The 123,877-nt window shown below is 40.9% G+C and overlaps 2 protein-coding genes across 14 annotated transcripts; one reads left to right on the top strand and one right to left on the bottom strand.

Annotated features, from left to right (window-relative positions):
* Positions 1-10,295: 10,295 nt before the first annotated feature.
* On the bottom strand, positions 10,296-37,907 carry IDH1 (isocitrate dehydrogenase (NADP(+)) 1). Of its 4 annotated transcripts, none has more exons than XM_070421993.1 (10): positions 37,889-37,907; positions 30,808-30,893; positions 27,395-27,527; positions 23,089-23,380; positions 20,478-20,583; positions 18,199-18,376; positions 17,128-17,279; positions 13,727-13,867; positions 12,731-12,893; positions 10,296-11,229 (listed from the first exon to the last, which is right to left on the bottom strand). In XM_070421993.1, exons 3-10 carry the CDS (start codon positions 27,514-27,516, stop codon positions 11,139-11,141), a joined length of 1,245 nt encoding a protein of 414 aa, XP_070278094.1. In that variant the 5' UTR covers positions 27,517-27,527; positions 30,808-30,893; positions 37,889-37,907; the 3' UTR covers positions 10,296-11,138. The 4 variants fall into 4 exon arrangements, with proteins under 4 accessions (XP_070278094.1, XP_070278090.1, XP_070278093.1 ...); XM_070421989.1 differs by lacking the exon at positions 37,889-37,907 and adding an exon at positions 31,955-32,130; XM_070421992.1 differs by lacking the exon at positions 37,889-37,907 and adding an exon at positions 32,025-32,128.
* A 344-nt stretch (positions 37,908-38,251) lies between these two features.
* Positions 38,252-112,308, top strand: PIKFYVE (phosphoinositide kinase, FYVE-type zinc finger containing). 10 transcript variants are annotated; one of them, XM_070421994.1, is made up of 43 exons: positions 38,258-38,402; positions 42,323-42,503; positions 44,411-44,563; positions 44,822-44,857; positions 48,271-48,389; positions 49,227-49,398; positions 51,431-51,638; positions 53,684-53,773; positions 56,513-56,651; positions 58,149-58,306; positions 61,589-61,700; positions 62,506-62,653; positions 63,185-63,352; positions 72,928-72,987; positions 74,754-74,883; positions 75,423-75,603; positions 77,032-77,106; positions 79,202-79,309; positions 82,781-82,921; positions 83,534-83,660; positions 83,965-85,121; positions 86,926-87,026; positions 88,800-88,871; positions 89,492-89,663; positions 91,486-91,664; positions 93,147-93,260; positions 93,649-93,757; positions 93,866-94,020; positions 94,890-94,980; positions 96,118-96,178; positions 97,509-97,649; positions 98,662-98,782; positions 100,507-100,602; positions 101,779-101,862; positions 102,912-103,009; positions 104,599-104,763; positions 106,104-106,163; positions 106,804-106,980; positions 108,076-108,179; positions 108,899-109,027; positions 110,087-110,348; positions 111,032-111,106; positions 111,628-112,308. In XM_070421994.1, the coding sequence occupies exons 2-43, from the start codon at positions 42,332-42,334 to the stop codon at positions 111,741-111,743; spliced, it is 6,336 nt and encodes a 2,111-aa protein (XP_070278095.1). In that variant the 5' UTR covers positions 38,258-38,402; positions 42,323-42,331; the 3' UTR covers positions 111,744-112,308. The 10 variants fall into 10 exon arrangements, with proteins under 10 accessions (XP_070278105.1, XP_070278100.1, XP_070278095.1 ...); XM_070421996.1 differs by having other exon boundaries at positions 62,506-62,635; XM_070421995.1 differs by having other exon boundaries at positions 44,825-44,857.
* Positions 112,309-123,877: the final 11,569 nt, after the last annotated feature.

The following is a 123,877-nucleotide window of genomic DNA, read 5'->3' on the forward strand; positions in this document are numbered from 1 at the left end:
GAAATACACACAGAAGAGCTACTGGAAAGATGTCAGCGGTCTCAGGCGTTAGCTGCTTCATTAAAACCCCCTGAAGGCACAGCCCCCATATTCTCTAGGAATATCATGCCCCGAAGAACATCTGCACACTCCCTTCAGGCCCCCAACTAGAAATAATAAGACAGAGGTCAATGGGGCTCTGGGTCACAGTGCCATGTGAGGCCCCAGCCAGCCGGTTATGAGGGAGGAAACATTCAAGATGACTCCGGCCATAGCCATTCAGAATTCAGAGACAGCGATGGTGTGGGTCTCTCAAAGCGTGTTCTACGAAATGCAGGGCTCTTAACAAAGTCCCCTTTCAGAGTCTCCCACCAAAGGAGACCGATTCCTGGGCTTTTGTTCTCTCCCTGCTTCTGGGGGCATCTGCTCAGGCCGGTGCTCACACATGCAGGAAAGCAGATGTGTTTTTGTGGTTGCTAGGAAACGGCGACTGAATGAAAATAATTTGTTTTTTAAATACACCCCCAATGCCCCAACCGGGAGCGGGGAAAAGTCATCTATTTGGGACAAGATTGTGATTCTGACCTGGAGTTCACTTTTTTTTTTTTTAAACCTGAGTAGGATTCAGTTTCCCATCTAAATGATTAATCAGAAAGCAGAGAGGATATGAGAAATCCACCTCCCGCAGGGGTTGTGTTAGCACTTGGCTGCAGACCCAGGGGTCAACTGGCCAAGCAAGGATTTCTGGGGAAGCCAGTGAACTCTGACCCCTTACACACTTAGGGTGGTTCTACCTGATGTCTGTGGACACAGTGGAAATCCCGAAGAACCATCACCTTGGTGTAAGCATCCCCCGTTCAGGCACTGGCCTCCTTACCATACTAGTAAACACTTCCTCTTTTGCTTAAAGCTTGCTGGTGCTGTCCAGTTGCTCTTAGAAAAACGGCCAGACTCCTAACCATGGCCTGTAAGTGAGCCTCCTCCATGCCCCTGGACAGAGGCAGCTTGTTATTCTGGCCCATCTAGGCCTGGGTGTCTGTTATCAATACCACTTTGGCTTCATTCCCACTCCTCTCCACCCACCAGATCTCTTGGGGGCCTGATGTCTCAGCTGTTCTCTGAGTGACAGCAAAACTCCAGATTTGAATTTTTATAGGTGAGCTGTTCCCTCCACATTGAATTTATATTGCACCCAGGAGGTTCCACCAGATTTTGTTGAGCCTGAAGTTTATACAAATTGAATATCATAAAATTTAAGAAAAAGGATGCAACATTGTGAATGCAGGATTGTGTTTACTTGGAACCATTAATCACCACAAGTTATTGGGATGAGGTATCCATAAGCCATGGAAACTGTTCACGTCCGGGACCACTGCTGGCCTACTCTCTCTTTTCACTCTCTAGTCCCTTGGCTAAGTTCTGTTTGCCAAGGACTTATCAAATAATATCTGCATAGTTGGATGGATCTAAAGGGCATTTTGTGTAGTGAAAAAAAGCCAATCTCAAAAGGTTACATACTATGTATGATTCTGTTTATATAACATTCTAGAAATAATAAAATATAGAGATGGAGAACAGGTCAGTGGTTGTCAGGGGACAGGTATGGGGGTAGGGAAGGTGGGTGTCGCTATAAAAGGATAGCACAAGGGAGTCCCTTTATGGGACAGTTTTGTATGATGATTGTAGTGGTGATTACATGCGTCTTAACATGGAATCAAATTGCAAAGAATACACACACACACACACACACACACACAAATGAGTGCGTGTAAAACCCTGTAAAACCAAGTTCATAGCCTAGTTAATAGTATTGTGCAAATGTCAATTTCTGGTTATGATATTGGTCTACAGTTATAGTGATCTCACCATTGGGAGAAGCTGAGTGAAGGGTTCTATTAGTATATTAGCTACTTCCTGTTAGTCTATTATGAACTCACAGTAAAATTTGTTTTGTTTTGTTTTTTATAAGGTGATACAGCTTTGACCAGTTCCTGGGATGCTTACTTTTGGAGTCCAGCTGTGATGCCATGAAGTCCAGGCCACATGGAGGGGTCATGTGTGGGGCTCTGGGTGACAGTGGGGCCCCAGCCAGCCGGTATGTGAGTGAGGAAACATTCAAGATGACTCCAGCTATAGCCATCATCTGACTGTGAGAATCACTATGTGAGAACTGCCTAGGTGAGCCCAATGTCGAGAACCATAAAGTAATTATTGCTGTCTGAAGCCCTTAAGCCATTAAGCAACAACAGATGACCAGAGCACCATCAGCATGATCTGGATACCTCTGTGCCCCACTTCATGTATGACATGAAAGAAATAATGGAACTGGCACCCCAAGGTGCAAGCATTAAGTAAGCAATCAACTAAAACATCTAAGTCAGTGTTTATAGGAGGCTAATAAGCGTTAGCTGCAATTATTATTGTTGTGTATCTAAACTATTAAAGGACAAGATATGGAATAGCCCATTCAGCTCTGGGTAATTCCAAAATGTCACTAAGTGACTCATCTCTTCTTATCCCCAGAGACTGGGAGTGAGCACTAGAACTTGGCAATACAGTGACTTCTATATTGAGCACATCCTTGGGTGACCCCTGTCCTCTGGTTTGCCCGTGGGGTAGATGTACATTCTAAATATAAGTGATGGTTCTACTAAGTTATCCCCGCCTCTCAACCCCAGAGGGAGTAACTTTTTTCTCCTGTATGGGTAAAAGCCTTCAGAGCTAAAGGTATTTGTGGGTACTAATCTGCTCCTTGCAGTCAAGGAACATTCTTTTATGGAAAACATGTTGTTCAAACAACACTTGAGCTATTTTGGAAGTCTATTGTGTAATACATAGCTTTAGAAAGGACATTATTTCTTTTTTTTTCTTCTAGTGTTAGCACAAAGTGCACTAAATCACATTAAGGCCCCCTTTTTACTATACCAGTTATTTACATACTTTAAATTATCCTTTATCACCCTACCCTTTTTAAAAATATATTTTTATTGATTTCAGAGAGGAACGGAGAGGGAGAGAGAGATAGAAACATCAATGATGAGAGAGAATCATTGATCAGCTGGCTCCTGCATGCCCCACACTGGGGATCAAGCCCATAACCTAGGCAAGTGCCCTGACCAGGAATCAAACCGTGACCTCCTGGTTCATAGATCGATGCTCAACCACTGAGCCATGCCGGCCGGGCTATCACCCTACTCTTAACCTCTGGACCACATAGTTACTGTCAGCGCCCCTATGGGTTGGGCCAGCAGACCACCTTTGGAAGGAAAAATCTGCGAAGGGAAGCAGAATTGCTGAGGAGGAGCCTGGGGTCCTGAGACCACCCCCAGGGAGTCTGAATTTCCCTCAAGGACCAGTGCCTCATCAGAGGCCCAGGGGAGGTGCTGAGTGTGGCTGCCTGGCTGCCTGGCAGGGAGGGATGTGCTGCTGCAATAGAAGCCCCCAGGCAGCGCTGGAAAAACACTTAGAACTTCAGACTTTGGAAGATGCCCAATCATTAACCCTTAGGTTCCAGTTCTTGCCCCTGATCTGTATGTTTCCTTTGGAGGTTACCTTGGAATCTGGATTCGCAATGGCTAACTCAGCACAGTCAACCTTGTCTGTAATAATCCCTAGACAAAAAGTAATGAGAGAAAATTGATGTGTGGGATGGGGGTGGGGATTCTGAGGGGAAAAGCAGAGGTCCAAACACACACACACACGATGAAACAGTTTCTGCATCTTCAATGGGAACTCTGAGTTATCATAAAATAACATTAAAACATAACCTGGCTCATGACATCTTCCTGCTGCAGCTGTGACAATATTATGATGGCATAGTTCCTGATGGCCTTTATCATTAAGGTCTTCACATCCAAAGTGGCTTTGAATACAAATATGCATTTTATCCAATAGATTCTGGGGAAAATATCATGGCGTTGCCTGAAAACTAGGACAAATATCGCAGCAGCTAGAGAATCAAGAATTCCTGCCTTGCAAATGACCCCAGTTTACAAAGGGACACAGCTGGCCTTGTCTCTCTCCTGGCCCCACTACTGCAGTGTCTAAAGAATGACAGCGACAACAAGCCCACTTTAAGTATTTGAGAGAGTCTATGGGTTCAGAATTGGGAGAAAGAATGTTGAAAAAACCCCACATTCTTGCATATAGATTCAACTAAGTGTTTCTGGGCTGTTCTATCCCCCAGCCCCCCCCCCCCCCCCCCCCCGTCTTGCCTAGCAATATGAATATATCATCCCACTGCTTCATGGACTCCATGGTTTCTGATGAGAAATCAGCAGTTAATTTTATTGAGGATCTCTTATACATGAAAAGTAGCTTCTCTCTTGCTGCTTTCAAGATTTTCTTCTCATCACTGGCTTTTTAAAAAAATTTATTTTTTAATTGATTTTACAGAGAAGAAAGGAGAGGGATAGAGTTAGAAACATCAATGAGAAACATCCATCAGCTGCCTCCTGCACGCCCCCTACTGGGGATGTGCCACAACCAAGGTACATGCCCTTGAATGGAATCAAACCTGGGACCCTTCAGTCCGCAGGCCGATGCTCCATCCACTGAGCAAACCAGTTAGGGCTCATCACTGGCTTTTGACAGATTTTTCTTAGTACTGTATGATAACATCTATTGCAAGATCAGATTACCTCATGGTTAAAGCAGTGGCTTCATAGTTTTATTCTATGGCTTTGAACCCAGTGAGTTTATATCAAAGAAAACACATGATATTAGCTACATAAAAGATAAACCCATTGACTTGATTTCCACTATGCCATTTATAGGCAAAACTAGAGGCCCATTGGGGGGGGAGGGTTTCATCAGCCAGGTCTGCACCCTCTCTCAGTCTGGGAGCCCTCGGGGGATGTCCAACTGATGTTCGATGTCTGGGGAGCGAGCCTAAGCTGTCAGTCAGATATCCTTAGCGCTGCCATGGAGGTAGGAGAGGCTCCCACCACCGCTACTGTGCTTGCCAGCCATGAGCCTGGCTTCTGGCTGAGCAGTACTCCCCCTGTGGGAGCACATTGACCACCAGGGGGCAGCTCCTGCGTGAGTGGGATTGGGCTGAAACCAGCTCTCCAACATCCCTGAGAGGTCCCGGATTGGGAGAGGGTACAGGCTAGGCTGAGGGACCCCAAAGGTGCACGATTGGGGCTGGGGAGGGACGTGGGAGGTTGGCCAGCCGGGGAGGGACTGCGGGAGGGCTCCAGGGGAGTCCGGCCCATCTCACTCAGTCCCAATTGGTCGGACCCCAGCAGCAAGCTAACCTACCATTCGGAGTGTCTGCCCCCTGGTGGTCAGTGCACGTCAGAGCGAGCGGTTGAGCGGCCTTAGCATATCATTAGCATATTACACTTTGAATGGTTGAACGAACGACTGGATGACTGGACACTTAGCATATTAGGCTTTTATTATATAGGATAATGGCCTGCTATACCTTGAAGGTTTCTGACACTTTATATAATTAAAATAACCACATGCACACTATTTCAAGTGTAAACGTTTATATCTTCTTGGCTCTGAGAAGGTATCACAAGCAGGTCTTTGTTTCTTATGGGAAGCTTTGAAAACATTCCAAATGCAACTGAGAATCCAAATGGGTTAATGCTTCATGTACAATGCAAATGATACAATTTGCACACACAGTCACTAGTGAATCCATTGCTGGAGAAAAACAAAGTTGTGAGCTCAAACTACTTCCCAAAATGGAGAATTGGACTAGGAAAAAATACGTGAATAGGAAAATTCCATCCTCTCATGTATCTGAAATTTCCTCCTGTGCTCTGCTGGGAGTTTGTGAAGCAATCACACAAGACCTGATACTTTTCCAGCAACTATCTGAGGAAATGGAACACATATCACTGAATCAGGTGAGCTAATCACAACTATGCAAAAGGGCAGGGATTAAAGCCCTCATTGCACAGATAAAGATGTTGCTTATCTTGCCATAGCTGCAGGACATTTGAAGAATGTATTCATAGCCCGGCTGGTGTTGCCCAGTGGTTGAGCGTTGACCTATGAACCAGGAGGTCACGGTTCAATTCCTGGTCAGGGTATGTCTGGATTGGTGGCTCAATCCCCAGCGGGGGCGGGGTGCAGGAGGCAGCTGATCAGTGATTCTCTCTCATCATTTGAGGTTTCTATCTCTCTCCCCCTTTCCCTTCCTCTCTGAAATCAATAAAAATACTTTTTCCAAAAAAAGATTTTTTAAAAGAATGTATTCATGGAAAATGAGACCCAAGCTAACTCCAAAGAAATTCTGAAAGGCATTTCCATCATAATAGTAAAGAATCTTATAGAACACTGTAACAAACCCAATGACTCAGAACCCAAGCTGTCTGGCTCTTAGCACTGGTACAATTCCAGTTCCTGGAGCAGCTGACTTGTAAGAGAAGTACCCGCATTGAGAGGTTGTGGGTCTTATGGAACACTGATATCCCCCAAAAGTGTCAGGATTAGAGGACATGCTCAAATCTATTTATTGGGTAAAGTATGTTCAAAGTTATAAGAAAAAAATCCCCTCATATAAAGAATTTGATCCAGCTGGGAAAAACAGATTAAAAACTGTGGCTAAGATCCAAGTTGTAGGTTTTCATGGAATAGTACAAGGTGTGGTAATTAATTTGCAGGAAAAAACAAGTCACCAACTATTTCAAACAATAAAAATAGAAACATGTTTGAAAAAAAACTTCATCGAGTAATTCTAGTAAATGGAGTCACTATAACTAGGAAATAGGAAAATTTTTAAATAGGTGAGTAACTCTAAAATATTGGAATAAAAATTAAAAGTTTTCAGTTTCTATCATGTACTTTAAGCATTTTACTTGGGAAATTTTCAGTATCAAAACCTTGTAGGGAAATGCTCCTGAAGTAGAAAAAAAGTAGGAGAAAAATTCTGTGGCTTGAAAATAGGAAAATGTGATTCAGTTAGAAAATATCTTGAAGCTTAGTCTCTGAACATATAAAAAATGCATAAGGCAAAACAATGCAAGGCCAACTAGGAATAGAATAAGTCCCAGGCAAAAATCAAATGAAAGCTTTAAACAACCCAAATTCTCCTAACAATAAAGTGCCATGGATTCATCAAGTGAGAGAAGGAAGGTCCCAAAAGCTAACTAAAGACCCTCAGGCATTTCTACTCATAATTCTTTGTGTACAGTCCAGGTGAAACCACAGGGACATTTCAGAGACACACCTTCTCGCATGTATTTGAAAAAGTTAAAGACCATGTGACTGGAATTGGGTCCCTCTATCAGAGGTAATCCAAAAGGCTTTCAGGAGGGTAGGCCAACGCTGGAGAGAAATTCCTTGGATCTCACCCAGAAGAATGTGATTGGCCCAAAGGATTCAAAACAGATTTCCTAATATATTTGTAACCTTTTTATTGTAAAGTAAAATGGATACAGTAAACTATACAAAACCAAAGGTAGATCTATTCATCTCTCCAAAGGATCAGCAACTGGTGATCGGAACACTCTAGTACCTTCATTTGCTTCTAACTTAGATCTGTCCTTTAAGGCCAACACTACCTTGTTATGTAAGTCCCCAGTCCCTTATGGCATCCTCCAGCCCTTTCTGCTGAGCCCCTTGGGGGTCTAATCTGGAAAGAAGGCAAGGAGGAATTTGTTCTATTGGTAGAAAAGGAAGACAGCGTGTAAAGCTCCTCAGAGGAAACCTCACTTAAAAATTGTCTTGCTGCTAGGCAGCCTAATATACAAGATAGTAGCTTTCTTTACCCAATTAACTGCTCGCAAAATACTCACATTACGATGCTGACAGGACCCAGCTTGATGGCTTCCCACTGGTGAAATTTGAGGCAATCTGAGCGTCAAAATGCATGATAGTGTAACTCATTGAATAAAGAAACCTTAAATCCATACTAACGTAAATGAGTAAATAAATGCAGAGATGGGAAAGTTGTTCTGTACAACTAGGAAGAGAATAATACCCACTCAGAAATTAAATGAAAGCTTTAAGTCCAATACATCTAAAAATAGACTATGATAGAATTATAAAATCACCAATAAATGTTAAGACTATGGGTGAATTTTGGTGATGTACAGCATATTTTTACAGCATCCCCCCCACATGTTACTTAAGTTTACAGAGGGGAAAATAGTAAATGCAGAATGGAGAAGCAAGGCAGCTACTATCGCAACCAAATGAGCAAAGCTGACTTTACCAGTATTGAGACAAACCATCATTATAGGACCTTTCCTCTTCCGACTATTATACACTGGGGACACTGTATCACTTCATAGCATTCCTGCCAAACATGCGAAACTTGAAATATAATTGCAAGGAAACACCAGACAAACGCAAGTTGAGGGAGTTCTACAAAATAACTAGCCTGTATTCTTCAAAAATACCAAGGTCGAAAGACAAAGAAAGGTTTGGGAACTGTTTCAGACACAAGGAGACTTCAGAGATATAGACAACTACTAGTAAATACAACACATGACTCTAGATTGGGTCTTGGAAGAGAAGCTGTAGAGATGATTGGAGCAGCTGTAATGTGAATAGGAACTATATTGTAGTGTATGAATTCAATTTCCTCATTCTGATAACTATATTATGGTCATATAAGAGAATGTCATTGTTCTTCTTGGGAAATACATACTTGGTTATCTAGGGATAAAGGGTACACGATCTTCAAATTACTCTGAAATGGTTGGGGGCGGGGAGGGGTGTGTGTATGAAGAGAGGAAAACAGAAAAGAACATAGCAATGGTGTAACAGTTTAAAAAAATTGATAAAGGATTTCTCCATACTATTCTTACACTTTTCCTGTAAATTTAAAATACCGAATTTAATGTTACAGACAATGCTGCAATGTTTGCAAAATTCACCTCTTTCAGAGTCTAAGACACCATCCAAAGTCAGTTGTTCAAGTTTCTGGTCCCAGAGGAATTAACAATTTGGATGCTTCATTCTCCCTAATATTAAAAATAGGAACTATGAAATAAAACCTCTAAGAGGGAGGTGATAAAAGTACAAGTTTTAAATCAGTATTTATCTAAAAACTAACTTCCTTAATATTTTTCTATTAGTTCCTAATCTTATTTCCTTCTTAACAGGAAGAGACAAAGCCCTTAATTTGGGGGAAATTCTTATTATAAAAATATTCAAATGGAGGATGGGAAATCACCTGTCAGGAGCATCTCAGGATTTTATGTATTAGGCAAAGTACAGCAAACCTGTGATTCTAACTGCTAAGATTAAATTTTAAATATTGCGTTAAAAATTCCACTTAAGGAAGAGTGCTGGCAATTTAGAGAATTTCCAAGTCCAGAACTCTCCTCTTCTCTGTCCCCAGATCCTGCTGTCTTCAGGGATGTGCTGAGCATCAGTCATTTTCCGGGTCAACAACTCTGATCCCGATGCTGTTACAAAATAAACCATCCGTCTCTGGGTGCATTGGTCAGCATCTGTTCATTTGCTGATCATCTTAGAACATTGGTTGTTGGGAAAATGCTAAATCCGATATTGGAGCAGGGCTTTGCTGCCACAGATAACTCATCTGATCACCCAATCCAATGCAGTCGTTTTGTTCCATGTGATGCTTTCTTCTTCCAATACAACCTGAAAATGTGCTCAGCTATCAGAATCCCTGGGTTCTAGGCCAGAACAGCCACTGATGTGTTGTGGAAGCTGGACCAGAACCTCTCAATGCCTCAACTTCCTTCCCCAGAATACACCGATACTGCTGGGTGCGGACCAGCCTTTCTCCAGGCCTGCAGCTGGACACGGGAAACCGGACTTGTTCCCTTCTCGCCATCCCATCTCCTGGGACCCACCAGTCCCCACTGATTCAATTTTCTTTTCTCAGGATCCACCCCATTCTCTCCATTCTCAAGGGCCACTGTGAGTTCAGTTCCGACCTTCATCATTTCCCACCTGAAATACTACAATAGCCTCTCGTTCACTGGTCTTCCTTCCTCAACCACTCCCCTCTCCCTCCCTCCACCACTGTTCCTTCTTCAGAAAAGCTGCCCAGAGGGCTATTTTTCAAGATGAAAATCGGATCATGCCCCTCCCTTTTTAAGCCTTCCCTGGCTCCCTGTTAACTTACACAATAATGATACCATAACTTAGCATGTGCGTAGGTTTGACTCCCTAATATTCCCATTACCCCTTTTGTCCTATCTTTGATCTTCTTTCCTTTTCACTGTAGGATCCACATCTTACTGTCTGTTTACTTATTCCTTTCCCCCCCATAGTAAAATGGATAAGGACAGAGATTTTTCAAAATCAAATTCCTATGGCTAGGACCTGGCATGGTGCCTGGCAACTAAAGTACACTCGAGAAATAAAAACCCGATTGGTCATTAGCACTTAATTTTAATTAAGATTAACAGTTCAGAGGAAGAACAGACTAGAATAGTGTTTGAAATCAACTTCTGAAAAATCACATTTATAGAAAGGAAATAAAACAGGCCAGAAATCCCCAAAAGGTGCAGCTCGTATTATTGTACTTGAATGAAAGGCGCTGTTCGAGGCAGCATGATGCGTAAGCCCCTCAGGCCAGGAGGAGGAGACAAGCACAGAGGACAAGCCCCCAGGGAGTATTACTCTGGATTCCGAACTCTCCAGCGGCCTCAGAAACATTTAACACTTCGAAAACATTCCGTTGGAGCTCTTTACACAAGTGACTGCTGTGTCTTCAACACGCTGTAGTTGCACTCACGCTCTTCGTTACAATTCTTGTGCAAGTTTAAGGTGCGGTTGAACCTCACATGGTGGGACACCTGTTATACCAACAGCACCCGGAGCCCAGGCCATGGTGAGTGGGGTAGGGAGTGAATTTCGACTTTACACACTTTAGGGACCAAAACTGTGGCTATCATTTACTTTTCAAGCACTCCTCATTTTGGTCATTTATTTTGGAACATGAGAAAAAGTGACAGGGTATGTATGAACAGCACTAAAGTAATTCCTAAGCTATTAGTAGAAAATAAAATTTAAAGTTACAAAGTCCCAGCCACATTCTTGAAGTGGCATTAACAGTATGTATAAGAAAAAGGCTGTAAACTTATAGAAAAGATAAACTCTGACTTCTAAACAAATTACAAAATTGATTTCGCCCTTCCCTTGAGTGTTATACAGAAAAATGTAAACCAGTGGACTAGTTACCAAAAACACTTGTCCTCCTGAGCCAAGGAACGACCTTAAAGTTTGGCCTGAGCTAGTTTTATCTTCAAGTTTTCTCCGAGTTTGTCCATGAACTCAAACGTATTCAAGTAGTCAGAACGCTGCACGCTGATAGAGGGAGAAAAAGAAAAGACAAATTAGTCTCTGATCTGTAGCAGGCAGAGGAAACGTCCCAGGAATGCTAAAGCAGCATTCTGTTTACTTCTAGAAGAAAACGGATTAATGCTAATAGGCTACAAGTTTGGGGCTGATGACGGCAACCCAGGCTGCAGCCAGCTTGAGTCTGGGCCACACACACGTTCTCAGGAGATTCCTGCCATGTGGCTCCGAGGGGAAACTATCACAGAGCTTTAGTTCAGACTAATGCCTGGGAGAATGAAACCATTCGGGGCATGCCATGCTTTACCCACATCCCCACAAACCGTCATATCCTTTAAAAAAGTTTTAATGATCTTATTTCTGTGTCTTACTTAAAAACAACAAAAAAAGAGCCTGGCTGGTGTGGCTCAGTGGTTGAGTGTCAACCTGTGAACCAGGAGGTTGCAGTTTGATTCCCGGTCAGGACACATGTCTGGGCTGTGGGCTTGGTCCCCAGTTGGGGGCATGCAGGAGGCAGCCAATCAATGGTTTTCTCTCTCATCACTGATGTTTCTCTTTCTTTCTCCCTCTCCCTTCCTCTCTCTGAAATCAATAAAAACATATTTTTTAAAAAAACCACCCAAAAATAAAAATAAACACAAAAAGACAACAAAATCCTGCTGATAGGTGCCTATTCAAATAGGCTACAAAGGTACCATTCCAATAAGGACATGTCAAGCGCTGTACTTTTGCTGCAACTTTAAGATAAGAAAGATATAGTGACTAAGTCAATCCTGGGGCATGCTGACCCTAACTGAGATCTCTGAAGACACACAGCTGGGACATGGGATTGATGTTAAACTCAGTGTTTCCGGAGGTGAATCAGAGTAAACAACTCTGACTTTGAGGGCAAAGTCTCTGATTAGCAGCTAATCCAGCTGGGATACGGGTTACCATGATCTCAGACAAATCCTGGGCAATACATGGGCCTCGACGTGTGACTGCTGGTTGCAGATACTTAAGGAAGAGACTCTGACCAGCTTGGCATCTAACACCTGTGCTGCTTACTGTTCTCCTCTGCAAAGTGGAAAAATAGAGGGTGGACTGAAATAGCCTCAGGGGTCCCTTTGTTTCTGTCTACAATTTCCTTTTTAAATTAAATGGAACCTTGCCACCCAATGGCTGTCCACTGGATCGGGGGTCAGCAGACTACACTGGCCCATGGACCCAATCCAGGCTGCAGCCTAGTTTTGTACATAGTTTGACTGAAACGCTGCCACACCCATTCTAGAGGCTAATTATCTGCAACTGCTCTCAGGCCACAAAGTTCAGTAGCTGCTTAGCTTTGAAAAGGCTATATATTCACAAAGCCTGAAATGTTTACTGTCTGACAATTTATAGATAGTGTCTGCTGACCCCTGAACTAGATGATGAGCAATGAATTCATATACTTCCAAAGAGCACTGATGTTTTGAGCCCAGGGAGGGTAAGTGGTCATTTGACCACAGAGCTCACGGTGTCTTACACTTACTTGGGCAAACCTTTAATACAAGCAGCCAAGTCCTTGGTCATGAAGCCAGCCTCGATGGTCTCCACACAGACGTCTTCCAAAGCCTTTGCAAAGAAGCCGAGCTCTTTGTTGTTATCAAGCTTGGCTCTGTGTGCTAACCCCCTGGTCCAGGCAAAAATGGAAGCTGAGAGGGGAAAAGACCAAACACACACACTTCAACCATACCAGCCAGACATATTCCCAATGTTTCAGTTCCCAAAGATAGAAGTGTTTTTTGTTTTTGTTTTTTAAATTTAGGTGACTGACTTCATCAGATGCTCTCCTCAAGCACTCTAAATTTTAGGAGAGTTAGAAACATTTCACTGAATAGAAACTTTTAAAAATCTGCATGTTTGTAGGAGAAATGCTTTGGGTTTTGTTAGAGCTGCAAGGAAGCACATTTCCACTGTGTGGAAGTAGCTTGAAGGTTAAGGCACTTACTGATTTGCAGAAGGTCACAATCTCTTCTATCTCTTGTCTGTATTGGTCTTCCCTCCCCTTTCCCTTTCTCTCTCTCTCTCTTTTTCTTTTATCCTCACCCGAGGATATGTTTAGAGAGAGGAAGGGAGAGAGAGAGAAACATCAATTGGTTGCCTCCTGTAGTGCCCTGACTTGGGATCAAACCCACAACCTGTAATCTTTTTTGAGTGTGCGCTATCCTTGAAGCATGGTTAGAAGGATCTATTTGTGTGGCTCTTAGATTCTTAGCCATATGTGACATTTCAATGCACCAAAGGGAAAGGAAAATGCTGTGGATAACATTCTCCTCTGTGATATGTACTGTCCCTCCAAGTGAAAAAGCATCTATTGCGTGTATTTTAAGAAGCATGTTAAAACAGCTCCCGTGAGGGGACAGGTCAGCCGCGTGGTGGTAATTTTACACACAAAGCATCTGGCAGCCAAAGGAACACGGTGGAGTCCCTTTTGGATCTCCAGTCTCTGGCTGGATGTCAGTGTGGCAGTTATTCACTCTCTCACCAATGGGATTGGTAGATGTCTCCTGCCCCTTCTGGTGCATGCGGTAGTGACGTGTGACAGTCCCGTGGGCAGCCTCTGCTTCCACCGTCTTGCCATCTGGACAAATCAGCACGCTGGTCATCATGCCCAGAGAGCCATAACCTGTAAGTGGCAGAGCATGAAGTACTGGGTCGCTCAGGGACGACAGCAAATGACTTCATTTTCACGGCTCCCGGGAAGCCAAACAAACATCATAGTCCTTTCCCCGCACTTACTGATCTCGGGGGACTCAGGGTCTGACTGCCTGCATTCCACCCTAGTTCTGTGACTTCCTAGCTACTGTGGATCAGTTTTCTAACCTATAAAATGGGAATAATTGGCTGGTCGTACGAATTAGATGACTACACGTACGTGCAGGAGTAAACACGAAATTTATTTGTTCTGTAGGATGGCACCTGCCACAGAGGAAGAGCCCAGCACATTACTGCTATTCTTACATGCAGATGCCTCCCTGTTCTGGGAGAATAAACACCAGTGAGCTGTCTTCTGCCATCAAGCTACTCACAGACTCACTGGGGCTGGTAAGAAAAGGCAGGTAAAGAGAGGATGGGGTGGATCCAAGAACATTCCACTCGTCCTTACTCTAACAGTCCCACCAAAATAATTCTACTCTGTGGTTTCCTATTCTGGGAACCTATTATACCTTTTAAGTCCATGCAACTGACTTTTCTTTTATCACTTTTACACTTGATTTCAAAGAACACATTTCTCCACTTTTGCTATTTCCCCAAAGCACCTGAGAAGTTAATGCAAATTTGTAATGGGCCGTTATTTTTTCTAAATCTGAGAATAAGTAAATAAGCATAAATAATTTCTTAAACTCATCTTTGACAGTTAGAAATTCCTGTGTAGGTTACGAGTTCCTATCATGTCACTGTGTTGGTCTGAGGCTTCAGCAAATTCTCAAACACTTACTGACTGGAGAAGTAAGTGCAGGACACTTCACTCTCCATGGTGAGTTTGCCTATGCGGTAACGCTAGGAGATACCAGTTGGTATCACTGTCAAAATAGAAGCTGTAAGTGAAATGTTTGGTGTGAGGCCAAAGTAGCTCCTTCCCCCAGAGAAGAATAACGTGAAGACAGCCAGCTGCCTTTTAATCTGTTTAGCTGCCTTGAGGTCACACTTATCTGGGGGCTCTGCCCAGACAGCCTTGGATCCAGGCATCCTATCAGTGTGCTCCTGGCCACTGCCCTTCAGAACTCCCATTTCAGAGTCTTTTGAACCTCCGTAACTGACATTTGCCTTTGGAATTTCACCCTAAATCCTCTCTTCTAGCTGCCAGGAGGCTATGCAGAAATGATGGAATGATCTGGGTCCCTTATGGAGAACTCTGAGGACAAGGACGTTTCCCTTACCCACCATGGAGTCATCACAAAGCAACACTCCTTCCTCTCCTGCATCCTGAGGATGAGCTACAGGAGAGCAAAGGGTGTGCAACTCACTCATCTGACATCACAGTGGCCTTTAACTGCCTTGACCTACTGATTTTAAAACTGATAAGAGATGTTTAACTTTTTCATAAGGGAAAGGAAAAGTAGTACTTCCTGGGAAAAGCAAACATAATTCAAGTCGACACAAACATTCACCAGGGGAGTGTCAAGCTGACACTGAAATTGAAGGGCCACTTGGTGCTGAGGAAATCAAGGGAAGGAGTGTCTGTTGATGACACTGAACACGTTTCTGAATTTCTATGAACAGCCCTGGGCTTCGCTGCTCAGTTCCTCTGTGTGTCAACCTAAGCAGTGAACACGCACAGAGCAGCCTTCAGGGCTGGCTGAAAGGGCACGAGTAGCCCCTGCTGCCAGACGAGTGAGCCCTTGGATTCCTTTTCAACCCTTTGTTCCTGCTGTGCTAGCTGATGCCAATCAACTGTCGAGAAATGAGGAATGGTGTCTAGTGTCTGTTTCCCCGCTAGTGGTCTGTTTACTTACGTACCCTCAATACCTTCACCTTAATAATAGTTGTTATTGCATCAAGACAACGGTGGTTCAAGCTCAGTAAGTGCAGTGAACAGGGAAGGGTCCTGGAAAAGCAACTGCAAGACCTGGATCTCATACCCGGCTGTTTCTCATGGGATGTGTGCCTACAATGACTTCACCTCCGGCCTCAGTTTCTTCATTTGTGAAAGGAGGAAGAGAAAGAGAAGAATAAAGAAGAGGAAGAAATAAAGAGGAAGGGAGGGAAGGAAATAGAAAGGAAGAAAAAGAAAGAGAGAAAGCGGTTGGACTAGATCAGTGGTCGGCAAACCTCGGCTCGCGAGCCTATGCGGCTCTTTGGCCCCATGAGTGTGGCTCTTCCACAAAATACCACGTGTGGGCACGCACGTACAGTGCGATTGAAACTTCATGGCCCATGCGCAGAAGTCGGTTTTCGGCCTGGGCGAGTCTATTTTGAAGAAGTGGCGTTAGAAGAAGTGGGGGGTGTCGGTTGGTCAGGCGACAGGAGACGCGGCGCAGACGGGCCCGCGGGATACGCAGCACAGGGGAGGTACATTGTTTTGAGGTATGTTCGCTGAGGTCGACCCCTTTCAACTCTCCCATCCACACTCTTCTATCTGAAACAAGTATACAAGACGAGTGTAGATGGGAGAGTTGGAAGGGGTCGACCTCAGCGAACATACCTCAATCAGATTGAGGACGTTTTTAGCAAAGGCCAGCTTAGGAGTACCCTAATTAACTTAATAACAATGTACCTACCTATATAGTCTAAATTTAAAAAATTTGGCTCTCAAAAGAAATTTCAATCGTTGTACTGTTGATATTTGGCTCTGCTGACTAATGAGTTTGCCGACCACTGGACTAGATAAATGATTGCAAACTTCCTTTCTAGCTTCCAGCTTCATGTATTTCAAAGCTATGTTTTTAGGGGAAGAAACATTTAGAATTGTTTAAAAAAATAAAAAAAAGAACGATGAGCTCTTGGAGAGATCCCCCCTGGTTATTAGACTGCCCAGGCCCCTCACTTTAACCCTCCTTGCCAAGTGGCCTAGCTTCTCACATTCTCAGAGGGGAAATAAAGGCAGGAAAGGGAGTGATTTTCAGACCAGGCAGTTGGGCTGCCTGGTGGAGGCACTGAAACTTCAAGCGGGGAAACTGTGTTAACACATCCAAGGCTGGAGCCCAGAGTCTCAACCACTGAGCTACTTCCGGTGCGACCCTGAGGAGTAGCTTCCCCAGTCGGAGCCCAACTTCCTCTTCCGTCAGCTGAGCAGAGGGGCCTGGGTGCCGGGCAGCACTCACATTTCATGGCTTTTACAGACAAGGGCTACAGAATCCTTCTTCCTAAACCGGAAGACGACGGTGGCATCGCCCACCAGCCGCAGGACCCGCTCCACCTGTACTTGGTGGCCCTGCTCCTTACCCTGGGCCACGGAGTCGGACTGCACGTCGCCGTCGTAGTTTTTACAGGCCCAGATGAAGCCCCCCTCCGACTTCATGGCTTGGGCCACCATGTCATCGATGAGCCTGTGCTCATACCAGATCTTCTGGGCCTCAAACTGGGATTTGTACTGCCTGGGAAGGAAGAGAGACAAGAACAGAAAAGGAGGAAAATTGGTTTTGTGAGGGGTGTCATGTGCTTCTGAAGGGGGGCTGAGGGGTGGGCCTGGAAGCAGCATTTTCAGTGGAAGCAGCACAAACTTAGGAACCTGATATACAGGCTCAAATCCCTGCCCAATCGTTGTCAAGCTGTGCAACCACTCTGGAGAGATGTGCGAACTAAGCAAGACAGGGGTTTCCCAAGCACTGCTTTCACAGTTTTCAATACACTGCTAGTCAGATTCTTGCGATTCGGCTTACTTTAAGAATGTAAGGGCGCGGCGGGGGGGGGGGGGGGGGGGGGGGGGGGGGGGGCGGAAAGACCACTCTATTGCTTGATATCATTCAGGAAACTAGGACAGCTTCCAGGCTTAGGACATGGGCAGCAGGAAGAGGAATTAAAATGTCTCATGAAGGAGATGTGCAAACTGTGCCCTGGCCTGAACACGTGCACCTAAAAGGCAGTTAAAATTTAACCCATGCTCACATGTTGTTGAATCTACAGTTGTTATAAATGTAGGTGTCAGCCCAGGAGGCTACACTAAAGCAGAGTTTTCAATCATGGCAATGGGTTTCAGGCAGAACAGAAATGGGCCCCACTCAGAAACTCAGGCTCGAAAAATGAGAACTATCAGTAACAGGGCACCTTTCTTCAAACAATACATAATTCTGGCTCTGAAAAAAAATGTGGGACCCAGATTTGAGAACACATTTATCTTTGAAAAGCAGCTTAGAGTGATTTTGTTTCACTCCCATTAAATCTGTTTCGCTCTTGACTTTACGGGATAGTGATGGTTTTCACTCAGTTTCCCCCAGAGCCAAAGGGATAAGTATGCAAATTCCATACTATAGATGCCAGTGTGAGAAAAAGGAAGGAAAAAAGAACTGTAGTTACTTCTCATAGATCTCCTGAAAGATGTCTTTAAAACGCCCATCATATTTCTTCAGAATAGTGTTTTTGGTGCTCAGGTACAAAGGCCAACTCTTGGACAAAGCCATCTGGAAAGAACTGTGTGCGAACTCTTTGATTGACTTATCTTGATTGTACATCCCCATGGCAACACCACCACCCTCTGTGGGGAGACACCAAGGAGAGAAAAAAAGAGAAATGGGGTACAGTTGTAACAAGTTTAAATCCACTCACAACCACAAATCATCCAATTCCCAGCTCCCATGTCTAAGCCCAGGCTTCAAAAAGTCCCAGCCAGGCTCCCAACTTGAATATCCCATGAGCTCCTGAGGCACAGAATAGGCGGGAAGTCAGGCATAGTTAAGAACATTCTAAGTTATTTTATTTTATTTATTTATTTATTTATTTATTTATTTTAAAATATATTTTTATTGATTTTTTACAGAGAGAAAGGGAGAGAGATAGTCAGAAACATCGATGAGAGAAACATCGACCAGCTGCCTCCTGCACACCTCCCACTGGGGATGTGCCTGCAACCAAGGTACATGCCCTTGACCGGAATCGAACCTGGGACCTTTCAGTCCACAGGCCGACACTCTATCCACTGAGCCAAACCGGTCTTGGCCATTCTAAGTTATTTTAAAAGGGCAATAGAAATGATATAAAGAGATATGGTTTTTAGGAAGCTGAAGACACTGAAATACAAAAATCCACTGATGTGAACCAGAGCTATACTCAAGAAAGGATGAATAATTTTTAAACTGTCCTTTCATACTTTTAAATTTTCAAATCTGTATTTTAAACTCTAAGTGTGCATTCAATCCTCAGCCAGAGAATGAAAATTCTTGTAATTCCCTGGAGGATACAGACAGTTCACATTGTCATTGGTAGAAAAAGTTAGGCTACATGTAATCCCTGGTGTTTCACAACTCTTGTTAGTTGAACTTTGTTATTGCTGAAAGACAGAACTTGAATTCATTCCACTATCCAGGGCCAACTTGGGCACAGAATGTGAAAGGTGCTGAAAGCCACAGAGCTAGGTTCCATGAAAATGACAAGGCCCATGGATACAGAGAACAGACTGACAGCTATTGGAGGGCAGGGGGTTGGGGGCTGGGTGAGAAGGGTGAAGGGATTAAGCAAAGAAAAAGGAGAAAAACTCATGCACACAGACAACAGTATGGTTATTGCCAGAAGGAAGGGGGCAGGTAGAAAAAATAAAGGGGGGATGAATGGTGATGGAAGGAGACTTGATTTGGGGTGGTGAACACACAACATACAGATAATGTATTGTTGAACTGTACACCTGAAATAGGTATAATTTTATTAACCAATGTCACCTCAATAAATTCAATTAAAAAGGATTATTATTTAGAGGAAGCAAGGAAAACAAAAGCTAGGTAACTTTTGCATTTTTGTTTGTGTGAATGTTTTTAATAACTTCAATAATAGAGAAAGAGGGTCCCCTGTTTTGAGCAGAATTCACCATAATAGACCTTTTGAAGCAGGAGAACGTTGGGCAAGAAAAGGCAAAAAACAATGTTCTGCTTCCACAGAATAAATATGCAGATGGGCAAAAAGAACATTTCAGCAAGTATATAACACGACCATTTTTTTAAAATGCAAACTCTACCAGAGCAAACGGTAGTATTACATGACAGGTGAGTTGGAGATATTCACGTTTTTGTCTTTCTTTCTTTCTTTATTTATTTTTATTGATTTCAGAGAAGAAGGGGGAGAGGAAGAGGGAGAGGGAGAGGGAGAGGGAGAGGGAGAGAGAGAGAGAGAGAGAGAGAAAAATATCAATGACAAGAATCATTGATTGGCTGCCGCCTGCACACCCCCTACTGGGAATCAAGCACTCAACCCAGGCATGTGCCCTTGACCAGAATCAAACCTGGACCCTTTGGTCTGCAAGCCACTGAGCCAAACCAGCTAGGGCTATTCATGTTTAATTTATATAATTCGTGCACAACAAACCCCTGCCAATCCAACCTTCCCTTTGTGATTTAAGAGAAATGCCTATTTATCAACCTGTCTGCCTATATGCATTTCCAATTGGGAGGCTAATCCCTCTTCTGCCCTTATCCAGGCGAGGAGGCGTGGAAGCCAATTACTTTTTTATTCAGATTTAAGGTCCCGCAGTAATGTTGTAGATTCAGGTTGCACTTTTAGGCAGCCACACAACAAACTTTAAACAACCAGAAATAATGCTGTCTAAACGATGTGTGAAAACATGATCATGATGAACTTTAATTACATACCTTCAAAGTTATGTACCACGTATGTCTTTTTTGGGGACCCATCACTTGGCGTGTAGGTTATCTCTACTTTTCCAGGCCCGGGAACAACAAAATCAGTTGCTCTGTACTGTGTAGCAGGGAGAGAGGGAGAGGTATTAAAACTACAACAACAACAACTATTCCAACAAGTATTACAAAGAATAGGAAAAAAAAATCATAGGACAGAGTTGGAAGACACCTAGATAAATAGCACAGGGTAGCTCAACCTTCTTTTATTTCAGAGACGGGGACGAGGAGGTCCACACAGTCCCTGAAGCTAATCAGTGGTAGCACACGTTAAAGATCAGTATTTATTAGGTGCCTACCACGCACAGGGCAGTTTTCTGAGCACTGGTATGAAGAGGAGTGAGAATTAACCAAGTACTTTCCCTTACCAAAGTGGGCATAGATAAACATGCTATCGGATGGCAGAGGAAGAGACATGACGTGACCTGGAGGTCAGGCAAGTCTTCCTATGGGGGGTGATAGTATACTAGTTGTGGTATTGGAGATGATAAAGAGCGAATGCCTTGTATGCTATAGGACAGATGCTTTAAGTGATTAACCAGTTCATCTTATTATCTCACTTGATTCTTACATCTCTCTTACAAGGAAGGGACTGTGGTGTTGTGGAAATATACATCTAGGTCAGTGATCGACAAACTGCGGCTCGGCAAACCGCGGCTCGCGAGCCACATGCGGCTCTTTGGCCCCTTGAGTGTGGCTCTTCCACAAAATACTGGCTCTTCCACAAAATACTGACTTCTGCGTATGGGCCACGAAGTTTCAATTGCACTGTACGTGCGTGCCCCTGTGTGGTATTTTGTGGAAGAGCCACACTGAAGGGGCCAAAGAGCCGCATGTGGCTCGCAAACCACGGTTTGCCAACCACGGATCTAGTGGCAAAAGACTTGGGATCTGGTCCTTGGACCTTCAGAGCTGTCTCTTCATGATTATCGTCACTGCTGATGCCTCGCCCAGAACTTGTCTATATGAAGCAACCATCCTGGAAGCAGCTGCGAAGGTTGGTGGCCCTTAGAAAAGGGCCGTCTGAGGAAAGCCACCCCTCTCGTGGGCATGAAGCTGCTCTATTGGGGAAATGTGCGCAGCCTGCACTAGGCACCTGTTAAGTCTTGGCTGCACTGTGCCTTCTTCAATGACGTACAAGACTAGTTTCAGTCAGGTATCAGCATCGTTTGGTTGTTTGTATAGAGCAATACTAATGACAGCTGGTAAAAGCTGTCAGAAAACGATGAAGGTTCACTTTTAGGTAGCCACACAATACAAATCAAGCATGCAACCCAGGCATGTGCCCTTGCCGAACATATAAAATCCTCTGACATATAAAATCCTCTACTATGGTAATTTATTCCATTCCCAAAAGGAAGAAACCGAGGCACCAAGCACCATATATGCTTTGTAGATGTTTATGCACATTCACACGATCAGGGGATCAACCAGAGGTTTAGAATTTTCAATCTGGACTTTAACAAATAGAATGATCAATCATTCTTCCAAGTGATTGATGCCAAGTACTAATAATAATAACAACAACAACAGACAAAAATGACATCACTGAACTCAAAAGAACTTAGAGGGGTGTTCCTAGAAGTAGGATGTGTGTAGCACTCCCATCTACACTCCCTGTCCTGGCCTCTGGTAGGTACCTGTGAAGGGACAGGCCAGGATGGAGGCATAGTTTGAGCCACAGGATAGAACAAAGGGAACTAGCCATCAGGGAGTGACCTGGTGACCCCGTCCCAGGAACAGATGGCGGTCTGCCCTGGCCAGACTTTCAAGAACAGCTATATACACCAAAGCCTCTGGATTTCAGAATTACGGACGCTTGTTTTCAGGGTCTTTTAAGACATACACTACTTTCTATGAAACTCTGCATGCCTCAGTTTCAACATGAAATTTTGATTTTGTTTGGTTGGCTGGTTTTCTGTGTAATTTGGCAGCCAGCCTACTTGTACAGAAGTACAGAAATGAAACTTTCTTTTCCAAGTAGGAAAAAAACTGTTTTAAAGCGACTGTTTCCAACTACTGGGTTAGTTTTTTCCTTTTATGTATGAAATGACCACGTTTCATATAATCTTTGGTGGTCCCCAGCCCTGCCTGCACTTAGAATCACTTGGGGAGCTTAAAATGCCTGAATCCCATCGGATTCAGACTCATCGGATCTCAAGTATTGGAATTAAAACAGAACAACACATTTTTTTAAAAATGCAAAATAAAACAAACACCAAAGAAACCTATAAAAGGATCCTTTTAGAGCCAAGGTTGAGAATTACTGATTTGGTTGAAGCACAGGAAATTATCCATACAAAAAATGTCAATATTATATGGTTTAAATTAACAAAAAGATAAAGAAAAAAAATACGTCTGAAAAAAATCATGTGTGTTGAGACAGATGCCTCTCTTACTGTATTTACTTCTACCTAAATGTGTAAATATACAGATATATATTTCTCAATTGTTTAATGGGAGTAGTCACCAAAAGATAAGCATAAAACACATGTAAGTAAGAACTTCTGGGCAGCCAAAGGCCATGAAGAAAGAATGGAAAATCAAATTATGCCGCATGACTTACCTGATCCCCATACGCATGACGACCTATGATGATGGGTTTCACCCATCCGCTCACAAGCCGGGGGATGTTTTTGCAGATAATAGCTTCCCTGAAGACGGTACCACCCAGAATATTTCGGATGGTGCCATTGGGCGACTTCCACATTTGTTTCAACTTGAACTCCTCAACCCTCTTCTCATCGGGGGTGATGGTGGCACACTTGACGCCAACGTTGTACTTCTTTATAGCTTCTGCGGCATCCTTGGTGACCTGGTCGTTGGTGGCATCACGATTCTCGATGCCTAAATCATAGCTGGGAGGAAAAAACCCAGACAGAGTGGTGGGTGATGGAGGGTGCTACCATTCTGTCTGTCTGTCTCTGCATGGTGCTGGCACGCAGAGCTTGCCCTGCAGAAAGTGAAGGCTCTCAGTATACCTACATCTGCCACGTTTCAGCATGAATGTACCCTAGACACAGAAGACGGTGCCAACTAAAAGCAGCCCTGAGAGGCTCGCCGGCTGGGCCCTGGCTCCCTGTGCTGCAGTGGGAGGCTGTCTGGAAGGAAACTGAATGGAAACCATTGTGCTTTGCACCTTTGCCAGCTTTCACCATATAGAGGCAATAACAGCGCTGGAGCAACCCTTTGGCAGATTCCATATAATTAACATAAAAATGCAACACCAAGCACCACCTTAGCAAATTGTTCCTTAGTAAATTCTGTGCTCTAAAAATAAAGGGGTCAGAGTTGGTTAAAATTTTTGTTTCTTATATTTGATATTCAAGTAGTGGGATTTATAAATGTGACATTTAGTGACAAAAAACTAATGAATCCTTCATTAATGCCAGGTAGTTATATGATGAACCTTTCCCTAATTCTTGGGTAAGTTTCTCTGTTCTGGACACAAGCCTGCAGTTTACTGGATAAGTAATGGAATCAAGCAACGGTTTTATATACCCCAGAGAGCTAGAGTTTGGTACACCAACACCCAGACTGCCAGTAATTCAGAGCTGAAGAGGATGTTGGTTGTTCACAGCACAGACAATGATTGTAAGGTTTTATCTAAAGTATGGAATAGTTTGTCCAAAATAGGAAAAACAAAACAGTAATGTGACTATTCTGTTCCCCAAGGTTTTAAAGTTTTTCAGCTTTCATAACTTGCTGAACCACGAAGCCTCTACATTTCTTTTTAGTTCTTGTATTTCCTTTCCTTAGTTATCCGAACTCATGATGCAAATGAAGAGGCAGCAATCTTAAATTTCCAAATAAAAACAATTCCAGCTCTGGCTGGTGCTGTTCAGTGGTTAGAGTGTTGGCCTGCGCACCAAAGAGTCTCAGGTTTGACTCCTGGTCAAGGGCATGTACCCCTGGGTTTGGGGCTCACTCCCTGCTCCCGGTCAGGAGCGTATAGGAGGCAACTAATAGCTGTGTATGTTTCTCTCACTCCCCCACTTCCCCTCTCCCTTCCACCCCCTGAAAAGCAATGGAAAAAATATCCTTGGGTGAGGATTAACAACAAGAACTCCAGACTGCTTTGACCTTAGCTAATTCATATAAATGTAACAGAGCACAAACTCCCTTATCTCCTGGCACAGGAAGTGCTGAGTATCTGCAAACATCTACTCCTAACTCAAACAAGAAATGCAGTCAGCAGTGCTCATGCTCATAGGAACGCTTTTTCAGCAGGAGAGACTAGCATAGCAGTACATGCCTGCCATTTTTGCTTCTCTTCTTAACCTTTCTAAGACAAAAAGAATAACGGCCTGGACCGCAGTCCAGTCTGCAGAAAACAAAACACATTAATTCCTCCACTCCCCTCAAAAAAGAACCAGTCACGTAATAATAGCAATTTTAGAACAGCTTACAACTTGTTTGAACCTCTAAACATTCTTTGGTCTATAGCCAGTGACAGTTTTTTTCTGGGCCTAAGGACTATCCTTTAAAACTCCTTCTGTCTCTAGGCTAAGGAGGCTCAAAGCATCTTTGTAACTATTCTACTGGCAAGAGCTCTGCACACTCACCTGAAACAGGAGAGCGCTGGTAAAAATGCTTCTTTAAGCCTACTTAGGTGATGCTTTTTATGCTTCATTTCCTGTATGTTTTATTGACCTCTGCAGGTATTTGCTCCATCTTGTGTTTGCAACAGTGATATTATCAACAGCTTAAGCTTAGAATAATTAAAAAGGGTGTCTAATGACACCATGTAAATTAAGTGTCTACACCCAAGCAAATATAACAGGTCCTCAGGACATAGTCTAATGCATAATTCTGGGTCAAGACATATACACTTCCAGTTGCCACTAGTTTGGCTAAAATGTGAGTCTTCAGCCACTGCACCCTTGGAAAAATTCTGTTTCTACCTAGTTCAAATGTTCAAAAAGCATGAGCAAGTTTATGAAAACACAGGGAAAAAATGAGAGCATTGCACAGAGACTTTCATATCTGTCTCTGAACACTTTACACACGGGCAAAGGCTCAAGTCTTTAGGACACAAATGTTTAAAGGCATTTGTGACAGGTCGGTTTTTTATTAAAATAACTTTAGGGGTTCTTTCTGTACTATAATTGTATGAAAAGGGCAAAGGCAAGGAATAAAAAGGGGAAAAGGTCCACTGGCTAGTTAAGTAGAAGGATAGAAAATAGGGCATGGCTCAGTGGTTGAGCATCGACCTATGAACCAGGAGGTCATGGTTTGATTCCTGGTCAGGGCACAAGCCTGGGTTGCAGGCTCAATCCCCAGTAGGGGGCTTGCAGGAGGCAGCCAATCAATGATTCTCTCTCATCATTGATGTTTCTATCTCTCTCTCCCTCTCCCTTCCTCTCTGAAATCAATTAAAATGTATATATATATATATTTTTAAAGAGGAAAACAAAAGAAAGTAGAGCTTGAAAGGTCAAAATTTTGTCAACTTCATTTACAGTTTAACACAAGGATGTACCTCTATTATTTCCCCTTCTGCAAATACTTGGTACTGCTCTTGGCGACTGATTTATTACAAATAAAACCTTTATAGGAAACAAAGGCTTGGAAAGACCTGAGAATCACGTTGTTCCCATTATACTTCTTGTCTTCTGAATTACAAGTCCAGTATATCTAGCAATGTCAAATTTAAAAAGAAGACTGATTGGCAACCCAACTGGCATGGCTTAGTGGTTGAGCACTGACCTATGAACCAGGAGGTTATGGTTCAATTCGGACACATGCGTGGGTTGTGAGTTCAATCCCCAGTGTGGGGGTGGGGGGCATGCAAGAGACAGCCAATCAATGATTCTCTCTCATCATTGATGTTTCTATCTCTCTTTCCCACTTTGAAATCAATAAAAATATATTTTAAAAATAGTAAGATTCATTGGCACATATTCAGGCACTCTTTCCAGGCTTTATTCAAAGGATTCAGCTGTATCTATGTAAAAAAGCTAGTTATATCCTAAAATCCCTTAAGATTATACTTTCTGAGTTTGCGATGTGGAAGAATAGTCATGGGCCACATATACCGCAATGGTCCCATAAAATTATAATGGAGCTGAAAAATTCCCGTCATCTAATGATGTCGTAGCAGTGGTGAAGTTGTAGTGCAACACACATACGTACCATTGTTACAACTGCCTTCAGTAGTCAGGAGAGGTGAGGTGTGTGGCTGAGGAGCCACAGGGGAACAGAACTGTCTCCCCAAAATAGGTCTCTTTGGCCTAAGGATCATTTTAGGCTGACTGATTTTAAGGAACAGACATGGGAGAAATTCTAAAAGCCAAGGAGAAGTGACCCCTTGAAAATACATTTACATTCGTAAGGGAACTCTCCATTTGTCCAGGGTGTCTCCCATTATACCAGGAAGAGGGGGGTGACCTCAGCTCCAGACTCTTATGAATGCAGAGGAGGAAGACCTAAATATGCCTCACACCTTACCCTTGTTTGCTGCTTAACATGGTAACCTCCTATAACTGACCTCCCCACAAACATTTTCTTTTGTCTTCAGCCAAAGACAGTGTTTAAGGTGGTGGCTTCAACCATTCTGGAGAGTTCCTCAGTTTTCTTGAGTTGCTCCCACGTATACAGGAGGTACACATATTATTAGACTTTCTTTTTTCCTTTAATCTCTCTTTTATTACTGGGATGTCTCAGCCAAGAACCCGGAAGGGTAGAGGGAAAATTATTTTTCTTCTCCTACAGAGCAAAGACTGTATCACAGAGCCTAGGTGTGTAGTGAGCTACGCCATCCAGATTTGAGTAAGCACACGCTATGATGTTCGCACGACAGAACTACTTAACCACACATTTCTCAGAATGTGACCCTGTCATTAGGTTGCACATGACTGTAATTCATTTACCTGTGCAGATCCAGGTCCACATAAGGAAAAATGAGTTTTTCTTTAATCAACTCCCAAATGATTCGTGTCATTTCATCTCCTTGCATCTCTACCACCGAACCGCCATGGATTTTTTGAGACATTTTCACTAAACCTTTAAAAAGAAGAAGAAAAAAAAAGATAAGATACATATCTTGTCATTTATTTCATTACTAGAGGCCCGGTGCATAGATTCATGCACATGGAAAGGAAATTAATTAGAAGGTGGCCGGCGGGGCGGGACTGGGTGAGACAGGCCGGACACACCCTGGAGTCAATCTCCCTTGGTCCCTACCTGGCTGGCCACACCTGGGGCAGCGCCAGGGCTTGAAGGATGTCTGCGGAGGTTCCTCGGCCTGGCCTGTGGAGGATCAGGCCGAAACCAGCAGTCTGACATCCCCTGAGGGGTCCCAGAGAGCGAGAGAGCACTCTGCAAAGTTGCTGCTGAGCAGCAACTCCTGCATTGAGTGTTGCCCCCTGGTGGTCAGTGCACGTCATATCTACCAGCCGGTCAGCCGGTCGCTTAGCCTTTTATATATATAGATAGTGTTACCTGGACTAAAGAGATCCCTTTGTCTGCATGCATCAAAGCCCAATAAGAAGCGAACAGGGGTTTGCAGCCAAGAAAGTAAGGGTTTATTACTTGAGGAAGTGGCCCATACCTGGAGTCACAGGTGAGCTAATGCTTAAAGATCCTGAACCATCATGTACTTCAGAGGGTGGATTATATTAGGGGGAAAATCATTCATCACGGTGACTAAGGGAGTTAGGGTCATGGTCAAGGTGATGGTCTCTACTGATTGGTAGGCGCTAGGGCAGAGGGTGGTGATCAGTGCATCTGGTCCTGATGTCAGCCATGGTGTCGTTTCATCTGGTTTCACCACTTTTCTGGGTCTGGAGCTAAAACACAACTGAGGCCTAGATGCCATCTTTAGTTTAATTGAAACTCTGTCTCTGTGGTCAAAGGACCCGAGGCCTTGTTCTTAAGATTATTTGATGTTGACCAGAACCTCATAGTCCTGAGGGCTTAATGCTTAAGGGACTGAACATGCAAGGGAGAAGGTGAGTCGGGTGCTGGATGAGGTCAGTTTCAATGAAAAGGAAAGAAAGAAGAAAAGATCATAGTAAAGAAATGACGTTTCTGCACGGTATCACTAGTATAAAAACAAAATAGAAACATTTGGGGACTACTACAAGAATAATTCATGGTAGCATGGCTGCATGAAAAGCTAATAGTAATTACAGTTACCATTAGCATTGAGCACATTCTCTACATAAAGCATTGTGTTACATGCTTCATGTGTGGTTTGAGTTAACCCTCGCAACAACCCTGAAAGACGGAATTATTTCCTTATTTTATGTTGATATAAGAGAAGTAGCTTTGCCAAGGCCACCTGCTAGAGCATCTGGAACCTGCTCCTGTAACATGCCCTCAGTAATGTAATCATTATTCGTGACGATCGGTTTGTCCTGGAAAATAAGATTATTTCCACAATACCATGCTTATTTGAACACTTCTATTCAACTCCTCACTATACTGTGCCCTCAAGATGAGCAGAATGAGAGCTAATATTTCCCCTCTTTTAAGAGGCTGTTTTGGTTCAAATAACTACCTTCAAGGAGATGGGACAAGTTCTTGTGACTTATGTTTAAAGAACTTTTAAGTCTAAAAGTGAAAGATGAAGAATTCCTGGTGAAACTGCTTCCCTAGAGACAATATTAAATACTAAGGATGTGGAGCTAAATACAAGAGTGATTTCTCAATTAGAGAAATCTGTTTATGCAAGGTCACTGCTCAGGACCCAAGCATGTCCCTGTCTTCTTCCTCAGTAACCCAACTCCGGTCCTGTCCTGCTGGCTGTTCGTGGGCAAAGGTAAGCTGTCAGTGCGTGGCATAGGGAAGGAGAACTGTCTCAGGAAGAGATGCCATTTTGAGGAACAGGGTGTGGGGGTGCACGCTTTGGAAAAGCAAGACTATGAGGCTTAAAGGAAGGCCCTGTCCTACGCATGTTCTCTGAGAGGCAGAGGACGCCCTGAGCCTGCTCAAAGTATCTGTTCCCTTTCCTGATGCACCAGTGGGAAGTTTCCCTCCCCCGGCAGCACAACTGCAAATTGCTTTTCCTCCCCTGCATGTATAGCTGACTTTAAAAATTATTAGGTAAAAGGCCTGTAAACAGTCTCTCTTGAAAAGTTGAGCTCAAGTAGTTGGCCTTCAAATTAAAGGATGTCGTGATCAGTAGGTGGTAAGCCTTGGTTTCTGTGACAAGCCAGGGTACCTTTCTACCCCCAGGCACATTTTCACTTCCCAGGTTTGCAATTCTAGAATCCTGCTTATGTTACTATTACTGGGGAACCATCTGGAACTCAAGAAGAATAAAAGAAATGAACAAACTGGTGTGGATGAGTCAATTACTTCCCATTTGTAATTTCAAGTATGATTTACAGTACAGCTTAAAGTACGAGTATATGATTCAGTCACATGGATCCCACTGTGACACCTGTTCTTGCATTTACCACAAAACAAAAAAGAGGCAGCAAACTTATCTTGGTCTTAATACTACATTTCCATGGCCACATTTCTATATAGAATTATGCAAGAGTTATTACTTGGCTATTTTTTCCTGGATGGCAAATACAATTAATAGAAGGTCATACACTATACTTGAAATTTCAACACTGAGTGACAATATTTTTTAGTTAATTATTTCCTTCTCAGTTGAAGTAAATGTTTTGAGCAGTGATTGTTCTATATTCACAATGCGTAATTGAAGTATTTCAGGTTTTCCTCACATTACTTAACTAAAATTTTATCACTTGTTAACTAAACAACGGAAGCTTTATTGAAGACCCTGGCTTACTACAATGTAGGACATTATTTTATTTCTTTTAGATTTGAATTCCATGAGGTGGGCGTTAGGCCCCAGTGGATTCACTTGTCTACCCTTGCCCCTCAGATTTTCTATCTCCACCCAAACCCCAATTTCAGAAGGAAGGACATTTCCACAGGTTGGTTCTTTTGTTTGAAAACAGCCTAATTCTAATCTTCTGACACACTTGTGTAAATCCAGTAAACAAGCCTGGACTAATGTTGACTAGTGTAAGAAAAAAGAGCTGCTCACCCTGTTTAATTTTTCATAAACCCCAAGTTTTTTTTTTAGCCATTTTTTAAAAAGCTGCTTTCATGAACTACAATAATCTCTGGGCAAAAAAATAGTCTCCTGCAGAGACGACGCTGGAACTGAAAGAAATACGGAAGCAGTCAGTTGCAATTTATTATTGAAAATATTCCTGACTCATTCCCTCGCAATGCCTGCCTCTAAAATCTCCAAGACCAATTAAAAGCAGTATTGCCACATCAAAGAAAATACGGAAGGGGAGAAATTGCTAATTCTTACCTTTACCGTGAATCAGTTTCTAATCACTCCAACGCCTCTCAGTCTTGGGAACTCAGCTGAGTGCCGTTTATCTCCTAAAAAAACCCCTAAAAAAAACACCCCACAAATCAAACAGGGAATTAAAAAGACAGCACACAAACCCCTCTTGTCAGGAGGATTTAGACAGCCCGGCTTATCTGTTTTAAAGTACAGTGCGGGGTGAACCCAGAGGGGCGAAGGGCAGGGGCAGGTCTGTAGAAACCGTACAATTAAAGGTTAGGGGAGCACCGATCTCTGAGCGGGCACACGAGGGAGGGTGCGTCCGGGTTCGCCGCCCCTTAGCTGGTCTTGAGGTTTGGGGTTCGCCGCCCCTTAGCTGGTCCTGAGGTTTGGGGTTCGCCGTCCCTGAACTGGTCCAGAGGTTTGTACGCCCTTAAGTGACGCAGCGACCAGCAGGTTCTTGGCCTGCCTACGTCCTTGTGGCCCTTGTGCAAGAGGCTTGCAACGGCAGCTGGCCCCGATCCTCCTTCCTGGTCTCCACGCCCACTCCTTCCCTCTCGGGTGCCGGACCTTTAAACGGGCGTGGGGAACCGGCCAGGGAACGCCTACCCCAGAACTTGAGATCGTTCCATCCCCCACTCCGCCCGCCCCGCAAACGGGTGCTGGGGCTCCTCCCACCCCATGCCCCCCAAGCGGGGGCATTCTCCCCGCCGTCTGAGTTCGCAGCACACGCGCCCAAGTCGTCGGGTCCCACCTTTCTTTGTATTCGGTTCCCCTGGCCGCACGTTTTTTCCCCCTAAACCCACGACCCAGTCTTCTAGGTGTCTTTGCAATTTCCCGTCGCTCGGTTTTCCTTTCTGCATGCAGACCTGGGCGTCCACGGTCACTGCAGACAACTTTCCGCCGCCCCATTTCACCCTCCCGTGCCCGAGAGCCGGCCTTCTGCACATCCAGGCACCAGGCACCTGGCACCCTCTTCCTCCCCACTTCCCTTTCCCACGTGCAATACCTGGATGATCCCCCCCGGCCCCCTTCTTTGCGACCAGAACTCGCCGCTAAATTCCTTCCTCCAAACCCAAGATCTCTTTCTTCCTTCTCCCCAGCCGTGGGCGGACTCAGAGCCTCCCCCAAAGCCAGGGCCCGGCCGCCCCTCGCAGCCTGCGGTTACCTGCAGGGTCGGGACGCCGGCGATGCGTCGGGGTGGGGCTGGCGCCACAGCCACTCGCGACCCAACTCACCAGCGCAAACACTGGCAATCCCAGCCGGGTCCCAGCGGTTGGGCGTCTGACACAGCCTCCAAGAAACCCCGGGACAGACCAGCCAGCAGGCGGGGCAGCCTTTTCCTCTTCCCGGCTTTGTCCCCTCCCGGCCCTGCCCCCTCGGCCCACCTCCGGAGCCCCGCCCCCGCCTCGCCACCAATCGCTGCGCGCCGAGCCCTCCGAGGTGGGCGGGGCTAGGGGGTCGGGGGGCCGATCCCCGGGCTTCGGGGAGCAAGCTGCAGAGCGTCCTTCTCCGCCCCGGGGGCCGGGAGAGGGGCTGCAGCGCCCCCCGAACTTGGCTACGGCTTTTCCTGGTGGAAGGACGCGAATGCCACCTGCAGGCCGGGGAGCAGGGCGCGCTGGGGCTGGTATTCTGAGACCCACGCCGCCCAAGAACACCCTGGGCTTCGTGACAACCTAGGGGCAGGAGAAGGAGTGTTTCCAGGGCCACAGTAAAGGCCAGCGGGGAGCCCGAGAGCCCGGGCTAGTCTCCTGCCCGGCGTGCCCCATGTGCCATAGTCTGGAACCGCCTTTGGCCCAAAGAAGAGTGGTCCAGGCGATGAACGCGGGTTGCTTTTGGGGGCCACTCCACCCGCAGCTAGAATGCCAAGGATTGGGCAGTTGCACAAGCAGGCATGCCACAGTACATATTTTCTGCCACCACCAATGACTAGGTCTTTACAGAGTCTGTGCCTATATAGTAACACCCACCCCCCTTACCCGCGGTTTCACTTTGGGTGGTTTCAGTTACCTTTGGTCAATTGCAGTCCTGAAAACATTAAATGGAAAATTCCAGAAAAACACCGTTCAGAACTTTTAAATTGCGCCCTGTTCTGAATAGCATGATGAAACCTCCAGTCCTCCGGCTCTGTTCCTCCTGAGAAGTGAATTATCCCTTTGTCCCGCATATACGTGCTGTATATTACACAGCCACCCACTCCTTAGTGACTAAGGCTTAGCCACTTAGTGGCCTGCTGCTCAATGATCAGATCGACTACCTGATACTGCATCATCCCAGTGCCTGTGTTCAAGTAACTCTTAACTATATAATAAAAGCCTAAGTGACCTACAGCAGAACAACCAGAACAACCGGTTGCTATGATGTGCACCGACCACCAGGGAGCAGATGCTCAATGCAGGAGCTGCCTCCTGGTGGTCAGTGTGCTCCAGAGGGGGAGCGTGACTCAGCCAGAAGCCCAGCTCACAGCTGGCGAGTACAGCGGTGGCGGTGGCAGAAGCCTCTCCCACCTCTGCGGCAGTGCTAAGGAACAGCCAGCAGCCCGGCGGTAAGGAGCGAGGGGTCCTGGAGTGCGAGAGGGCACAGGCCGGGCTGAGGGACCCCCCAGTGCATGAATTTTGTGCACAGTCATCCACTTTGGGGGCATTATTATATAGAATATTATTATTGTTCTATTTTATTGTTAGTTGCTGTCAATCTCTTATTGTGTCTAATTTATAAATTAATCTTTATCATAGGTATGGCTGTTTAGGAAAAATCTTTGGTACTATCTATGGTTTCAGACATCCATATGGGGTCTTGGAATTTGTCTCCCTTCCTCCCATAAAAGGAAACTACTGTAATTATAATTATTAATACATTATTACAAATAAACCTAATTGTCATTGCATTAGAAGATAAAGATAATGAGATTATTATCTGGGTTCCAAAGAAGTTAGATAAAGATGTGAGACCTGAGAAACCAGTGGGTTAAAAAAAAAAATCTGTCCTCTTCAGGGAATTATTTTTTGTGTATTCCTTCCTCTCGAAAGCATGGGGGTAAAGGAGCATTTTAGATAGTGATTTGTAGGATAATAACATGCTTGTGTATTGCTGCTGGGATTTCCTGTCCCCAAATTTATTTTTAAAAATTATCTCCAGCATCAGATTATTACAATTACTCTTTGAAGATAAACAGATATAAAGGGCACTGCACAGGTGCATTTTTGACACTAGAGGGCACTGGTATTTTTCCTAAGAGAAAATGAAGAAATGGCACTGTGTTTGATTTTTGAGGCAGATTAACAGAAAGTAGCTGTCACCTCCATCTATTCCTGTAGAAATGAATATAGAGGTGTCTGAGTGTGTATTTCACTCCAATATGAGACCCAAAGTCACCTGAGATTGTAGCTTTACTCCATATTATATTGGGTTCACATTTTAATTACTGTTTGGCCACTACTAAAAGTATTTATATTCATTCTGGTTGCAGAAAGGATTTAGGACAGCCTTCAAGATACATACAATATCCTATATAATAAAAGCCCAATATGAAAATTGACTGAACGGCAGAACAACTGGTGGAACAACCGGTCGCTATGATGCGCGCTGACCACCAGGGGGCAGACGCTCAATGCAGGAGCTTCCCCCAGCCTGCAGGCCCCAGGCCTGCCAAGGCGGGTGCCAGCAGGGGCCCCCCAATTGCCCCACCGGTCGCCCCACAGATTGGCCCTGATCGCTGGCCAGGTTAGGGACCTTACCCATGCACAAATTTTGAGCACTGGGCCTCTAGTAGCATGATAAAAGCCACTGAATATAGGTGAGGAAAATGAAGAAAAGAGAGAATATAGTAAAGAACCTACATTTGAATTTAATCACAAAAAGTATCACAAGGTAAATTTAACCACAAAACGTATTCCATCAAATACTAAACACTGCTGAAAATGGGCTGCAAATTTGGCTCTAACCCAGTGTGGGAAGGAAGGTAACACTTACGGGAGTGTCAGCATCTAAAACAGTGTTTCCTAAGCCAGTAATATAGGAACTCTGTTATCATTGAAAACATTTTTTGTAGACCCCTAGAATTGACTTATAATATTACTGTACATGCATAAAACTAGATATATGCTCCTTATGCTGCTACCTTTTATCCTAATAAAGAGGGAATATGCTAATTGACCCTCACACTGTCGCAAAGATGGCGGTGCTCACAGCCAGTAAGGAGGGAATATGCTAATTGACTGCCATGTCCTCAAAGATGGTGGCGCCCACAGCCACAAGATGGCTGGCAGGGAAGGGCAATTGGGGGTGACTGGACCAGCAGGGGAGGGCAGTTGGGGGTGACTGGGCCGGCAGGGGAGCAGTTAGGCGTCAATCGGGCTGGCAAGGGAGTGGTTAAGGGGTTATCAGGCTGGCAGGCAGAAGCAGTTAGGGGCAATCAAGCAGGCAGGCAGGCAGGCGAGCGGTTGGGGCAATCAAGCAGGCAGCAGTCCTCGTATTGTGAGAGGAATATCCCACAGGGATCAGGCCTAAACCGGCAGTTGGACATCCCCTGAGAGGTCCCAGATTGGAGAGGGTGCAGGCTGGGCTGAGGGACAGCCCCCTCCCCCCCCCCCCCCCCCAGTGCATGAATTTCATGCACTGGGCCTCTAGTACAACTATAAAATAACAAATTTATAGACAACATTACTAGAAACAAAACTATAAAAAATACATTACTTGGCAACATTAAATAAATGTAATAAATGATGTTTGGCTGAAATTAAATTACTGCTTGAAATGTGAATATGAAACCATGGATAAGTGGGGAACTACTGGACATAAAGAAAAAATGTCTACCTCAGCAAGAACTCTGTGAAATACTTAACATATTTAAGAGCCACGTCAAGGAAAAGGAGCCTCCAAAGAGAATGAGGCCCAGCCAGCATGGCTCAGTGGTTGCATGTTGACCTATGAATCAGGAGGTCATGGTTCGATTTCCAGTCAGGGCACATGCCACGGTTATGGGCTTAGCCCCCAGTAAGGGGCATGCAGGAGGCAGCCAATCAATGATTCTCTCTCATCACTGATGTTTCTATCTCTCTCTCCCTCTGTCTTCCTCTCTGAAATCGATAAAATATGTATTAAAAAAGAGAGAGAGAGAATGAGAAGGACTTTCTGGGGATAGTAGAAGAATCAGCAGAGTCTGATGGGAGCCAAACCAAGAGAAAGTTTCCAAAAAGGAGGGGGGTACTACGGAGAGGGGAAGAAAGACAAAGCCTGAAAATAATTTTGGCAAGTAAGAGGACCTCAGGAAAGCACTTTAAGAATAATAATCCTATCAGAATGATTCTGATAGAAACCAAACTAAAGGGGATTGAAGTGTGAATGGGAGGTGGGGAATTTTGAAGAAAACTATTTTCAGAAGGTTGACTGTGAAGAATCCTATATAATAAAAGGCTAATATGCAAATCGACTGAATGGTGGAACGACCAGTCGCTATAACATGCACTGACCACCAGGGGGCAGATGCTCAATGCAGGAGCTTCCCCCTGGTGATTAGTGCTCTCCCACAGGGGGAGCAGTGCTCAGCCAGAAGGCCAGCTCACAGCTGGAGAGCGCGGTGGTGGAAGCGTTAAGGATGCCTGACTGAAGGCTTAGGCTGGGGGGGGGGGGGGGGGGCGGGCGCGCTAAGCCTTCAGTCAGACATGCCCCGAGGGCTCCTGGACTGTGAGAGGGCGCAGGCCAGGCTGAGGGACGCCCCCTTCCCAGTGCATGAATGTCGTGCACCGGGCCTCTAGTCCTACATAAAATTTAGCTAACATAATTTTTGATGACTGCATAATTGTTCATCATTTGATTGTATTACTTTGATGTGGTTTATGTTGATTAAAAATTTGTTTCCTTTTTACTGCTTTAAATAACTGTCACAAACATATTTAGATATACTTTAATTTTACACTTGAATCAGTTTCTTTGGCTAGATGGTTAGAGTTGGAATTGTTGGATCAAAGAATGTAAACACTTTTAAGGTGTTTAACAGATCCATCAAATCAATTTCTCAGAGGGATACACTTATTTATGTTTTCCCATGAAGCACAAGAGAGTGCCAATTTCATTGCATCCTAGACAGAACTGAATTTCCTGACTTTTAAAAACATCTTTGCATTCTTTATTAAAGGGAACAAGGACTCCTTTGAGAACTGATTGATTCTAGGCCTGGGGTAAAGACAGTTCAAGAAGAGCTGGTATATTTTAGGGTCAGAAAGTAAGGAAGTGGCCTGGCCTGCATGGCTCAGTGGTTGAGCACTGACCTATGAACCAAGAGCTCATGGTTCAATTCCCGTTCATTGCATATGCCTGGGTTGCAGGCTGGATCCCTAATGTGGGCCCTGCAGGAGGCAGCTGATCAATGATTCTCTCTCATCATTGATGTTTCTATCTCTCTCTCCCTCTCCCTTCCTCTCTGAAATAAAAAATGTATTTTTTTTTTAAAAAAAAGGAAAAAGAAAGTAAGGAAGTGCTCAAAAGGTGATGGAGGCATGTGCAACGGATGCAAAAAAGTAAAATGAAGCCACACATACTTCTTTTACATTGATGGGTACAGGATAGTTAATAAGCGACATTTCCAGCCTGTAGAGATGGTATGGGGGGAGGGGACATGATAATGAGGGGTTCTGTGGTCTGGTGCTCTGGTGCTGCGGTTGTGTGCTGAGGAGTCTGAAAAAGGAGAATACTCTGACATTTCAAAATGCGTGATATTTTGGATGCAAAGAGACAAGATAGGCTCACTTAAGGTCAAGATGAACTGTAATCAAGGAAGCTACAGCCCTAGGAGTGAGTACCCACCATGACTTGCTTTTAGTTAGGAACTTTTATGGTTACTTTTGGCCTCCCCTGATCTTGTCAGGTTTAGTACGTGGCCCCTTCCCCGTCCCTGCCTTAGACACTGTGCCAAATGGTTTATGTGCAGTTTTTAGTTAATCCTCAAAAAAAAAAAAAAAGTCTATTAAGTGGGTACTATTATATCGGTCCTCTTTTACGGATAAGAGGTCTGGGGCCTAAAGAAATTAGTCATTTGTTTAAGGTCACATGGCTAGTCATTGGCAGAGTCGCCCAAGCATAACAATCTCGGCTATAGACTTACTAGTAAGTGCTCTCCACTGCACAGTCAAGGCCAGTCCGCGAGAGCACCGAGCGCAGGTACGTGTTACTAGCGCCCGCATCATCGCACACAAACGACACCCGCCGTGCAGCCCGCACCCAACTGGTGACCGGGCGCGCCTGACGCTCACGTGCGCAGTCGCCCGGGCCGCTTTCAGGAAGGCGGAGGCCGCCCGAACCTCGCCAAACTGTCCGGAACGACTCCATCTGGGCTGGACTCCCTCCGCCTGAACAGCTGATCCCAGCGTCGCGACGACCCGGAGGAGAGGGCGGAGCCGGCGGCCGGGGCAGCTGCGGATTGGAGGGGAGGGGAGACAGGGGGCGGGGCTTCGGGGGGAAACGAGTGCCCGCATCAATCATGCAGGCAGCTCTGCTTCCTGCCGCAACGGCCCGCGGCCGGAGTAGAGCGGCCCTGCGCCCCGAAGCCGGCTTCCTGCGCCCGAACAGGGTGAAGCGCCGCTGGGTGGAGGGCTCGGCGGCCCAGGCGGGAGGCGCAGGTAAGGGCGGGCGTCTGGCGCGCCGCCTGCTGGGGCTGGGAATGGGGAAGAAGGTCGGTTTGGGGCGCTCTGGGGTCCGAGCGGAGGGGAAGGCGAGAGCTGGGGTTCCCCGACCGCGGCTGGAGGCCGGGCTGCGCCCGCGGCTGGGCAGGGGCGGGCCGAGGACCCGTGCCCGCTGGTAGCCGGCTCCTCTGATTGCCGGGCTGCCCCGGGTTATGTGAGGATGGAGGGGAGCCGGGTGGGGCTGTTCTGGAAGAGGTTTCCTTGGAAACGGGAAGTTCCCGCGTCCTGCGTCCCTAACTGAGCCTGTTTGGAGGTGCGCAGCCCAGTTCCTCCTCCCGCGGGTGGATGCGCTCTGGATTTGTGTGTTAGGGGGGGGTCCCCTGGACTCGGAAAGAAAGTTCCTGGGCTGCAGAAAGGACAGCAGCAGGGGGTTCACAGGTGTGGACGCCTCCTTCAGTGCTCGCCTCGCTCTCCGAGGCTGTTCCGTCTCTGCCGTGCTTCACAGTCTAAGACAGTGGTTCTCAACCTTCCTAATGCCGCGACCCTTTAATACAGTTCCTCATGTTGTGGTGACCCCCAACCATAAAATTATTTTCGTTGCTACTTCATAACTGTAATGTTGCTACTGTTATGAATCGTCATGTAAATATCTGATATGCAGGATGTATTTTCATTGTTACAAATTGAACATAATTAAAGCATAGTGATTAATCACAAAAACAATATGTAATTACATATGTGTTTTCCGATGGTCTTAGGCGACCCCTGTGAAAGGGTCGTTCGACCCCCAAAGGGGTTGCGACCCACAGGTTGAGAACCATTGGTCTAAGACGAGGAGTCTTGATTTCCCAACTAGGAGTTGTTCCCAGCAAGAGGGTGAGACTGGGATGTGATAGGCATTTTTAAGGAATTAAGATTCTTTTGTCTAATAGAGAGACTGTTCTTAAGACATTCCAGAAATAGGAGAAATGCTGGGATTCTGTGTAAATCAAGTTATGTATCTGGTGTCTGTATATGTTGAATGATCATATATTGATTCAGTGCATCCTCTGTTGTAAAATTAGTACGCTGTGGACGGTACAGGTAGTTGCTTGGTACATTGCACTGTCTTATTTCTGATTTATTTACATCTTATTTCTGACTTACTTGAATCTCGTTTTCTGCCACTCCAAAAATTCCCACTCCATCAGGATTCTTAGAAAAACATATTTTCTTGGTTTCTCGCACTTGGGTTTGTGGCAAAGATTGAGCAGGTTAAGTCTCTTCTGTAGAGCCAGACTACTTTCCTGAATCCTCCCCCTTTTCTTTTTGGGATGAGTAATAGGGATCACGTTGTGGTTTTCCTTTAGTGTTTCTGTTGGCCTGGCGATCAAAAGTTGAACAACAACAAAAAATCTTTGTTAATGAAGACTAACATTTCTGATATTCAGCTGTCTTACATTATTAGATATGTTTTGAAAAAACTACTTAGAAGCCCTGGCCGGATTGCTCAGTTGGTTAGAGCATTGTCCGGATACGCCAAGGTTTCGGATTCCATCCCTAGTCAGGGCACATACAAGAATCAACCAATGAAAGCATAAATAAGTGGAACAACAAATCTCTCTCTCTCTCTCTCTCTCTCTCTCTAATCAATTTTTTAAAAATTTAAAAAATACTTAGAAATGACGACTGATATTTGGATCTTTTTTATGTGCAGAAATTTTGATATTGGCTGGCAGATTGGGTTTATTTTCTACATTTTAATACCTGATTAGCCTTCAGGCTGGCTTACGCAACAAGAGAGTGTGAAGTGGGTCTGCAAATAATCAATAGCAGCCTTCCAATGAGAAGAGGCAAAGCAAGTACTGGTGATACATGGATGAATAAGGTTAATACTTTTAATTACCGATCAGCCAGGGAAGAGTCCTAGTTTATTTCAGAGACAGTTGTTAAGCTACCAGAGAATAAGAGTTGTAAGGTAGGTGTGTTTTTTTCCCCCCAGAATCCTGTTGGCATTATGTGATTTTTAAATTAACTCTATGTGGTTGTATTTATATTTCACATACTACATTTGATGAGTGTTTTCATGGTAATTTTTATCCTCACACCTCTATAGCTAACTAAAGAGTGGATGACTCTTAAAACTAATGCTAGGACTCTGGGCAGATTGCTAACTGCTTCTGATGGTACTTTTGTCAAAGTAGAATGCTTGTAGACTGACTTCGAGGCCTGAGGCTTATTGCCATTACATTATTCTTTCTTTTCAAGTACTTCCACCCCCCTGTTTTTTGAAATTTACATTTGATCAGTCTCCAGCTTATTTACTAATCCTTTATGGGAAAATATGGATTGTCACGACACTTGAGGAGGATTGCTGACTGGGCTCCCCAGTAGAAGATGATGATAAAGAGGTTCCCTTCCCTCTCTCCTCCCCCCTCTTCTCTCCCTCCTCTTCTCCCTCTGCTCCTTCCTCTTCCTCCTTTCCTTTTCCCCTCCCTCCATTTCAGTAAACATTTACTGCCAAAATTCCGTTCAAGTCAGTGGTTTCAATTCTGTTTTGTTTAATTTGTTAAGTAAATTATTAATCAGGCAACATCTTGAGTGATTAGAATTCAGAATGGCTGGATTTGGAAGTCTGTGTGGCGCTACCCAAGCCATTTTGCTCTAAAGAAGTACTCTGGCTGAAACCTGGGCTTTAGTTTCAGCTCTCCCACTGACTAGTTGTGTGACTCTCAAGAAAGTTGTTTTAGGCTCAGTGTACATCAGTTCCCTCAAAGGTAAAATACAGTAATAAGGCCAGTTCTGTGCACCTTTCAGGATTTTTGTAACAACTAAATGAGATGGTAAATATGATTTTGAAAGTGAAAACATTTTGTAAGAGTATAATGTCCTCTTTGTAAAGTTTAAATTAGATGACAAAACTATAGCACTTTAATGACTAGAGTTATGCATAGTTCATGGTTCTTCCCTTTTATGTGAAGTATTAATCAATATGGCAGGAAATAGACAGCAGTGCTTTTCTGTAACTTCCATCTGGTGATGTGGTTACCTTCATTCACTAGTACTGCTTTGGTTTGACTAGGAATTTTGGTTAGTGCCTGGGAGGAAAATGATGGGGAACAGCTTGTTGATGTGGTTAGTCCCAAGGTGTGGAGGCATAGCTTGGGGTAATTTTTGAGTTGTTTTCTTTTAAAATACATTTTTATTGATTTCAGAGAGGAAGGGAGAGGGAGCAGGAGAAACAGCAATGATGAAAGAGAATCATTGATTGGCTGCCTCCTGCACACCCCCCCTACTGGGGATTGAGCCCACAACCTGGGCATGTGCCCTTGATGGGACCCTTTAGTCCGCAGGCCGACTCTCTGTCCACTGAGGCAAACCATCTAGGACTGAGGTTTTTTAAAGTGTCGTTATGGGATGACTATTTCATTTTCTTGGAAATAGTTACCCTTTATAGTTTTTTAAAAGAAAAATTTGAAGTGAGTCAAATAACACTTTTAGGAATTTATATGCTGTGTAAAACTGGTTTCCTCCCCTAACATAAAAAAAAGCTATCAAATATCTCTCCAAAAAACTTAAAGATGAAAAAGATAAACTATATAAAAATGCATTTTATTTCTTTTTACCTGTTCACACTTATGCCCTGCTTCTAATTTTTAAATACTTTCGATAATTTCTGTAATTTGAATAGCAATGTTGACATTAGATTGGCTATATAATCATGATTTTAGGTGAGTGAGACTTATTTATGATCTAGAATCTAGATAGAGCATCGAGTTTTCACGCCTTAATTTGTAGTTTGTGCTAAGCTATGTGATTTATTTACTCTTTGGTTTTCATAGTCTGAATTTTCAGTTATTTAGGGATGCTGTCTGTAATTAACGCTTGGGCTTCTTGAGGAACCTTATATCTTGTGCTTCTTTCTTTCATTTTTTTAGACTCATGAAATGGCCACAGATGATAAGACTTCCCCAACGTTGGACTCTGCCAATGACCTGCCTCGATCTCCAACTAGTCCCTCGCATCTCACACACTTTAAACCTTTGACTCCTGATCAGGACGAACCTCCTTTTAAATCAGCGTATAGTTCTTTTGTAAATCTCTTTCGATTTAACAAAGGTAAGACTTATTCTTAAAGATTAGAGAACCTACAATTTTGATTCTCTGAAATTCTCTTGTTCAGGTTTCATCTTGTGTCTTTGCAAGAGGGTAAATTATTAACAAGGAGAGAGCTTTAATCATAGGTCACAGATTTACTGCCTGAGAGAAAGCTAGAATTTTCACTGTAATATTACTATTTATTGGCAAATGAATATCTGAATAAATGTTAAAAGAAGGTCCCTTTTTAAAGTGTGTCTCCCCCGCCCCACACACACTTTTTTAAAAATTTATGTTTCAACTTCTTAAGTTCACAGAATGAACTTTGTTCTTTTAGGGATTAATAGCCAAAACATTTTTAATTAAAGCAATGAATCTAAAAGAATCAGCACATGGGAAAAAAAGTTATTTTTTTTTTTTTTCAAAAATGGAAACTATCGTAAGGCCTGTTGTTGACCTAAACCCATTAGGTAAGGTAAAAATGTAATGCTATCAAATTAAAAGATACTTTCAAAGTGAACTCTTTTTATATATTTTTTACCTGAAAGAAAAGTTAAGAAAACATGGCCTACATTTTTTGCTTTATATTTGGCTATATTATTTGAAGTGGATTAAGAAATAAACCCTTTTGTTGTAAGGAATTTGGGGGGTTAATAGTTTAAGTAGAAATTTTAATAGTATTAACTGACTTTTATTAGTAGTCATGTTTAAAGCTCTGTAAAAAATGCTAGCCCATTTTTAATTTTTTTAAAACCTCCTACAGATTTATTTATTTATTGTTAATCCTCTCTAACAGATAAATGGATACTTTTCCATTTATCTGTTAGAGAGAGTGGAAGAGAGTGAAAGACTGAGAGAAACATCGATGTGAAAGAAACACATCGATTGGTTGCCTCCTGCACGTGGCCTGACGGGACCGGCAGGACTGGACTGTGCCAGGGAGGAGAGCCTGCAACCAAGGTACATGCCCTTGACCAGAATCAACCAGGGACCCTTCAGTCTGCAGGCCGATGCTCTATCCACAGCCAAATTGGCTAGGGCCTAGCCCATTTTCTAGACCAGCAGTTCTCAACCTGTGGGTCGCGACCCCTTTGGGGGTCGAACGACCCTTTCACAGGGGTCGCCTAAGACCATCGGAAAACACATATATAAGTACACATTGTTTTTATGATTAATCACTACGCTTTAATTATGTTCAATTTGTAACAATGAAATTGGGGGTCACCACAACCTGAGGAACTGTATTAAAGGGTTGCGGCATTAGGAAGGTTGAGAACCACTGTTCTAGACAGTTTAGAAAAATAAGCTATTGTTTAGAATAGTTTTAGATTTACAGAAAAATTGAGAAAATAGTACAGAGAGTTCTCATATACCCCACATCCAGTTTCTTTTATTAACATCTTACGTTAGTATGATACATTATTAAAATTAATAAATGAACAACTATTGATATATTATTAATTAAAGTATGTATTTTACTCATATGTCTTTAGTTTTTACCTAATGTCCTGTCAGGAGACCACATTATATTTAGTCATCATAAGATAATTTTTTTATTTAGCAAATGTTTATTGATCACCTACTATCCACTGGGTACTGTTTTAATAGCACAAGGGATCTGATTTATCCCAGAAACAAAACAGACCCTTTCAAAAATCTATGCCTTTGTGTGAAGCTTGGATTCTATTTTCTTTAATATGTTCAAGATATTTCTAATGAAAACTGAAACAAACTGAAGATCACATATACCTGGGATATGAATATTGGCCTGTAATTTGGCCACTTCTTTGGATTTTTAAAAAAATCCTACTTTTTAATTATGCATGTAATACATATATACATTCCTTCCTGAAAGACTTCAGCTATTTCCTTCTCTCTGCTGAACTCCCTCGTTTTTCAAAATAATGCCAAGCTTTCCTTTGCTACAGAGAGAGCCGAAGGGGGCCAGGGTGAGCAGCAGTCTCTAAGTGGAAGTTGGACCAGCCCTCAGCTCCCTTCAAGAGCACAGTCTGTGAGGTCACCTACATCTTATAAAAAACAGCTTAATGAGCAACTCCAGCGGCGATCTTCAACAGTGTTAGGTAAGACAGTGTTCTCACTTCATTCTTCTCTGTGCTTTAGATTCTTCCACAGTCATTGTTTCCCAGGTTGCTTTTGTCTTAACTTTTCTGCAGTTTGCAATGGTCAGGTACGCTTCAGAATTAATGAAACTGTTGCCTAGATAGTGAAAGAATTTGTATATACCTAAAGAAATTTCTTAAACATTTTATTAAACTTTAATTTAGGCTGGGCAGAAACCTCTTGACTGTTTTTTGATTAATTACTTGCTTGGGTTTCAGCAGAGAACAGTTTGCCACATCCCCAGGAGAACACAGGTTAGTTTCCGCTTTGTGAATGAACTCTGCATCTGTTCGTGGGATGGCTCGTGTAATGTGATGTGCATGCCTCTGGCTGCAGAACTCTACCCACTCCATTAATGGGCTGCCACGGGCTCTTGGCCTTCTGTCCTTGTTGGGGTGCAAACTGTCAGTGTGGCTGGGTAAGCTGAGCTCCTCTTGCCTGTATGTTGTCCATCCTGGTCTACTCCATAGTCATCTCATTCATTTTCATGCTTTTCTGATGAGTATAGGCTGGGAATCAGTGCCTGAATTGAGAGGCTATCGATAAAGTGAGTTGTTTTATGCTTTATTTTTGTTGGATTATTAAACTCAGTGAAGTGGTTTGCCCAGCTCAAGGTGACAGAAGAAAGGCAGTGAGAGGTAGCATAATAGAAGGTAAGGGGTGCAGCATTGGAAATCAAGTGCCTTTGAACGTCAGATCCTCGTCTTGTCTGCCAGCCTCCTCCATGAGATCCTCGAGTGAAAGATAGGCAGGTGCAGGTAATGGTGGCTGTCAGGAGGATGTTTTATTGCTAATTGAGACTTGGTTTAGAACCTTCAGGTGGGACAGAAGGAGGAGAAACCAAGCAGAAGAGTTGCTCTCTGAGGACTGGAACAGAGCTGGCTGCATCACCCCGCATATTTCCCAGGCCAGAGAGCCTCAGCCGGGGTTACGGCAGCATCTGGGAGGAAGAATCAGAAGGTGGGAAGGGGGAGAGGGAGAATGGAGCTCTCCTTTTACCTCAAGGAATGGAAGGGAAGAGACTATCCCCTCTTTAACCTCTAACCTCAGTAAACTCTCCTTAGCTCTTGAAGCTGACTGTGGCAGCACGCCTGTTCTTGTTGAGGTAGCACTTTGGACTAAAGCCTGTGCTGAATTAAGCATAGGACATCTTCTTTTGTAAAATTGAGAAGTCGGACTAGAATCTCATCGTTTAGGGTTAGAAACTGACAGCCTACCAAATCTTGCTTTGGTGTTTTGATAAACTTGAATTTAAGTATCAGCAGGTGGAGCCTGTAATGTCTGGTTTGCTGCAGTCCCCACCTTTTCTTATTGTTTTGTACCAGGTGCACTTGATTCTTTTATTCTACCCTACCTGTGGTCGCTAACCTTTCTGGTCCGAGGACCACCTGTTGGCAACCGCTGTGCTAGAGGCTCAGAAACCCGGGACTGTCTGACCAACCAAATTCCTTTCCCTGTTACAAGGCTGTCGTTCCACAATATACTAGCTCTATGACCAAGGGAAAACCATTTAATTTTCTAATATTGGCTTTACAAGAGGTGCAGCTGAGGTTGTTTACCTAATGGCAGAGTGCTAGACCAGTGTTTCCCTCAGGGCTCTTTCATCTTCATCTGGGAGCTCTGATTCTTTTGGTTTCAGGAACAGACCTGCTGTTCCTTTCCTAGTGGCTGATGCTTTTAGTACTCTCTCACACTCCTAACTGGCTAAATGCAAGGGGCTTCACAATTAATTGTTTGTTGCCTGTGCATGAGAGCATAACCGTTACGATTCTAACAGCTTCATCTGTCTCTTTTTCAACTAATAAATCATGGAGAGTTGCTTTATATTGTGATACTAAAAAAAAGTGATCATTCTAATACTCATACTTCCCCCCCAGAATCCTTTTTAAAAAAAATGTATTGATTGATTTAGAGAGAGAGAGAGAGAGAAACATTGGTTTGCTGTTCCACCCATTTCTGCATTCATTGGTTGATTCTTGTATGTGCCCTGACTGAGAGTTGAACCTGCAACCTTAGCATATCGGGGCGGTACTCTGATCAACTGAGCTACCCAGCCCAGGTTCAGACTCATACATTTTTATTGTAGTAACAACATAGGTATCTGCTGAAATTAGGACATTATTATTTATAGAAAGAAAGTTTTCTAACATAGGTTTAGCTAATTATTTCTGTATTTAAATTATCTAGGAAAATCCTTCGTCAATTTGGATTTATATATGGACCTTTCATTTATTGTAATCCTTTTTTTCCTACTAACTCAAAGCACACCTAAAACAAATCAAGCAAATAAGTAAGTTAAAGAAAGATGTAGCATGGGTATTTTCCATCTTACTTTGTTAAGATTATTAGGTTAATAAGTTTAAATTAATAGGCATGTTCATTCCTTTTGTCAAGCCACCTCCATTTCATCCTTAGGTTTTATAGCTGCCAGAGCCAGGACTAGGTGGAAACGTCAGTAGTGATCTTGCTCTAAATAAAAAGGAATGATATGACAGCTTTGGCAGGCACACCCATCCTGGCCACAAAACTGGAATTTGGACTGTGGTTATTGATAGGCCTGGCTCTAGTAGTGCTATTTTAAGTGTAAGTGGTGCCCTCCACTGTGGAGCTGTAGGGGCAGGGAGGTAGCAGAATGGGTGGCATCGAATTCTAGCGATTCTTTGGCAGTTTTCATCTGCTTGGACACTGGTGAAGGGAAGCCTGTGGGTAAATGACCATCCTGGATGTTCTCAAGTCTGTCAGCCTCTTTGGGATTGGGCTGTTCAGTTCCGTTCTGAGCATCTGCTGTGAGACTTTGGATACGTGGTCTGCAGACTGAACTGAACTGCTCAATCCTGTTGCTGTGTTGTTGTTTTTAAATAATTTTAAAAATATTTTTATTGATTTCAGAGAGGAAGGGAGAGGGAAAGAGAGATAGAAACATCAATGATGAGAGAGAATCATTGATCGACTGCTTCTTGCACACACACCCACTGGGGATCGAGCCCTGACCAGGAATCGAACCCTGACCTCCAGGTTCAACCACTGAGCTGTGCTGGCTGGGCTGTTGCTGTTTAACTATAGAGACTAAACTAGGTTAACTCGCTGGGATTGCTTTTTCTGCTTCTAAATTTCTAGCTGGTGTTTACTATGGCTTGGGATCAAAGGGCCCAAGAAATCACTCATGAATTTTGGGCCATGTAAGCAAGTCTCCCATCCCAGGCCTCAAAACCACCAGTGGTCTCAGACAGTGCTTATCTTAGGTAGCCTTACTTGCTTGTGAAGTAGTGTTTTATATGGTAATATAAAGACACCGTTGAAAGAAACACTTTGAACGCCTCTTACCTTTCTTTATAAAGACTAGTTTTAACTCAGTCCATATCACTGGCTGTGAGAACATAAGTATATACTAACTAGAGGCCCGATGCATGAAATTCGTGCAAGAGTAGGCCTTCCTTCCTCCGGCTGCTGACAACGGCTTCCCTCTGGCACCTGGGACCTGGCTTCCTTTGAAGCCCCGGATTCATCCAGAAGGTCGTCTGGAAGGACGTTTGGTCTAATTAGCATATTATACTTTTATTATTATAGATAATATGAGGCACTGTGCATCACATATATACCTTGTTTTGCATAGATACTGAAAACTATTTACAAGGTTCTTTTTATTTTTTTGGTTAATCTGACTCAGAAACAAGAAGGAAAGCAGAACCTACCTTTGGAGGTCATGACCCTCGTACAGCCGTTCAGCTTCGAAGCCTCAGTACAGTATTAAAACGCCTCAAGGAAATCATGGAGGGAAAAAGCCAGGTACAGTCCAAGGGCTTTAGAAGATACTTATTAAGCCTTTATATGGGTTCATACCATACTCACTGAAAATGGCATAATGTCCTTGAAATCAAGTTCAGTTAGTACTTAATTTTTTTTTTTTTTTAATATATTTTATTGATTTTTTACAGAGAGGAAGGGAGAGAGATGGTTAGAAACATCGATGAGAGAGAAACATCCATCACTGCCTCCTGCACATCTCCCACTGGGAATGTGCCCGCAACCAAGGTACATGCCCTTGACCGGAATCGAACCTGGGACCTTTCAGTCCGCAGGCCGACGCTCTATCCACTGAGCCAAACCGGTTTCAGCAGTTAGTACTTAATTTTAATTGATCACTTTCCCCTCTTTATAGTTAGATGTTCTTTTGTGTTCTGTTCAAAACACAATAAAAAGCTTTATTATTTGTGTGAAGTTTAGGGGTCAAGCTCCGTTCTTTTCCTCATTGCTGTCCAGTGGGACCCAGCATCATGTTTGAAAAGACCATCCTTCACTGAATGCATTATAAATCTTGTCAAGTCCATAGATATGTGTGTAAGGATGTGCTAGGCTCTCTTTTCTGCTCCATAGCTTCATTTTTTTCTATTCTTGAACTAATACTCTAAAATTATTGTAGCTTTACATGATGGTTGGTCATGTAAGTCCTTCAGTTTTGTTTAAGATTGTCATGGTGAGTTTGGCTCTTTCCATTTCCATATGAATTCTAGGAGTAGCTTTTCAGTTTCTGCAAAAGAAGCTGTATAAAACTTTGGTTAGCATTGCATTTGCTATTGAATCTTCATCAGTATTTTCAAGAAGCCTTCACATATTTTGTTACAGGATAGTGACCTGAAGCAATACTGGATGCCAGATAGCCAATGTAAGGAGTGCTATGACTGCAGTGAGAAGTTTACAACCTTTAGGCGCAGACACCATTGCCGACTGTGTGGGCAGATATTCTGCAGTCGTTGCTGTAATCAAGAAATCCCGGGAAAATTTATGGGCTATACAGGTAAATGCATTTTATTGACAGTCTTACAGTTTTTAAACATAAGTATAAAATAGTTATAATACAGACTGATATTAAGCTAATTTTTATTTTGGGCTTAATGTGTGAGCCATGGAAAACACAGAGGTCAGAGGACACAGCTTTGCTTTTAAAGGCTTCATAGTTGAATAACATAGTAGATGGGGATGTTTATAAATAAGTAGAGTAACAGACAGGATATCGTAGATGCTATCAGAAAACCCTAGGGGCATTAACATTTATTACCCAAGGTGGTTAGAGTAGGTTACTTAGGAATTTATATTACTATGAGAGTTTTCATTTTATAAAATACAGATTTTCTTTGAGTATATGACTGTGCTTTAGTAAATTGCATCTCTCATTCTTTCATAAGTTTTAGCAATGTAGGAATTTTAATTATTTGTTGAAGCAGAAAAAAACTAAACAATGGTGTGTGGATTTATACAGTGATTTTTGAAAGTGGAAAGTGGGCAGACGGTACCCAAATGAAAACACTCTAAGCATCTCATGTTATTTTCATTATCATGCAGATTTTCCTTTTGGCTTTATTTACTTCTTTTTTCACCTAAACTGTTACAGAGTTTTAGACCTGAATTATCTTTCATTCAGATTATGGCTATAGCCTTTAAAAAGATTTTTTTACCATTAGTTTTTTCTACCTGTAATTCACTTTCCGTACTCTAGCAGGTATTCTTTTTTTAAAAAAAAATATATTTTATTGATTTTTTTACAGAGAGGAAGGGAGAGGGATAGAGAGTTAGAAACATCAATGAGAAAGAAACATCTATCAGCTGCCTCCTGCACACCCCCTACTGGGGATGTGCCCGCAACCAAGGTACATGCCCTTGACCGGAATTGAACCTGGGACCCTTCAGTCTGCAGGCCAATGCTCTATCCACTGAGCCAAACCTGTTAGGGCTCTAGCTGGTATTCTTAATTAAATTAAGTTAAATGCTAATTTGATCATGTCAGGGTATTCCCGGCCTAAAACCCTTTCAGAAATCCTATTTCCCTCAGGATAAAATCCTGTCGTCTTAATATGGTTTGTGTGTTAGTTTTCTAGGACGGTCATAACAAAATATTACAAACTAAGCAAAATGTTAATTTTGCTTAAAATACATGCATAATTTAATAAAACAGTACTATATTAGTAGTCTTAAAATGAAAATATAAAACAAATAAATTATACTTGGTAATAAAGTAAAAGTTGACTAAGAAATCTTTCTGTTCTATCGTAGCACTTTTCTAATGTTGATGCTAAAAAATTTAAGGTTGCATTGTTAAATAACATGTTACTTGTAAAGTTTAATTATCTTATCTCCTTTTTTAGTGTACTAAAATATAGAATAACACAAATAGTTGTTACAGAAAAACAGTAGAAATGAAAACTTACATTTGGGCAGAACTGTACCCTAAATAAAATTACAATATTTAAAAGTATTAAATAACCTACTTGTTTGTCCTCCCAAGAATATTTTATTTCCATTCTAACTTTCACTATAAGAATTTTCTTAACAATCCCCCTTCCCCATATTTCCTATTATTTGTTTTAAAACAATGCCCCCTTGTGGAGGCTACTCTTTGGGGCTTCACAATAGAGACCCAGGTATCATATTTTTCTTCCTTACTTTTTGCTTGTGGAAAATACATGTTTCCATTTGTATTGGTTTATTTGCTTTATTTAAATTTTTTTTCTTGAACCTGCTGTCCCTTATTTTACTTTTTGAACCTTGAAAAATACTTTTAATCAGAGTTTTCTATCTACTATTACAGAGTGATTTTTTTTAACTTGTTATAAATACTTGAGGTAATTTGTATACTTGAATGAATTTATCATATGGTTTTTAAAGTATATAACTGAGCTAACAGAATTATTTTACTTTGTTAAAAATATTTTTTGGTTCTTACTTGAAGACATTCCCCTTTTATTATATTAACTATTGACCCAAAGATCTAATACATCTGTTAAGTAATACGTTGTTATCTTTTACTTATTTTTTTTCTTTTTCCTTTCTAGGGGACCTCCGAGCTTGCACATACTGTAGAAAAATAGCCTTAAGTTATGCGCACTCCACGGACAGTAATTCCATTGGGGAAGACTTGAGTGCTCTTTCAGATTCTGCCTCTTCGTTGTCTGTACTTGATCCTGGTGAGCCCCGAACACCTGTTGGGAGTAGAAAAGCCAGTCGCAACATATTTTTAGAGGATGACTTTGCCTGGCAAAGGTACTGTCACTTAAATATAATTTTATATTTGAGAAATACTGATAATCTTGTGCCCTGTGAGTGCTTTTAGTTAACATTTACCTTCTTTGAATTGTTAACCAAACGCACTTTGAATCGTTTCCTGCATATTCCTATTTTATCCTTTTTGTTTGGCTTGTCTCCAGAAGGATCACAGAGGATGTTTATGGGCAGTGATTATAACGACTAGTTAAAATGTCAAGAGGAGAGATTTTATATCTTACTCATTCACTGTTTTGTCCCTGACACCAAGAACAGTATGGGACCTATGTATGATCTAGATAATATTTGTTGAATAGACAGTAGAAGTTTAGGTCAATAATTTCTAATGTAGTCTTCTTATGAGAGTGTTCATAAGATTTATAGTCATAATATTTCAAATGAAATTAGATTATTCTTCCTCCTAGGGAACAGTTCATGTTTTTCCATCTGTCTAAACATGCTACACTGCCTGGTAGTGGAGGAAGTTACCAACTTTTTCTTGGAAGTTATCTGGAATTGTTTGAATTAGAATGCTAGAGTTCATCAGTTTCTGATTTCTTCTTCAGCTAAAGTGTTTTTGTGTCCATAATACCAATGTGGCCATGTTAAAGAGCTTAGAGTTTTAACTAATATCTTTCTGATTAGTGGTTATTATATTTATTACCCCTTAAGGGAGTGAGGAATTAGTATGTAACCAATGAATTTAAACAGTGGTCAAAATGAATGAATTATAGCTACATTCCATATATATGAATCTCAGGGACATAATGTAGAGTAGAAAAGAAAGTCACATTTATATCCAGTAATTATTCTTTTTACATAATGTTAAAGAATATACAGAATAAGCACACTGTCTAGGGATACCACCAATGGTTAACTTAAAGAAAAGGAAGAGACTGATAAATAGAAAATTTACAATGGTAGTTTCACTGAAGGCAGGGAGGGGGACGGCATTGGGTAGGAAAACACAAGCACTTGAAAGTCAGTGATAACGTTCTCTTAAATTGCTTAATGGTGCATTGGTGTTGGTGGCATCATGATTTTTTCTAATACATATATATTTACTAGTAACATTTGTTGATTTCAGAGAGGAAGGGAGAGGGAGAGAGAAATAGAAACATCAGTGATGAGAGAGAATCATTGATTTGCTGCCTCCTGCACGCCCCACACTGGGGATTGAACCTGCAACCCGGGCATGTGCCCTGACCGGGAATCAAACTGTGACCTCCTGGTTCATAGGTTGATGCTCAGCCACTGAGTCACACCAGCTAGGCCATCATGATTCTTTATATGTTTCAGGTACTTTATACATTTTAAGATTGATTCACATTTAATAAAACAAACATAGGAATTCTTTAGTTCTTGCTTACTTTAGTTATAATGTCTTTTAGTTGTACCTGGCCCTGTTGTGTGAGCCCAGAATTAGCAATGCAATTTAATAAACCAGGTTTGAAAGCATCCTGAGAGATGTAGGATAGATGTTAAAGGTGGGATAATTTTAGGTGTTGTGCTAATTGTTAATGTTCACTCTTTTTTAGTCATCATATCTCTGCAGTAGACACTACTTTCTCCTCTTGACAGATGTAGATGCTGAGGTTCAGAGAGATGACGCAGTGTACCCAAGGTCACACAGCTAGTAGGAGGTGGAGCCTGCACTTGGACCTGGGTGTGTCTGGCTCTGTAGTGCTATTCCAGTGGGTCATGGCGACTGAGAATAAAGTATTTGAGCTTAGGAATTCCCCCCTAAGTCACTTCAGAATTGTATTATTCACGTGAGAAGGAGTTTTCTAAGTAGCTATCCAACCAATTTATTATTTTAATGGCATTCCATATACATTCTATTATCAGTCTTTTGGCATTTGATATACTTATGATAAAAACCATACTCTTCCCACTTTAATTAAAGGAAGGAAACAAAAAATGGCCCATAATCTCATTATTACAGTGGAAAACAATCTGTTTTTCAGTGTTAAAGCATTTCATTGAAATTGGATTAGTTTGTTACTGTCCCAAATCATCTCAAGTTTTTCCTTTTTAATTTATAGTTTGATTCATCCAGAGTCCTCAAATACTTCTCTTTCAACAAGACTTGTATCTGTGCAAGAGGATGCTGGGAAATCTCCTGCTCGAAATAGGTAAGCTGCCAAGTAAAAACGCTATATTCTGTGTCTGGTTTTCCTTCTTCTCAGAGTAATGAGAAGAACAAACAGAAAAAAATGGGCAGGGTTGATTGCTACACACTTTCTTAGCTCTAAAATCTGAATTAAACTATCATTTCCTTTTTGCTAGTCAGCTCTCACTGTCTGAGTGACTTATTTCTACCTGTTTTCCACTGGCTTCAGATCTTGGAACCAATACCCTCCTCTTCTAACTGGTGCAGTAATCCAGACAAGAGAACAGGAGTAGTGGGCGTGGCTGGTCATATTCTAGATATACTTTGATTGTAGTGCTAACAGGACTTACTAAACAATTGGAGGTAAAAGATGACTCAGGTTTTTGGCCTGAGTGTGGTTGGGATGATGGAATTGTCATTTATTGAGATGGGGAAGACTTGGAGGAACAGTTTGGTTTTAGACATGCTGAATTTGAGATACCTTCTAGACATCCATGTGAGATGTCAAATAGTTCAGGAGAGAGCTGCAAGCTGGAGATACAAACTTGGGTGTTGGCATCATGTGGATGGTATTTAAAGCACTGAACCAGGATGGAGATCATCAAAAGAGTGAGTGTGCAAAGGGAGGAAATAAGGACCAAAGACTGGGGTTGGGGAAGTAAAGAGGAACCAGAAAAGGAGCCTGAGAAGGAGAGAGCAGTGAGGATGTGAGGAAACCCTGGAAGTGTGTCATCTTAGTAGCCAAGTGAAGACAGTTTTTCAAGGAGGGGCTTATCCTGCTACTATGCCTGGTGAGAGGAGGAGTGGAATATGCCCATTGGATTGAACAATGCTGACCTTGATTGGCAATTTCAGTGGGTCCTCTGGGCTTTAAGAGAGATTGGAAGGAGGATTGGAGATAGGAGTTTTGATATAGCAGGAAGGGAAACGCAGAGAGATTTGGAGTTGAGACAGTTTTATAAAAGATGGGACAAATTACAGTGTTTCTGTTGGCATGTGCAGAAATACTGGTACATAGTGGTAGCTGTGCTAATTTACTATATGTCTCCATGTGTTTTGAATTAACGTTAAGATTGATGTAAGTCTTTAGGAAAGTTGCAAATTAGTCAGTGAGTACTACCTCTAAGTAAAGTTTTAGTCAGCATTCTTACCACTAAGCTACTTATTAGAATAATTCACAACAAAATTGACTGATTTTCAAAGTTATTCTTGTTGTGACTATATCAGAATATGTGTAGGGATGGTTAGAATGTTAGAAAAGCAGAATGCATGGGTAATGCACACATTGGAAAAGAGATTTTAATTAGTTGAATAAGACTGGCTACTTTTCACTAAAATAAAGATTAGAAATGAATAACTGGTTATTTTTAAAATCTTGCTTATAGCCCTAGCCAGTTTGGCTCAGTGGATGAAGCCTCAGCCCAAGGACTGAAGGGTCCCCAGTTCGATTCCGGTCAAGGGCACATATCTCAGTTGCAGGCTCAATCCCCAAGTCCTGGTCCATATGAGAGGCAACCATTCAATGTGTTTCTCTCACATTAATGTTTTCTCTGTTTCTCCCCCCTTGATTCCACTCTCTCTAAAAATCAGTGGAAAAATATCCTCAGGTGAGGATTTAAAAAAAAAAAAAAGGTTAAAAAATTTTGCTTATATTATTTTAAAAGTATTTTTATCTTCATGTTAGTTCAAGTGAGACCTAGTTTTGAACGGCAGCCTGTTATTAGCTGAGTTGCTGTAGATAAATTACTTACTCTCTGATTCTTCATTTTTTAAATCTGTAGAATGAATCTAGTAGTATTTACTCCATGGAGTGCTGTGAGGATTAAATGAGGGAAGATACATATTCAGTAGACACTACTGAATGAGTATATAGTGTCTACTATACCATAGAAGCTTCTGCTTTTTATTCTTTATATGGAAGCTAAAATTGGGTTTCATTTTTTTCTAGGTAAAAGCTAACCAAATTTCTAGCTAAAATTTTTTTATAAAAGCTTGCTCAGTGCTATTGATACTCCACTTACAAGTCATTTATTTGGTAACTTTACCAAGAAGCAAAATTAAGGATATTATGTAAGTACTCATACAAAAAGAGAGGAAACACATTTCCACTAATTTTTTTATTGATTCAAAATGTAATAATTGAGGACAATATTTTTAATATAGATCTACTAATGAGAAGAAAGGAATTCTTTCTGGGGGGATAACATTTTGCTTAGTTGTGGTTCAAAGTTAGTGTTCCATGTCATCAGAACATTAGAGATGGTTAACTAAAAATATTCTTATTTCACTTAAAAATAGTTTTTATGCAAAAACTATTTGGCCTGTGGGCCATGTTTTCCTGTTCCTGATCTGCAAGATTACTTCTGCATTTAGACTATGATTCTTTATATTTCTCAGTTAAATAAAAATACTAATTTTCAGTATTTTAACAAGAGAGTTATGTTAGAAGAGTTTTTGTCTATTTCCTGTCAAATGTTACTGATGTATGAACTACATCTATAATGGTTTTCCTGTAATCTTTCCATAGCGGCTCTCTTTTAAATTTGTCTTGTAATAATTTTAGACTAGCATAGAAGTTGGAAATATAGTGCAGAGAGTTTCTGGATGCTCTTCTCCCAGCTTTCCCCGATGATAACATCACACATAGCCATCAGAGCTACTTTTACCAGTACCCTTAACATTGGCAAATAAGCATTTATCTAAAAATGAATTTATTGATGACAATTTATAACTGTGTTTCACTTTGTGTTTTTATTCCCAGATCAGCCAGCATTACTAACCTGTCACTGGATCGATCTGGTTCTCCTATGGTGCCTTCGTATGAGACATCTGTCAGTCCCCAGGCTAACCGAACATATGTGAGGACAGAAACCAATGAGGATGAACGCAAAATTCTTCTGGTACTCGTCCAGTATCTTTGGCCCATAGCTAGTTTTGATCATAAAGAATGTTTACCTTTCTGATTTTTCTTTTTTTTTTTTTTTCAAGAAACATACAAATGAAATAGCTAGTTAGCATATAAATTACATAGGGAAATAATTAGCTAAAGTTTTTATTAGTATCACCTGAGAAATTGGTCAAGCATTCCATGCTCATATATTGCATTAATATTTTCTTGACCCCTTTCATCTGGCAAGATCAGAATTCAGGTGCCTACATAATGAGAGAGCTTAACTTTTAGTTAGGTCCCAGATTGCTATTTAAACTTTAAAACATGTTTCTCACGCACATGGAATGCCTTCAGACATTTAATACTGTATGTTTATATGAGATAATAATCAGTTGTTTATTGAATTTATCTGTGTGTAAAATACTGTGTTCAATCGTAAGAGTGACTCAAAGAAATGGAAGAAATGGCTTCTGTCCTCAAGCTTGCAATTCACAAGGTAGATAGGAGATCAGTGGGTAGGTCCTTAATAGTAAAAGAAGTAATACTATGTAAGCATAACCAATGGACATAAGACACAGGGGGTAGGGGAGGCCGGGGGATTGTCAAGGGCGGGGGGAAAAAAAAGGAGACATATGTAATACTCTTTGTCATACTTTAAGCAATAAAAAAAAAGAAGTAATATTTTAATTATATAAAAAAAGAAAGCTCATTAGTAGTGAGGGAGTCAGGAAAGAACTTAAACTGAAAGGCTTGGACTGGACCTGGAAGGATGGAACGGACTGGGGAAAGCAAACCTGATTTAAAAGTGTGAGGAAAGGTATAGAAGTGAGAATAAGCATGGTGTTTTTCATGGATTGAGGTAGAAGTAGTATTTATTAGTCGGGAGAGGGATTAAGTTGCAGTCTGTGGACAATGAGGATGGAAAGTTATTTGGGGCTAATAACTTCACTGGTGGAAGGTGGAGAATTCAGTCTTTACAAGTTTAGATTTGAACCTGCAGGCACTGAGCAACATTGGAAGGTTTTCTGAGACAGGAGCCATCCATTGAAGGCCTTTCTTTAGGAAAAGTCACCTGGCAGTTGGGTGTAGGTGAGAGTGGTGGGAATCGGGTGAAGGCTGCTAGACACATTCACTCTGGGTTAGTGTTACCGACTGTTCATTCCCCTCCTTTGCCCCTCTCCTCAGAGGAGTATGACATTTTGTACTAACTGACTAGGAGACTGATATGTGCCACTGACTGAAAACACTCATTTGGCATAGTTGTTTTTTGGGTGGGGTGGGATGGGGGATAGTAGGTTTTCAGGAGAAAAAGTTTTATTTGGAATTTGATGAGCTGAGTTTAAGCTTGCCTCATGCAGGTGGCATTTCTATTAAATCGTGTAAATTAGCTATACAAAGACACCTGAATTGAGTTTTTTCTTCTTAATCTAAAAATCACAAGAAAGAATTTGAAAAGGTATACAACATCCTACTCAGGAGTAATTACTTGCTTATAATGTGACTTCAGGACAGTGTTCAGTTGAAGGACCTGTGGAAAAAGATATGCCATCACAGCAGCGGAATGGAGTTTCAGGATCACCGCTACTGGCTGCGAACACATCCGAACTGCATCGTGGGGAAGGAACTAGTCAACTGGCTAATCCGAAATGGACACATCACTACAAGGTAATGCTATCTTAAGAAAGAAAGCCTTGCCCTAACCGGTTTGGCTCAGTGGATAGAGCTTCAGCCTGCGGACTCAAAGGTCCCAGGTTCGAATCTGGTCAAGGGCATGTACCTTGGTTGCAGGCACATCCCCAGTAGGGAGTGTGCAGGAGGCAGCTGATTGATGTTTCTCTCTCTTTGATGTTTCTAACTCTCTATCCCTCTCCCTTCCTCTCTGTAAAAAAATCAATAAAATATATTTAAAAAAATAAAAATCATCATTCTCCCCTTTTAAAAAAAAAAAAAAGGAAAGAAAGAAAGCCTTTTTGACACTTATGTATTAACTAGAAGCCCTGTGCACGAACTCATGCACAAATGGGGTCCGGCCGGCCCACCCAGATGGGGGCTGATCAGGCCAGGCTGGCGGCTGGGGTGGGGGGCTGCGGGAGGTTGGGTGGGGCCGATGGGTGCCCCAATCAGGCTGGTTGGCTGCCACAGTGCGCATCATAGTGACTCGTTCCGGTCACTTGGCTTTTATAGACTAGTAGCCCGGTGCACAAAAATTTGTGCACTCGAGGGCGAGGGTCCTTCAGTTATTAAACATTTATCGGCACAACACTGACCACATTGGTGGTGGTGGTGGTCTTGTCAGAATGTGTTATATTATGCAGATGAAAATCTATTTAAACAGATTTGATGTAGGTATTTTCAAAGATGGAAGAATTGTCCCTGTCAGCTATTTTAGTTGATTCATATCTTCACTAATTGTCATAATTGCAAAGTTTTCAGTCCCCGTATGGATTGCTGGATATAATAGGTCATGCGCTGTCCCTGTCCTTTGTAGCCTTTGTTACCTTAAGGACTCTAGTTTTCCATTTATATGTTTAAGTACCAACCTTACTGGCTTAAAAATGTAAGCTTTTAACACTGCTCTCTCTGTTCCATATCCTTCCGATGAAAAGTGGAGTTGGGTTGCAGCACAGGAGAGAAATTCAGAAGGGAAATATTGAAGTAATGACTGCAGTAGGAGAAGAGGGAACCTATTTCCCTGGCCACAAGCGCTGGCGCCCTGGACCATAGGGCTGGCAGCTTCTCCGGGTGGCTGCAGCCTGGGACCTCGGGCAGGTGGCTTGTCCGTCTCCTGGGCTGCAGCTGGCCGCAGGTGCTGGCACCTGGACCAAAAGTGGGCGGCGGCTTCTTCTGGTGGCTTCTTCTGTGCTTCCAGGGAGGGCAGTCAGTGATGTGTATATGTGTGTGCATGCAAACATAGGCGTGTACACATGAGTATGTGGAAATCTGCAAGTCAAAACCATAGAAGAGTTGCCCCCTATCTCTTGAATCTTCCAGAGATATTTTTTATTCTATCACTACTGGAGAGTCAGTATTTGCAGCCAGCCAGCCAGTGATTCTCTCAGTGTCTATTTCTGACTTCTTCTTTCCCTGTCTGTCTTCCAACCCCTAATCATATTTCTACCTGGATGCATCATTTTTACTCCCAATATACTGTATAGAGAAGGAGTCAGGATGCTGTCTTCCCATGAATAGTACTCACTAACAAACCAATTGCATTTTAGTTGGGCAATGCCCCTACCCACCCTTCAGATCCCTTCCACCATGCATTTCTGTTTCCCTTTTTGTTTGTTGGATTGTTCTGCTGCTCCTTCTCCTCACCCCACCACCCTTGGATCATAATGTAAAATTCTTTTACCTTGTCAAGAAATTATTAAAAATACAGGTACTTTGAAAAAAAAAAATACAGGTACTTCTCCGATCACCGATCACGGCGGGGGGCGGGGCGGGGAGGGCAGGGAAGAGGCAGCTGCTGGTGGCCACTTCTTCCCTGCCCTGCCCAGCTTCTCCGATCACTGGCCCGGGGGCGGGCAAAGGTGGCCCTGGTTCTCCGATCACGGGCCGGGGGGCAGGGCAAAGGCGGCTTTGCCCTGCCACCCATCTCTTGCCTGCCACCTGGGTTTCTGATCACCGTCAGCGGCAGGCGGCTTCATCCGTCCTTCCCCTTTCCCCTCCCAGCATTGCACCTACGTATGCAAATTAACCACCATCTTTGTTGGTGGTTAACCTCCATCTTTGTTGGCAGTTAATTTGCATATTGCCCTGATTAGCCAATGGGAAGCGTAGCGAAGGTACGGTCAATTACCATGTTTGTCTGTTATTAGATAGGATTTTCTTTAATGAGGACACGTGGTTGTAGATATAAGGGGAGCAATGCTCTTTTTGAGTAGGGTTTGTTTTCTGCATTTGGTATGTGGAATGCCAATGGTCAGCCCTCCTCCCTTCTGGGTTTTTACTGGTAGAGGACAGATGCAAGGAACCAATTGGGGTCACAAGTCACCTAATTGATTAAAAGCAGAAGTGTGCATTAATCCCCCAAACACAGAGCTCTTGAGTTAAGCAGGATGGGAATGTAACCAAGACCACAGTGGCTTCTCTTACTACTGTTTTCTTATCTGGACATTGCACCCTGTCCTGAGAATTGGGTCCATAGCTACACCTGGAGTGCCCTAGAGAGATTTGTTAAAATCTCACAAATCATTCGTAAAAAAGAGACAGACTGGTCCTCTTGCCTTTCAGTGTAACATGTTCCCTGGCTTTCTCCTTGCTTGGATTTGCCACTTTTCTTCTCATGGGAAGAAACAAGAATGTAGGCAGAGAGAGAAATAGCTTTAACCAGTAAAGCTCTGGGTTCCAGTTTTGGTTATCTCTCTTTTTAGCTGTATGCTTTTAGTCAAGTTATTCAATCTTGTTGAGCCTGGACCTCTCAGTTCTAATATGAAAAAAATATACAGTTCTGTGAAGAAGCCTTGAAGTTGAAATGAAATAATATGGCTAAAGTGCTTTATAAATTGTGAAATGCCATATAAATGCAATGTGTTAAGTGTCTGTGTAGGTACAAAGCACATATACCTAATGTATTTATATTGTAATATTTATTGTCTTCTCATCAAGACTGTAAATTCCTTGAGGGCAGGTGTCACACTTTTCTCAATATTTTTTTTACTCCTCTTGTAAGTACAGGAGTATGCATGCATTGAGTACTTTAAAAATGCTGGAATTAAATGAAGTTTTGTTAGGGCTGCCTTACTGGTAGGTTCTCCTATACTGTGGTACCTGGAAAAATCTTTTAATTTAGCTGTAAGTCTCCCTTGTTTTATCCCTTACCTATCCAAGGTCCATTTAAATTGCAACTCTGATGGGGATGGAAAATAATTCAGTTTATGTCTCAGTTTGTACCTGTAAAGTTATTCTGACTTTTAAAAGTTTTCATTGTTGTTGGTGCTGATGCAGGGCACAAGCTATAGCAATTGGTCAAGCCATGGTGGACGGACGCTGGCTGGACTGTGTCAGTCACCACGATCAGATCTTCAGGGACGAGTATGCGCTGTACAGACCACTGCAGGTAGTTTCCGTGTTAGCGCCAGTGGGAATAGTGCTGGCTTTTGGTGAGCTCTTCCTTCATCAGCAGGAATAAAAAGTAGTTGAATTACCCAAAGATACATTTCTCTAACCTGTTTTTTCCTTGCTGCTTGAGGAAAGTGAAAATGTTATTTTTCCTTGATAGGTAGTGGTGATAACAAATAAATAAACTATTGGAATCAAATAGTATTCAGTTGCTGTGGCTTTTCTGAAGCTTGGCCTTATGATGTTATCATTGCTTGTCATTTATCTTCAGTGATTTTCAGTTTTACTATGCCTGTGTTTTTAGGGCTAAGAGGGAGTATATATAATAAAGTGATTGAAAAATGTAATGTAACCATTGCAGTAGGTATTGATGCATTAGCAGTATTAAATTGTACAGCAATGATAAAATGATGAATATTCTTTTTTTTTTTTTTTTTTTTTTTTTTTTACTTAGGTAAGTGAGAATTCTTTAAGAATAGAAATTTTAAAAAAGATATTTTCACCCTGGCTGGGTAGGTCAGTCGGTTAGAGCATCGTCTTTATATGCCAAGGTTGCGGGTTCGATTCCTGGTCAGGGCACATAGGAGAATCAACCAATGAATGCATAAATTAAAAAATGTAAGAGTGGAATTGTCAGCATGATGTTGGTTTATAACTTAGTTGCTTTTAACTTGCTTATTTTTATATAAATTTATTTAGTGCTTAGCGTAGTAGAAATATTAGGCTGAGATTCATTTGCAGTGTGACAGCCTCAATGTTGCTATTAAAGATGTATTGCTCAGATCCTGTGTTGATCCTTGCAGAGCACGGAATTTTCCGAGACCCCTTCTCCGGACAGTGACTCAGTGAACTCAGTGGAAGGACACTCTGAGCCATCCTGGTTTAAGGACATAAAGTTTGATGACAGCGACACAGAACAGATAGCTGAAGAAGGTGACGATAATTTAACTAGTGAGTTTGACTTTCTAATATTTTAGTTTTTATGACTCATTACTGTGTATGTATGATAAAATGAATGTTTTGTTTAATTGAAATAATACTACTGTAAGATTTATGGCTCCAACTAAATGTAAACATTTGATAGCAGTCTTTGTCCTAGATACAGTATTTTCTAAAGAAACCTACTTGTTAGGCTACTGGCGTGCGTAGATTTTGCCATAGTCTCTAGTTTGCAGCAGCTTAAAAATAACTCTGAGCTAATATCACAGCAGACAACTTTCTCACCTCTTCACTATGATATCAGACTTTCTGCAGAACCTCCAATATACTTCTTCTTTTAAAAATTCATTTCACATTTAACTTGATCAAATTGTATTAAGTCTACACAGAAGTACATGAAAATACTGTATCCATTTTGGTATTGCACATTGGGCTTGTTTATTAAAAAAACATCTTTCTCCTTTCCTCCAATACCCTGTGATGAAACCCATTTTTTGCTCCCCTCCTCTCCCTATATTTCTTTCCCCTCCCCAACACTAAAAGATTCTGCCAGTCCTAGCAAGCGCACCTCAGTCAGCAGTTTCCAGTCCACAGTGGACAGTGACTCAGCCGCTTCTATCAGCCTGAACGTGGAGCTGGACAACGTGAACTTCCATATCAAGAAGCCCTCCAAGTACCCACATGTGCCCCCTCACCCTGCTGACCAAAAAGGTAGGAGGTAGTCACCATCTGGAATCCAAACGCAGGCTGGAGAGCCGGGCCTAGGATCTCATGCCAGCTGGTCCCTCTGGCTTCCTCTGTCCCATATGGCTGAGGGGATTTGGTGTGGGTTTTATTCCACCCTCTCTCATTTTCCCCACCTCCTCCCCACACCTTTTTTGGTTGGTTCCTTTGATTTCTTGTCTTCTCCCTCCGTACCACTCCCCCCCTTTCCTCCCCCAGTTGAAAGGAACTACATCTGACTGCTCTTCCCTTAATGTGCAACTTCCAAGGTGGTATTTCTTTGCATTTATAACATGGATGTTCTGCTCTATTCATTTCTCTTTCTTCATTTAACATTTTAAAGCCTATTCGCTTATGCTATTACCCAATAACTTATTTCCCTAAACCTTTTCAGATGCTTGAACTAGATTGTGGGAAAGTCATTCACATATTCCAAAACATCTTTCTACTATAATTTAAAATGCTTTTTATGTATATACTCTATTTATTAAAAAGTTTTCTTCTTGACAAAACGAATTAATTCTTCATTTTTAGTTATCTTATTTGAGACTTTAGTCTACTAACTCAAAAATAATAATGGCCATATTAAAAGAAATTTTGTGTAAAAAGGAAAATAAGGTAAATTATTTCTAAAATCCAACATAGCAATTCATAAGAAACGAAATGCTTTTAAAAAATGGGTGAAGAGGTTTACACTTTTGGATGTATTTAAAAACCAATTTAAGATTTAGTCCTAAGGTGGCATTATATAAAAGTAAATACATTAGTAAATAAATAATTGTGGGATTTCATTATGTTATAGTAACTGAAAAATCATTATAAAGATGAAGCAACATATTCCATGATTTTTCCTGGAGTGTGAATTTTTAATAGCTCTCTGAAGCAGAAATGTTTCTTCAGATGAGAAGTGCCTGCCTAATTCTTTACTACTTCCTCTTTTGATCAGGAAAGAGAAGCTTTTGAACTTTAACAGCTATGCTAAAATAATTGGAAACATTCACATTTCTGCAAAAAATTTCTTATAATTGTCAGTATTATCCATTATCAACAAGATATATCTTATTTAACAATAGAAATTTGACAATAGACATTTAGAGAGGGTGTGGGCAAAGAGGAGACTTGAGCGGCACTGACGATGAGTAAGATACTCATCTTTATGGGCGTCCTCAAAATGGAAATTGGAGAAATGGTGAACATTTGGGTGAGTATAATAGGGCAGTGAAGCAGACATGACATTATGTGAGAACTAACTGTGCACTGTGGTCCATGGAGGATATTGGATAATGCCTTTGTGATACAAATTACAGATGTGGGGCAGAGGTGGGATCTATCATGACTACCAATGTCTATTCTCTGGACATGACCGTTAGCAATTTCAGCTTGCTGAAAGTAGAGTGCGAAACGCATTTTGTGGATGATTTCACCTCTTGGAAAGTTAAGGTTTTGAAAATCATGAAGAAGGTGACCTGTCATCATGGAAGTCATCATTGCAAAAGGTGGATGCTGAGGAATCAGACATTCACTTTAGGAAGCTTAACTTCATGATGTTGGGAGAGGACTGGAGCAGGAGGCCCCAACAATGACATTTTTATAGTCAAACCTCACTATATTTTTATAGTCAAACCTCTAAGGAAAATTAAAGGAAGCACCTGCAGTTAAAAACCATCACAACTCTTTTGGAACTTCTCTGATTTCAATCTTTTATTTAATTTTTAAATATATTTTTATTGATTTCAGAGAGGAAGGAAGAGGGAGAGAGAGATAGAAACATCAATGATGAGAGAGTCATTGATTGGCTGCCTCCTGCAGTTCCCACACGGGATCGAGCCCGCAACCTGGTCATGTGCCCTTGACCACAATTGAACCCAGGACCCTTCAGTCTGAGGCGGATGCTCTGTCCACTGAATCAAACCAGGTAGGACTGTTCTCAACCCTTTAAAAAGATTGTCTACAAAAGTTGTAAGAGGCGGCCTTCATAGAAGGATGAATCTGAAAGGAGAGTCAGCACTTTAAAAAATACAGGCTAGCAAAAGTCCAGGTTTACTGAAGGAGGGAGTAAATGTCAAGGATATCTTATAAAAGGTTTTAAAAATTGTGATTAAAAAAAATTAGGCCGGTTTTTTAGAGAAGTTGATATAATTAATATTAATTGAGGCTCCGTCCCTCCTCATCAAGATAATCTTACTGGCAAAGACCACACATGGTTAAGAAGAAAGTGAAGTTCAAGATTATGAAGAAATAAAGAATGCCTGGTTATTTTAAACTAGAGGCCTGGTGCACAAAATTCGTGCACTGGGGATGGGTGGGGGGTCCCTTAGCCCAGCATGTGCCCTCTTGCAGTCCGGGACCCCTCCCTTGTTACTGCCCAGCTGCTTGCTGCTTCTTACCACTTGGCTTGCTGCTCCTTAGTGCTGCCACAAAGGCCTCGGGTCTGCTGGGTGCCATGCCTGCCAGTTTGTGTCTCTGATACCCCCAGCAGCCCCATCACCAAGGTGGCGGGCCTTGGAGCTGCTGGGTACAGGCCCCCCGTTGCGTGTTTGTGTCTTCTATCAGGCCCCCAGCAGCCCCAGCAGCCCCAGCACCACCTAAATAACTTAAGGGAAACTTTATTTAGTCTTCTTTTAAAAGCAATCTAGTTTAAAAATGAGTTGCAGTTAAGACAGAACAAAGAACATGGTACCTAAGAGTGAGATAGACTGACAGAGGAGAGGCTGGGCACTGGTCAGGGGCTTACATGCCAACTGTTCTCCACCTGGGAAATGATGTAAAATCAGTTTCTTTAGTTTTCTGCTTAGTCGTCTTCTCCAGCACTGAGGTCAGAGGAGCCGCCTTCCAGCCCATAGGCTGCTTCTCAGAGTCGAAAATTTCGCCATAGGCCTCTGCCTAGGACACGACCTCTGCACCCCCAGGGTGCATAAACACACAGGGCTTCCATCAGGCTCCACTGATCCCGGGGCCGGGAGGCTTCTCGGCTCCGCTGATCCCGGGGCTGGGAGGCCTCTCGGCTCGCTGATCCCCGGGCCGGGAGGCCTCTCGGCTCCGCTGATATTGGGGCCAGGAGGCCTCTCGGCTCCGCTGATCCCTGGGCCGGGAGGCCTCTCAGCTCCGCTGATCCCCGGGCCGGGAGGCCTCGAGGCTCCGCTGATCCCGGGGCCGGGAGGCCTCTCGGCTCAGCTGATCCCGGGGGCCGGGAGGCCTCTCGGCTCCGCTGATCCAGGCAGCCGGGAGGCCTCTCGGCTCCGCTGATATCGGGGCCGGGAGGCCTTTCGGCTCCGCTGATCCAGGGGCCGGGAGGCCTCTCGGCTCCGCTGATCCCGGGGCCGGGAGGCCTCTCGGCTCCGCTGATCCAGGGGCTGGGAGGCCTCTCGGCTCCGCTGATATCGGGGCTGGGAGGCCTCTCAGCTCCGCTGATCCCTGGGCAGTGAGGCCTCTCTGCTCTGCAGCTTCAGGGCTGTTTGGCTTCGCACTACCGCTTGGAGCCTGAGTATGCAGATAAACCGCCATCTTTTAGCTTCTACTTGAAACATTGTATCTTTTGGAGCTGTTGCTTCAGGAGCTCAGAGCCCCGCAGCTGCAGGCGGGAACCTTGGTTTTCTCTATCGCTGGGGCAACCAAGCATCCTGTTCTCAGCTGTCTGGCTGCCCGCCGCCATCTTGGCTGACAGTTAATTTGCATATACTCACTGATTAGCCAATGAAAAGGGTAGCGGTTGTACGCTAATTACCATGTTTCTCTTTTATTAGTGTAGATAAGTCTGTTGCCAGGTTCAGGTGCACTGTGTACCAGATTATTGAAAGAATTTGGACCTGTGATCATGGGGCTATAGTTTATTTTTGAAGAATTGTGGATAATGGGGGGAGTTTAGATGAGTGTACTGATAGATGAATTAAAATTTTTTAAAAGATGGGTTTTTTGATGTGACATGGGGAAATTGACCAAAGTGTAGAAAAATTTAATGAACAGAATGTACTGTAGTACAATCACCTCATGTTTCAAACATCTCCCATCTCCAACAATTCCTTTCTCGACCAAGTTGCTCACAGAGAAAATGTCTTGGTTGGTTAACCAAACTTCGGTTTTCTACTTGACAACCCTTTCATGCTGATACCTCAGCATGACAGAAAGTGTCTTTCAGGCAATAAAGGAGAGAATGCTTTGTTGCTGGTGAAATCAGTGATTAGCACAATTTTAAAACAAAGAGACCATCAAGAGTGCTAATATTGCTCAGGGAGTGAAAGAAGAAGTGATTACAGACAATTGAAAAGGTAGAAAAACTGTTGTTGATTTGGATAAATGAAAGCAGTTAGCCAGTGACAGCATTTCGGAGGCAGAGATATATGAACAAGCAAGGATGCTGCATGCTGACCTGCCAGACACCCTGGGAAAGAGTGCTGAAAGTGAGTCCTTTAAGGCGAGTGGGGGTGGTTTGATAAATTTAAGAAAAGAAGTGTTTATAGATTAAGTAGTACATTAGACATGTGCTGTATATAAGAGAGGTTAAAACAATCATTTGGGGATCTGAAATGGTTTATTCAGTTTACATTATTTCTAATGGGAAAAAATGATTTGGTTTTCTAACAGATCGCTTCTCGAATAGCCTTCCTGAATGAATTAAGTTTGAGAACTGAGATTCCACTGTGTTTAGAAAAGGGATTGGTAGTGACGGCACCAGCGTTGGTTAACTAAAATAAGTCATTCATTCTAGCCCTGGCTGGGTGGCTCAGTTGATTGGAGCATCATCCTGTACTATAAAAAGATTGTGGGTTTGATTCTGGGTCAGGACACATCACCAGGTTTTGGATTTGATTCCCTGTTGGGGTGCATGAAAGAGGCAATTGATTGATGTTTTTCTCTCACATCAATATTGCTCTCTCTCTTCTCCCCCCTTCCTCTCTCTCTCAATATCAGGATCTAGGGCTGGGATGGACAAACTTTTTGACTCGAGGGCCACAATGGGTTCTTAAACTGGACCAGAGGGCCGGAACAAAAGCATGGATGGAGTGTTTGTGTGAACTAATATAAATTCAAAGTAAACATCATTACATAAAAGGGTACTGTCTTTTTCTTTTTTTTAGTTTTATTCATTTCAAACGGGCTGGATCCGGCCCGCGGGCTGTAGTTTGCCCACGGCTGATCTAGGGTCTCGGTGAGCCTCTTTATATAACAAACACATAAAGAACTTAGTGTGCTTGGCAAATGTCAGAACTGTTAATATAACACATGGGTTTGTAGTTTGTTTAATGGTTGTACCAAATATTGAAAGAGTAATTAATAATCTGATGTCAACAGAAAGGGGATGCTTCTAGGTTATGCTGTAGGGCTTTTCTATCCCTATTCAGTGTTTAGCAGCTTTTTTGGTCAGTATTTTGTTTTTCAGAGTTAAAAATCATTAAAATGGCTTGAAAAGTTTACTATTTAATACTCTGGAGGGAGCTATTAATAGTTCACTCGATGTTGCCTGAAGTATCAGAAGGGTAGCTGAAAGACGTGTTTATTTTGTATATGGCTGGGGGGACACTAAATTTAGTAGTTAGGAGGAGGGAGCCTTTGCTGCTCTGCCCCGGAGGTCTAGGTGGTGTCTGAATGTCCCCCTTCCAGGGTTATTGAGAATCCAAGGCTACATTGGGTGAGAGCTTAGGTGACTTCCAAGTTTGCTTTTAATTCTGACTTTGTGAAATGAAAAATCGAGATCTAGAATTTTAAAAGAATTATAGGGGGTGTAAGGTATAGGGGGTGTAAGGAATCCTTTAGCCCACTGATTAGAATAGAATAAAGGAGGTCCCAGCATCAGAAAGAAGGTAATTATTAGGTTGATCTCTTGGGTCATTTGCAACCTTGAGAGTCTATAACTTAAGGACTTTATAAATCCCTTAATAAATGTTCCTGGCTTTCACAGTTCTCTCATTAGATTTTAGCATACTAACAAGAATTATTCTTTACTATTTTTCTTGTGAAGTTGAAATTCAGTAATGGACATTTTTCTGTGTTGTGGTTAAGATAAACTGATTACTGAAAGTAAAGCTCATCTGAGCGACCTAGTAGTGATGTTCTTCTGCCTGTTTTTCATTCCTGTTAAAATGCAAATGGAATGGGTGGTTTTAATTTGAGTGAAGTTAAAGGTACTACTTATTAAATCTTTTCTTCAGGATTAAACCTTATCTTCTAAGGCTGAGGAAATTTGGATTTATAAAATTGGTTGAAATAGCTGCACTTTGAAAGTCTGTTTTTAATCTTATATAAGCAAGCCCCTCATTTTCAGAAACTTGTAAAATTTGAAACAGTGTGACCTGGCTTAGTTATTAATTTTTCACTGTTGGTCTTGGGGAGTTCTGTAGTTAAAAGGTATTTTATTTTGTGTTGCAAACAGGTTTCTGAAGCATTCTTGGAAAGTTAATGAGTAGAACTGGGAGAAGAGATTAAAAAAAGCATGGCTTCCATAGATCTAACTTCCCAGGAAAACATGGGGTACAGGAGCAAGTTAAATAGCACCGTGAGGAGGCAGTTGATCAAATCCAGAATGTGGGACCTTCCATAGGATATTTGGCCTGGGTACTTTCAAAATTCAGTATCATGAAAAAGAAAAAAGGCAGGGGGGCTGCTTTAGATTAAAAGACAATGACAATGCAATATATGAGCCTTATTGGATTCAGGTTTGAGGGGGGAAATTATTACAACATTTTAGGGACAGTTAGAAAAATGGGAATATGGACTAATTCAATGATATTAATGTTGTAGCACCTGGTGTCTGACCACTGGGGTCAGACCAAACCTGGGTTCAGCAACCTCGGTCCTTGGGCTCTTGCTAGGAAAGAATTCAGAGCATCACCCAAACTGTAAGAGAACATGTATTTGGTAAATTACAGAGGTAGAAGAAGTAATTCCTAGAAGAGATGGGCTTAGGGAACAAGTTAGGAAGGTAAAGGAAGGGCCCTTGGAGCTTGGGAGTGAGGGAGCTGATGGTAATGCCTGGTGGGGGTGGGGGTGGGGGGAGTGGGGAGGGGAAAGGGGCAGGAAAAGGCATGGGAGTGCTCCCGGGAGGGAGAGCCCTCGACTCTCCTAAGAGTTTTGAGGTTGGAGATTTTGGGGGGTGGGGGGGGCAGGGAAAGATCTTAATAGAATATTCAGTAGCCTTCCAGGTGTGTCCATTCAGGGTTGTGGTCGTCACTGATGGATTGGCCGGCACTGGGGCAGAGGTCAGTGTTCAATGCAGCTGGTTTTGTTGTTTATCTGGGCCTGAAATACAACTGAGGCCTAGATGTTATCTCCAGGGAGGAAAGGTCAGGGGGTCCAAACTGATAAGCTAGGGGAGGAAAAGTTACCCTGGGGCAAGGTCCCACCTACAATTGACAGTTAGTTCATCCACCCTGGTGACCTGTACCTGGCCCATTGACCTTGCTCTGCTTGTGTCTAACTGCCTATAGCAGCGGTTCTCAACCTGTGGGTCGCGACCCCTTTGGGGGTCAAATGACCCTTTCACAGGGATCGCCTAAGACCATCAGAAAACTTATAATTACATATTGTTTTTGTGATTAATCACTATGCTTTAATTATGTTTAATTTGTAACAATGAAAATACATCCTGCATATCAGATAATTACATTACGATTCATAACAGTAGCAAAATTACAGTTATGAAGTAGCAACAAAAATAATTTTATGGTTGGGGGTCACCACAACATGAGGAACTGTATTAAAGGGTTGTGGCATTAGGAAGGTTGAGAACCACTGGCCTATAGCTTCAGGACATTGAAAATAATCTTAAATGTGTAAATGGTATTGTGGCTATAGAGAAGAATGAATGCCCTTATTTTTTAAGAGATGCATGCTGGAGTATTAGTGGTAAAATGTATGATGTGAAATATAACTTCAAATGGTAGTAGTGGTGGGGAGACTATACATAATATGTAGAGAGAGATCAGATTTTGCCAAGTTAACAATCACTGATTCCAGGTGGAGGGAATACAGGATTTTCTGAATGTTTGAAATTTTTCATAATAAAATGGGGAAACTTAATCACTTCTGGAATTTTCATACATATATAAGCTTTAGTATGAAGAGTAAAGCTGTTAAAGCCAATCAATACGTTACTTGAATGAACAGGGGTTGGCATTATTAATTTCTGTGAGTGAGGTGTAGGAATAAAGTGTAACATCTGTTTTTACTTGTCTACGTACTTCATTTTATTGTATTTGGTATGGCACACTTGAATTTTCTAAATAAAATAATTCCTTAAAAGGCTTTTAAATAGAATTTAAAATGTTTTCTCTGCTTTTGTGTTTGAAGGATGAGCATATTGGCTTATAAACATTGACTTTTGAAGTCCATTTGTTTATAAATGAAATCTACTTGGAAATAATTTTTTGGACAACCTGTACCTTAAAGCAGGGGTCCTCAAACTACGGCCTGCGGGCCACATGCAAATACAAATATTGTATTTGTTCCCGTTTTGTTTTTTTACTTCAAAATAAGATATGTGCAGTGTGCATAGGAATTTGTTCATAGTTGTTTTTTTTTTTTAAACTATAGTCTGGCCCTCCAACGGTCTGAGGGACAGTGAACTGGCCCCCTGTTTAAAAAGTTTGAGGACCCCTGGCAGGGGACTGACCTCTTTTCCCTTAGATTATCAAATAAAACAATGACAACAGCCAGCACAATAGCCATTTGGTGTGAATGAATCAAAATTATACCCTTTTTTGGTCAGATCAGCAAAAAATATCATATATTTTCTGGTGTGCTATAGAATTTTAGTAATTAGTTTGTGTGCCATGAGATGAAAAGGGTTGAAAATCGCTGCCTTTAAAGGACTTAAAATGCACTGTGGTTTAATTTGCATGGTAGGAAGAACCCCACTTGAACTACGCTTGGCCACAGACCTAGAGAAAAGTTCATGGGGAAGTAAACACTAAGTTTCACTTGTAAGAAAAGGATTTAATATTCTAAAAATTCTAAAAGCACATTCATAGTGTGTTCAGCAGTTATTGCAAACAACCATTTGATAGTGTGTGATTAGCATTTTTGTAAAAGTAAACTTCTAATTAAAAAACTAAAAAAAATCCTGAAGAGTTATATCTTTATTTCCTGCCAATATTACTTTTGTATTAATTTATTTTAATAGCTTGTATTGTGAAATACAAAAACACCGTGTATTATCTTATCAAGTAACTTCTCTGTGAACTACTGTGTGTGTAGACATTATTTGTTAAATAATGCGATTCTACATGAGAAAAATCATGTAACTTTTAGGCTTGTCATGCAAATTACTGAAGATTTCAATTTCCATAAACAGGTTCAGTTTTGATAAGGGAAAAAAATCTGTTACAGATTATATCTAACATTACTGTTTCAGGGCTCTGGTGAGTGTTAATTCAGTCTATTAAGTTTAGTATGAAGTGGATGAAACAAGTTAAAAGACACATTGTAGCCTAAAGCTTCTTGAATTGGCCGGGCGGTGATGGGTTGAAGTATGAGTAATACTTCGTGTGGGTGTGTTCTCTATATAATTGTGCTGGCATGTCCTAAGTCCCTCCTTTCCTCCCTCCTCTCTCCTCTCTCCTGGTATGCAGAGTGTCTGATTTCTGACGGTGGAGGACAACAGCTCTCAATAAGTGACGCCTTCATCAAAGGTAATTTTATCCAAAGCTGCACTTGCGGTGTTGTCTGTTTTGTTCACGAGGTTATACTTAGGTCTAGCACATTGATTGGCTCAAAGTAGGTACTGAAAATATGATTATTTTAGTGTCATTGGAACAGTTTTTAGTATGTGTAGTAACTGAGAATATTGAGACTCAAAAATATATTTTTGGACTTGGTTTGAAAGAAGGTCTTTGATCTGAAAAGTAACTCCTTAAAAGGCTTTTAAATAGAATTTGAATTGTATTCTTTTATAGGCATAAGTAATTAATGCTCTCTTATAGCATGAACATAATATTAAGTTTTGATCTATATATTGTCAAACTTGTCAAAAAGCCCACAGGCAGACCTCATCCAGTTGAGGATGCTGCTTGCCCTGTGAAGTTGGGAAAGGAAGTAGGCAGAAGAGGGGAATAAGAACTAACTCTGCTGATCAATTTTTGGGGAGACAAAAGAAAGTATAGAAGAATGCAAGCCTTTCCCTACACCTTTCCTCCTTAGCTTACTGTGGAGTAAAGACATCCTTACTTAATTTTCTGTAACATTTTACAGTTTAGGCCTCAGTTAATGGGAGGGTTTCAAATCTAAGAGAAACTAGGACAAGCTGATACAAGGGAGGCCCATTGCAGCTGATCTTATAACTTAGCAGTGTTTCTAAAATTCACCTCCAAGCGTCTGGGTCAACTAGAAGTTTATTGACCAGCCGTTTACATAATTGAAACGTGCAGTTCTTGTAACTTACATGTGATGGATGCATACTTTACTATGTAGTCTGTGGGACTGTTTGGTTACAAGTTTTTTTGTTTGGTTGGTTTGCTTTGAGAGGGAAAAGATTAGAGAATTTTTGTAAGCATTTCCCACCTCTTTTTATTTATTTAATCACATTTCAACATTTAGTTAGCATATTTTTTGTAAAACATTTTATATTATCTATTATTTTTTTCATCTGGATCCATTTCTATTCTTTTTAAAAATGTAAGGATTGTACAGCATTTTAAATCAATTGTTAGTTATTCTGTTTTAATATGTCTTTATAGCTAATTTTGGGGTCTGACTTGTAAAGGTTTTGCTAACGAGAAAGCCTTTGTCCCCACATTGAAAAAGAAGCACTCCCTGGGATGGTCCAAGTAGACTTCCTGCCTTGTCCCGTGCTGGGTCAGCCCCCACACTCACATGCTGTTCTGTCACCGTTCAGATTTCTGCTTATGGTAGCTTTCAGTGTGTAATTTTCTAGGGAAGAACACCCCCCTCCCTTTTTAATGTCCCAAAACAAAAGTACTATAAAAGTCTCATTTTATTTGATTTTCAGAAGCTGTATTTATAATTATTGGCTTGAGAGTCCTACTTGCTTATGTAAATTTCCTTTTCATAGTTCTGTTTCTGATTTTAGCTGTTGCAAATATTGATGATCTAACAGACTTAATTATTTTATTTATGTATTTGTATATGTCTGCCTTTTTACACCAACAATTTGAATTGCCTAACTTAAAAATATTTTAAAAAATAAATTATGTGTAGAATCTCAGAGGGAAGGCAAGGGAGGGTAGATGAGTGGGAAGAGATCAGCCAGAGAACTTGTGTGCATATATGCACAACCCATGGTCACAGACAATAAGGTGGTGAAGGTCTGGGGCAGGGGGTGGAGGAGGGCTAGAAAAAGATTTAGAAAAAATAAGAAAATTATGGCAGCCTCTAAATCACAGGTTGATGATATAAAACATGATAATAAGTATAATTTCTTACTGTACACTTTACTTAGAGTCCTTATTTAATCGCCGAGTAGAGGAAAAATCCAAAGAGCTGCCTTTCACGCCTTTGGGCTGGCACCATAACAACCTGGAGCTACTGAGGGAAGAGAATGGAGAGAAACAAGCCATGGAGAGATTGCTGTAAGCAGTGAGCTTTTTTATTTTAATTTTCCACTTTAATAATCTTCAGTGACTTGATAGGCATATGCGTAGTTTTTTTTCTTTATAAAAACAAAACCGAAATATTTTTATAAAACAAGAATCCTAAACTGCTTGTCTGTCCCTTCTGTAATCTATGTGTTAAAATTTTTATCAGATTAAAGGGGTTATCTTAATTGAAGATATTCACAGTTTTATTTATGTGTAGATCATTAAGGTGCAGGTATAATGAAAGAATAAAATTGACCAGGAAGACCTTATTTGTGAGCCTTCCTTTATATGCTTACTTGAGGCCCGATCCACGAAATTCGTGTAAGAGTAGGCCTTCCTTCCTTCGGCTGCCTGCACTGGCTTGCCTCTGGCACCCGGCATCGGGGCTTCCCTTGCAGCCCCGGCTTCGCCCAGTCTAATTAGCATATTACGCTTTTATTATTATAGAATTTCTCTGTAGATGCATCTTCAGAATTATTGCCTCTGGCAGTATTAACCATGCAAACTTCTTTTTTGTAACATTTTTGTAGTTCAGCTAATCATAACCACATGATGGCACTACTCCAACAGCTGCTCCATAGTGAGTCATTGTCACCATCTTGGAGGGACATCATTGTATCGCTGGTCTGCCAGGTCGTTCAGACAGTCAGACCTGATGTGAAGAACCGTGATGATGATATGGATATCCGTCAGTTTGTCCACATCAAAAAAGTGAGCTCCGCTAATGCTTCTCTGATGCTAGGGACTGGTGAAGTGGCCTGCTGATGGTTTGTCTCTTAATGGTGATCTGAAGGGGTCATTGACGGAGAAGTCCACTTGATGACTTCAGGGAGCTGGTTGTGTTCTGATGAAAGAATAATGCATAGATCTCCATATTGCCTACAGAAGGGAAATCACATCCATGTTTGACTTTATTGCATCACTTGGCATGCAGTTATAATACCATAAGTATGCTAGTACATGCTTCCATAACAGTTTGTGGCATGAATCACATAGAATATTTTTTCTGAGTTGGTTATAAAGCACATTTGGAAACCAAATTAGCCAGATGACTTTTTATTATGCAGTTGAACTGATGTAATGTAAGGTTTAATTACATTTCACACACAGCTGTGACAAGTTACATATGCGCTTCCAAGATTTATCAGCTAAGCTGAAATGCAGATCTCCTGAGAAGGTGATCAAAGTGGGTTGTAAGCAAGAACATCTTCCAAAGCTGACCCTTCTCTGGGTAACATTTTTTGTAGTTTTTGAGAGTCTATATGTCCCAAGGCTTCTTTCTTAAATACTCAAATGCCACCAAGTACCTTTGAGAGAACAGATATGCTCTAGGAATATTCTTACAACAAAGCAGAATGAGTAATACAAAACAAAACAGTCCATCTAAATCCCCCTGAAAAGCATTATGGTAGTTGGTGAGCATTCCCTACTTTAATCCTCCTGTGTTTACAGAAGCTTTTGATTTTTGGTATCTAATTGCTAGCAAACAGCAGATAATAAAATGTACTCATCAAACCTAAATAAAATAAATAAGTTAATTCATTAATTAAAGGGTCATTACCATGAGGGTGCTAGACGAGGAGGGGAGGTTTTTCTGTCTGCGTATTTGTTAGCAATGCACTTTCAGGGCATGGAAGCCACTCAGGAAGTGAGAGGTGAATGGGCTGGTGAGTTGGGTGTGGGATGAGTTGGGAACCAAACATATAGTTTCTTCCTTTCTTGTTTCCTCTTCTGTGGTGTGTCATCTATGAGAAGGCTTGTTCTCAGATTACTGTCACTGTTCTGAGGAAAAGCAGTGGGTAATTGCTTTATTTAGATGGTAATGGAGTTCTTTATGTATTTATTACCAGTGGTATTTAACTTAATAGTGGTTTTAATTGCCGGGTTGCACCAATTTGTTCACTCAAATGGGTATTTTAAAGTACCAGATACATAGTTCTTTGGAGAGTGGGAGGTGTGAAAATAGACAGTAGTGTTAGATACCATTAATTTTTGGTTGAAAGGAAGAACTATATCCTGAAACTTTCTGTGATTTTATTATGTAATAGATAAAATAAAAAATGGAAATAAAAAACAGCATCTATCTGACTGGAGTCAAAGGATGTATAATTGAGTTTTATTGTTTTCTTGTTTCATCAGATCCCAGGTGGAAAGAAGTTTGATTCTGTGGTTGTCAATGGATTTGTTTGTACCAAGAATATTGCACATAAAAAGGTAATATGATTCTTTTCAACTGTGGAGTTCAGCCTGCTATGACTTGTGCCAAGCTAATAAGTTGCAGTACCTCATCATGGACAAAAAGGAGAATGGGCATTGAGGAGCAACTTGGCAGTGTCTGCCGGGGCGCAAAATTTTGGAGTTTCAGGGCAGGTCCTCCAGAAATGATGATGATTGGGATTTGGAAATGGAGTTCATCAGAAGAAAGAAGGGGAGGGAGGTTTAGGCTTCTGGACCAGCACAATGATAGGATCCTGGTGTCATTTCTCCCCTGACCCTGCCTCAGTCTCTATTGGACTGGAGTCTTTCCAGAGGACTAGGGCTGAGCTCAGAGCTGTCACTGGTATTTTGTTATCTTTCTCACCTATCTCACCTTCAGGCCCGAGGCCACTTTCTGGGGAGTGGGGTGAAATAACTTGGTGTATTAAGGAAATGCAGAGATCCCTCGGTGCAAGATGGGAACGGGAGGGGACTGGAGGAAGCAGGCCAAGGGCTTTGTAGCCCATTAATCCTACCAGACCTGAGGCCCTGACCTAACTGTCCCCTATACCTGGGCTCCTGAGCATTAAAGAGAAAAAACCAACATGATATAGAAAAATGTTAGTTACATGCAAACAAGTGGTTAGAATAAGATGGAACTTGGAGACATTGTAGAAAATAGGTCTACCTTTCATCTACCTTTCATCTAGTGCCAATATTCCACCTTTGTGTGGAAATTACCGAAAAATCGGTACAGCGGTCTGGTAGGGTTAAGTGGCTTACACTTTATTCTGAAGGTCACTGATTCTCAAAGTGTAGTGTACATCAGGATCATGGGTGGACCTTGTTAAAAATGTAGATTCTTAAGCCCATCTCCTAAAGATTCTCACTCAGTAGGTTTAGGGTGTGGGAGGGTGGGAAATAGGGGAAGGGCGGGGTGCTGTTAAAGTAGGAATTGGTGGGGGGCTTCCCATGTCATTTGTTGATCCTTACATTTTGAGAATCCAGTGATCAACAGTAGAGTCCTCAAACCTTGCTGTGCTTCAGAATCACTAAGGAAACTTTCTGAAAATCTCTATATCCTCACCCCACCTCTGGGAATACTGATTTGGTTACAGCGAGAACTCAGGCAGATATCTAGCTTGAGGGTCTAGATGAGCTATAGCCCTGTCTTCACTTTTCTAAGCAGAGACTAATACTTTATTTTTTGTAAGGCATTAACCCTCCTGAAAATTGTTAGTCATAGTAGATAAATAAAAGTATGCCTGGATTTGATATTTCATAGCAATGATCCAAAGTCAGTATTTCTACATAGTCTTTCTAAAATAGTACATTACCCATTAAAGTAGTCCTTTAAACCAAATTAATGATCTCTGTTGAACAAAGGGGTAAGTTTGTTTCGTTCTTCCCCAGAACTGAAAATTGTATGAGGGTGTGGTAGAAGCATGCCCGAATGACTGTCTTGCCCCACTGCCCATATTTAGCTAGTCTTTCCTCTGTAGTTTCTGAAAGAGCCCTGACTGTAGTTCCCTCGCTGGCGAGTCACTGCTTTCAGGACCATTTGTCAGTTGGGAGCCTGTATGCTTAGTCAGTCTGAAACTCCACTCCATTGGAGCGTTCAGGCTTTCTGCCCGTCTTCAGTGGCATGGTTAGGGTATATTGGTTGACTCTCGGCTTCTGGGGATGCTTTAAGGTGTTTTTTTAAACTTCTTGTTACTCAATTGGCTTGCCAATATATGATGCTTTGAAATTTATTCTTTTAGAAATATATTCAGGAGGCATTTTAACTCATTTCTCCCTCCTCTAAGCCCCAGACTTGGTATCTCTTATTGCAGTGTTAGAAATAAGATAATAGTTAAGATTACAGTGGACTAGATTAAAATAGCACTAGTGAAACAGAGCCTAATTTTGTATTGCTTTGAGCTAACTTATTTGCTTTGAAAAAATATGAGTACCACAAAAGAACTAAATGAGAGTATTTTAATATAAATATAAGAGGAATTAAGAACAGAAATTTAAAGTTATGATTAAAGAAAGTCTATAAAGTACAAACTTTAAAGCTTTAACAGACTGGTGTGTTTTTTTGTTTGTTTTTTTTTGTTTTTTTTTGTAGATGAATTCTTGTATTAAAAATCCCAAAATTCTTCTATTGAAGTGTTCCATTGAGTATCTCTACAGAGAAGAAACTAAGTTTACCTGCATTGACCCTATTGTGCTGCAGGTAAGAACATCTAACTGAAACAAGAACCTAGAAGGATACTTGTGCACTGTGACACTTGCAAACTCTTACAACTCATTCCAGCTGATGAAATTTGACAGGCAAAGAAACTTGATTGCTCTTGTTTTATTTTAAACATTTATTAGAAAAGACATTTTCTTGCATTACACTTTAGAGGGTTACCAAAACCTGTCTCCTTAAAGAGTTCAAAGTGTTAAAGGGAACACATGACTTCCAGGGAATATAGGGGGGAAAAGAGTGAAAATCCATTTCCTGGTTTTCCTTCTCACTTGGGTCATTGATTTACTTTAAGGATTTCCCTATCTTACCAGGTTTCCAATGGTACTACCTGGTTTTAATACAGCCTTTCTATTCATACACCTGTTCTTAGAACATCAGTTAGTTTTATGTGCAATTAGTAAATGGGCATAATGTCAGATGGAAGTTGTGTTGGTTTCCATGTGGTTTTTCATAAGGGGGCCCAGAACGCTGTAGTTGGATTATAACCCTCAGCTCTGTGGCTACACAGGCAAAACCCTTTTGACTCTGCATTAGGAAATTAAAAGTGAGCTGCTGCTCAAAGGGCTACCTCCCAGGGAGGCGCACCCCCAGCCCTGGGTGGCTGTTACTGCTCTGCTGCTCAGAGCTCCACTGCCAGCTATGACGCTGCAGTTGCTTTTATACTTTTTGAATTTCCCCTGAGGCAGCCTCCAGCTATGCTGAGCAGCCTGCCTAGGCTGTCCAAGTTCTCTCTCAAGGTACCAATTATTATTTTTGTTAGTGCTCTGCATATGAAGTTGCATAGGTTTTAAATTTTTCTGCTCCAACCCTTTTTATCCCATCAATGGTATTAGTTTTAATTTGTGATTGTTCAAAATGGGAGACTTTCAGGAATGTATATATCTTATTATAGCAGAAACACTTACATTTGGTTCCAGAAACAATTAGGAAGAACATTACTTGAAAATTCATAGGTGATAGGCACATTTTTCAGAGAGTGGAAGGAACAGTCACTTTTGAGCTGAATCCATAGATGCCACCAGAAGGAACTGCCTTATGGTGAAAGGCACCAGGATTTATGAAACTATGAAACTCTGCTCTGTTGCTTAATGAACTCTGTTACTTTGCACCGGGCTGTTTCCTGTTTGGAATTTAGCCATGTATCAGTAAAAATGAGAGGCTTTGACCAGATATATACCACTCTTCTAGCTCTGACTCTGGATTTTCAGTGGAGAATTGAAATAAGGAATAAGGGGAAACACAATTATCATTCATGGTACTTTGATGCTGGTTTTCTGGATCTCACCGAAGGTGTCAGCAGAAGACTTTTAGGATTCGATCACAACTGCATTGATCGTAATACACATCCTGGTTGCAGAGATGGTACAATGTGTAAAATTATGCATCTTGAAATTGATGAACTAGGTAATTGAAATCCACAATATAATTTTCAAAAAAGTTTTACTTAAATTTATCTACTTTATTTTAACTCCATTCTTGCAGTCAGGTTAACAGACTAAAGTCTTTACATGCTAGAGAAGCATGCTCTGAGCAAATATGTACTTAAGAAACCTGGCTTGATTTGTATAGCCTAAAGCATCCTGTTCATAGGTGCTTTAAGACATAGTTTATAATAGCTTTAACTCCTGCCCTATTACAGTTTTCAGTTGGACTTGATAGAAAATATCAGCTGATTTGAATTTTTCCTTTCTCCCTACTCAGTTGTGGAATAACCAAATAAGCAAAGAAGCTGAAAAGTAGATAGAAGGAGGAGGATGAGAAACCAAGGACAGGGAGGAAATTAGCCTATGTCTTTACACTGTCTTCACCAGGCCCACCCTGTAATTCTCTTGCCATTGCTCTATTCCATGCTCATGACCTACCTCCTGATACTCTTTCGTTGTGGACTCGGGCCCAGGCCTCCTTTTTTTTTTTTTGTTAACATGGTGTCTAACATGTAATCATTATAGACTTAGAGGCCCGGTGCACAAAATTCATGCACTGGAGGAGGGGCGTCCCTCAGCCCAGGCTGAGCCCTCTTGCAGTCCAGCACCCCTCTGGGGATGTCTGCCTGCCAGTTTTCTTCTGACTGCTTTTAAGATGTTCTCTGCCTTTTTTTTTTTTTTTTTTTTGTGGTTTCCCTCTAATGCACCCAGGTATTAATATTCTTTCTCCTCGCAGTCTGGGATCCCTCCGGAGATGTCCGACTGCCGGCTTAGGATTGGGCCTAAGCCGGCAGTCGGACATCCCTCTCATAATCTGGGATCCCTCGCTCCTTACTGCTCGGCTCGCTGCTCCTTAGTGGCAGGCTCCTTACCGCTGAGCTTGCTGCTCCTTAGCACTGCTGCAGAGGTGGGAGAGTCTCCTGCCACCCCTGCTGTGAGCCCAGCTTTTGACTGAGCAGCGCTCCCCTTGTGGGAGTGCACTGATCACCAGGGGGCAGCTCCTGCATTGAGCATCTGCCCCTTGGTTGTCAGTGCACAGCATAGCGACTGGTTGTTCTGGTCATTCCACCATAATGTTCGCTTAGGGTTTTATTATATAGATGATTGGAGTTGGAATGGGAGGAAATGTATTTGCCATTCCTGTACCAGAGGGCAGAAACTTGAATAAAGTCACCTTATGCTTTATTGGAGCTCCACAAATAAATTACAGTTTTGTTAAGAATGGGAGAATTAGGAAATACATAATTTCTGTCAGTGAAACAGTGAGGTGAGAAGAAATATAACCGGGCAGGTTCATTGTAGTGACTAGTCTCTTCCATTGTTGGTGGCACTGACCAACCATGAGCGCAATCTTGCTCAGCAAACACTTTGGGCAGATGGGGCAGAAGTGACAAACATGCTCACAGAAGTTTTAAGAAACAATTAATGAATTGTATTGTCTTAATTCTGGTATTTATAATATTCATTTGCTTTGAAAATAAGCCTTTGTCATAAAAATTGTATTAAGAATTATGTTTTAATTTTTAACTATAACTGTTCTAGGTAGAGTATGATCTGTTGAAAGACTGAAATTAGGAAGTAGCTGAGAGTATGTTAGAGAGTTATTTATACAGATACTAAAAAAAAATAGATGCTCTGGTTAGTTTCAGAATGCAAAAAGGGGGAATGTTTATATTAAAAACACTAGAAATTGCTTTTATTTTAGGGGTCATGAGATTAGGGTTTTTTGTTTTGTTTTAACCTCTGAGAACTAGCTAATTGGATTCTTGGTTTTTATAGTACAGGTTATTAAGAATTAAAAATCTTTCAAAGTAGAACTAGTGAGTTGAAGAATGGAATTAAGCATAATCAGCAGTTTGGAAAGATGAATAATATTATTGGTTGTGTTTGAATGGACTTGCTTATAGACTTATTTATGGATGAAGAAAACTTGAACTAAGATTGATATTAATAGACAAGCCATGCTGATTTTTTAATGTGTAGATCTTGAATTGTACCAGGTGTAATATTTCTGATTTTTGTTCTTTAGGAAAGGGAGTTCTTGAAGAATTATGTTCAGCGAATAGTTGATGTTCGGCCCACCCTGGTTCTAGTAGAGAAGACGGTATCTCGGATTGCCCAGGACATGTTATTAGAACATGGCATTACTTTGGTCATTAATGTAAAATCAGTAAGTTTTCTTATTTTTCTGTTATTTTAAATCATAGCTTTTGATTGTATTTGCATGAGTGGTAGGGATGCAGGGACCACTGATTATTTGTTTCTTTGCTGACCATGTGCATTGAAAGTAGAACAGGAGGCACGACAGCTATTTCATTATTTCAGACTGGAGTTCTCAGACTGGAAGAAAGTGTGACTGATTATGTAACACTCATCATAGGCATCTGCAGGACCAAGGTGCAGTTGCCATTCATTAAGTGGAATTTGCTGGTCCCTCAGATTGGGGAATTGTACAAGCAGAAAATGTTGTCTCCCTTGACAAGTTACTCTCTTCAGATAGAGGCCAGTTCCAGAAGTCCCCGCCCCTAACAGCATTCTGTGCCAGTGAATGATGCTTACATGCCTTTTGATAATGTTCTCAGTATAAGTATGGTTTATTTTATTGTTATTCCTAAGCAACTATGTGTAGACTAATCTAGGGTTAGAAAGGGTCATATAAGTATAAAATTAAGGAAATTCATTGTAAAAGTTATTTAAAAAATGTTCTATTACTTTTCCAGATTAAATTTACTAAGAATTGTTTTTCTCTGATTTTGTAATAAAATGCTTTTCTGTGTTCTAGCAAGTTTTAGAACGTATCAGTCGGATGACCCAAGGTGATTTAGTGATGTCGATGGACCAGCTGCTTACAAAACCTCACCTGGGCACCTGTCACAAATTTTATATGCAAATATTTCAGTTGCCTAATGGTGAGTGATCTTTTTTTTAAATCTTTATTGTTGAAAGTATTACGTATGTCCCCCTTTTTCCCCCCATTGACCCCTTCTAGCCCGCTGGTGAGTGTTCTTTAGCATAGATTCACCTGAGATTGGGACCTGAGGATATTAGTAACCTCATCAGTACTTCAGTGTTCACTTAGTAAGAAATACCTATTAGCATTGGTTAAATGAGGATAGGCCACTGTGACCTTTTTCCTTGTAGATGTTGTGAATTCATTCTGTCTGAACTTCTGGATTTCCACCTACTCTTAACTTTTTGTTTGTTTATTTGTAGAACAAACGAAAACACTGATGTTTTTTGAAGGCTGTGCACAGCACCTGGGCTGCACAATCAAGCTTAGAGGAGGCTCTGATTATGAGTTGGCTCGAGTTAAGGAGATCCTAATATTTATGATCTGTGTAGCTTACCATTCTCAGCTCGAAATCTCCTTCCTCATGGATGAATTTGCTATGCCTCCTACGTTGACACAAAACGCTTCCTTTCATTCTCTGATTGAGGGACAGGAGGATGAAGGGGCTGCACAAGAGCCATTCAGCGGAAGTCCCCTCCCCCGAGAGCCTGACTTGCCGTCGGAGTTTCTGCCCTGTGATGGTAGCAGTCTGCTGGAGTCCGGGCTTGTGTTTGAGAAGGGTGACCAGGAGAGTGACAGTGTCCCACAGGACGCTGCCCCCGTGAAGCACCAGGAGTACGCCACGGCCCCTTGCCCGGCAGGCGTCCCCTGTGCGCTCTTTCCATCCGTACCCGAATCACTGTTGCTGCTCCATGTGGACGAGCAGCAGGGTGCCCCAGGCACTGAGCAGCCGGAGACTTTGCAGCAAACAGATGAGCTAGAGGATCCCAAAAGCCAGATGAAAGCCTTCAGAGACCCGCTGCAGGATGACACCGGACTCTATGTTACAGAGGAAGTCACCTCTTCGGAAGATAAACTAAAGACCTATTCTTTGGCCTTTAAACAGGAATTGAAAGATGTGATCCTCTGTATCTCCCCAATCATCACATTCCGGGAGCCCTTCCTTCTCACTGAGAAGGGGATGAGATGCTCTACCCGAGATTATTTTGCCGAGCAGGTTTACTGGTCTCCTCTTCTCAATAAAGAGCTCAAAGAAATGGAGAGCAGGCGGAAGAAGCAGCTGCTCAGGGACCTCTCCGGCCTCCAGGGGATGAACGGCAGCGTTCAGGCCAAGTCCATTCAGGTCTTGCCCTCGCATGAGCTCGTGAGCACTAGGATCGCCGAGCATCTGGGTGGCAGCCAGAGTCTGGGCAGAATGCTGGCCGACTATCGGGCCAGAGGAGGCAGGATTCAGAAAAGTTCAGACCCTTTTGCTTATTCAAAGGATGCATCAGGTACTCCAAGTGTCAAATCAGGAAGCAGAACTGAGGGTGATGAAGAGAAAGGCTTAATTCCAAGTGACGCAGTGTGGTCATCAAAGGTGAGCAAGCGCACTTTGGCTGCTTGTGTAAATTTAGAATGTGCTGGAAACTGTTACGGCAGGGTGAAAAAAAAGCAAGTATGACAAATTGCATGCAGATTTATTTCTTTCTTTTATGCCTTTTTTGGTGTCAGGTTTATTGACTTATATGTTGCTTTAAAATGTATGAAGTAGGAATATAATGCAATGAAGCTATGTTTTGATAAAAATGGGATGAGCTCATGATAAACTAGGGAGAGTGAGGGACGGGGAGTGTGGAGCTGCTTAAACATTTTGGCAGGAGGACTTGGGTATGGTGTGGGTTGGTAGTGAGCGATGGAAGGTTATTTTAGGAAATGGATGTGTTTTTAAAAAAATATTAGATTTGTTCATTTATAAACATGAAACACCTTATATTGTTATTTAATTATGGCAGTACCCTTTATCTTTACATTTTAAAAAAAATTGAGGGCAAATTATGGAAGATTCATTCATGAGCACATTATTGATAATGGTAGCAATAAAACTAATGAACAAATCCATCTCTAGATAAGGAAATGCAGTTGTTTAATAAAATGCATGGAAGCGCCAGATAATAATGCTATACCATGTTTTATTTGTGAGGTTGGCTGAAAGGAAAGTGGTAAGAGCCATGGTTAATGAGGTACAGAAAGTACTTATAATAAACTTTATATAAAACTAGAGGCCCGATGCATGAAATTTGTGCAAGAGTAGGCCTTCCTTCCCCTGGCTGCCGGCACTGGCTTCCCTCTGGCCGCCAGCAGGCACCCAGGACCCAGACTTCCCTTGCAGCCCCAGCTTTGTCCGGAAGGTTGTCCGGAAGGACGTCCGGTCTAATTAGCATATTACATTTTTATTATAGATCCTGTTTATATACATTTATGTAATTTATACAGAAATAAGGAGGTCTCTGTTAATTTACATGAGCATGCATATACCTTGGATTCAGGATTCCTATCTTTTATAACTGATTCCTATACTAATAAGTAAGCGTTTTGTATAAGGATGCTTACGATTTATTAGAATGTCTGTACAAGGATATTTTTACATAATTTGAGGCATAATTTATAGTTGTTTGCAATAAAAAGAATGAATTGGATCTTATTTAATGGCCCAGATAGAACCTATGGTATGCTTTCAAGTGTTAAAAGGCAAGTTGTATTTTAATAGATGTAGCATCATCCCATTTTTATAAAAACAATCCCCAGTGTATACTTACGTGGGGGTTTCTGTGTGTATATGAGTGTGAGCTAGTGGCAAGAATGTCTTTAACCATATGGTCAGGTTTGCCCATTGGTGGGGATCAGGTGGCCTCAAAGGAGGAGAGGCTTTATGTATTCCATGGACTTTTCCATCTACCTCTGTATTATCTGAATTCAACAGAGAGTGGGCATTACTTCTGAAATGATCAAAAACAGGTGTAAAGTACAAATAAGCAAATACCTTGGTATTTAAATATCTGTATGTCTCAAATTGATGTTATATCCAGCCATTAGTTCAGACTGTTTCGTATTTAATTAACTATATATTTCCAAAACAATTTAATGCTATTTTGTAAAAATAAATAGTATTTAAGATTAAACAAACTATTTAGACAACCATTTGTATTTTTAACTTGAACTTTTTGGATTGTTTTATCACAAAAACTAACAGCTCTTCTTTATATTTAGTTTCTTTTAAATCTTCAGCAGAACCCTACAGATAGAAGGCTTTCAGAATTGAGTGGGATGTGTTAGGCTTTAGAAGCGAGCACTGGGCCTGGAGTGTGTTATGACTTGTGGGCGCTCATCCTCTCCTCCTGCAGGTGGACTGCCTGAGCCCCGTCAACCACCAGAGGCTGTGCGTGCTCTTCAGCAGCTCCTCCGCCCAGTCCAGCAACGCCCCCAGTGCCTGCGTCAGTCCTTGGTAGGATTCCTGTCCCCTTGCACCATTGCACTTTACCTGAGAACAGAATTCAGTAACTTTAAGTAAAATTCAGCCCTGGAGTCTGTTTTTAGGTACATGACATGCTGATGGTCATATATGAGTTGATAGAACTTCTAAAACTTGTGAGTTAAATATGAAATTTCTGTTTGTTCATGGCTAGAAGTGAATGAGAATATCTTAAGTAAGAGTGAACAGAATGCGAGTCTGAAAGAGAAGTTTGTTATTATAAAAGTGAGGAAGTAGATACAAAAGCTACTTTCCAGCCTTTTGACGATAATGTAATTTAGGCAGGTTGTCCTTTAGGCATTATTTTTATAAAAACAGTCTTTGCCTTGAGTTTTATTCCAAAACTTAATTCTAAGTAGATTGATAGAAACATGTTTTATAACTTTTATATATATCTATATCTATATCTATATCTATATCTATATCTATACACACACACACACACATAATAAAAGCCGAATATGTTAAGTGTCCAATCGATGGTCGGCCATTCAACCAATCAAAGCGTAATATGCTAATGATATGTTAAGGCTGCTCAACTGCTCACTATGACATGGACTGACCACTAGGGGGCAGACAGTTGACCAGTCGCTATGACGTGCATTGACCACCGGGGCAGACACTCTGACTGGTAGGTTAGTTTGCTGCTGGGGTCTGGCTGATTGGGACTGAGTGAGATGGGCTGGACACACCCTGGAGCCCTCCCACGGTCCCTCCCCAGCTGGCCAACCTCCATGTCTCTCCCCAGCCCCGATCTGTGCACCACTGGGGTCCCTCTGCCTGGTCTGCGCCCTCTTGCAATCTGGTACCTCTCAGGGGATGTTGGAGAGTTAGTTTCAGCCCGATCCCACAGGGGAAGCGCTGCTCAGCCAGAAGCTGGGCTCACGGCTGGCAAGTGCAGCGGCGATGGCAGGAGCCTCTCCTGCCTCCGCGGCAGTTGGACATCCCCTGAGGGCTGCAAGAGGGCACAGTCTGGGCTGAGGGGACCCCCCCTCCCACCCCAGTGCAGGAATTTCATGTACTGGGCCTGTAGTATATTTATATATAAATGATTTGTTTGAAATGATAGTCCCAAAGCCTAGTTATTACATAGTTATCTTTAATTTTAAAAATACTGTGGAACGTAACTGCTTGTTTTTGGAGCACTGTTTCCATGACAAAATGTGTCTCATATCTTCACTTTGGACACCAGAAACACCTATTTCTGCCAGTGAGACCAGGGATTCTTCTAGTATCAGCAGGTGACGGGCTGAGAGAGGCAGGGAATGTTCTCTCCAGGTGTCTGGACTCCTTAGGTCAAGGATTGAATAAGATGGGGGCTTCCACACTGGTCAGCTAACCTCCTGTGGGCGTTTATAAATTAAAGTGAGGAATGGCTCTCCTGGAGGAATTTGAGCTGCGGTTCACCAAGCTCAGTAAGGGTGGACTAGAGAGCAGGAGACAGGATCCCATTTTGTGTTGACAGGGCTTATGGCTTTGTAAAAGAGACGTGTACTCATTTAATATTATAATCATCCTGATTAAATAGTTTCATAAGATACTAATGGACTGGGCGTGGATAAGATGCTGAAGTGTAGCTAGTCCAAACTCATTTTATCAGCTGAGGCAAAACCTGTTCTGTAACAAGAGAATATTACCTGCATCAGTACTATATCATAAGCACATCTAGTAGACAGTGTGTCTCATGAAATCTTTGCTGTGTGCTAAGTCTCATGATAGGTTACTAAAAGTGATCTCTTTCTTTAGGATTGTAACAATGGAGTTTTATGGAAAGAATGATCTTACATTAGGAATATTTTTAGAGAGATACTGTTTCAGGTAAGAATATATTTTCACTTTATGTTCCACTTGTGCTTTTTTGATGCCCGGAATTTCAACCTAAAACATAAACATGAGTTTGTTGTAGCGTGGCCTTCACTTTCATGCCACATGCAAAGAAGTAGTCTATTCCATACAGTATCCGGGGTGTCTTATCCAGTTCATTCCTCAGATCTTTGCCCATCTAATTATCCTGCCAACCCTATGACTTTTTTTTTTTTTAGGATTTGTGTTTTTACAGTAATTCCAGTGAGAAGCAAAAGAAGCATAGGATCTCAGGTTAAGCCTTAGTGCTATCACCTGCTATTTATATTTCAAAGAGCAAGTAATTTGATCTTTACCAGCCCCCTTTATAGGGAATAACAAGCTCCAGAAATGGAAGGAGTTTTAGAAATGCTCAGCACATAGAAGGTGCTTACCAAATGGATTGTAGTTGAAGGCAGGATGTTCAGCTATCGGCCCAAGCAGTGCTTTTAAGTGGAGACCCACAGACGGTCCACCAATCATTCTTACTCTAGAGAGGACGCTGCACTTTCTCGACAGTGGATTTGACTGTATTATGCATTACACATTGCTTTTCAGTTTTATGGCTAATGTGAGGACTTCCTTTTTTGTCAAAGGTCTTCTTACCAGTGTCCTAGCATGTTCTGTGATACTCCCATGGTGCATCATGTCCGGCGCTTTGTCCATGGCCAAGGCTGTGTGCAGATCATCCTGAAGGAGCTGGATTCTCCAGTACCTGGATATCAACATACAATTCTCACCTATTCCTGGTGCAGGATCTGCAAACAGGTAAATGGACCCTGTGGCTATATTTCATAGGGTATTTACTTCTTTATTGTATAGTTCTTTTTTGTGAGGGAAGGTGGTCTGTTATGTTGAATGTGTTATTTGTCATTGGGCTCGTATTTATTTACCTTCTAGTGCTGTATGTTCCATTTCATGTTTGTTTCTTGAAGATTCTATTTTAGAATTTATCGGTCATTATGAACAATATAGGTACCTTGTCTAGTAAAATATATGGAGATTATGTCTTGACAGTTCTCAGTTATGTTTGTTTATTCATTCAGCAAATACAGAGTTGGCACTATCTATGTTCCCGATACTATGTTAGGCCCTAGGAATGAAAAAGAGCAATGTACAAGGACTCCTTGTTCTCTAGGGGAGGTGACAGACTGGTAGCTGTTTGTATGCTGGGATGTTTGTGTAAGTTGGAGCCTATAGCCACATTTCTACAGATGAGGCCATGTTTAAATTCATCTCCACTGGTTTTTCACGTACATTCTTAAGAAAAGAACAACGTGTCTTTTTCCTTTGGGGTGTGTGTGTGTATTTTATAACTCCAGAGGAAGTATTTGGTGTCAATATTGGTTTTAATATATACTTTTAATCCAAATTGTTTGCATTGAGCATGTGCCAAATTTAACTTCATTGGTACCTTTAGTGGCTTATTTTGGAGTGTGCTTTGGAAGGCACATGTGGGAATTCCAGGTAAATTGACAGTCTGATCTACACTGATGTCAGTGGTTGAGGAGGGCAGAATTGGTTAGTTCCTTTTGCAGTAGCAAGCAGACAGCCATGATATCATTCCTTGCAATATTCAGTCTTACCTTAAAAAAATTTTTTTTTGATTGTTTTCAGAGAGGAAAGGAGAGGGAGAAAGAGATAGAAACATCAGTGATGAGAGAGAATCATTGATCAGCTGCTTCCTGCATGCCCCCTACTGGGGATTGAGCCCACAACCCTAGCAATTGCTCTGACGGGGAATTGAACTGTGACCTGGTTCATAGGTCCAAGCTCAGTCACTGAGCCACACCGGCCAGGCACAGTCTTACTTAAAAATGGGCAAAAGGCATGATAAAGCAACTTAATACAAATGGCCAGTAGTTTGTGAAAATAAATTTTGCATATTAGTAATCAAAGAAGTATAAGTAAAAACCAGTGAGGTGTGTTTCTATTTTTGTTCTTAAGAAATCACATTTCAAAGGTTTGTAATTCCTGGCATTGGTAAGAGAGTGGGGAATTGGTACTCGGATCCTGTTCGAGGTTGTGTAAACTAGGAGTCCTGTTTTGGAAAACAGTCTTTCAAAATGTGGCAAAGACTGTAAATGTCCATGTTCTTTGAATACTACTTTCATTCATTTATTCCAAGGAGATAATTATGGGTATGTATACGTATTTATATACAAGGAAGTTTATTAGAGCCTCATCAAAATAAAGAACAACTTGTAAATGACTTAAATGCCCATCAGTAAGGATTGGTTAATATATCCACATAATGGGATATTCTGCAGCCATTAAAAATCAAGTAGTAAAAGAGTATTTGATGTGGGAACATATTTATGGTCCATTGCTAGGTAAAAAAAAAAAAAGATAAGATTATGAAACTAACTGCAGGAAATAATTTTTATATTGATATTGGTGGTTGGGTTACTGGTGATGCCGCTCTTCCCAGTCATCCCTAACTCCACCCACCTTTTAACATTTTTTTCTTTTTCTAAGTTTTTGTAGTCAGAATATCCTAGATTTATATTAAAAAAAAGAAAATACATATTTTTTAAAAAGAGATTCTTAATATGTGATTAGATAACAAATGATTTATGCTAAATTTCAGGTAACACCAGTTGTTGCTCTTTCCAATGAATCCTGGTCCATGTCATTTGCAAAATACCTTGAGCTTAGGTTTTATGGGCACCAGTACACTCGTAGAGCCAATGCTGAGCCATGCGGGCACTCCATCCACCATGATTATCACCAGTATTTCTCCTATAACCAGATGGTGGCATCTTTCAGGTAAGAAGTCAGAGCGGCCTTCTACGCACTCACGTACTCCCTGGAAGGCTTTGTAGCATTTCCACTAGTTCTAGATTGAATTAATTGGTGGCATGTGTTCCTCCACCTTTGCTGATACAGAGGGCCATACTCTTGTGCTAAGCTTCCAGGGCTATTATTCTGTTTACTTCTTAACCTAAGAGATTGGTATTATTATTCTCACGTATATTAGCTCACTTGTAAAGCTAGCACACGGTGGAGTCATGATATGAACTAGTCAGAATGATCCTATTAAATGAAAATCAGCTCAGGCCACACCCTCTAATGGGTGTCTATTTCACCCTGAGTGAAAACCAGCATCCATTATGGACCTGTAAGCTCCTACATGTGCTGGCTGCCCAGTACCTCCCTGTTCTTACCTCCTCCTGCTCTCCCCTTGTTCACCTTGCTGTTGCCTCACCTGCCTGGGAGCCTTGCACTTGCTCTTCTCTCTTTGTACCTCCCGCTCCCTAGCTGTCTGCCTGCTTTTCCTTTCTCCTGCATGTTTTAGTTCAGATTTCACCTGCCCTGACCCCCTCTCACCCTTGGCATTTCCTGCTTTATTTTTTTCCATAGCACTTACCATCTGATGTACATATTTTAAGTATTTATTTGTCACATTTGTTACTCAAATCTAAATCCTGAGGGCTGGAATTTTGGCCCTTGTGTAGTGCTTTATTCTCAGCACCTAAAACAACATTTGACACATAGTAGGAAATATCTGTACAGACAGTCCTTGGATTATGTTGGACTCAATGTACATCGTTTCGTGGTTACGCCGCCATCTACCATTTATTAAAAAAAGTTCCGTCATTTCGACGTATGTGCTTTATGTTTTTTATTATTAATTTACCACAAGTAAAGGTCAGGAATTGTTATCTTCTAAATTTTTTTTTACTGTTCACTTCATTACTGCTGTGTATGTGCTCCCTGTGAGTGACGTAGGTGCTTATGTAGGTGGGTTCCGACTTACGGCGAAAATCATGTCGCGCCTCCTACGGACGTAACCCGAGGACCTGCTGTAATTGGACCTTATTTCCTTTTTTAAGCAAGTCCTTCTGGCCGTGAACCTAGGGCCTAGGTGGGCTAGAGTGTTTACTAGGTGGACAGACTCCTGAAGAATCCTCGGGAGCCAGGAAGGTGGTGAATACCTGTGTCTGAGCCACCTGTAGGAAGGATGTCTCCTCCCATTTTGTTTGTGAAGCACAGGAGAGTGGCCGCCGGGGGAATAAAAGATGGCATCATGGTGCAGTGAAAAAACAAAACCAAATGCTTCCAAAATTGGGGAGAATATTTATAATGGCTGAAAGTGGTCTTCAATATTTTTATGATTGTTTTAAAAGACCATTTTATTGAAACTTTATCTCTTATGCCTCATAGGATTTGATCATTATGATATGCCTTTACTCAAAATATTAACATATTTTTCACTTTTCTACTATTACTTGTGTTTTCTTCTCTCAGTTATTCTCCCATTAGGCTTCTTGAAGTATGCGTTCCACTCCCCAAAGTATTCATTAAACGCCAGGCCCCATTAAAAGTGTCCCTTCTTCAGGATTTAAAGGACTTTTTTCAAAAGTAAGTTTTAGTTTCTTTGATCTTCTTTTTTGTTCAGAACTACCTATAATCTACAGATACTTTAAAGATCAAGTTTATTCATTTATCTTTCTTTGAAAGCAGATAATGGCATTTTTCTAATTGTATGTTAAATATGCTTGGTATAAAAAATTAAAATGTAGACAATATATAAAAGTATTTAAAAAGAAGACAAGCCCTTTTAGACATAACAACTGTTAAAATTTTGATGTATATCTTTTCAGGTCTTTTTTGTTCTGCAAAATGGTATAGGATTCTTACTTAGATAAAACATTAAAAGTTTTGTGTGTGACATCTTTTTTCTATTTATGTGAGATTAGAAAATTTGATTCCACTTTTATAAAGTGTTTACCATTCTTTCTATTGTTAGAGTTTCACAGGTATATCTTGCCATCGATGAAAGACTTGCATCTTTGAAAACTGACACATTTAGCAAAACCAGAGAGGAAAAAATGGAAGATATCTTTGCACAGAAGGAGGTAATTCATTTCTTGGACAGAAACCCAAAAGCTAACTATTAACTCACTGGACGATGCCTTTAGGGCATGTTTCAGATGGCGGGGCTGGATTGTTCCTGTTTCTCGTAGATGGAAGAAGGCGAGTTCAAGAACTGGATCGAGAAGGTGCAGGCGAGGCTCATGTCTTCCTCTGTGGATGCCCCTCAGCAGCTGCAGTCAGTCTTCGAGTCCCTCATTGCCAAGAAGCAGAGCCTCTGTGAGGTGCTCCAGGCCTGGAATAGCAGGTGGGACTGGGCGTCCAGTGCGTCTTTACTGTTACTGCAAAACGGGCTCTGCCATGATGTCTTCAGTTTAAGTGTCCTTATTAATTATGGATGTTTTAGTTTACTCTCAGTTTGTTGAAGCATTTATTTTCTGTCACTACTATTACCCCCACATTTTTTCATATTTTAAAAAATATATATGCTAATCCTTAGGTAGTTTGTGAAAATTAAAAGAGAAAACAAAAATGAGAACAGCCTTTAATGTTGTTTCAAATACTTATAGTGTGTGGGCTTATTGAATCTCATCTGAATCATTGTATATCGTATTCCTGTATTGAAATATTTATTTTGGGAAATATTTCCCTTTAGTGCTTATTTAAATGTTCATTTAGATGAGTATAGCTTTCATTTATTGAGCACTTGGGTTACGCTAAGCACTAAATAAACACTAGATGGACATTCACTCTTATTTGGTCTTGTGAGTCTTACAATGTATATACCATTTCCGTTTTACAGAGGAGCACACTATGGCTCTCAGAGACTAAAGGTTACGCTCAAGTTATATAGGTGCTAATTGTCAGAGCTGGGCTTTGAGCCCAAATGTATTGGTCTCTAAAGCCCATGTTTTTAATACTATGTTATGCTGTCTCTTATAATAACTTGCTGTTTCTTTATATCTATAGTCAAATCAGTAACAGCTCTTGATTAGTTGACTAGAAATAAAACAAAAACTTCGTCTTAGTTATCTACAATCTTAAAACTCTTGCAGTCGAAACAGGAAAGTCTAATTACGGTGTTTTCAAAGCTGTAAGGAGAAAATTTGTAAACGTTATTGAGCATATCAGAAGCAAAACCATTTTTTTTGTTTCCTTCTTTTCCTTTAACTGTAGGTTGCAAGACCTTTTCCAGCAGGAAAAGGGTAGAAAGCGGCCTTCAGTTCCTCCAAGTCCTGGAAGACTGAGACAGGGGGAAGAAAGCAAGGTAAGACAATGTCATTTTGGAGCGCTTTCCCTTTCCACTGAAGATGTCTCAGCAGACAGAGCAGAGCAGAGCTGTATGGCTGGGGAGGGGCCTGGCCCCAGGGCTGCCTCACCCCAACGCTGTTCCACAGCCATGCTGTTTCCAGCTATGCTGTATCACAGTTGAGCTGTGTTCCACTGAATAAAGTTTCTTTCTTCACCAAACCCCAAATCAGGGATTCCTTTTGGCATTGAATTGGTGCCAACAACCACTGGTTGACAGAATGAACATGAAGCTTTAAAAAAATGATCTGTGGAAGAGGAAGTATGACCTGGTAGCTGGAGAGAAACAAAGGGTTATGGACAGGTTTTGTTTTATGATAGACACTAGAGGCCCGGTGCACGGATTCATGCACTGGTGGGGGGGCGTGGCCTATGGGACTCAACCTGCTGTGGGAGCGCACTGACCACCAGGGGGCAGCTCCTGTGTTGAGCATCTGCCCCCTGGTGGTCAGTGCGCATCATAGTGTCTGGTCGACATAGTGTTCTGGTCGTTCCAGTGTTCAGTCACTGGGCTTTTATATATATAGATAATAGCATTATTTACATGCAGTGGAGAAGGTGAGAACACAGAGGGAGAGAAGATATTCCATGAGCAAAGAAAGACTCAGGTGAGACAGATAGAGGGAAGTGCCGACCTCTAAAATAGGTTGGAAGGAAAGAAAGGGAGTGCAGATGTGGGTAAATATGCAAGTGAGAAGGGAAAAGTTTCTGGTCAGACAGAAGACAAAGGTGAGTTTCATCTCTGGCTTCTGCATTTAACCTGTTAAGCTATTAAGCTAGACATTCAAGTATTTGTGAAAATGAAAAACAATGCCTCTATTACCAATTTTTTTAAAAGAGCTATTTTTAATTAAAATATGTTATTTATGTTAATATATAATGGGTTTGTAATTTTTAAATGAATTAATAAATGCATATCCTGAAACTTCCGGTTTTAATTTCTAATAAGGTAAAATTAGAAGATACAACTTACATAAAAGCTGAGTGTCTTAATAATTCTTAAGAGTTGAAGGGGTCATGAGACCAGAAAGCTTAAGATTCACTTGGTTAAAAGTTTTAGTGTTCCCTTAAGAACAAAGTGTTTTCTTCTCTACAGATAAGTACGGTGGATGCACCTCCACGGAATGTTTCTCCAGGGCTTCCGAATGGAGAAAAAGGTTGGTCCTTGAGCCTAGTGATCACCTGCCATTAGATTTAAAGACATTATTATTATTAGTCTAGTGCAGTGATGGCGAAGCTATGACAACGCGTGTCAGAGGTGACACGCGAACTCATTTTTTTGGTTGATTTTTCTTTGTTAAATGCCATTTAAATATATAAAATAAATATCAAAAATATAAATCTTTGTTTTACTGTGGTTGCAAATATCAAAAAATTTCTATATGTGACACGGCACCAGAGTTAAATTAGGGTTTTTCAAAATGCTGACACGCCGAGCTCAAAAGGTTTGCCATCACTGGTCTAGTGGTTGTTTTTTACTGCTAATTTTGACAGTTACTTTGATTGTAGCTTTATCAGTTTAAGATTATTATAAAGTATATTTCAAGGAGAGAAATTAGGAGCTCAAAATAAACAAATAGAGAAGGCAGCTGTTAGAGGAAGAACAAGAAGGAAAAAGGAGACTGAATGCTTTGCTAGTTCCAAAGTCAGTCCCCAGGTTTCAGTGCAAAAGTCTTACAAAGTTTAATTAGGTTTTTATGTCACTAAAATTTTTTCTAGATTTTAGCTGTCTTTCACAATATTTCATTGAATAACTTGGTGGCATCCTAGCAAATTGTGTAGGTTCTTACTTATACCATCTTTGTAGAACAAGAGCTCAGCTCATATAGTTCTTTGCATTTTTCTATTATAATTACAGTGGGGCCTTGACTTACGAGTGTCCCGACTAACGAGTTTTTCGAGATACGAGCCATCTCTCGGCCGATTTTTTGCTTTGAGTTTCGAGCTAAAATTCAGGTTACGAGCCAGCTTCAGATACCCCACCGCTAGTTGGCACAGCGAACGTCACAGTGAACACCACAACATCAGCCCAGCATCACGTGTCTCACTCGTTCACTTTTTGATTTGACATACGAGTAATTTGAGTTACGAGCTCCATCACGGAACGAATTAAACTCGTAAGTCAAGACCCCACTGTAAGTGAATTTTCCCCCCCTGAGAATGTGGCATATAATCTTTTCCAATAGTGTAATAATTTCATTCCCTATTAAATTGAATTAATAAACATAACTTTGCATTATGGTCTATTGCAAAGAATGTTGGTAGGAGTCCGACTTGGTTAAGATCTGATCATAGTTAAGTCATATAGCCTGTCTGAATTTTTGTACCCATATCTAAAATATGCACTAAAATGGCCTAATTTTTAGGAAGCTGAAATACTTTGGTTTCTGAAGTAAAACTGTGAGTTGGCTTTTTAAAAGCATTGCGATCAGGTAGAAATGGACTTCATGTTTCCACATGACTCATCTAAGCTGTGCTTTTCTGCAGAGGACCGCTTCCTAAGCAACCTGTCCAGTCAGAGCTCCACCAGCTCTGTCCACCTGCAGCTGCCTACTCCCCCCGAAGCGATGCCTGAGCCGGCGGCGGCGGGAGGGCCGCCGGAACTGGACTCAGCCAGCGTTTCCGAAGGTACAGCTCCGGTCACTTTCCCTGCACTTCATCCCAAAGAGAAAAGCACTCTGAATGCTTTGACACAATGCTCTCTTATCCCTTAACAGTGGTTCTCAACCTTCTGGCCCTTTAAATACAGTTCCTCATGTTGTGACCCAACCATAAGATTATTTTTGTTGCTACTTCATAACTGTAATGTTGCTGCTGTTATGAATCATAATGTAAATATCTGATATACGGGATGGTCTTAGGCGACCCCTGTGAAAGGGTTGTTCGACCACCAAAGGGGTCGCGACCCACAGGTTGAGAACTGCTGCCTTAGAATTTACACATTTTATGCTATTGAATATGCTCTTTTAGCTATAGTTTTTTTACCTTGTCACCTCTTCAGTTTTCTATGTGACATGTAAATATCTCAATAACAAAACATTATTCAGCTTTATCTACCTTCTGAGGGTATTATTTTCTTAAGTTCCATAAAGCACATGATTGTTGCCTTGTAAGAAAATAAGAAAAATTGCAGCCATTTCTCCAACAACAAATAGGTATTGCACTAATAGCAAATTTATGCATTGCTTCTCTCCTTCCTTGCTTTCTATTTAAGCAGGAACTACTTCCTTGTAGCGCATACCTTAAAAATAATTTTTTAGGTGCAATTAAATTCATGTGTAATAGCCACAGTGCACAGAATTGAGTTGAAGTGGCAACATGGAGAGCCGAGTTCATGCTCAGGCAGTAATTCCATCGTGACTGCTGCCTGGCCTCTGCCATCGCTTGTAGGTGGATCTCAGTGTCAGAAATGTTAAAGTGTAAAAGAGTGAACCCCTTGGAGTCAGTGCTGTGTATGTTTCATTGCCGCTTTCTGATTCATTCTATAATAATTATTCCAGATCGGAAATTTACACCATCATTGGTAATTATTGTGTGCCTACGTCTGAGTTCCAAAAAAAAAAATGAAATTGATGATGCTTTATACTTTTTTAAAACTCTCTAGAATATTAACATATAAGTAGAATATTTTTCATCCTAGACGTGTTTGATGGACATTTGCTGGGATCCACAGACAGCCAGGTGAAGGAAAAATCAACCATGAAGGCCATCTTTGCAAATTTGCTTCCAGGAAACAGCTATAACCCCATTCCGTTTCCTTTGTGAGTATTATAATGGACAGTGGCTGTTGAGTGGTTTTGTTTTTACTTCATTAAAAAAATCTACCTAGATTTACTCTCTCTATATTTAAATGTGCTTACTTAACTGTATATTTGTATTTCTCAACCCTAAAATACATTTCGTCATAGTAAAAGATGTCTTTTGGTATAATGTAATTTGTACAACACCATTGTTATATAATTGATGAATAGATGAAAAGGGATTAATTAATGTTGCTTAATGCTTAAGATGCTGGTTCTGAAAATAATTGTTTATATATTTTAAGATATATTGCTACATCTCATAATCCTAAAAACATATTGCTGATTATATACAAGGATGATATTATTGATCCAATAAGTTACTGGGACACGGTTCTTTTCTAACGGGTAATGAATTATAATGGCCCATGAAGTGTTCATGTGACCTTGTTTGTACTGGGCTTGCTCACAGTGGGAAAATATATAGACTGGCTGTGAGAGTTTGTTTTTCTTCTGCTCATTGACCTGTTTGGTTGTCAGATGCTGCTTAATAAGGACTTTTTCTTAACTGAATTATGTGTTTATTAAACTTCTCTCAGGAGTTCTCACAGTCTCGGGAGAGAGACAAGCCGAGACTCACGATACAGTAATCTTTCTACAGGGATGGGCAACAGTAGATTTACAGTTGTTCATGTGGAGAATAATACAATAAATAATACAAGAATAAACTGTGTTTCACGTACAACTCTAAACCCACTTTGCCCCACCCTGTATAATAGTCGTGTGTAAAGGTGCTGTTTTCTCTGCTTTAGACTCAGATGTCTTAGTTTCTTCACAGGGTTATGGTCCCTCTTGTTTTATGGCTGATGCACATGCCCTTACTTTCTTCTTAGTCATTAACTCCTCTACATTGTTTCTCTGAAAACCTTAGTAGACCCTCCCCCCAGCTCCCTGCCCCAACTAGTGTAGGTCTCTTTGTTGTATACACTGATGATTCCCTCATGGCACTTATCACAGACGGTAATTATATTTTTTATAGGATTACTTGTTTCTTTACCTTGCTGTACTATAAACTCTACCATCCCTATTTTTTTCACAGTTGTACTGTTAACATCTTGCACAAGTTAGATGTTTAGTAATAGTTTTTCTTAATATTGTGTATCTAGCCCATTAGTTCTCAGACAAATGAATGAATGTTTCTGTAGGGGGTTTCGGGTGGAAGTTGGGGGAGCAAGATTTGGGTTAAAACACCATTGAGTTTCCACATGCTGATAGGAGAGCAAAGTTGTTATTTCTTGTTGGACTAGTATTACGTTTCCATAATTCCTAGCAGACTTTTCTTTCAAGCTTATAGTAGAACAAAATCTTTTACACTTCTGCTGTTCATTGTAAACCCTATTTGAGATAAATATGGTCTAAAGTCTTGCTAGTGTGGAAAAGCTTATTTTAGAGTGACTATTCTGAGCCCTCTGATTTGAAAACTAATTCTGATCATTTTTAATTGCCTTTAAAACTTTTCTTTTGATATATTTTCTTTGGCTCTTTTTTTTTTTTTTTCGTTTTTCCCCCCTTTAGCTCTTTGATACAAATTTTGTATACATTTTGGCTTTACTTAATTATGTTCTTATAATCGGGCAGTGTGTAGTTAAGATTGTCCTGAGATTTACTTGCAATGTGTTAATTGTATATTTGATTTTTTGCTAATTTTGTTCTTACTTATTTATGTATTTGAAAATCTTGAACAGCGATCCAGATAAACACTACTTAATGTATGAACACGAACGGGTGCCCATTGCGGTCTGTGAGAAGGAGCCCAGCTCCATCATTGCTTTTGCTCTCAGGTATTATTCATAGGGCTTTTTCACCTATGATTATATTTTTATATTTTATGTATATTTATTAATTGCCTTACTGTTGATATCTGTCACATAGACTAGAGCAAAAGATGAGATATAGTAAAAGCGTATACTCTTTGGGTGAGGTAGCTTATTTTCATTGTATCTGAAGATACACTCTTTACCCAACTAATTACAGGATGATTCATTTTTAAAAAAATTTTTTTGTTGATTTTAGAGGAAAGGCGGGAGAGGGAGAGAGAAGAGGGGGGAAAAGGAGGAGAGAGGGAGAAAGAAAGAGAAACATTCATTTGTCCCACTTATTTATGCATTCATTGGTCTAGTATGTGCCCTGACTGGGGATCTAACCTGCAACCTTGGCTTATCAGGACAGTGTTCTAACCAACTGAACTACCCAGCCAGGGTATTATAGGATACTAGGCAAGTTACTTACTAATCCTTCTATCCTCTAACCACTTTCTGTCTTATAGTATGTAACTGTTGTATCCCTTCCTTCAATATACTTATTGACATAATACTTAGAACGTATCTGCCATTTTTCATCTGAGTATCTTTTTTTATACTCTTCATTCGTTTCCTTCCTGCTTCCCACACTTAGCAGATGATGTTTCTTAAAGTAATACTGTTCCTATGCCTTAACCGATTTATGTGCCCACAGTTATCATGGGTCTTAAAGAAGCTCTTGTTCCCTGACATTTGCTTTAATCTAAATCAGGGGCCCCAGACTTCTAGTCCAAGAGTTGGATTTTTTTTTCGGCCAATGCAACATAAAAATTTTTCTGGGTAAAGTTCAATACCTTTAACTAGAAAAGCGCTCTCAAGTTCCTTCCCTCTCTATTATCTAAACCCTGAAGCTTCATACTTTTAAGTCAGCTTTGAGCCCCTACAAGTGTTTGCTAAGTGTTAGTATGCAGGCTTTCACAGTCTTTTTTAGGATATTGATACTGGTTGGTGTGTTGGGTTGTATTTTGTATTCTCTCTGAAGACATTGACCTTCATGAAGTTTCTACTTGATAACTTTGGTTAGTTAAATGTGTTTGTTTCATTAGAGATACTTCTAATGATTGTGTTTTCATAATGCAAAGCTTATGTGAAACTATATGATTTATTTTAAAAGGAGGGCTTAATGTTTAACATTTCTCAACCTGTTTCTACCCTAAGTTGTAAAGAATACCGGAACGCCTTAGAGGAGTTGTCCAAAGTGAGCCCGCGGAACAGTGCCGAAGAAGGGCCTCCCACCACCAGGTGACCTGCGATTGAGTGGAGTCTGTTCTAATGTGGCTGTGCCATCATTTTCTAAATTCTCAATAAATAATAATTCACTTTTTTCAATATGAACGTTTCTAGGATACACACTTATATTTTAGCTAATAATTGATAGGACAAAATTCATATGTAGCAAAAGATCTTAAACTGTTTCTTTGGATACTGTTCAGTGGTTCTCAACCTGCTGGCCCTTTAAATACAGTTCCTCATGTTGTGACCCAACCATAAAATTATTTTCGTTGCTACTTCATAACTGTAATGTTGCTACTGTTATGAATCGTAATGTAAATATCTGATATGCAGGATGGTCTTAGGCGACCCCTGTGAAAGGGTCATTCGACCGCCAAAGGGGTCGCGACCCACAGGTTGAGAACCGCTGGTTCAGATGATTGCCATAGAAGCTCAATGTATACTGCAGTTTTAAACTTTTAACATTTTTAATTCTCTTTGTTTTCATTTAAAAAAATATTAACGTGAAATTAGTAACCAACTGTTTGTCTTTATAACTTAAAAATATTTGTGAACTTTCCATAATAATTAAAGATCCTAATAGTTAAAACAAAACAATATCCCCCAAACTGATTCTGACATTTGGACCGAAATTGTCATAGGTTCATTATTTTTATTCTTATTCGAATAGGTTTTCCAACTTTACTAATGTGACAGAATTTTATTTGAATTATATATTATGATGACTAGCATGAGAAATGGGAAATTGGTATTTTCTGTAATTGACTTATAGATGCTAATATAACACTAATGGACTTGGGCAAAATATTATTAAAACTTATGCTCTCATATTTTTCCACGCATATTTATAGTTATTTTACGTTCTTTTTCTGAAGTCCAATAGGCATTTCAAGACTTCTTTTTCCATGTTCTACCCTGTGTGTATATAAGTCATGAATTAGATTTATGCTATTGTGAGAGAGGTAGGTGGGGAGTAGATTAATGCAGGAATCAGAGTACTTGCTATTTTCTGTCTGAATAGTGTAAAACCAACTTTTCTTCTGTTTTTTCATTTTTAGTACTTTAGACAGCAGACCAAAGAGCAGCAGCCCCATTAGAGTACCTGAGAGCAGTGGAGGACAGACAAACCGCATGGCAGAAGCAGAACCACAGCCAAGTAAGATTGCAAATGGAGAAGGAGTTAGTTTTGTTTGTAATTGTGGGCAAGAATTTATTCTGGTCTTTGATATACAATGTGGGCTGAAAATTTCTTGTATATCCTCCTTTATACATAGTTTGCTATTCTTTGATTCTTGTTTATTGACTTTGGAACTCCTAGAGACTCTTAGGTCTATGCAAAAGCCAGCAGGACCTGCCTTCCCACCTAGGCTTTCAGGTTAAAGTGTACAACCTAAGAAATATAACAGCAACATCTTTGTTGTTTTATAGTGTTGTTGGCATTGTGCAAAGAACTTATTATGTATTATCTCCTTTAATCCACGCAATAACCAAATAAGAGTTATTTACCATATCCCCATTTTCCCAAAAGGAAGTTTAAATTAAGTTAAGCAATTTGTTCAAGATTACTATACAGCTAGTGGAGAATTGGGATTTGAACTTGGGTCTTTGTCAGTTAGGAATGTATCCACTACAAGTAACAGAAAACTCATGGCTATTGGGGTTTAAACAAATGACAGTTTATTTTTCTAAAATAACGTCTGCAGGTAGGTAGTTGCTGGCAGTGGTTTAGCAAGTCACCATTGTCATGACAGCATAGGGGTAGTTAGTTTTTCTACGATTCTCTTAAGTTTTACTCATGGTTGGAAATGTTCCACTTAACGTCTTTATTTGAGGCAGAAAGAAGGGAGGTATAAGCTGCAGCCATTCCCTTTCACTAGGAAAGCAGAGACCTTCCCTTCAGGTTCATTAGCTAGAACTGCTTCACATGGCCACCCCTCCCTGCAAAGGAGACTGAGAAAGTGATGCGCATTGTCCTCGTCGGCTTATACAAATCATGCATTTCCTGGGGCTGTTCACATGGCTGCCCAACTCCCCTCCTTGAATTGAAGTTCAGTTGGCAAGGAACAAGGTAGGATTAGATATAAAGGAGGCCATTCTGATTTCTAACATCCTGAAGTAAGCACTTTATGACTAACATTTGATAAGGATCTTGTAGATTGTAAATGTCCAAGATTAAAATCATATATACTAAGCTCATAGATCATAAGTATTAAGCTCAAAACTAAGAATAAAAGTATAGAGCAAACTTTAGTAATATTTTTGGCCATCCCATACTACCTACTTTCTGAAAAAATGTTTAAAAAAACTCATATTTTGTTGTGTTAAAATGTAAGAACACAAATGATATAATGATGTTAACTTTAACTTTGAATTCTCATAGCTCATAATGTTTTTTGAGTTAGTTTTAATTGTAATGCTATAAGAATTCAGCCCTAACTTAATCTTGTTGCTTAAGATGTTATGACTGCCTTGGAAATATATTTTTCAAAGGTTTTATTAGAATTTATCACATTTTGATACATAGCTATCTGACCATTGTTCTTTTTCTGTTTCTGTCAATAAGAGTGCTTGACTGCCCCCCCCACCCATAAAAATTGTGGAATAATAATCTGTGCAAATGAAAGTATTGGTGTTACTAATATTTATTATCCTTAGAAAATAGTTACTACAAATAAAGAAATGAGTTAAATTTTAATTTTTCCACCTGTAGTGACCAGTACTTAATATGTTGCCTCTTATTTTTAGCCAAAAAGGCTTCTGGAATGTTGTCCTTCTTCCGAGGGACGGCAGGGAAAAGCCCTGATCTCTCCTCCCAGAAGAGAGAGACCTTACGTGGGGCAGATAGCGCTTACTACCAGGTCGGGCAGACGGGCAAGGAGGGGACAGAGAATCAAGGCATCGAGCCTCCAGGTGTGTTAAAGGGAGACCAAGCATGCTTACTCTAGGCTTTGATTGACATAGTTTAGTTGCTTATTTCCTTAGAGCTGTAAGTAGATGATTCTTATTGCTGAAACCAGGGCCCCTCACTCCTCACACTCAGTGTGGTAGAGTGGAAGAGCATGGCGCTTGGAGAGTCCGCTGGTTTCAGATGTCATTGCAATCACTTACTGCGAGGTAGAGTCAGAAATCCTTCCTTCCCCACCTGGAAAGTGGCAAAAAGCAATCAATGTCTCCCAAGGTTTACATGACATTACACATGTAGGACATGTGTCTCAATGCAACTCACAGTATATATTCAAATGGTTCTCTTCCACTAACCCCTCAGTTGTTCTTTTCCAGTCCCTGCACGGTTGAGGCTATTGCTGTCCACCTTCATTTTGATAGTTAGGAAATATGTCTACCTGATTGTGTTTGAGTCTGGAGTTAGACCAGGAGTTAGCAGCCTTTGCTGACCTGTTTTTGTAACTAAAGTTGTATTGGAACATAAGCACACCCATTCAGTTACTTACTGTCTGGCTGTTTTTATGTATGTGTTGGCAAGTTGAGTAATTGTGACTGAGTAAAATACTTAACATCTGGCTCAAATAGATTGGCAGTAGATTAGATCATGAATTAGTAGTTTATTTAAAAAATAGCAACTGCATGATAAATCTTCATTATTATTTTAAGATACCTGTTTAGTATTCTATAGACGGCTATTGAGCTATGATCCTTAGAGGGCTTTGGTGCTTTAGAAAAAATAATTTTGAAATATGAAACTTCAAGGACGACTTATTCTAGATGTTAAAAATATTCCTAATCTACAGTAATTAATTAAACTGGATCTAGCAGTAGGTGTGCCACACAGATCAGTCAAATATAAAACAAAAGTAGCTCTGAAGAAGACACTAGTATATTTTATGTATTATAAATATCTTAGTATATGATATAGAAAGAATCACAAACCATTGGAGAAGTATTATTCCCCATATGGGGGAAACTGGTCATAAACTCTGAATAGAAAGTCTTGATGTAAGAGCTGAGTTAGTATATTGCTATTATAGGAATCACTGAAGTATAAGCAAAATTATTCTTTACCCTGAAGTCTCTATTTTTTAATTTGAAAATTGATCTTGCAAAAGGTACACACATTTTTATTGTAAACTATAATTGTAATACTTTACAATAAAAATTGTATATAGTGCTTGCATGAGAGCAACTTGGCTAAGATAAAGAGGGTCAGTTTTTATTGTTATGTCAGGGGAGAAAGAACAGACAAAATGAAGTGATAACTAAAATTTTGGCTTGACTAATGATACTAAACTTTTCAGATGAAGTTGATGGAGGAGATACACAAAAGAAACAACTCACGAATCCTCATGTGGAGCTCCGTAAGTATGAGATAAAATGTTGTTGGTTTAGGCCCAGGGACTATAATTGAGCAAACTCTATTATTTGAGGCTTTTAGTTACATCCTAGATAAGTATTCTATTCCTTGAATATTAAGTCTGTGTGCTGATGTAGTTTTATTTAGTTTCAGTCTCGTTCATGAAATATACATTATTCACTTATAAAGAAAGTTAATTTTTACACTTAATTGAAATGATAATTTTTAACCTTTAAATTATAATTTCTAATGTTTTAATAATTACTTATTGTGTAATCTAGAGCCACAGAGTCTTGACAAGGTATCTAGAATTGTGTGTATGTATGTGGATGCTAAAAATTTATTATCCAGAATATGTAAAAGTACAATGATGAAAATACAGTAACCAGTATAAAGTCAGAAATGGGTCTTATATTATGTTTGACTTTTTTGTGAATATGGAAGGGTGGTCATTAGGAGCTCTCTAATCCTCTCTAAAAATCACTTTAACAAGATTATGATAAACAGGGATATAGTAGACAACATGAAAAACGCTATTGTGGAGAAAATTAAATGGCTGTGTTTGATGGGAGGTGTGTTATTTGGACAAGAGGTAAAAGAGATTTTTGATTCATAAAAGCTTTTTTTAACACTTTTGTTTATAGAATTTTCTGATGCTAATGCCAAGTTTTATTGTCGGCTCTACTATGCGGGAGAATTTCATAAGATGCGGGAAGTGATTTTGGGCAGCAGTGAAGAAGATTTCATTCGATCCCTTTCGCACTCGTCGCCCTGGCAGGCCCGAGGAGGCAAATCGGGGGCTGCCTTCTATGCGACTGAAGGTGAGTCTTTTAGTCGTTTACTGATTCAGTGGTATCTCTCTTTCCCTCAGGTAATTCCTGAATGGCTTGAATTGAGGCAGTATGTTATGTCAGTTGGCAAACAGAGTTTTCTGTTTTTATGTTTATACTTTATGCTGTGTCATAAAATATTGAAAAGAATATACATATATAGGGTGTGTAATTAGAGACAAACATGGATCAGCTTTGTACTAAATTCTCTCTAGTCCTGAGTTTTCCAAATGCAAATAACAGAGCACTTCCAGAAAATTCAAAAGGTACCTCACCCTGGCCTGTGTTGCTCAGTTGGTTGGGCATTGCCCTGTGCACTGACAAGTCACTGGTCTGATTCCCGGTCAGGCCACATGCTCACGTTTTGGGCTGACTCTCCATTATGGGGCACGCAGGAAGCAGCCGATTGCTGTTTGCTCACTTCGATGCTCTCTCTCTCTCTCTCTCTCTCTCTCTCTCTCTCTCTCTCTCTCTCTCTCCTTTCCTCTATTTAAGGGTATAGAGGGGATAAATGGTAATGGAAAATATTAAATTAACTTATTTTAAAAATAAAAATAAATAAAAATTCCTTAAAATAGAAAAGGATTTGTATCTTTCAGCACTGATGAAAGATAAATTAGAAACATTTAACCTGAGAGTGGGAAGGCCGAGGTCCTCACTCACTAAGGCTTACAGAAGGCCGTGACATTTGTACTTCACATTCCATTCTCCACACCCACCAAGCGAAATCACTGGAGATAATCCAGTCAGATTGCTTGATAAGAGCTTTTATAACTTACTTATTGGATTGCTAACAAAGGAAAACATTTATAAAATTTTATTAAAAATTTTTTAGTTTTAAAAGGTAGATCAGCTATGAATTTAGGGGTGGTCCTTTCAAAAGAGGCTTCTTGACTACATGACGCCCTTCCCACCCTTCAGTTACTTGAGAACTGTGTTCTGATGAGGATTTCCTCTGTGACATCAGAAATATCTCTTAAATTAAAACAGGAAGCAAGTAAGTCATTTGGGATCTTTGGAATGATTTATTGTAGATCATCTCAGTGAATAATGTGATTGACTAACCATGAGATTTCTGCCTTTTAGATGATAGATTCATTTTGAAGCAAATGCCTCGTCTGGAAGTGCAGTCTTTCCTCGACTTCGCACCACACTACTTCAGTTACATTACAAACGCTGTTCAACAAAAGGTAGGCATCCCAAACCTCGGTCCATAGCTAGAGTCACTGGGCCTTTACATCCTCAGAGCTGGTCCTGATGAGAGTTTTCTCTGTGGTAAGATGTGGATGGGCCATGCTGGATCTCTGGTGTGCTGCAGAGATGGGATAGCAGTGATTTCAAACTCCTCCTACCTTGCCACTGAGGAGCCAAGAGATCTCAAGCAAGTTGCATTTAATTAGTATATATATGTCAATTGAAAACATCAAGACTGGATGAAAATAGCTGAACATTTAATAATTTGTAATTTTGCTGAGACAGAAATTTGAAAAGTGTTGAAAAATGAGGGCATGGGTTCCTTAGGCAGAAAGAGAGGAGCCGGTGGCCAGGTTTGTCTGTTGCCGCTGAGGAGTGACCCTGCCGGCAAAGGTATGGGGGAGTCACGTGGATCCTTTTCCCTTTTATGGCTTATTGCAGTCCCCGGGGAAATTCATTGTCGTAATAAAACTTGTGGATTTGAACATTTGTGGGGGGTTATCCCTTGGGAGGATGTAGAGGATCTAGTATGTTCAGTGGCATTGCTGCTTTACTTGATTCTGAGATTCAAGTTGTTGTTTTTTTTAAGGCCCTCAGACTGTTCATATTAAGAAAAGATCGTAATTGGGTATAACATGAAAAACCCAGATATTGGTATTAAAGTTACAAATAATCCTTTTTGATAAGAGTTTACTCTCATTTTTTTCTTGATTAGAGGCCCACTGCATTAGCCAAAATTCTTGGAGTTTACAGAATTGGTTATAAGAATTCTCAGAACAACACTGAGAAGAAGTTAGATCTCCTTGTCATGGAAAATCTTTTCTATGGGAGAAAGATGGCACAGGTAAGGATGTTGGACGATGCAAAGCATTTAGCTACTGGAACCCTTTGTTTTTCTGGTTTGTGAATATAATGAATCAGAGAACAACTTTTTGTTGGATAGTACATGTTAGAATTTGGTTGCTTGGTCAAATTTAACTTTGGGTTTGTTGAACCCTATAAGGGAAGAATAAAGAGGAATATTGTAGACTAGTCCAAAAATTTAGCATCTCCAGTGTCCTAGAAACACAGAATTATAGAATTAGAAGGCAGATGTACTTCTGCCATTTCAGTATTAAACATGAAGAAATGAAGGCCCACAGAAATGAAGTACTTTATGGCAGTCACAGATATTTCTAGAACCAGGTTGGTCTCCTTTCCAGAACAGTAAGTACTCTTTAAAGTGCTGGCCTTTGAACTGTTTCCAGTCGGTGGTGAGATGCGGAGCTTGTACTGGAATGCAATTCGATGCACTACTTTCTTCATTGGGAATGTCTTGCTATGATATGAGAAAAACAGCTGCTGAACTAAACTCTGCTTCCTGGTGTAATTGATGTGCATTACATCATCACTAGCCAGGAGCAACCTACTAGCAACGGTCTGTCCAGTACACTTCAGGCCGCACTGGTCTAGTCCCCAATCCCTGACCGTTGCCACTACCCCAAAATTCCTCAAGGTGGGCTGTTGCTTCTCTGTTGCCATAAGTAATCACATAAAGTTTTGGAATCAAAACTTTTAAGTTTCCTAAGAATATTTGCATCTGGTTTCTAAACTGCCTTTCAATCCAGTGAGGTATTTTTGAAGTTACTTATTGATGTTAAAGTTGATTAAATGGGTCAGTTATTTTTGAAATGTTTCTGTAACTGAGTACTTGGTATTAATTTCATATGATGTAATTATATCACATGTATTTTATGTATTATACAATTATAATGCATGCATTTAATGACATAGGTTAAGTTTTTAAATTAAATGTAAAAGTGTGTATAATGGCAGTGGCTATAGGGAACCTTTCTGGCTTTTTGCTTTAATGACATTAATCATTTGTAGCAACTCCTATGTGACTGAATTTTCTTTCTGCCAGGTATTTGATTTAAAGGGCTCACTTAGGAATAGAAATGTGAAAACTGATACGGGGAAGGAGAGTTGTGATGTAGTGCTGCTGGATGAGAATCTCCTGAAGATGGTCCGAGACAACCCTCTGTATATCCGCTCTCATTCCAAAGCTGTGCTGAGAGCCTCGATCCGCAGCGACTCCCACTTCCTTTCTAGCCACCTCATTATAGATTATTCTTTGCTGGTTGGGCGAGATGACACCAGCAATGAGCTGGTTGTTGGAATTATAGGTAAGTCAGTAAGCCTACCTCACTTACGGTTCATGATTGAAACCAGAGTCAAATTTGAAGATTATACTGAACCTGGTCTACTAATAGCTTATTGAATATTTTTATCAAGTTTCATTTAAAAATTTCAAAATAATAGATTTTAAATTCTAGGATATAAATAGTACCTCTATTCAATTCCCTCATTTCCATTTTTATTATCTTTACCCAAAATATCTGCATTCAAAAAGTCATTTATTTTTATTTTTTGTTAATCCTCACCCAAAGATATTTATTCAATTGATGGTTAGAGAGAGTGAAAGAGAGGGAGTGAGGCGGGTGGAGAGAGATAGACCAGTGTGAGAGAGACACATCAATTGGTTGCCTCCCGCCGGCACCTCGACTGGATTGAACCTGCAATTCAGGTTTGCACCCTTAACTGGGAATCGAACTCATGACTCTTTAGTGCATGGGCCTACTCTCTAACCACTGTGCCCACTGGCCCCGGCCAAAAAGTCACTTATAAATGAAGGCCTATGAATAATATGGGGAAAAATCCATAGGAGGGTACCTAGCATATTGTGGGCACATCACATACTGTCAGGACTCAGTAAATGTTAACTATTGTAGAAGTAATAGTAATTATTAGTGTCCTTTGCTTATATCTATTGATAAAACTTTATTGCTGATTTTGCTTTCTGCAACAGATTATATTCGGACATTTACATGGGACAAAAAGCTTGAGATGGTTGTGAAATCAACAGGAATTTTAGGAGGACAAGGTGAGCAGTTTTTGTTTTGTTTTCTCTTTAAACTATTCTCATGTTTTCCTTATCAGTTAACATTTTAAAAAATGGATACATTTTTAATTCCAAAAAAATTAGTGTTTATCTCTGACTTTATCATAATTTCTAAAATGATCAAATAATAGAAGGAGTTGTAGGTTAGTAAATATTGAGTTTTAATTTGTGTTAAATTGCCAGAGGTTCTCAAAATGGAAAGTTAAAAAAAGCGGGGCGGGGGCGGGGAGGGTGGTGCAGAGGTTCTGAATAAGGTTATTTTGAATTAACACTTGAAGTCTTCTGAGATCTATGCGCACTGCTGGCCCCTTTGTGCTGTACACATCTCTCTAGGCAAGAGCTCATCTTTTAAAATGGGAACTCCTACCAAGAAGGACCTGTCCTATGTTGTGGCTCAGACTGCTGGGGGGTATGCAGTTTACATGAAAGGACAGCTTTTGAAGTGAGTTGCCTGATCACTTATGTGACGGTTTTCTTTTCCCTTTTCTCTTTCATAATTTTAGGTAAAATGCCAACTGTGGTCTCTCCAGAGCTGTACAGGACTAGATTTTGTGAAGCAATGGACAAGTATTTCCTAATGGTCCCGGACCACTGGACAGGTTTAGGTCTGAACTGCTGAAATGAAACACTTATTTTGAAGTGGACCGTGAAGGACAGGGGGCTGGAGCAAAGGACCACCAATAAGCTACATTTGGACAGGGGGCTGGAGCAAAGGACCACCAATAAGCTACATTTGGACAGGGGGCTGGAGCAAAGGACCACCAATAAGCTACATTTGGACAGGGTGCTGGAGCAAAGGACCACCAATAAGCTACATTTGACTTCTTTGTCACATTCACCACTATTTGCCAAGGCCTTTCAGTTCTGCGTCTTTGTGGGCCATCTGTAACTGAGGGTTAAAATTCCGTGGATTTGCATTTTGGTTTTCAATGTCTACAAATTGGCTCTCCCTGGACTGAAAAGTGGCATGGACTTCTTTTTCACTTAAGCAAAAGTATAGACACATTTCAAAGGGCTAAGGACAAATACATGGTTAGAGATGAGGAGCTAGGGTGAAAAGTAGGTTGTCGAATTTGCTAACAGTCCTGCTAAGAAAACAATGTCTCATAGACTGTGACTCTCTGGGCATCACATTTGATATATTCTTCACTTAAAAAGCATTTGTAGAGCTGGTGAGATTTGGGGGGGGGGGGGGGGGAGGGTTTGGTTCTTATGTAATAATTTAATGTTGCCTAGTATCAGGATTTTTGAGACTTAAAAAAAAATTGTGAATTCTATGAATGGCCAGTTAAACAGATGGACACAGCCTCTCTTCTTGTTTTACAGAGGAATGTACTTAAATCAGGAATTCTGTCCTGCCCTGTATCTATCCAGTACATTTGATGTTCCTCAGGTTCTGTCTTTACTTCTCTGTGGATGGCAAGAGGCTGCTGCTGCTATTAACTTTAAGCCTTTTTTCTGGAGCTGTTTTTCAAGTTTGTTTACAACTTTTGTGCAGTTAATATGTTAAACAGCACTTACTTGCACATGCTCTTATTCTAGGTTTTTGCTCTTAACTTTCAAGGACAGCATTAGTAAATGGTCTACAATGACTAAATCCCCAAAGGGCGAATGGTTAATGAAGGAGTTTTTTAAATGTAAAAAATAATTTAGGCCCAATCCAAGAAATTGGGTGAAAGGGAAGCACTTGTTCATTTTTTTTGTAGAGGTAAAGTGTCTATTTCAATATAACCAGAAATTTAAGTGACATCTATCTAAGAAATATCCAGGGTGGCCCTAGCTGGTTTTGCTCAGTGGATAGAGCATTGGCCCGTGAACTGAAGGGTCCCTGGTTCAGTTCCGTTGAAGGGCACATTCCAGAGTTGAGGGCTCCATCCCTAGTTGGGGGTATGCAGGACCCGTCTGAAATCAATAAAGATATATTAAAAAAAAAAAAAAAAGGTTTAAAAAGTGATCCGAAGTACTAAACATAATAATAACAACAACGTAACCTGAATATTTTCCTCTTGGCTTCTTTGCATAAAAAGGATAATTTGTGGGATTTATAAAGTTGTGAACGTTCTACTCTTTTCAGGCTTCCTATAATAGCACATTTCTCTTGTAACTTTCACATAGGAAGACAAAGAAAGCTGGACACATTGCAGTTACAGAGACTATAGACAGGAAATGGGAACATTTTGGAAAAGTCGCTTTAGAGAATGAAAGCATTCGTTTGGTGTATGGTGCTTATTAAACACATGGTTTGTTTTGAACTAGAAACAAGTTGACCAAGGACTTATGACTGATCTGCTGATAAGCATTTAAAACAACAACACGTGGTGTGCCTTGCCTTTTGAAAACATACAAACACTGGTGATGTTAGTTTACATATCAAAGACTAGTATAGTAGGTACAGGAGTGACACCTAGGGGAACATCAACTTGCCTGTCCAGGAGCAATGGATTTTACATCCCGTTTGGAATGCAGTCACTGTTTTGACTTCTCTGTGAGTTTTTTCTCTCAGGATGCTGTGGGTTATTTGTCCTGTCCATTTCCTGCACTCCCAGTCATGAACTCCTGTGATGATGGTTTTTCTTTGTTTTGGTCTCAGTACCACATGTGTACCTTGGATCCGCCACTGGAACAGCTCCTGACAGTAATTATGTGTCTTGCTGATTATGTTTTCCTTGTCCACGACTTTAAGAACTATTTTTTAAAAAGTACACTGCTGCCTCTTAGCTAATTTTTTGGCTAAAAAAGTTCCAATATAATCTGAAGCAATACTTGCTATCCTTTTAAAACTGTCTTAATGAAGGGGAAATATAAACTTTAATTTGTTGCTGCTCCTGTGTAGGCCACCCAATATTTAAGGTGTTTGAACTGTTGTGCTGCTCAGTGCTAACCACTGGTTGACTTTACCTTCCTTGAATTCGCTTTCAGGGTCTAGAGAATAATAATGCTGAAAAGTTAAGACTATGGAAGAAATCTTAATATTTTCTTCCTTAGAATTAAATATGAATCCTGGAAATAATTGATAGTAGCACAAGAAAACTAAACATGTTGCATTAAAAATCTTATTTATAAATTTGAAGTCTTTTGATGCCATCAAAACTATATTGAAAATGAAAAAGTATTTACTTTTTTCTTACCCAAGCCTAAGAAAAATGAGGGGAATAAGCTATTGCAAGTTCTTTTACAGTTTATTGAATATTTTAAATTTTTAGATACTAAAAATTTCCTATAAAATGCCCTGCTTATAATTTTTTTCCTTGATCCAGCAGAGTGTGGCTTTCTAACTTTAGCTTTTATTGGAGAGTGTAAATAATAGGGTTGTGTTGGTTTTTGTGGCATCAGTTTCTCCTTGGCATTTTACCCACTAGCAGTGGGCTTGTTATAACTGCCACGGAAAGGAGTCTATCTGTAGAAAGTCTGCTAAGTTAATTGAGTGGAAGCTATTGTGAATGAGCCTGTCATTGAAAGAAATCGGCCATTCATTACTCCTCAAGTGTTAACATACTGACTTATGCAGTATTCAAAGCATCTAGTGCAATGCCTTTTTTTGTTTGTTTTTGTAACACGGGTGCAGTGTATTATAGAAAAATTAAAATTACAATCATGAGCATTTTTCTTAATGCTTCTATGCTGGTTTTATAAAAAATGTACATTCTGTCTTTGGACAGGTTTAATTTTAACTAGAGAAATGATATTGTAAATCATAATAGCCTCTTTTAACTTAGTATGAAAATTCAATGAACAATACTGAAAATACCTAATGTGTTATATTGTATATATTTCTCTACTTTGGTTCCAGTTGTTTTATATGATTGACATGTTATTTAAGAAATAAAACTGCCTTGACCTTTTAAAGACTTATTCTGTAAATAAAGAAGACTCACAATAAACTGAGAATTGACTTCGCTTAGTTTTGAACCTGCTTGAGAAAATTAAGAAAGAAAGCTGGGATTTGGCCATGCAGGCCTGACTCCTGGCCCCTGACCCGTCTGTTCATTCTCTCCCCCTTCGTTTTCTGAGAATTTAAATCTCTCACTAATAAATGACCCTTCTCCTTACATCTCAGAAAGGGGGTCTTGAGTTTGTGGGTCCCTTCCACCAGCCTTTTCTGCCATGAACCCTGATTTTGCCTTATTTTGTTCCGCGTGTTCAGAGTTTACCTAAAGTGGATCCACGTGTGGTGCAGCCTGCAGCTGTGGGCACCGCTGCCCATCTTAGGGTGCCTGGACTCACCTGGCAAGTGAGAGCCACTGGGCTGGAGGCGGCTCCTCTTCCCCAGGGCATTGGGGGAGAGGGGGGGGGGGGGGGCAGCGCCTGCCTGCTTTTCCTTGTAGTGAAGGAAAAGGCACAGGCGTAGGTACCAAGCACCCAGTTAGTTTTCTGTCCTTACTCCCCTAGAAGTCTCTTGTGTCGGAAATTAATTTCTTATTAAATTTCTGGAGTAATGCTTAATGAAAGTAAGTTTTTTAAACCTAATTTTAAAAAATTATGGTTAAAAAAATAACAAAATTATTCATCTTCACCATTTTTAAGTGTACAGTTCAGTAGTGTCAAATATATTCACATCTCCAGTACTGTCTTGTCTTGCAACACTAACTGTTCCGTTAAACAACTCTTTTCACCCCTCGCCCCCGCCCTCCCCCTGTAACCACCATCCCACCTTCTGCTTCCATGAATGTGACTACGTTAGAATCTTCATTATAAGTATTTGCCTTTTTGTGATGAGCTTCTGGCACTCAAGGTGATGTCCTCAAGGTTCACTCATGTGACATTTCCTTCCCTTTTTAAGGTTGAACGACACTTTGTTGTAGGGATGCACAACATTTTAAAATTCATCATCAGTGGACATTCGGGTTGCCTCTACCTCTTGGCTGTCAGGAACAATGCTGATATGAATGTGAGAGTGGAAATAAGTCTTTAAGATCATTTTTGAAATTTGTTAAGTGGGATTGGTGGATCATATGGTGGTTCCATTTTTTTAACGTTTTGAGAAAACTCCATACTGTTTTCCATAATAGTTGCACTATTTTACAATTCCACCAACAGAGCAGAAAGGTTCCAATTTCTCTACATCCTCTCCAACCTGGACTATTTATTTATTTATTTAATGGTAGCCATCCTCACGGGTGTGAGGTAATTCCTCATGGTTTTGATTTGAACTTCTCTGTTGACTGACGATGTAGAGGATATTTTCATATGCTTGTTGGTCCAAGTAAAAGGTAGTTCTCTATTCCATGACTTAAAAATCCAATTTCTTCTACTTGGAAGCCCTGTTAATTGCAACAAATTAGAACAGACAGTAGCATAACCAGGGAGAGAAATTTTAATTCAATTTGCAAAAATATGCTTTGAGGTACCACCAGAGAGTTGTGACCCTGTACACTGATACACACTCCCCCTGGCCAGAGCACCCTTGGGGAGTACAGCAGCCTGAGCTGGACTCTGGAGTTGCCATCATCTTTGCCTCAGCTTCTCATTCACCACTCCCTTCTTAGGACAGAAATAGAAGCCTTGTGCTTTAAAATGTTGAATAGAGAAATTTGTGATTCTCCAAGTTAAATCACTACCTGATAATGTTAACATTTTTGTTTAGTACCCTTCTTTAAAAAAATACAGGGAAACAATCTGTTCTAAGAAACGGTGGCCTTTCATTTAATTGTACTTATGCTATGATTATTTTTTAAAATGGCCTATTGATTAAAGGAGATGAACAGGCCATTTAAAAAACAAGCAGTAAAATGGTTAATAAATACATAAAAAGCTTCCTTACTAACATTTAAAGACATGCAAATTAAAATAAGGAGATATAATTTGCCTCTCAATACTTTAAAAATTGTTACATAAATTTTATGGATAGATTGCAAATCAAACACCTGTTTTGGCAATTGATGCACATAAATAGAAACTCAAAAAATGTTCTTATGCTTTGACCCAGCATTTGCACTCCTAGGCTTTGCCGCATGAAGCTCTCGCCATCTGGAGGGAAGCGCGATGAGCAATGAGGACGAGAGGGTCCGAGCGACGTAAGTCAAGGAAACGGCGTAATTCTCTCCTTGGCTGAAGCCTTCCTGCCAGTGGTTCATTCTCTTACTTTCAACCACAATATACCAATCAGTCTCCTAAGTCAAATTTATCTGCAGGGTTCTGGACTTGAAATGGAATCCTTGATGTGGCTTCTCCCATCTTGGTATTAAAAGACCTATGAAGACCTAGACAAAAATTAAAAAACAACAAACAAGTTTGACAGATAACTTACTGCCCTAATTAATAACTACTAGGTTAACAGAGCCAAGCTGAGGAAAAACTTCTTGAAACAAAGTAGCTCTACCCACCTAAACTCATATGAAGAAACTGCCCACCCTACCCTGACCCAGATGAATACCTCTGGCCATTCACCTTCACCGAAATTCTGTGAGTAATCATTTTAAGCAGCTGGATTACGGATCCCCACTCTCTTCAGATACAGCAAGTTTGAGAAACATTGGCATCATCAAATCTTTAATTTGTTCCATATATCTGGCACAAGAAGGTGTCCGATTACCTTATGCCAGAGAAGGTCAGACATAGACTATGTTCATCATCCTCATCTTCTGAACATCATAGTTTAAGCTCTGATGAGTCATGCTCCCATAGCTCGCACTGCTATGCGTAGATATATCTCACATTGTGTTGTTATCAAGAGATACAAATGGCTGTGGATAATAGTATTGACAGACACAGTACAGCTATATAATTGCATCTATATTTCATATACATCTGGACTCTATAGCAATGCATTATTGAATTGTGAGGCATAAACAAGTTAATACAGATGAAGGGATACAGACACAAAGACAGAGAACCTGCTAATAAGCATAATGTATTTGGGTAAGTCATAGTTCAGGCCACTATAACAAAATATAGACAGGTTGGCTTACACGAAAGACATTAATTTCGCACAGTTCTGGAGGCTGGCAAGTCTAAGATCAAGGTATCAGCATCGGGTCCTGGTGAAGGTCCTCTTCCTGGTTGCAGATGGCACCTTGCTGTATTGTCATGAGAGAGAAGCTCTTGTGTCTCCTAAGGACTAATCCCATCATCATTGGGGGGGAGGGGGGGTCTTCCGTCCTCATGACCTAATCATCTATCAAAGGCTTTACCTCCAAATAACATTACACTGGGGTTAGGGCTTTGACATGTGAATTTTTTGGGGGGCTGGGGGGGGGGGAGGGGTGGGGAGGCACAAGCTTTCATCCCATAACAGGTAAGGTACAAAATCTCAGGAATTTATATTCTCCATATAAGAATGTATTAATAATTGGCAGAATTTTATTTTTAAGTGGCAATTTGTAGTCTTGTGTTCTCTTTTAAAAGTTTCTTTTTTTAACTTTTCAATTCTTGAACTTTCATATACAGAGAAATAGCAATTTGACTAAATGCTCTCTGTTTTTGAGATCTGGATTGTTATTTGCACTGTTATCATCATGAACATCCTATAACCTTGTGTTTGCAGTGATAGCACTTTACATTATTATAAAAACAGTTTTATATGCAATATCAAATTTTATTTTCCAAAATGCATTCTCTGAAATAGCAAGAATATATATTTTTATTTTTCAGATAAATTCCAGGGAGATTCTGGGGTATTTAGATTTATACAGCTAGAACATGGTAGTGCTAAATCCTAAGTAAACAGCCCTGTTTTATCAACTTCATATTTTGGTATCCATGTCACATCACATCACATCACATCTTATCACATCATTCCAACAGGTAGTTCCTGCCATAACACTGTACTCACAAATGGCACACCCTCCTCAAAGTTTCCAGCATACAGTACTCTTGTCCCCACCTACCCAATTGCTGAAGCTCCTCATTTTGCTGCTTTGATTCCTTTAAAAAAAAAAATCCCTGGGGCTTCAGAAATGAAGAGCCACTTAGTTAAACTAGAATTTACACTTCCCTCTTTAAAAGTGTGGCTCTGTTCTTTGCAATTATCACTTGCAAAGTGATGATCACTTTTCACAATGTGAATGACTAAGGCAAAATAACTTTAGGGTGATTTTGCTTCTTTATTCTATTATTCTGCTATTAGATGCCCGATGCATGAAATTTGTGCAAGGGGCTCTGCCCTCGAAGCCCTGGCTTCATCTGGAAGGTCATCTGGCTGTCCGGTCTAATTAGTATACTACGCTTTTATTATTATAGATACCTACAGGATGTCTCAATATTGTAATCTTTTTATTGGTTATTCTCTGAAGGGCAGTGACCACACATGTCCCAACCACTGATTACATCATTGCAGCAATCCTCTGATATAGGTAACCCTCTTCACGATTTTGTTTTACAAAGAGCAGGAAACTGGTGCTCAAGGGTTAAATAATATTTCAGGATCACAGATAATCCTGGCAGATGGCAGAACCTGGCTTTTTGGGTGCAGGGCTCTCCCTCTCAAAGTCGGTCCAAATGGAGTCATGAATGAACTTGCAACAGCTTAAGATCATCTTCTAATTACATTGGTCCCAACACAATTGAAGCTATAATTCCACCCATTGTTTCGGGAAGATCCTGCCTTGGGTGACATGACATGCTCTCCTTCAACACCACCATGAGATTTCTTTCCTCTGTTGTGCCCACTTGTGAGTCCCATTTCATTAAGACTTGGGATGACCTGTATTTATCTCCCTGCTAGAGGCCTGGTGCAGGAATTTGTGCATGGGTGGGGCTGATTGGGGCTGGGCCAGTGGGGAGGAGGGGCCATGGGAGGTTTGGGGGCGGAGGGCACGGTCAGGACCCCGATTGGGCTGGTTGGCCATCGCAGTGCGCGTCATAGCGACTGGTTGTTCTGGTTGCTTGGCTTTTATATATATAGATTCTTCCTACGTATTTATTTACCGTGTTGGAACATAGATATTGTGACTTCTAAAATTCTCTATCTTTGCATAAAATGCAGCCTTAAAAATTGTGTAATTTGAGCAGTGCTCACTCCTCCTCTAGAGCATGCCTGCTTGGATCTTCTTGTCTCTCCTAAGCTCCAAGGGCCCGTCTTTTACCTCTTTAAATTGTTTCCTGAGCCCATGAAGCCCAGCTGGCTCACTTCTTTCACTGCTCACTTCTTCTACCTCTGTAACTTTCTAAATAAACTTTCACTACAAAAAAATTTTGTGTCATTTGAAATACCAAGTAATAGGAATTGCTCTGGAATACACATTTAGATAAGAATCATATTATAAGGCAAAGTAGAAGTGGTGAAATAAACACAACTTTAGAAAGAAAACTGTTAAAGACCATGTCCAAACTATTAGGATATGAGACATAACAAAGCACTGTCCATATCCCTGAACTCTGTTTTCCTAATGTTATAATTCTACCCCTAGGATCTTCAAGCACAACTTTCAGCTGGCATCTACACCATGGGAGAAAATATCAACATAGGGTCTGATACCCAGTAAGCACTCGTGGATGAAAGTAGCAAATAACCTGTAGACTGAGACTCATAGAACTTACATAAGAAAGCAATGAAATATTTAAATACTAGAGGCCCTGTGCACGAATTTGTGCCGGGGGGGGGGGGGTGTCCTTCAGCCAAGCCTGCACCCTCTCACAATCCGGGACCCCTCAGGGGATGTCTGACTGCCGATTTAGGTCCCGATCCCGCATCGAGCCTAAATCAGCAATCGGACATACCTCTCACAATCCGGGACCACTGGCTCCTAACCACTCGCCTGCTTGCCTGATTGCCCCTAATCACTCTGCCTGCCTGATGCCCCTAACTGCTCGCATGCCTGCCTGATCACCCCTAACCGTCTCTGCCTCAGCCCCTGCTGCAGCAGCTTCATCCAGAAGGATGTCTGGAAGGACATCCGGAATGACGTCTGGAAGGTCGTTCAGCTGTCCAGTCTAATTAGCATATTATGCTTTTATTATTATAGACCAGTGGCCCGGTGCATGAAATTCATGCACGGTGTGTGTGTGTGGGGGGGGTGTCCCTCAGCCCGGCCTACACCCTCTTCAATCTGGGACATCCCTCTCACAATCCGAGACTGCTGGCTCCTAACCGCTCACCTGCCTGCCTGCCTGATCACCCCTAACCACTCTGCCTGTCGGCCTGCTCATCCCCAACTGCCACCACCCCCCCCCCCCCCACCACCGCTGGCCTTCTCACCCCCAACTGCCCTCCCCTCCTGGCCTGATAGCCCCTAACCGCCTCTGCCTCGGCCCCACCACCATGGCTTTGTTCGGAAGGACATCTAGAAGGTCTCCCAGAGGTCTCCCGGTCTAACTAGCATATTACCCTTTTATTAGTATAGATTGCATGAATGTGTTGAATTTTAAGTAACTTTAGCATAACATCTTTGCCCCCTTCTTCTAACAATCCAGAGACTCTGATTAATAATCATAGGGTGTTTAGAATGTGAAGATGCTGCCATTATCTCTGAATTTAAGCATTAAATAGTATTACACATTCAAGGTATTGGAAAAGACTAAATTTCTAATAATTTATTTTCCATTACTTTGAACATTAGATATATGCCACACTTTACAGAATAATACATTGAACGCAAGTGTGTTTGAGTACACATGCACACACATACTTGATTAGGGGGCAAATCTTCAAATCGATAGCCTGCACTCCTTGGCACAGCTCTACAGCATTACGCACTGTTTCATTAAAATTCTCTCTTATTATTTTTAGCTCTTGACAATTGTTTTACTTAATTAATTCAATCAATTGTAGATTACTGCCAGTTATGTATGCAGAAACCTAGGAACTTTATTAACTCTCATAAATGCCAAAATAGAACAGAAGCACTGGAGGACTGATAATTAAACGCATCTTTTAATTTCTAACCTATAAAAGGAATTTAGCTCATGTTAGCTTGCAGGATTTTGTCATTGTGTAGACTCTGGATTAGCACTTTCCCTTCAAGTCTAAGCTGTATGTGACCCAGGAGGGGAAGTCATGACCTTTTATTCCCTCTAATATAGTGTGCCAGACATTGATATTTCATTGCAAACCGTCAATGAGCAAACTAGTAAGATCCTTGAAGAGAGAGTTATATTTACTACTACATTGCTACAACCTAGAAAGGCATCTGGCACATAGTAAGTGTTCGATAAATATTTGTTTAAAAGATGAACAAATTGTTTTTGGCTCTGTCTTTGAGAGGATACTTATATATTTGGTCTCCAAATACCACATAGCAGAAGATATTTATTGAAAGTAAATGTTTATTATCCAATAATTAATAATAATACATGTGATTCATCAGCCTAAAAATAAAATCAAAGAATAAAAAATTACTTTTTTCGCTTTTTGATTCTTAATATTCTTTAAGCCACAGAAATCATGGGAAAAAAACTGAGTTTACTACCCTACACATTTAGTAAAAAAAAAAAAAAAAAAATTTAGTTTCTTTTTCTCTCAGAATGAAGTATTCTAAGTCCTAGAACAGATACATTTTCATCATCCTAAAGGAAACAGTGATGTTTCTTAATTTTTAATATAGAGTCACACTTAGCCCTCCTTGGTTTTATCTTTAAGGCTCTGATGCCAGATGTCCTTATCAGTCAAACACAGGTCGCATGCAAAAATTAGACCAACAAGCTCACTGTGGGTTTATAGTAATTGTTGGTTGGACGTGTCTATTGTTTGTAGAAGCCATGATCAATATTCTAGCCATTTCCAAGTACCATCATGATTTACTGAATGAGTTAAATGGGTGTTCTTAGAGGAGAACCTGTAAAAAGGGAGAAGAAAGACAATCGCACTCATGTTCAGAATGAAAAAATTCCTTAGGGACATTCTATCATTATTTAGAGAGTCATTTTAGAGTTTATATACGGGGTGTATAGATATGGTTGGGGAATGTAATCAGACTGTTCCGTTAAAAATATTTAAAGAGTCTTCTCTCTTCCCCAAAGTTGTTATATTACCAGTGAATTTATTGCTATTTTGATTTTGTGCCATTTGATACATGCCTGGAACAATTTGAGTCTGAAGGCAAAAGTAGAGTCGTCTGATAGACCTACATCCTTTAATTAACAAATTAAACTCTCTTGAACTCTAGCTCTTGACCAGCACTAAATTTGACGGATGATTCAAAGATCAGGAAAACACCAGGCACAGATGAAGCCATCTTTTCTTTCTTCCTTTTAAAATATGTTTTTCCTTTTTTAGAGAGAGAGGAAGAGAGAGGGATAGAGAGATAGAAACATCGATGAGAGAGAAACATCATCGATTGGCTGGCTCCTGCACGCCCCCCCTCTGGGGATTGAGCCCACAACTTGGGCATGCGATCTGACCAGGAATCGAACTGGTGGCCTCTTGGTTTCTGAGTCGATGCTCAACCGCTGAGCTATACTGGCTGCACAAGCCATCTTTTCTTGAGGAAGAAAAGAGACCACTCAGCATAGCTTCCTAACATGGCCCTAGTCTCATGCAGTAGGATGAGCTTTGGTTCTAGGTTTAACAGACAAGTTTCTTTCTCAGCAATGCCTGCAGATACATTGTTCAGACCAAGGGAGTAACTTTGACTATGGAACAATGCTTCCTCATACCACACTGATTGACTGTTTGCATGACCAGCCGTCATTTTGTAGCAAACCATAACCCATAAATCTGAAAATTCTGTTTATTTACAATAGACAATGTACATAGTCAAGATACATCCTCCTAACAACACTTTACAGATAATGGCCTCCCCATTATCTTTCCAACCCTACTAAATACCATTAGCGAGTTTACCAGCAAGTCTGGTCATTAGCATGCGTGCGGGAAAG

Source organism: Myotis yumanensis, unplaced genomic scaffold, assembly GCF_028538775.1.
Source record: "Myotis yumanensis isolate MYYU_CA2020_CCGP unplaced genomic scaffold, mMyoYum1.0.hap1 SCAF_8, whole genome shotgun sequence".
Lineage (NCBI taxonomy): Eukaryota > Metazoa > Chordata > Mammalia > Chiroptera > Vespertilionidae > Myotis > Myotis yumanensis.

Coding starts and splice junctions, on each gene's coding strand:
- IDH1 (XM_070421993.1), bottom strand. CDS start 27,516: ATGTCTCAAAAAATCCATGGCGGTTCGGTGGTAGAGATGCAAGGAGAT. Junction 23,381..27,394: donor GTGGACCTGGATCTGCACAG/GTAAATGAATTA, acceptor TTTTCCTCCCAG/CTATGATTTAGGCATCGAGA. Junction 13,868..17,127: donor GTCCGACTCCGTGGCCCAGG/GTAAGGAGCAGG, acceptor TGCCACTTACAG/GTTATGGCTCTCTGGGCATG.
- PIKFYVE (XM_070421994.1), top strand. CDS start 42,332: ATGGCCACAGATGATAAGACTTCCCCAACGTTGGACTCTGCCAATGAC. Junction 44,564..44,821: donor GCGATCTTCAACAGTGTTAG/GTAAGACAGTGT, acceptor CTTGGGTTTCAG/CAGAGAACAGTTTGCCACAT. Junction 63,353..72,927: donor TCACCCTGCTGACCAAAAAG/GTAGGAGGTAGT, acceptor CCTGGTATGCAG/AGTGTCTGATTTCTGACGGT.